This window comes from Dama dama, chromosome 2, assembly GCF_033118175.1.
Source record: "Dama dama isolate Ldn47 chromosome 2, ASM3311817v1, whole genome shotgun sequence".
NCBI classification, from domain to species: Eukaryota; Metazoa; Chordata; class Mammalia; order Artiodactyla; family Cervidae; genus Dama; species Dama dama.
The window spans coordinates 48436821-48550537 of NC_083682.1; the positions used below are offsets into that span (position 1 = coordinate 48436821).

Below are 113717 nucleotides of genomic sequence, written 5' to 3' on the forward strand. Positions count from 1 at the left end.
AATAGATTCTGGGTCTTTCCCTTACCTGGCCTCAGGATCTGTCTGGTACTCAGTCAACCCTTATCCACCTGTGGTGGGACTCCTGCATGTTCTCTCTCAAAGTTCTGGAATGGGTTCCAGGGGCTTCCAGGGGATCTGGGTCCAATGAGGTAGGGAAAGCCTTTATTACTATCAACCCAGTATGCATTTTGAAGTGCTTTGGAAATACAGGGTAGTTTCCTCCCCCAAAAGTACATTCAGAAAGCCTAGTAAAATAAGTGAAAAATAGACAACTAAAGATAAATTAAATAAGAAAAGTATAGTAAAGTGCTAGTGCTTTGCTAATTGTGCTCTGTGACTACTTGACTCGAAATCCCCCAGATGGATGAGTTAAAATGTTGATTTCTGGACTCTGCCACAGATGGGCTGCTGGTGGGAATATAAATTGGTGCAGTCACTATGGAAAAGAGTGTGGAGATTCCTCAAAAAGTTAAAAATAGAACTACCATACATTGTGTAAGTCATGGGTATTTACACAAAGAGAATGAAATACTCATTCAAAAAGATATAGGTACCCTTAAGGCCATTGCAGCATTATTTACAGTAGCTAAGATATGGAAGCAACCTAAGTGCCCATCAATAGGTGAATGGCTAAAGAAGATGTGGTATATATATATATATATATATATGTATATATATATATATATATGTATATATATAATGGAATATTAACCATAAAAAGAAAGAAATCTTAATTTGCAACACTATGGATGAACCAAGAGGGTATTATGCTAAGTGAAATAAATCAGACAGAAAAAGACAAATTTCATTTATATGTGGAATCTAAAAACCAAAACAAATGAACAAGCATAACAAAACAGAAACAGAGTTATGAGTACAGACAAACAGGTAGTTGCCAAAGGGGAGGGATAAAGAGAAAGGAAAGAGATAGGTGAGGGAGATTAAGATGTACAAACTTCCATTTGCAGAATAAGTGAGCCACAGATATTAAATGTATAATGTGGGAAATACAGTCAATAACTGTGTAATATCTTTGCATAGTGACGTATTGTAACTATATGTTGATATATGTAACTATCACCACCAGACATCGTGGTGATCATTTTGAAATATACAGAAACGCTAAATCACTATGTTCTGTAACAGGAACTAGTGATACGTCATTGTAGGTCAATTATACTTCAAACACAAAGTCCGATTTTGTGGTTACCGGGGTGAGGTACAGGGGAAGGCAGACAGTCAAAAGGCACAGACCCCCAGCTATAAGGTAAGTAAGTACCAGGGACGTTATGTGCCATGCGATACACATAATTAACATTGCTGTATGTTATGTATGAAAACTGTCAAAAGAGCAAATTCTGAGTTCTCATCACAAAGGAGAATACATTTTTTTCTGTTTCTTTAATTTTGCATCTATATGAGTGTTCACTAAAATTATTGTGATAATCGGTAGGAATGTAAATTGATATAGCCACTATGGAAAACAATATGGAGTCTCCTTAAAAGACTAAAAATAGAACTACCATATTATCCAGCAATCCCCGTATTGGACGTATACCCAGAGAAAATCATAGTTTAAAAGGACACATTCCCCCCACCCCCCCAATTTACAATAGCCAGGACATGGAAGCAACCTAAATGTCCATCACAGAGGAATGGATAAAGAAGATTTGGGTGACTTCCCTGGTGCTCCTATGGTTAAGAGTCTGCCTTGCAATGCAGAGGACGAAGGTTCGATCTCCGGTGGGGAAGCTGAGATCCCACGTGCGGTGGAGCAGCTAAGCCCACATGCTGCAACCAGGAAGTTCAGGCACTGCACTTGCTGCAACGAAGAGCCACCACAGCCAAATAATAAAAAAATATTTTTTAAAAAAAGAAGATGTGGTACATATACACAATGAAACACTCAGCCATGAAAAGGAATGAAATTGGGTCATTTGCAGAGATGTGGATGAATCTAGAGAGTGTCACACAGAATGAAGTAAGTCAGAAAGAGGAAAACAAATATCATATATTAACATGTATATGGGGGATCTCATGAAAGGTGTAGATGAACTTATTTGGAAAGCAGAAATAGAGGCACAGGGAACGAATGTATGGATACCAAGGAGGAAAGGGGTGGCTGGGAGGAATCGGGACACTGGGATTGACACAGATACACTACTGATTGTTGTTTCTCAGTTGCTAATCATGTTTGCAGACCCCATGGACACAGATACTATAAATAAAATAGATAACTGATGGGAACATACTGTATAGCACAGAGAACTCTACTTACGCACTGTGGTGACTTAAGTGAAAGGGAAATCCGAAAGGGATGGGATATATGTATATGTATGGCTGATCCATATGTGCAGTAGAAGCTCCCACGACATTGTGAAGCAACAATACGCTAATAAAATCAATAATTAATAAATTTATTGTGATAATCATTTCCTGATGTATGTAAGTCAAGTCATTATCCTGTACACCTTATACAGTGCTATAACTTACGCAGTGCTGTATGTCAACTATATACCTCAGCAAAACTAGAAGAAAAAATTGGCATGGCAAGTGTGGAAAGATGCAGAGAGTAGTGTTTTTTTAAAATTCTGATCATCCATTATATTCACTTGTGGAAGCGTGAAAGGGTTAGTTGCTCAGTCATTTCTGACTCTTTGCGACCCCATGGTCTATAGCCCACCAGGCACCTCTGTCCATGGAATTCTCTAGGCAAGAGTACTGGAGTGGATAGCCATTTCCCTTCTCCAGGGGATCTTCCCGACACAGAGAATGAACCCAGGTCTCCCACATTGCAGGCAGATTCTTTACCATCTGAGCCATCCAGAAAGTCCCTTATAATCACCTATGGTGCTTCAACAAACGCAGATGGTCTGGGCTCCCATGTCTGAAGATTCTGACTTTAGTATCTGTAAGGTGGAGCCCAAGAATTTATGTCTTTAAAGTCCCAAAAGTGAGGCAGGGTTGAGAGCCATTGGATCTAAAGTAATTAACATATTGGATGAAATTTACTTTATAGCCACTGAGAAAATGTCAAAATGTATCCCAGGTATAAAACTCTTAATCACCATTGATGGTAAATGAATGTTTATGTCTTCCTCAAATTCATAATTGCTGAGGTGAGAGTATTTGAAAGTGGGCCTTTGGGATTAATCTCAAAAATATACAAGCAACTCCTGAAGCTCAATTCCAGAAAAATAAATGACCCAATCAAAAAATGGGCCAAAGAACTAAACAGAATTTCTCCAAAGAAGACATACAGATGGCTAACAAACACATGAAAAGATGCTCAACATCACTCATTATCAGAGAAATGCAAATCAAAACCACAATGAGGTACCATTACACGCCAGTCAGGATGGCTGCTATCCAAAAGTCTCCAAGCAATAAATGCTGGAGAGGGTGTGGAGAAAAGGGAACCCTCTTACACTGTTGGTGGGAATGCAAACTCATACAGCCACTATGGAAAACAGTGTGGAGATTTCTTAAAAAACTGGAAATAGAACTGCCATATGACCCAGCAATCCCACTTCTGGGCATACACACTGAGGAAACCAGATCTGAAAGAGACACGTGCACCCCAAGGTTCATCGCAGCACTGTTTATAATAGCCAGGACATGGAAGCAACCTAGATGCCCATCAGCAGACGAATGGATAAGGAAGCTGTGGTACATATACACCATGGAATATTACTCAGCCATTAAAAAGAATTCATTTGAACCAGTTCTAATGAGATGGATGAAACTGGAGCCCATTATACAGAGTGAAGTAAGCCAGAAAGATAAAGAACATTACAGCATACTAACACATATATATGGAATTTAGAAAGATGGTAATGATAACCCTATAGGCAAAACAGAAAAAGAGACACAGAAGTACAGAACAGTCTTTTGGACTCTGTGGGAGAAGGTGAGGGTGGGATGTTTTGAAAGAACAACATGTATACTATCTATGGTGAAACAGATCACCAGCCCAGGTGGGATGCATGAGACAAGTGCTCGGGCCTGGTGCACTGGGAAGACCCAGAGGAATCGGGTGGAGAGGGAGGTGGGAGGGGGGATCGGGATGGGGAGTACATGTAACTCCATGGCTGATTCATGTCAATGTATGACAAAACCCACTGAAATGTTGTGAAGTAATTAGCCTCCAACTAATAAATAAATAAATAAATAAATAAAAAGAAAAGAAAAGAAAAAGAAAGTGGGCCTTTGGGAGATGATTTGCTCATAGGGGTGGAGCTCTCATGAGCAGGATTAGTGCCCTGAAAGAAAAGGCCCCAGAGAGCTCCTTTGCCCCCCTTCCACAGTGTGAGGACACAGCACAAAAACAGGCATCTGTGAGCAGAAGAGGAACTTCACCAGAAAACAAATCTGCTGGCACCTTTGTCTTGGACCCTCCAGTCTCCAGAACTATGAGAAATAAATGTCTGTTATTTATAAGCCACCTAATCTATGGTTATTCAGAGCATCCTGAATGGACTGTTGTGCACTGGAATGGCCATGAAAAGAGAAAAGAGAAAACTTTGGTCTGAACCCTGAGACAGCTCTAACCATTCATTATGGGGCCAGTCTCCATTGCTCTTCTGTCTCTTACTGCACAAAGAAAGAAGGGTTTCAAGAGGTGAACACCATGGGGAACCCAACTCCATCCCTGACTAGTGGCAGGATCTCAGGCATAATAGTTTAACTGCCTGCTCCTCAAATGCCTCAGCTATAGAATGGGGATGACATCTAGTCAAGGTGTCTCATAAGGTTGTTATGAGAGTTAAATGAATACTCTAAAACCTTGATACTCAAAGTATGGTCCATGGGCCAGCAGTATCAGAATCACCTGAAAGTTTCCTTGAAAAGTAGAATCTCAGAACCATTGAATAAGAATCTGCCTTATAAAAAGACATCCCTCCCCACCATCCACCCAGTGATGCCTATACAAAGTTTGCAAAACACTGCTTTACGACACTGAAACAAATCGTAGGGAAGAGTTACAAGGTGAAATAATCCTCGTCCTTTAGGATCCTACAGTCTCATTGGAAAGGAGCAAGCCTCATACTAAACATGAACAGTCAGAGTTGGGGACAAAGCCAACAAAATCAGGTGCTGAGACACGGCCACAGCTTTCCATTCAAAAACAACAGCAGCAGTAACATTATCTAACATTCTTTCTAGCTCTGATTATAATAACCAGTGCTCTCCAAATGTCTTCACAATCAAAAAACAAACAGTGACAATCTTTATACATGAGTTATTGTGATAAAGGATAGGACTGTTCAAAACCAGAGTCCATTGTGCACAGTCTCTGAGACTTAAATGAACAGACGATCAGTAGGGCATCTTGTGAAAACGCAGATTCTGAGATGAAGGCTGAACTGCAGCAGCTCCCAGAAGATACTGCTTGTCCATGGACAATTATTTGAGGCCTAAGAGTTGGGGGCTCAGCCCCGCCCAGGCACTGTACCAGCAGCCCGGCCCAGGAGGGAATAAACACCTCAGGACACCTCAGCACATCTGCAGCACAATGAATGTGAATTCCCATCCTCGCTCACGATGAGTGAACTCATCATTTATATTGGGACCAGTGTTGTCTCTGCCCCGGGGACATCCTTAGTGCCTCATGCACATACGATTAGGGTAGATAGGGAGACACCTGCTTCTGTGTATAAATACAGCACCACTTTGTGTTGAGGCATATGTCAGCCAATACCGCTTGCTGACAAGGGAAGGGGAATAACTGGTGATTAAATGGTCCTGCAAGCAAGGAAACCTGTCAAAGTAACCCTTTCTGAGTCTCCAGAACTGTGTGGTTCTGTTCCTTTGCATGTCTTTCCTTGGAGCAGAACTATGTGAGCTCACAGCTTCCAGGAGCTATACAGTGTTCTCTCTCTGGGACCTGCTTTATGAATAGATGTTTAACAGCTGTAGTCAGCTCGTCCTTCTGTGAACTTCCCGGGGAACTGAGTTTGTGGCATTTTGCCTTGGTATAACATTCCTATACCCAGATTCCTGGAACTACACGTCTGATGGGCCAGGTAGTACTAAACCATTTCCTTCTACCTGGACCCATGATATAATGCTTTGGTGGGAAATTTATCCACAAGAAAAGAATATACTTAGTAGACATGTCCAAGAAAGCCTGAGAAAGCTCAATATAACTATATTCTTATTGGAGAAATAAGAAATCACCAAGGGAAAATGAATAAATCTGAATGCATAATACATTTTTATATTTTCTTTTGCAAAAACATCAAAAATGAGGTTGAAAGACAAATGAAAAACTGGGGAAAATATTGGCAATTCAAACAAAGGTTGAATACACAAAGAACAAATCAATAAGGGAAATAATCCTAACAGAGAGGTAGACAAAAAACTTAATCTGGGGATCCACACAAATAATGCATGTACAAATGGTCAATAAGTCTATGCATGAAAACATGCAAATAACCCCAAAATGCAAATGAAAAGAAAATATTTTGCCTGAAAGATGACTAAAGATGAAAAGTATTGACAAAATCCCTTTTGGTGAGCATTGGTCAATAGCACCACCATGTACTCTGCTGGTGGGAATATAAATTGTCAAATGTGTCAAATACGTCTTTAAAATTCATAACCTGGGAGTCAGCAATCCCCTTCCTAGAAATCTACCTGGAGATCATTGCTCTGGAAAATGAATATTCATTCATTCAACAGATTTGTACTGAGCCCTGATAGGTGCCAGGCATTAGTTCAGGAGTTAGGGGTACACTGAAAAGAAAACAAGTACAGTGCTTGCCTTTATAGAACATACATTATAGTCATGGGAGACAAGCGACAAATAAATTGTGTGTGTGGGTGTGTGTGAGTGTGTGCAGACATGTGCACACGCAGTGATGATGGTAAGGACAATAAAGCAGAGTGAGGCAATAGAAAACAAAATACACTGTTCCCAACAGGGTGACTAGGAAAGCCTCACCTACAAAGAGACACTGAGCAGGGATTTGAAGGAAGCGGGAAAGCAGGGCCCAGGACACCTGCAGAAAGATGATTCCAGGCAGAGGGTGGGTCTGGGAAGCGACCAGTGACACTGAGCTGAGTGTGGGGTTGGGTAAAGTGGAGGAAGCCAAGGGGATTGTGTTCTGAGACCACACAGGACCTTGTTCAATCACTATAAAGCCATTGCATTTGGCCGTCAGTGAAGCAGTCAGAATTGGAGGGCTTTGAGCAGAGCAGTGGTGGTTGTTTGTAAAGATTCTCTGGCTGCTGGTGGAGAAAAGGCTGGAAGTGGGCACAAGCCTGAGCAGGAAGACCACTTGGGGTGAGGTTACAGTATTCTAGGTGGGAACTAATGGGGGAGGGGGACACGAAGTGGTTGAGTGCTAGATGTGTTTTGAAGGTAGAGCCAACAGGATTTCCTGAAGAGCAGATGTGAGTCAGAAAAATAAGGGAATCAAGGATGACTGAGATTTGGGGCTGAGAAGTTTGATATTTACTGGGGTGAGGAAGCTTGTAAGAAGAGGATGAAGTGAGGTCAGAGAACCCAAGGCTTTCAACTTGTCAGGTTTGAGATGTCTATTAAATATCAAAGTAGAACTGTCAGGAAGGCACTTGGCTATGAATCTGGAGTTTAGGAGGAAGTCTGGGCATACACATAGTATTTAGTCCTGAGACCAAATGAGAGAGAAGAGGTTTAAGATCTGGATACTGGGATGCTCCAAAATTTGGAGATCAGGAAGACGAGGAGAGACAAGCAAAGGGGACTACAGCCAATGAAATAGGAGAAAACCCAAGAAAGTGATTTCCTGGAAGGCAGGTGAAGAAAGGAATGGCCAATATGTCAAATGCTGCAAGAAAGATGAAGATGAAGGGTAACCATTGAGTTTGACACCATGACAGTCACAGTGACCTTGACAAGAACAGTTTGTGGAGGACTGTGAGTGAAAACCTGATTGGAGAGAAAGTGAGTCTGACGAGTCTAAACAACTCTTTCAAGAATTTTAGGTGTCTGGAGGAATAAAGAAAATGGAGTGACATCTGGAAAGTTTTTTTTTTTTAAGATGGGAGAGATAATCTGGTATGTTTGCTAAAGAAATGGTAGAGCAGAAAGGAAAAAAAGACAAAGGAATTTATGGAGATGAGATGGGATCCAGTTAACAAAAGAAGGGGGAGCTTTGGAGAGAAGCAAACACAAAGAATTTGCTACAAAATTGTTCTAATGGAAAAAAACTGAAAATTAATGAAAAGTTTATCAATAGGAACTGGAATGATTTAAGGGGTCTAAGTACAATAAAATAAAAGACAATCATTAAAATTGATAGTATATATTCTGTATTTACATGATAATGTACACATGTAGCTACATGGATCCATAAAAAAATTCATAAAACAAAATAAAAACAATACCATAGGAGCCTAACTAAATATGGTTAAAAATGTTTTATCTAGACAATAAGATTTGAAGGCAGTTTCTGCTTTTTCCTTTAGATGATCTCTGTTGATTTCTTTTTTTTTACGGTGAATATACATAATTTGTTTTAAAGGTATTTTCTCCACTCTATAGTGGCTAGCAGAGGACAGTGCCCAGCCCTGAAGCCCTGTTAGAGGCTTTGAATGGTAATTTACCGCTTAATTTCAGGCCCTTTCGAGACCCCCCTCTTTTCCCATCGACCCCTTCCTTCACAAACATCAGTTCAAACTCGGTATCTGTCATTTATTATTTACTTGCTTTTGAGCAACATATTAACAAGCACGTCTCTTCCCTTGTCGTGATCTTAAACACGTGCCTCAGAAGACCATTGTGAGGCTCACAGACGGCGCAGTAGGTAAAATGCCTAGTGAGGCGCCTGGTCCATAACAGCACTAAACACCGAGCTGGGGTCACGCGGACGCTCCCTGTTTGCGGCCCGAGGCCAGCCCCGCTCGCGGCACGCACCGAGAGGAGGGGGACCGGCTCTTATCAGCAGCGGTGGCGCTGCCTTTGCGTTTCCTATTTCTGGTGACCTTGGTCCCTCTTCTCTGGTCTAATGGGGTTTGGGTGGGGGGTCGGGGGGTGGAGGGGACGGGAAACAAAAAAGTCCCCACAGCGTCTCAATGGCCGCACGCATTTTAAATTTGACCAGTCTGCCCTCTAGCGGTAGACAGGATAATTTCCACCCTCCCCCCCAAGTGGCGTTGAAACAGAAAACATACATAAAGGCATCAAGGACGGCATCTGAGGTGTCTCCTCACCTCTCACTACTGGTCCTGCCGCCGCCATGTAAAGAAAGAAAAGTGACTAAAAGTAGCCCCATCGCTCACTTCCTTGTGTTAAGACTTTGAAGGTCCTTCTGAAAACGCACACCCGCGCCTTTGCCTGGGAGGGGATCCTTTAGCTTGAATGAAGCCAGCCTGAGGAATGAGACTCAGAGGGATGAGGTTAGGAAATTGCATGGGAAGTAAGTCCAAAAGTGAGCCGTGAAGCCGTACCCCGGCTGTTCCAGATGTAAAGAACAGAAGACAAGACGCGTAATACAGGCACGAGTGTTCCCAGCTGTAGCATGGGCATGATGCTGATAATTCTGCTCTCAGCAGAACGCCTGCTAAACCACAGATGATGTAATAGTTTTAAGTCTCCCTGAACAAGGCATGCTAGAACTGGTGTTGAAGGTGAAAACGGCATATGTACGTAAAAAGACATCTTTCTTTTGACCTGGGCTAGGTGACATCAGGGCATGAATTATGAAGTCATCAGGCTCTTTCGTAAAAGCCGCAGAGAGAGCGCAGGATGAGTAGACACCTAATGGAAGGTTTGAGGGAAGTTCCAGCTGTGGAGTTCTAACAGTGAAGTCACAGGAACAAAGCTGGGAGGGGAGGGAAAGAAAAGGTGGGGGCAAGAGCACAGAGATTTGAAATCTGGGAAAGGCTGTTGCAGATGAGAGACAACTCATAGAAATAAGACAGAGGTTCTTCCTTTTTTAAAGACTTTTTGGTGTGGACCATTTAAAAAGTCTTTATTGAATTAGTTACAATACTGCTTCTGTTTTATGTTTGGGCCCCAAAGAATGTGGGATGTTAGTTCCCCAACCAGGAATTGAACCCACACCCCCTGCATTGGAAGGCAAAGTCTTTTAACCACTGGAGTGCCAGGGAAGTCCCCAACGGGCATTTTCTAAAGGAGAAGGGTCAATGAGTCCTCATGATCTAATCACCTCCCAAAGGCTCCACTTCCAAACACCACCACAGTGGAGGTTAGGATTTAATATATGAATTTTCAGGGGACACAGCCATTCAGTTTATAGCTCAACTGTCTGCTTGGTCATCTGACCACAGATGGGCCCTGCATCTTGTATTTCTTTATTCTCATGGTCTAAATCCTCTGGAGAAGGGCATGGCAATCCACTCCAGTATTCTTGCCTAAGGAACCCCATGGGACAGAGGCACCTGTTGGGCTACAGTCCACAGGGTCGCAAAGAGTCAGACACTACTGAAGTGACTTAACACAAACACGAGAAAGAACCTGGTCATAGCAGGTGTTCATTAAATGCTGAGTTAATGCATATAACTGGGTAATACAATCATATCATGAAATAATAGTTAACCTGTGTGACATCACTCTAGGTATAACATTTCATAGGTAGGAGAAAACCAGGGGAGAAGACTTCATGAATGAGATAGGACGTGAGCTAGAACAGGAAGATGTGGTCAAATATGAAAAGTATTTGCTGGAGTGCTGGGAGTGATGTGACGTGCCAAGCACGTTCTAAGGGCTTTACCCCAGGAGCCCATTTAATCCTCACTACAGCCTCGAGGGCAAGTGCTGACCCAGACCCCAGGCAGTCTGGCCTCAGGGTCTGCTCTCCTCCCCACTGGGCTAGGGACTCGCATAAGCCCCAACTCAGAGACAAGAAGGATCACAGCACATTGTGGTCCAGTTGAAGGATGACATGAAATAATGCTGGATGGCTCAAAGCACCAACATCATAATGGCACCAACATCATAATAATCACATTTGCACAGTAACACTACATTGGTGGTTTGCAAAGTGCTGTCAGATGCATCATTTTGTTCAACACTGACACAGTCCTGTGAGTTTGACATGGTGGATATTATTATTCCTATTTTACAAGGAAAAAAAAAAAAAACCAAGGCGCAAAGTGATTAGTGATAAACTAAAACCCTGAGCTCTGCTCTCTTTAATGCCATATTTTGGAGGTTCTGGAGAGCTAGTAAGAGACATTAGCGTTGATGTATTCTGTAAGGAGAACCACTGTAGGTTTCAAGCAGGGCAGGAATGCTTATAGAAGGCTGTTGGTCTAAAAGATTGCCCCGTGTCACCACTTTCTAGAATGCTGAGGAAAAAAACAAGTCCAAATATACAGAGACTGAAGCAAGCATAAATTTATTCTCTCAGCTGTGCTTGGCAGTATTATAGAAGTGCAGAATTCCCTTCAATATGCCTGTTTCACCACATTACAAGCATTTAAATAAAATATTTTACCCCAACAACACACAGTGACACCATATGCATTATATTATCAATACACTGCTCCCTTTAAAATTGCTAGAATATCTTAGATTCCCACCTGTCTTCTTCCCAGTGCCAAAGATTTATAGCTGGAGTTCCTCCTCTCTGGAAAGCATAGAGTGCTTACTATATGTGTTGGGTCTCTGGGGTAGCAGACACATCAATTGTATCCTCAGGAGTTAATGTTTCCTTCTTTCTGCTAATTCTTTCTGCTAATTTGAGCCTCAAGAAACCCACAGACTTCTGATGGCTGCCTCACTAGTTCACCAGTTATGTGGCAGCCCCATTTTTGGCTCAGACAGAGCTCTGACTAGGAATGAAAACGTGTAAAGAACAAGCAGGCTGTTGTTGTGAAGTATTGTGAGAGCCTGTTCACACGTCTGCACTGCCTTTTTGAGGGTAGGATCGCGTCTGTCTTGTGCATTTGTTATATCCTCAATACCTGGTTTATCACTGTATCCTCAGCCAAAGCGTTTGGTTGGCACTTAGTAATTGCTCAATGAATAGTCAATGAATGAATGAAAACGATGAAGCCAAAATGGTTATAACTGTATGATTACTATCTTGGGGGGCCTATGCTTCATGGTATATGGGACCTTAGTTTCCTGACCAGGGATTGAACCATGTCTCCTACGCTGGAAGGCAGAGTTTTCATCACTGGACTACCAGGAAGTCTCCGGACTTCCCTGACTTTTTAAGGATATAACTCACAGTCTACACCCTCATTGCTTAATAAATATCAGTAATATTAATAAAAATCATATTAGCTGAAACAGATTTAAAAGATGAAACGAAATCAATTCATTTTCCTATTCTCTCCTCTCAATTTTCACTCTCCTTAAATAAATGGTCCAATTCCTCCCCACTTCTGGATCTACCCACACACATTTTCAAAAAATATTTATAGCTTTTAAAAGCCTTTCCCAGCCCATCTTTCCTCTCCTGCTGGGCACTCTTAATCTCACTTCTGTTAGCAGCTGTAAATTACCCTGAGATCCTATCACTTGTTAAGCCCTTTTGGTATTTATGCCAGAGAGAGAGAAAGGCCAGTTGGCAGATGGTCAGATGGAAATCTGATTACTTCTGTTCTTGCAGTGATTCCCTTTCATCTGGACTTTATACATGAGAATTATTGAGGGTCCTCCGCCACCCTGACTTTAATGCCAATCTCTCATATTGAATGTGCATAAAGATGAAAGGGACTCAGAGCAGTGAAATTGTTCCCCGTCAGAGAAACATGCTAAACTGCTCCAATCCTGAATGGCTTCCATTGCAGTTTGAGGGGCAGCATTGCATAGTGCCAGTCACACTAGTGTTGTTACTGCCTAGCGAAAATTCTTCTTCTTGATCATTGCTTATTAATGTTCATTCCTAGTTGGGTAGCAACACTAGAAACTAAGCCTATACACCTAGCCCTAGGCCAATAGAGTACAAAGGGACCCAATTAAAAATTAAACACTGAACACCAATAAACACATTTAAAAGGTGTTTTTTGTTTGTTTGGTTTGGTTTTGTCTCCTGCAATCTGAAGTGAGTGTATTAAAATAAAAGCCACAAAAGATTCAGTTTAGAACATGTTCCTATCCTTGGGTCAATCTCAATAGCAAAGGAGATAGAGAACTGTGATTTGCCCGGTCGGGGTCACATGCCTGCCCCTGTGGCCTGGAGGGCTGGTTCTGTAATAAGAAGAGGAGACAAAGATGCCTATATATATAATAGCTTCTAACGTATGCCAACAAAAGTCTGTCTAGTCAAGGCTATGGTTTTCCAAGCAGTCATGTATGAATGTGAAAGTTGGACTATAAAGAAAGCTGAGTGCCGAAAAATTGACGCTTTTGAACTGTGGTGTTGGGGAAAACTCTTGAGAGTCCCTTGGATTGCAAGGAGATCCAACCAGTCCATCCTAAAGGAAATCAGTCTTGAATGTTCATTGGAAGGACTGATGTTGAAGCTGAAACTCCAATACTTTGGCCACCTGATGAAAAGAACTGACTCATTTGAAAAGACCCTGATGCTGGGAAAAATTGAAGGCTGGAGGAGGTGATGACAGAGGATGAGATGGTTGGATGGCATCACGGACTCAATGGACATGTGTTTGAGTAAACTCTGGGAGTTGGTGATGGACAGGGAGGCTTGGTGTGCTGCAGTCCATGGGGTCGCAAAGAGTCAGACACGACTGAGTGACTGAACAGAATGTATCTAACATGGTTTTGGAGTTCATATGTGCTGTTTATGATTCATGACTTTGAGTTTCACAAGCAGCCTGTGAAGAGAGCAGGTCAAGTATTACTAAGGAAATGGTGGTGAATTAAAGATAGCTACAAATTCTTTGTCACTTCATTGGGAGATGACTTTTGTTTCCCCTTCACTTGAACTTGGGCTGGCCCTAAGATACTTAATCAAGACAGTGTGGCAAAACTTGCTATTTCTCAGCCTTGCCTTTAAAAGGATTTGCAGCTTTCATGTTCTTGCCCTGGAAATACTCATTCTTTGGACATTCTCTCTTGAATCTCAGCTAGTAAGAATTCCAACCCACATGGAGAGGCTGCTTGAAGGCACTGAGATGTTTGGGGCCTGGGACCCTTTGCTGCAGTGCTGAAATATTTGTCCCTGGACAAATACCTCCCTGAGCAACAAAATACAAAGAAACTGTATGGGACTAAAAATAACTGCATGCATACACAGTTGGGGCAAAATTATGAACTGATGCAAAGAGACCAAAAAACCAAACCGTGATTTTCTTTTTAATATCTATACATTTATTTTTATTTGTTTGGCTGTGCTGGGTCTTAGTTGCAGTACATGGAATCTCTGATCTTTGTTGAGGCACGTGGGATCTAGTTCCCTAACTAGGGATTGAACTTGGGCCTACTGTATTGTGAGCACAGAGTCTTAGCCACTGCACCACCAGGGAAGTCCCTGAACTGCCACATTTGAAGAGCCTGGAGCAAAAGCAGAGTACTGTGCAGGCCCCCTGCACACAAGACCACAAAGTGCTGTGCAAACCACCTAAGCCATCCCTCTAGCCTGACCCCCACATACACCCCTACCCTCATCCCCACATAAGGAACAAGCTCACCCTCCTTGAAGAGTGACCAAGTAAGGGAACCGGTTGTTTGTTCTCACTCCACCCTGCTGCAAAAAGGACCCCAGGAGAGCTTTGCCTGAATTTCCTGTCTGGCCTCTGATAATTTAAATTGATTGAGGCCAAGAACCCTGGTTGGTAACAGTACTTCACTCAATAGTTCCAGCAAAGTTTCAGCTGACAATCAGAATCAACTGCTAGTCATAATGAGTGAGTCATTCTGGACACTCTGAGGTGGTCTGGTTGGCAATAATAGAGAAACAAACCAGAAACCAAGGCTCATTGGCTTCATGTCCAACAGCTGGTAAGTCTCAGAGTTGTGATAGTAGACCAAACACTCTGATTCTAAGCCCACTGGGTTTTCTTTGATTCCTCACTGCCTCCTATCAAAAAAAAAAAAAAAAGCCTTAATTAAAATCTCCAATTGTAAGATTTCTGCCCAGGGTGCAGGTTGGGGAAGTGATGCATATAATTCATTTATTTATTTGTTCATTCAACAAACATTTGAGGGAGGGGGGATCGGGATGGGGAATACATGTAAATCCATGGCAGATTCATGTCCATGTATGACAAAAACCACTACAATATTGTAATTAGCCTCCAACTAATAAAAATAAATAGAAAAAAAATCATAAATACACAATGTTGTAAAGCAACTGTATGCCAATAAAAAGAAAATAAAAATTCATCAGTTAAAAAAAACAAACAAACAAACATTTGAGAAGCTCGAAGTGGCAGGTGACTGAACAAAATGCACTCCAGTTCTTGAGAATTCAGTCTAGTCAACCGAGAACCTAATAAACAGGTCATTTCAATAAGGATTGATAAGTGCTATGATGGGGATTGTGCTTGGTGCTTTTGGAAAACACAGTGGGCACCAAAATTAGCCTAAAGCATGAAATAATGGATACATCTTTTGTTGAGTGTGGGATAGTACCTATGAGTCTGTGTTGAGGATGTTGAAGAGGTTTGTTTAGAGTAAGTACAATTATTAAGATAAATGTGATCATGGACAGGGAAGCATGAAGGAAGAACCCCAGTACTGGGTATAAATACATGAATTCTAGCTTGGTTTCACCCTTCCCTTACATGTGCTCTTGGCCAAGTCACCGAATTTCTCTGTAATGCAGCTTCTTTGTCTATAAAACCAAGGTTGTTGTTGTTCAGTCACTCAGTCGTGTCCACCTCTTTGTGACCCCATGGACTGTAGCACACCAGGTTTCCTTCACTATCTTCAGGTCCATTGGGTCAGTGATGCTATCTAACCATCTCATCCAAGGTTGGTCCCACTATTTCTTCTTTGTATACTTGACAATTCCTTTCTCCACTTCCTTTAAGTTTTGATGTTCCTCCAAGTTTGGTCCTTAGTTCATTGCTCTTCTCACTCTGTTAATTCTCCCTAAGTGATCTCAACCACTTTCATAGCTTTGGTTATAACCCATATGAAAATGAAACCCAAGTCTATACGCTAACCCAGTTCTGTGGGCTGTCTACCATTGTATTCCTCTGCTTACTGCACATCCTTCCACAGGCACGTGAAGCAGAACATGTTCAGAGCTGAGCTCATTGCCTTGCCTACCAAACTGACTCCCATTTCTATTTCTCCCTTAGTTATTGGCACTACCATCAACAGTGCTCCACAAGCCTGTGAAGTTAATTTCATTCTCCCTTTTCCTTCAACCTTACGAGCAATTGTTAACTACTGCTAATTTTGCCTCCTAAATATTTCTGGATATTGTCAAGATATCCCAGAAACAGATCAAATTTAAAATATTCAAAGCTTAACTTTCGACTTCCCCGTCCCAAACCCGATCTTCTTTCTGTGTATTCTAGGAGAAAGTTATCCACATCCACTCAGTTGCCAAATAGAGAACTTGAGCATCGCCATTTATTTTTCCCTCTTTTTGCCTTCCATAAGCAGATAAACAATTCCGGATTTGCCTCCTAAACCTACCCACTTCTCTCCACTCTTGCTGTAATCATCTTTCACTTCCCGCAACCGAATTCTAATTGGTTTATGTGCCTTGTCTCAGTTTTAACTTCCTCTGACCTCTTCTCTACAATGAAGCCAGAGCTAATTGTATCAGTAACTTCCCTCTCACCCACTCCTCATTTTGTAAAGTTTTGATTCTTGCTATCTTTCACCCTCTAGACCAGCAGTTCCCGAACTTTTCAGCATCAGGGACTGGTTTCGTGGAAGACGTGTTTTCACAGACGTAGGAGAAGCAGTCAATGGTTTCAGTACGATTCAAGCCCTCCTATGAGGCTCCAACCCAGGGCTGCCAGGAAATGGAGCTCAGGCGGTACTCCCAGCGGTGAGGGGCTGCCATAAACACAGATGCAGCTTGACTCCCTCACCGCCTGCCCACTTCCTGCTCTGCAGCCTGGTTCCTCACAGGCCACAAACCTGTTGGAGACCCCTGCTGTGGACTACAAAATTTAGCATGGGGGCCGTAAGCCACTCACCCTGGTTTCCCCTACACCTAGCACACTGTGCTTGGCACGTAATGGGGGCTCAGTAAATATGAACCAGCTCTCGCTCCCTTTCCGATTGTAGGTTATCTACAGCGGATAAACCCTTGACATGTTCTAGGTGGTGCGGCCCTCTGGAGGCACAGCATTACGGTACGGTTCGCTGTTGTGTGAGTTGGAAACTATCAGAAAATAACTGCAGCGTGAGGAAAGTACCAAACGAATTGTGTCCTCAGACGAGAAAGGCTGCGCCTCCCAAGGCGTCTTTCATAAAGACGCTTGAGACTGAAGCCTCCCGAGTGGGCTGTGGTAAGTATCTCTCCCTTCCTGGACCTCTGTCTCGGATCCGTAAACGAGCCCGTCGGGAGTCGTGAAGGAAAACCTCCGCGCCACGCCCGACACGAGCAATAATAGGCCCCACGTAAGGGCCTGCGCGCGACCCGGGCGGTCCTTCCGCCGAGGCCGTCCCGGCGGCCCCCGGGGCGGGGCGGGGCGGGGCGGAGCGGGGCGGGGCTCGGCGCTTCCCGCGGCCCTGCCGCGCCACTGGCGAGCGGTTTGAATGACGGAAGTGACGGCGGCTCGGAGATGGCCGCCCCGCTCACGCCCGAAGGGCTGTTCGGAGGCTGCTGTGGGGCGGGCCGCCGGGCCTTCTGTGTCTGAGCCGCGATTCCTGAGGCCGGGCTCTCGTCTCCCGGGTGAGTGACGGAGGCGCTGGCTTCCCGAGGGTCCCGAGCGTGCACTTCTTCGCGAGGCGGGGAGCCGGGGGTGTGCTGCGGCTTGGGGCGCTCGCAGCGGCCCGCGGCTCTCCACACAGGCCGGGCGGGAGGCCGGCGGGGCGCGCGTCCCCTCAGGGGCTCGAGGCCGCGGGGCGCCCGGAGGGGCGCGCGTCCCCTCACGGGCTCGCCTGAGCCGTGTGAGAGGCCGCTCCGGCGCCTTTGGCGCAGCCGGCCGTGCGCGTTCCCGTGGGGTCGGGCCTCGCGGGGTCCCTGAGCTTCCAAGTCGGGGCGGCCGGAAGGGTCTGCGGGGTCGCCACTGCAGACCTCCTGGGTGCGTCCTGCTCCCAGGTCACCCGCGGAGCGGCCTCACTCCTGGGAGCCGTTTAAGAGACCAGCTTGGAATCGTTTCATGCACAGAGCATGCTCTCGTTTGGTGTCTCTCACCTTTAATTTCTTTGATACTAAGTTCTGCTGCAAACGTCTGCTTTATAAAACAGTGGGGAACGGTAGAGTCATTAAATTTTAGAAAGTATCTGGCAGTTTATATTTACTAAGACACACAATCAGAACAACCTGTTGGAGAAGATATTATGACTCTGCTTATATATTTAAAGGAAGTGAGACCAAAGTGATTTTAAGTGTCTTCCTGCTTTAAGTGGAATTGGGCCTTGTAGCCAAATCTTCCTAATATAGGTGATTAAGAGGTGCCCGTTGCCGTTTAATCTTCAGGACAGTCTTGCAAGATAAGTAGTATCACCTCTATTATTTGTCAGTAACAGTACTTAGAATTTGAAAACCTGTATTGATATGAATAAATACTAAAGAGAGGAATGGGTGAAACTTCCTTACAGTAGGATTCCAGTTGGTAAGTGTAGAAGGAATAATTTAAGTAGAAAATACATTGTTTCAGGCGGTCATCAGTGGATACTAAATTTAGTTGGTAAATATGGTGGGGAACATGGTATTTACATAGTCTCAATTATCTCTCCACCGAATACTTAAAAAGAAATAGTGTCTATAGTGGAGAAACCTGTTAGGCACCTTCTTAATCAAGGGATCAAAATTCATTCTGGTGTGATGCGCTGAGTAGAGTACCTCATGACTTCTGTGGTGGTCTTGCCAAAAATGCATAACCTCAGTCTAACTATAGGAGGGGATTAAACACATCCAGATAGAGGGACATTATGCAAAATAACTGGCTGGTATCTTTTTAAAATGTCAAGATGGGGGAGGGTTGCCGAGACTGAGAAACATCTCAAATTAGTGGAGTTGAAGGAGACAAAACTGCCTAGCTGTTAGAACATGATTCACAGACCCTCAGCCCCTGTTTACCTGGATGCCTCCCATAGACTGCTCCTAGTTAATGACAGCATGGGGTGGTTGTGAAGGCAGGCCTGTTCCTGAGACACAGGGATTTTGGCTGAAGGACTCCCCAGAAGTCTTCTCGAAGCTTCCTTAGACTGCACAGTTCAAGGGTCATCTACCCAACTTTGCCTTCCTCCTCCACTCAGTGGCAGATTTGCATGAAAGTCTGAAATACTCCTAGCTTTTACCAGCTCCCTCCCCATTTTCCCTTACACAGGCATTTCCCCTAATAAAATCCTTGTGGGTTTCATGCCATTTTGGCATCTACTTTGAGGACCTAGAGTGACACAGCAGTCAAAGGATATGTTTTCCTTGGCTTGGGACCTGGTCCAGAAAATGGACATTAGTGGGACAATTGATGAAATTTGAATAAAGTCTGTAAATTAGCTAGTGTATTGTGCTAGTGTTAATTTCCTGGTTTTGGTTGTTGTACTGTGGTTGACATTTAGAGAAGCTGGGAATACTACATAAGATTATTTCCAAACGAGTGTAAAAATTAAGATAATACTACACAAGAGAAAACAGTTATTCTGTCACATCTTAGGTAAAAATAACAAATGTATGCTTGTTTTCCTGTAATCCTCTAGGAAAGAAAATTGAGGATTACAGGATTACTTGTTTTCTCTTTGTTTAGTTCTTGTCAGTCCCCTCTTGCAAAAATTACTGGCTTAAACAAAATTTTCCTCACTACCTATATTTTAGCATTTCAGAAATTTAGGAGCCTATATAAGAAACACCATATTCTTCTCTTGGCTCTGCCAGTAGATATTGTCACTCAGGACAAGTCCTTTCACCTAAGTGGCCTTTGATTCTTCTTGTCTAAAATAAAGAGAATGGTTGGTTGGCACTTTCACAGAGTACATTACCAAAGCCTTGTGAATATCAGCTGAGTGGGTTGCAGCTGGAAAAGATTTTTCACATGTAAGCAGTTACTCCTTTTTGTCATCAGGTTGTAACAGTGACCACATATACCTATCTAGCACTTTATATGAATTAACTCATTGAATGAGTCGTTCATTCAGTCAGCACACTAAAGGACCTACTTAGGAGCTAAGCAGTTTTTAGGCTCTGCACATATAACCATGAATAATATCATTCCTGCCTTCTTTTTGATAGAGAGTTCACTGAAAAAGTTTTAGTTCCTTTTTTTGTTTGTTCAGTTGATAAGTCATGTACCAACTCTTTTGCAACTCCATGGACTGTAGCCTGCTAAGCTTCTCTGTCCATGTGATTTTCCAGTCAAGAATAGCAAGAATACTGGAGTGGGTTACCATTTCCTTCTCCGGGAGATCTTCCCAACCTAGGGATCGAACCCAGGTCTTTGCATTGAGAGGTAGATTCTTTACCACTGAGCCACCAGGGAAGCCCTTAGTTCCTATTAGATAACCCCAAATTCTTCTGGCTGCTATTTGTACACCTGAGTGAAAACAGTATCTATCCTTAGTATGTGAAATACTGCCTGGTAGTTGTTATTCGTGGTTAATTTGGATATTAAAAAAACAAAAAAAAAAACAAAACCAGAGCCTCTGTCCTTATTGTTAAGGAATCTAACTAGAAAGGGCAAGTTATTGATGAAAAACTAGAGGAAGGTAATATCAAGACAGCATAGGTTAGTCCCCATATGAATGTGAAGGTAACATTTCTTATGGACAGGTAGGTCAGGAATGAGTGGCAGGTGGGCGGAGCAAGAATCACTGGAGGGCAGTTTCACAGGGAAGTGGTGCTTAAACTGGCTGCAGAAGGGGGTTCCTGGGTGGTTTAGTGATAAGGACTCTGCACTTCCATTGCAGGGGGCCCAGGTTGATCCCTGCTCAGGGAACTAGGATTCTCACAAGCCAAGTGGGGCAAAAACAACAAAAAAAGCCAACTTCAGAAAGATTTAAGTGTTTGGTTACCGTATTTGCCTTCCTGGTCATTGTAAAGAGACTGATCTCAGATGAAATCATGGTTATGTAGTGATCTGAAGTGTCTAATTTTTGAAAATGGCAATAATGGGAACAAGGAGATACAGTGTCACCTGGGGAGGGTTTTAAAATTTTATAAAAACTATAGATTCTTAAATTCTTTGATTTTCTCCCCACCAGACTTTCCCAAATTGGGGCATGTTATAATCTAGAGACTCGATTGAGAACACCTGAGTGTAAACAGGAGCAATAGAAGACTAAATCTAGGAATCTTAAACCCTGGACTGAACCTAAAAACAGAACTTTGTTCTAGGAGGTGTTTTGTTTAATGATTTCATTTAAAAATCACACCACCAATTACTGAAGAGTTGTTTTACTGTAGAGGGGTTAATGTGATTCCCTAAGATACAATGACACTTGGTGATCATGTTATATCACAGACTGGCAGCTAAAATATGAGCCAGGAGCCCTTGCAGTGCAGTAGTCTTGCTGGTTATGAACAAGTTATCAGAGTTCTAGTGTTAAGCTGTATTTGTGAAGCATTTATTCTGCGCTGACATACCTTTTGAAATCTTTGTGGTTTTCTATGTTTAAGCTGGGTAAACTCTGGAAATCTCAAGTAGGAGTTAGTCAGGTCCCAGATACTACAGGTAAACAATAATCTGCCACAGATGAGGAAGCATTTTTTCAAGTAATGCTTGAAATGGTTTACTCACCACTAAACTGCTTTCTCCCCATCTGAGAAATGCTGAATTAATAATTGCTATTTATAAATAACTTGAACTTAGTTTACCCAAATCATTTTGTTTCATGTTTACAGCCCTTTAAAAAGTGTTCTAACCTTTACTGCCTTATTTTAATAGGTATATATATATACATATGTATTTTTTATGTAGAACCTTCATATTTAAAGTACTACATGAAAATGAAAAGAAAGGGAGTGAATGCTGGCAAGCTGAGATTGAGTCCTAATGAGGAAGCCTTCATTTTAAAGGAAGATTATGAAAGAAGACGAAAACTAAGATTGCTGCAGGTGAGATGTATTTGGAACATAGTGTCAACTTCTTTGTGTCCCCAAAATTATTAGTATTTTCTACATTGTAGTTGTTAAGTCACTAAGTTGTGTCTGACTCTTTGAGGCCCCATGGACTGTAGCCTGCCAGGCTTCTGATTCTGTGGGGGGTTTCCAGGTAAGAATATTGGACTGAGTTGCTGTTTCTCCCGAATCTCCTGCATTAGCAGGTGGATTCTTTACCACTGAGCCACCAGGGAAGCCCATTTTTTACATTCAGTTCAGTTGCTCAGTCATGTCTGACTCTTTGCGACCCCATGGACTGTATGTAGCACGTGAGGCTTATCTGTCCATCACCAATTCTTGGAGCTATGGCCACTGCTGAGTTTTCCAAATGTGCTGGCATATTGAGTGCAGCACTTTCACAGCATCATCTTTTAGGATTTGAAAGAGCTCAGCTGGAATTCCATCACCTCCACTAGCTTTGTTTGTAGTGATGCTAAGGCTCACTTGACTTCGCCCTCTAGGATGTCTGGTGCTAGGTGAGTGATCATACCATCATGGTTATCTGGGTCATGAAGATGTTTTTTGTTTAATTCTGTGTATTCTTGACACCTCTTCTTAATATCTTCTACTTCTATTAGGTTTTTTTACATTAGAGTGTTCTAAGTAAAATATTGCATTTAAAAATTTCTTCTGGCTCTATGAGAGCCCTAGTTCTTACATATTAACTAGTTTTGGAAAACTTGAGAAGTACACTGAAACAGTAAATAAATTGAAGAGTTTCAGAATAAGGATTATTTGAATCAATAATTATTATAAAATAGTTCATTTTTGAGATTATTAAATATTTGATGGTATTTTTATTTATTCTCTCTATATATAATGTATGCAATTTTTATTTCCCAAGATCTTCTCTCAAACAAATTCATAAAATGCATCATCTGGCATAAAGGCAAAAAAAGAAGCCCAAACAAAAAAACCTATGAATCAATACAAAAACATATGCAAACACTCAGACCCCTCCAACTCCATTGTTGAAAATAGTTCATTTTTAAAATCATGTAATTGATGAAGATTATTAGAATGACTTTGAAGAAGATTTATTGGAAAGCTGTTGAAATAAATTTATTCAGAAGTTATAGATTATTGTCTAGAAGTCTTTTTAGAGTAACATAGTTAAGTCCTTGTGAAACATTTTATGTCCCATTCTCTCCAGAATTGGGGGTGATGTATAACATCATTCTCATCTAGATCTTTCTGTATTTATCTGGGCTATAAATTTCAGTGAATCATGCTTACCAATTTAGCTTCTTGTATGTTATCAGAATGGTAATGGCAGTCCCCTTAGGTCTCTGGGGAGGAAACAATGGCTTATCAGGGAACTTTGTAAGTAGTCTTGAGATTTTTGTTTTGTCCTCCATCACCTGGATTTCCTGCTTTAAATAGGCCTTATCTAATATCTTGTGAATACTCTGGAGAATTGGTATATCTAATACCTGAATCAGATTCATTTAGGATCCTCTTTCCAAAGAGCTTTTCCAAAAAGTTGAAGTAAGCCTCTTTTCATATAATCTTAAATATTCTCCCTTTAGGTTCGAGAACAAGAAAGAGATATTGCTTTACAGATAAGAGAAGATATAAAACAGAGGAGAAATCAGCAATTCAGTCGTTTGGCAGAGGAACTAAGGACAGAATGGGAGGAATCACAAACTCAGAAAATAAAGAACTTGGAAAAACTGTATTTGGCAAGTTTAAGAAATATGGGAGAGGGGCATCAACAAGCCAAAGAAAATGTAAGTGAGCACTTGTTTGACTGCCTGTCTGTGGTAATGATACTTGTTAAAAGTAGATTGGTATTACTCAGTTCAGTTCAGTCGCTCAGTCGTGTCCGACTCTTTGCGACCCCCATGGATCGCAGCACGCCAGGCCTCCCTGTCCATCACAAACTCCAGTTCACTCAAACTCTTGTCCATCGAGTCGGTGACGCCATCCAGCCATCTCATCCTCCGTCGTCCCCTTCTCCTCCTGGCCCCAATCCCTCCCAGCATCAGGGTCTTTTCCAGTGAGTCAGCTCTTCGCATGAGGTGGCCAAAGTATTGGAGTTTCAGCTTCAGCATCAGTCCTTCCAGTGAACACCCAGGACTGATCTCCTCTAGGATGGACCGGTTGGATCTCCTTGCAGTCCAAGGGACTCTCAAGAGTCTTCTCCAACACCACAGTTCAAAAGCATCAATTTTTCGGTGCTCAGCCGCCTTCACAGTCCAACTCACATCCATACGTGACCACTGGAAAAACCGTAGCCTTGACTACACGGATCTTTGTTGGCAAAGTTGTCTCTGCTTTTTAATATGTTATCTAGATTGGTCATAACTCTCCTTCGAAGGAGTAAGCATCTTTTAATTTCATGGCTGCAATCACCATCTGCAGTGATTTTGGAGCCCGGAAAAATAAAGTCAGCCACTGTTTCCACTGTTTCCCCATCTATTTCCCATGAAGTGATGGGACCAGATGCCATGGTCTTAGTTTTAAAAATGTTTTCATGTGTAGAATTTGCTGTGGGCAGCCTGAATGTTTTTGTAAATTTAATGTAAATTAAGAATCCTACTTGATTGATTTCTTGGTAAGAGGCATGTCAAGGAAAATCTGTTTTCTATGATGTTTAAGCTATTATTCTCTATTATTTTATTATTATTATAATTATATAAATTATATAAATTATAATTATATAAATATTATTATTCGCTATTATTATTATTATTCTCTATTATTCTCTAACAAACTTAGGGTTACCATAGGTGGGCGGTAAGGGATAATACATCAGGAGAATGGATTAGCACACACACTACTATGTATAAAATAGATAACCAACAGTGACCTACTGTAGAGCACAGGGAACTATACTCAATATTTCATAATAATCTACAAGGGAAAAGAATCCAAAAAAGAATAGGTATATATGTGTATGTATAATGGAATCACTATGCTGTATACTGAAGCTAACACAGCATTGTAAATCAAGCTATACTTCATTTTAAAAAAAAGCAAACATTATTCTTTTCCAGTCCTTAACAACTGGGTAAATAAAATAGTAACCTTCAGAATTAGAAGTTGTTATTCATTTCAGTCATTTGGGACAAGTTCGGTGGGATGAATTCAGATTTCTGATTTCATTTTCATTATCACTCCTTCCTCATACCTCCAAAATGTGTAGTTGAATGTGTATACACTCGAGTTCATCCTTTCACAAAGACAAAGTAGTACTTAACTCAGTATTTAAGACTACTCCCTAACCTTGTTTTGTTTCTTCTGATTTATGGTTGGAAAATCCTAGATTGTGGTCCCAGAGATAGTTACACAAAATAAACAAGCTGGATTCCAAGAATGCATGTCTTTGTTACCAAACTTTTAGTCAGGAAGAAGAACTCTTTAAAGAATGTGTCAATCAAAATATTCTTGGTCCCTGGTTTTAGTTTGTGTTTTTAGTATTAATAGCTTTAAGTTCTGACATCAGATTTTTGTAGCTTTATTTATGTCATCGTTAATTTTGTGCTATAGCACAGTTTTTCATTTGAATATATCTTCATGATTTTTTCCCTGGCAGAGTATCACACATATTATTATATATTTGCCATTTTAGTCTTGTTTAACATGACATTTTAAGTAATATTTGTTTTTAGGAGCCTGATTTAAATGCTCTGGCACACCGGGCAGCAGAAAGGAAAAAAAAGGCAGAAATGAGACATAAAGAGGCCCTGAAAGTACAGAAAAATCAAAAAGAAATGTTATTGAAACAAAAAACCTGGTAACGTAATAGTAATTTTTACTGTATTCTCCACTGAAACTGATATAGCTGGAATTAAAGGGTACATTGGATACTTTTTTAAAGCTATATAGTGTATCCATGGTGTTTATTATACTTGGCTTAAAATAATGCATTGGGGAGAGTACGTTCTAACAAGTGAACTTTCTTTTGTGTTTTGACTTTAGCAGCAGTTACTGAGTTTCTGAAGAAATGTATTACTAGTTTAGAATGCAGGTCAACCAAAATCTGTCTGCCTCTGATATTAAAAAAAAAATCAGTGCAATGACGAACATTAAAAGAGGCTATAGACTCTGCAAGTCGTTGATGAGATTTTTGCGTATTGTAAAAATGAAAGAACCTATTAGCTAGTCAGAAGTGGTCATTTTATACAGTGGCCCCTCTTTATCATTTTTAGGTTTTTTAATTCCAGATTATTCTAAAGAACGATGTTTGCTGGGTCAGTCCACATTGTGGAGCTTTAAGTCTAGCTATACCTCTTTTCCTCTTATTTTCTCACATGTGTATGCACTCTTTATTAAATAGCATTTGAGCCTATGGGATCAGGCTGTGGAGGATTTCTTAAGATTGTAATGACTTTTATATTTTTAACTTTGAGTTGTACTGTAACATTGAGAGATTAATTTATGACATCTTTTATTTTTTAAGGCATATAAAAGCTCGAAAAGAAGCCCTACTTGTGGAAAAGGAGAGATCTGCCAAAATCGCAAGTCTGCCACCCCCTCCTCCAGCTCTCTTTGAGGTGAATTACTCTGGGTATGGGAGCTTGGATATAGTAATTCTTCTTTACTTTTAGAATTCAGTGCACGTCCAAATACCATTTGTTTGAACTTAGTTTTTAACTGTACAGGTACTACATATCTAGAATATTTAAAAATAATTCTAGATAGCATTTTACCCACAAATGTTTTAGTTTGTATCTTTTGATATTTAAGAACTTTAATGCACAATACTAATATAATGTTATTCCCAGTATAATCTGATACCCAGTCTGTGTTCAGTTTTCTCCAGTTCTCTCAAGAGATTTTTTTGTTTGAAAAACTGTAACCTTTTTTATTTTATTGGGAAAGAAAAGGATTATTTGCTTTAAAGATTTTCCCACATTCAAGATTTGACTATTGTAAATAGTTACCATTTTATAGACACACAAATGAGGTCCAGATAAGTTAATAAATTCATATAAGATATGTGAAATGGTAAGAAAAGTCTGTTTCTTTGTGAGAGTAAAATGTGTGATTTTATGATTTGAAGCTTTTTTAAAAAAAAAATTTAACTTATTAAGCAGAAATTAATTTGAAAGGCATTGCTTCTTCTGTTCAGATTATCTTGTTTTGGTTATTAAAATAGCTCGTTTGAATGATTATCAAAATTACGTAGATGTGTTTATCAAAAAAGTTAAACAGAAATTAAAAAAAATACAAATACAGGATATATTATTTTGTTGTATAGACAAATGTATTTTATGTATGTGTGATCAGCCTCAGTACGACGAGATAGTCTTGTCTTAAGCCTCTGGTTTCATCAACCTTCCTACTTTTACGTTAGACATCTGCCATGTGACATTTGATCCAGTAAGATCCAAACAGAGAAGTCAGATTTCAGCCACTCCCCCGGTACCTTGTTAAAAGGCAGGGAGTATATACCCATTTTTTCTATTATTTATTACTTTTGTCATAATTCTTAATGTTCCTAACAAGCCGAAAGTGAAAGTGGCTTAGTCTTGTCCAACTCTTTCTGACCCCATGGACTGTACAGCCCATGGAAGAATTCTCCAGGCAAGAATACTGGAGTGGGTTGCCATTCTCTCCTCCAGGGGATCTTCCCAACCCAGGGATCAAACCCAGGTCCCCTGCATTGCAGGCGGATTCTTTACCATCTGAGCCAGCTGGGAAGCCCTAACAAGTCAAGGTCAAAACTTTAAACTGACCAAAACATTGTCTGTGTAAGTGATTTGGCAGGTATGAATTACATGTTAAACTGTGGTGGTACTTCTTTCCCCAACATTTTTATTATGAAAAAATTTTAAATACAGAGAAGAGTATAAGAAATAGCTTGTGTATAGATTTCATTTTGCATTATGTGTAGATTTCAAATGGTTGTATATACATTTGAATATATAAATACACATTTGAATGTAGGTTTATAGGTTACATTTCACCCTACATACTTCAGCGTACCTCTGCTGAGAATAAAGACATTCTCTCTTTCTTTATAATGAAGCTCTAGGTTTGTTTCTGTGTTTTACGTTTGTTTATTTTTTGTTGTGCTGGGTCTTTGTTGCAGTGCGCGGGCTTGTCACTGTGGTGACTTCTCTTGTTGTGGAGCACAGGCTCTGGGTGCACGGGCTGTAGTAGTTACTTCTCAGAGTCAGTGGTCATGGCTCCAGGCTCTAGAGCACGGCCTCAGTAGTTGTGGTACACAGGCTTAGTTGCTGTGTGGCGTGTGACATCTTCCCAGACCAGGAATTGAATGTATCTCCTGCATTAACAGGCAGATTTTTACCCACTGTGCCACCAGGGTAGTCCAGGACATTTTCCTATGTGGCCGCAATATCACACTAAGAAAAGTAACCAGGATCCAGTCAAGGTTTACCTCTTGCTTCTGTTTGCTTTGTCTTTTGGTCTCTTGCAAAGTAAGACATTCTTTCCCCAACCCTGGCCAACTTTTTTATTTCAAAATTTTTGAATAGACTAGTTTGTTGTATTCTGTATTTGTCTGATTTGGTTATGTGGCTACAAGAGATCTCAATTATATTGGTAAATTTTTCTCTTTTCAATTGCCAAGTAATCTGGAGATGATACTTAGCATCACAATATCGATCATCCTTCTACGTTTATTCATTGGCCTACTTCTGTTCGACAAAAGAGAACTTTCTATTATCAGTGATTATGAAACATCATAACCAAATGAGCAAACTTAAAATCAGTAATAGAGGCACACCTTGCCATTATGTGCCTCCTGATGTCATACAGTAAACTATAGAGCATCGCCTGTTCATTATTCTTCCTGAAATAATAACCTGACTTTTAAACCTAAATTCCGGATTAGTGGAAATAGTGTGCACACTCTCATGAAGAAAAAAAATAAAGAATAACTGATTTAAAATCGGAATTACTTTTTTCATTGGATGCTGCTTCAAATGAAAATGAATACTTTCAACCTAACAATCTATTTTCTGTTTCATTTTTCAGAATGTTGAAGTAAAGAAAACTAATGTGAAGACGAACAGTTCTACCTACCATCATCTTTGTACTTTTGTGAGTAGAGAGGTGGACACAAAGCAGGTGATTGACTTTTTTCATGACTCTCACTTTATTATTTCTCTGTCGATTGAATTGAGTTATATATTGTTCTCAGGTATCAAAATTTGAACAGCTATACTGACTGTCTTAGGGTAAGAGTGATTAAAAAATCTTTTAAATATGCTTTGAATTACAATGTCATGTTGAATGTGAATGGAATGCTGATACAATATGAATGAAAGGAATTGGCTACTTAAATGGATATATTTAATTTTCTTACCATAAAAGTTTATTTGACATAAAAATATATACTCTAGAAATTTGAAACTAGATACTGTTATACACTATGGGAAAAACACCTAAGTTTTCATCACCAAAAAGTAATTGGTTAATACATTAATGGATTCATTATAGTATTTTTAATTAATACATTTTCATTATTTGTGTATAAACATATACACATGCTTTTTAAAACATGATTTTTAATAGCTACTTAAATATTTCATTACAGAGTTTATTTAACCATTCTGTTTTGGAGTTTTTTTTTTTTGCTTCGTAAATAATGCGAACATAATCATCTTGTACATTTTTTATAGCTTTTTTAAAAAAAAATTTTTATTAATTTCTGGCTACACTGGGTCTTTGGTGTTGCCCGTTGGCTCTCTCTAGTTGTGAGGAGTGGGGGTCCCCCTCGAGTTGCAGTGCTTGGCTTCTTGTGGCGGTGGCCTCTGGTTGTGGAGCGTGGGCTGTGTGACCCGTGCGTGTCAGTAGTTGTGGTGCCTGGGCTTAGTTGCCTCACAGCATGTGGGATCCTCTGGGGCCAGGGGTCAGACCGGTGTCCCCTGCATTGCAACGTAGATTCTTAACCACAGGACCACCAATAAAGCCACGCTGTGTACATTTTGTCTACAGCTCTGATTGTATGTTTAGAATAAATGTCTAAAAGAGAAATTATCGGTTCCACAGTGTATAACATTTTGTCACAGATACTTGATATAGATCTTTACACTTCCTTTTAAAAAGTGACTGCAACATGTGAAAATGGCCATCTTACCATACCCATGGGTTTCCCTGGTGGCTCAGTGGTAAAGAATCCGCCTGCAATGCAGGAGACCCTGGTTCGATCCCTGGGTGGGGAAAATCCCCTGGGGAAGATCCCCTGGAGAAGGGAATGGCTACCCAGTCCAGTATCCTGGCCTGGAGAATCTCATGGACAGAGGAGCCTGGTGGGCTATAGTTCTTAGGGTCACAAAGGGTCAGACACAGCTGAAGTGACCTAGCACACACGCATATCATACCCTTGTCTGTAGGAAATGATATGGCTTAAAAATTAATTGTCCGTGTTAAGAGTGACAAATGATTGTTACTCCTTGTTATAATTGCTGTTTCTTTGTAACAGTGAATTTTCATGTTTGGTATATTTATCTACTAGATATATACACTATTTCACAGTGTAGCATTCATATGGAGGTTAGAATGCAACAAATTCTGTAATAGCAAATGTTAAAATCAATATTTGATCAAGACACAAGATGAGTATTAGCATCATAAAGTTAACTTCTAAGAAAGGAATAAATCTTGAAGCTTGTTTAAAATTGTAAAATATTATTATAACTTCAATACTTTATATTAGTATTAAATATATATTTTATACTAAGATTGATGAAAGACATTTCTGTTTTTAGCTGTCATATAGGGTATCACTGATGATGTCATAGTAAGTTTTTAAACTTTTCTCTTTGATAGTAACTAAAAGACCTACCTTCTCTTCAATTTCTGGACTTAAAGATTAGATTAGTAGTTATAATGCAGTTTTATAAAAAGTGTCCCACAAACTAAAGCATTCTGATATTTTCTTCCTTACACGATCACTTAGGAAAAATCTGTCCTTAAACCTTGGGTTTAAAATGTGACAGTGCAGTAATGTGCTTGATTTCCCAGAAAACAAATCTCTGTATTTTCATCTGCATCTAAGCTTATTTCACATGTGCAATAATTTAGAATCTTTCTTTGAGTAGAATGATAGGATCTTCATAGGAAGTATCATATAAAACATATCATATAAAAACTACTTGCATTCTTGGCATATATTTCAGTTATTCCTTCAGCTGCTTTCTCCAAATAAGCACTTTCATTTTGTTCAGTGAGTCTTTTAGCATGTGAGAGTTGCTATCATGTTTTGTTTGAATATCTTGATAAAGTGGATCTACTTGATAGAGTCTCTTATATGTTATAAAGTTTGTCTTTGACAGAATGATGACATTGACCTGCTATATTCATATTTAGAGCCAGTTATTCTCTAAATTTTGTGCTACATTTACATTCTGTACACATAAACAAAACTTCATATGCTTGAAATTCCTAAATGACTCCTGCTCTTCATCCTTTAATTTTAGTATTAAAAAGTTGTTTTATACTAAGGATGTTTTCATCTGATTTGTTCCTTTGTCAATGACTATTACATAGCACTTGTTAAAATGGATTTTTCATCCTAGAAATATTTTTATAATCACATCCACTGTATTGTTTGCTGTAAGATCCAGAAATGTCAGCAGACAAACAGAAAAGATTTCCGTCTATACGTCTTGGGTAGAAGATGCAGAAGTAGCATATTTAATCACTTGTAGGTATATAAGTGCCTGGTCCGCCTTATGATGCATAGTTAATGTAGCTTAAACACTAAAGCAAGGCACTGAAAATGCCTAGATGAGTACATCAACTCCATAAACACATAGTTTGGTCCCAGCCTTCCTGTTGACTTTTAATAGACTTACACATGCAAGCATCCACACCCCGCTGAGAATGCCCCCTAGATTAATAAGACTAAGAGGAGCTGGTATCAAGCACACACGTGTAGCTCACAACACCTTGCTTAGCCACACCCCCACAGGAGACAGCAGTTGTAAAAATTAAGCCATAAACGAAAATTTGACTAAGTTACATTGATCAGGGTTGGTAAATCTCGTGCTAGCCACCGCGGTCATACAATTAACCCAAGTTAATAGGGATATGGCGTAAAGTGTGTTAAAGCACTACACCAAATAAAGTTAAATTCTAATTAAGCTGTAAAAAGCCATAATTATAACAAAAATAAACAACAGAAGTAACTCTACAGCCGCTGACACACGATAGCTAAGACCCAAACTGGGATTAGATACCCCACTATGCTTAGCCCTAAACACAAATAATTACACAAACAAAATTGTTCGCCGGAGTACTAGCGGCAACAGCTTAAAACTCAAAGGACTTAGCGGTGCTTTATATCCTTCTAGAGGAGCCTGTTCTGTAATCGATAAATGCTGATAAACCTCACCAGTCCTTGCTAATACAGTCTATACATCATCATCTTCAGCAAACCCTGAAAAGAAACAAAAGTAAGCACAATCATAGTACATAAAAACGTTAGGTCAAGGTGTAACCTATGGAGTGGGAAGAAATGGGCTACATTTCCTAATTTAAGAAAACCCAATAGGGAAGTTACTATGAAACTAATAACCAAAGGAGGATTTAGTAGTAAACTAAGAATAGAGTGCTTAGTTGAACTAGGCCATGAAGCATGCACACACTACCCGTCACCCTCCTCAAATAAGCACAGTACACTTAAACCTCTTCATACGTATTAACCATGTGAGAGGGGACGGGTCGTAACAAGGTAAGCATACTGGAAAGTGTGCTCGGATAACCAAGACATAGCTTAAACAAAGCACCTAGTTTACACCTAGAAGGTTTCACATATCATGAATATCTTGAACTAAACCTCGCCCACAACCCCACTCCCCATTAAATCACCAAAAATAAAATAAAACGAAACATTTATTTATCACTTAAAGTATAGGAGATAGAAATTTTAAGCATGACGCTGTAGAGAAAGTACTGCAAGGGAACAATGAAAGAAAAAAAAATTAAAGTACAGAAAAGCAAAGATTACCCCTTGTACCGTTTGCATAATGAGTTAACTAGTAAAGACTTAACAAAACGAATTTTAGCTAAGTATCCTGAAACCAGCCGAGCTACTTATGAACAGTTTATCAAGAACCAACTCATCTATGTGGCAAAATAGTGAGAAAATTTGTAAGTAGAGGTGACACACCTAACGAGCCTGGTGATAGCTGGTTGTCCAGAAAATGAATCTTAGTTCAGCTTTAAAAATATCAAAGAATCCAAATAAATCCCACTGTATTTTTAAAAGTTAATCTAAAAAGGTACAGCCTTTTAGAAACGGATACAACCTTGACTAGAGAGTAACATTCAACAACACCATAGTAGGCCTCAAAGCAGCCACCAATTAAGAAAGCGTTATTGTTTTGTGCACTGCAGATTACTATTCACAGGAAAGATGTTTTCAGACACATATTTTCTGAAAAGTAGTTTTGCTTGGGATTCACACTTTTTGCAAATTTCACTTATATCTTTTGAGTTCAGCTGGTAAAAATAGAATCTCGCAATTTCAACCAGATATTTGTTTAAATTTTTCATTGCATTGACACAAAGTTTTAGCGGATTGTCTTAAAGAAGACAATTCCTTGTAAAACCTTGTTTTTGAGTGGTCAGATTACATGGTAAGGAACCCGCCTGCCAGTGCAGGAGATGTGAGTTCAATCCTAGGTCGGGAAGATCCCTTGAAGAAAGAAATGACAACCCACTCCAGTATTCTTGCCTGGGAAATTCCACAGACAAGAGGAGCCTAGCAGGCTACAGTCCAAAAGAGTTGGACACGGCTTAGCAGTTGAACAGCTGTAGCGGCAGTCAGATTAAAACTTGTTTGGCATGTCTAATGTTTCTCTGACCCTTCATTGATACTCTTTATATCTCTTCTTATATCTGGACTTAATCTGTTTATTATACATGTCGTGTGTTTTGAAGTTTTTGCTTCTCTTGAAATTTTGGTTTATCACAGTTGACATTCTGGCTTTTAATTCACCCTCACATGATGTGAAGAATTCCCAAATAACTTTTTTTCTTAAAAACCTCATGGCCTAAATGAAATGTTGCTCCTAAAATTCATTTTAATTTAATTCATTTACGTGTTAATACACTGAATAATTTTATATAGATTATAACTTTGATTTAATCTGACCTTTGTTACATAAGGATTTACATAAATATTTATTAGCTCAAAAGGAATATAATATTTTTCATACACTTATCTGGCCAGTACACTGTTTCTTTCTTATCTTTTGGCTGCATCGAGCAGCTTGCAGGATCTCAGTTTGCTAACCAGGGATCCAACCACATCCCCTGCAGTGGGAGGGCAGAGTCTTAACCAGTGGACTGCCAGGGAAGTCCCTACTCTTTCTTAATTCATTAGCTATCTCTTTACCTATTTATCTCACTACTTGAGAGTTATAAATAATTGTAAATATGTGGTTAATAGCTTTTGTGGTTATTATTTCATTGACTGATAGATTATCACCATGTAAAATATTTTTACTTAAATGTAAAATATTTTTACTTAAAGTTATATTTGAAATGCTTACCTGTATTTGAAAGTGAATGTTTAGGTATAATAGTAAATCCGGGTTGTGTTACACACCCCCCCAACACACATACGCACATTTAATATTGCTATGTTAATGAAATAATGGCTCTCTGTACAACCACATGATCATTGATTATGCACAAGTTCTAGAAGCCAGAAATTATGTTAAAGGAGGTGTTTTGGTGATTTGGCCTTCCCAAGGGGCAAGCCAAGCAGCAAATTTTGGCTGAAAACCAAAGGCAAATCTTAGTGCTAATGGCTTTCATGACCTTTGATGTTTGTGGTTTCTTAATTCTTTGTTTACCTTTCAACACTGTTGTTTTAGTAGAATTTCTTAATAAAAGTATGATGGAGGAATGTATTTGGATGAGTATAGTATAATATCCTTTAAAATGAACAAGTTGTAAAACTGTTTACACTAACAATTTGACTTTTTTCATATATACATGCTGTTGATAATTGTGGGCATTTAAAAATATAACTTGAAAATATATATATAACTGTGTTATCATTTAATTTAATATAATAGAAAACATGATTTTAGGATTGTTTTGCTTTTCAGTTACCACTTTGTTTCATACTTTATTTGTCTAAAATGTTATTGATTGACTGCTAGCCAGATCCTCGTTTGGCTGCTGAAGAAGAAGCTAAAAGATTAGAAGAACTACAGAAGCAGGCAGCACAAGAGAAAATGGAACAGAGTGAGAAGGCACATGCCCGGGGATTCCAAGCAATGAAAAAGATCCATTTGGCTCAAGTAAGCATTCAGTTCTGGCTGTGACCACTACTGATGACATTACTGATGGCACCGTAGGACTTAACTGATAGTGAACAGTCTCAAAGAACAGAGGCGTGAAGAATGGGAAAATACTGTCTCTGATTCATGTCATTCCAAGTTTTCCGACTTGCTTTTACCTCCTCGTTTCAAATTCAGGTTGGGTGAAACTGTTCTCATTTTTCTTCTAAAACTTGTACTAATGAATATATTAAAAGTTTAATGTATTAATCAGTTTAAAAATAGACCAAGAAGAAATTAATCACTTTTCTAATTTAGTTACTTGAATTACATTTGTGCTCTGTGGATTTTCAGATTCAATTCATTAAATATTTACCAAGCAAAGGACTTGTTGCCTTTGCAGAATATTGATTCAAAAATAGTCATAATCTTTGCTGTCAAGAAACATTGAACTTCGTTGCAGAGCAGTAAAATATGTATGGTGAAAACTGGCTTTGTAGTTACAGCATTGCATCTGTCATGCTTATTGTTCAGTGTTTATTCTTGAAACAGCATAGAAACAATTCCTCTTCTCAGAAGTCTGATTTTTTTTCTGAATTTGACTAATACGTTTGGATTTTTAAACATTCATCTGAAGAATGAGTTTTTATGCACTTCTATGGTGATTAGATGCCACAAAATTGGATGTCTTAAAGTTTGTATAGTTTGAACTGAATTATGAATTAAATTTTTAGTTTTTATCACTGGGACTTCCCTGTTGGCTCAGACAGGAAAGAATCTGTCTACAGTGCCGAAGACCTGGGTTGGATCCCTGAGTCAGAAAGATCTTCTGCAGAAGGGAATGGCTACCCACTCCAGTAATCCTGCCTGGGAAATTCCATGGAGAGAGACTACAGTCAGTTATGATCATTGTGATAATCATAACTTACCCCTAGTTTATAAAAGCTAAAAGATGAATTTCATCTAAGTTTTAAACCTACAGGGAAAAAAACATGGAAAGTAATATAAACTGAGCATATTCTTGCATAAATTAGTAGTGTTTAGTGGTGAAGAAAGTGGACTCCATGGTCAATCTTCCCAGGGTTTTCCTCTCTTCACTACTTAGCTGTTTAATCACAAGTATAGTGTGGAGTAACAGGAAATATTTGTCAAGCCGCAGTCGCCGTGAGTCTTGGTGCTCACTCGAGAATGGTGTCTGCTGCTGGCAGTGTGGAGGACTGAAACAGAGTAGGCTGCAGGAGCAGTGGCACGTTAATTGGAGTGTAGCTCTGTGACTGTCCTGAGGAAGGGGACCTGACAGACGTGTTTGAAGCTTTGTGGCCTAACTAAAACCATCTTCTCGTATTACTTGCCAGCATAATACAGTTGACCCTTGAAGTGTGTGGGTCAGCTTACACCTGCATATTTTTTCAATGGTAAATACTGTGATGCTTCACGGTCCATAGTTGGTTGAATCTGTGGATTTGGCAGAACTGCGGATATGGAGGGCCAACTCCGTAGTGTCTTGTGGCATTTGATCAAATGGTAAAGGAGGGGATGGAGCTACAGCCCCTAACTTCATGATTTCTCCACTTTTAATTTCCTTCATGATTTCCTTACTATGAGTGTTATTATCCAAAGTGTGTGACTCAATTGTTAATTATTTCTCTTTATTCTTGAAGAATCAAGAGAAACTAATGAAAGAACTCCAGCAGCTCCAGCAAGAGGACCTGGCACGCAGGAGACTGATGGTAGCACGGATGCCACCACAACTAGTGGAACTTCCGTACAAACGCAATGAAATGAAAGAAGATTGGCAGAGAGAGCTAGAATTTGCCTTTGAAGACATGTACAATGCCGACAGGAGTAAGATATTTTTAGTAAACTTTCAAAGTTTACTTTGAAATGTTATTAAATGTCATTAAAATGTTACTTATTAAATGTTTTTGTGGGAAAATACATTTGTCTTGATGAAGCAGTTTTTGTTTTGAAAGGAGTTCTCATTTGAAAGAGGTGCTCATATTTTAGACTTGAAACTGTGATGATCTTTAAAATTTTATGCACAAGTTCTTTTTAGTCATTTTGGAATGGAAACATGTCTGTGTATTTCTTTATTGAGAGGTGAAAGGAAACCTGATTTTGCACCTTGAACCAGAGCCTCTGCCTGCTGTGATTGACCAGATCCAAGATGAAGAACTGGACCTCTCAGTGGAACACGAAAGTTTAGGGGAGGCTGAAAACATTCCAATGACAGAAGCTGAAACAGTACATTCTAGTGAACCAGATGGTAAAAACTTCTGACCTGAATATTGCTTTAGTTTATAGGAAAAAATGTTAATCTTTTGCCAGCATTTAGAAAAGTCTGGTCTAATTTAACCACAAACAGTGCCTAATGCTAATGGGAATGATGAGGGGAGGAAACTTCAGATTTTCATCACTAAAGATCCTTTTCATATACATAGGAGGGATGTTTTTTGTATATGAAGGTTTTTTAGGTTACTTAGGTTATTTGATCAACTTTGAATTCATTTGAAAGGTCAGCATTTTTTTGTTTTTGTGTTTTAGACTTTGTGCTTCTGCTGTGCTGCTTTCTAGGCACTTGATGTGTAATGATGAACAGCACAAACTTAGGTTTCTTCTAAACTTCATCTCTGTCTCCACCTTCTGAATTTTTTCACTTGACAGTGTCTGACAGTACATTTTTCATCTTCTCCTACCTTGTCCTTCTGTCTTCCTCATGTTAATGATGATGCCACAGTCTGTAGTAATCCAAGCCGAAGCTATGAGAGGCATCAATACTTCTGAAAAGACAAAGCTGTCTCTTACTACACATCTCCTTAGAGACCAAGTCTTCTTCCGTTTGACTTCTTTTCTCCCCATTCCTATGAGTATTGCCTTTGTTCAAAACCACTCAGACTTTCTTTTCATCTTCACCAGACACTGTGGATAGGTAGTCCTTGGGGGTTCCCGTTTTATGTGGATCTCCTCTAAGACTCCTTGGGGTAGGGCTGTAGGCATTATCCCTGTTGCCTGTGTTCACACTGCTGTCCGAACAAAGTATAAGGTTACTATGATTTGGCATAAATTTCAGAAAAATGGGTTCAGGGCTCAATTGCTATGAATTCCCCTTTAAACTTCATTTCTGGCCTCTGCAGAATCTTTTATTTTCTTGCAAACCTTATAGCACATATTTTGAATGCTGGTCTTAACCACAGATTAAGAGATACACATTCTGTCATCATTTAGCAAGTGGAATAAGCATCTTCCTGGTACATTTTTAAGCTTGCTGCATGCCGATTGTTGAAAAATACAGTTGACCCATGAACAAGGGGTTAGGGGTGCCGACCCTCCATACAGTCCAAACTCTACATGTAACTTGGGCCTCAGTATCCAGTGTTCTGTATCTGCAGATTCAACCAACCCTGGATCGTGTAGTCCTGTGATAACATATTTATTTGAAAATAATCTGCAAATAAGTGGACCCCAGATGGTGCTAGTGGTTAAAAATCTACCTGTCAATGCAGGAGACAAAACAGACATGGGTTCGCTCCCTGGCTTGAGGAAGATCCCTTAGAACATGGTATCCCACTCCACTATTCTTGCCTGGAGAATCCCATGGACAGAGGAGCCTGGTGGGTACAGTCCATAAGGTCACAAAGAGTCAGACATGACTGCAGTGACCCAGCATACATGCACATGCAATTCAAATACATGTTCACGGGTCAGCTGTAATTGAATTTTGGTGTCCTTATTTAAATTTAAGTTGAAAAAATTATACCTAGTTACAAAATTGTGTTAAATTGTAAATACTGGGGAAAATACAGTTGTACTTTTGTTTTAACCAGTGATGGTTGTGGTAACTAAATGTAAAGATAGAATAATTTACCTTATTTGTAGTAGTTGCTGAACAAATTTTATTTCCTTTTCTTTTAGTTCCTTTGGCAGTGAAGACCCACCAGATTCCTTCAAAAATTCTTTTTAAAAAATTATTAAATAAGATCCGAAGCCAGAAATCTCTCTGGACAATTCAATCCATGTCTGAAGAGGAAAGTGAAATGATTACAACTGCCAGTGAAGCTGAAAGTAAAGCCCTGACAGTTGAATCAGGAGCAACTGTGAGTGAAGACAGAACATTATCCTCTGGGCAGGAACAAGGTAGTTTTCTCCAGTCTCATATTATAGTACATAAACCCGTTCTAAGTTGTTCAAAGATAGGCTCATTTCTAAAAAATCTAAGAACAGAGGTCAAAAGGAAGAAAATGTTTCAAAGCCCATAATGCTGCCACTTACAGGCAGTGAGTCTTAGAAACCTTAGAAACCTTACTGAATCCCCCCGCCAGAGCACTTTCAGTGCAGTGAATCATTCATAGATGTGTTTACAAAGACACTGATGAACCAGAGCTAGCCTGTTCCTTACGTTGAGATGTACAGGCTATTTCTAATGTTTCTTATTACTTTTTTGTGCTGTAATGAGCATCATTTTAGCAAAGTCTTTGCCTATATCTTTAATTATTTCCATAGGAACAAAGGAAAAGAATTCCTGAATCAAAGGATATGAACACATTAACAGCTTTTGAATGTATAGTATTGTGTATTTATTTTACTTTCCCACCAGAGATTTGATTCCTTGTTAATTTTTTAACAAAAATTTTGGTAGATAGGGCTATTTAAATATATTTCCAGAAGTTACTAAAGTCAAACCAGTAGTATTTCCTTGAATTACATACTAGCAAACAAGAATCATGATATAACTCTTCTTTGATTTGCTTTTTTTCTTTGAGCTTTATCTTATAGATTTTTTTTTAAACAAAGTAATTAGATTTATGTGGAAATGTTTTGCTGCCAGCCTTCTGAAAGAAGTGGCTTGTAGTTCCTGTTTAAGTCTTCGATTTGATCCTAAGTACAACAGGAATCCTTTTGAAAATACTTTCTTCACTTGACCTTTTGACACCTCCCTTTCTTGGTTTTCTTACCTCGCTGACTCCTCCATCATGGTTTTCTTTGCTAGTTATTCTCATCTCAACAACCACTAGTTATTGCCCCCAGAACTTGATTCTCACAATCTCTTTGTATTTATACTCCCTAGTTGGTCTCCAGTGTGAGGACTACAATCTGTAGCCAATGACTTCCAGGTGTGTCTTTCCAGACTTGGCCTCTTCATTGAACTCCGCTTATTTAAATGTCTATTTGATATTTTCCCTTGGTGGCTCAGATGGTGAAGATCCACCTGCAATGCAGGAGACTCAGGTTCAATCCTTGGGTCAGGAAGATCCCCTGGAGAAGGAAATGGCAACCCACTCCTGTATTCTAGCCTGGAGAATCCCATGGACAAAGGAACCTGGCAGGCTACAGCCCATGGGGTCACAAAGAGTCAGATACAGCTAAACAGCTAACACACACTCGTGTATCGAATCACATCTTAAACTTCTCCAGAACTAAGTTTTTGATATCCCCTCCTGCCCTATACCTACTTTTCCTATGATCATATTTTTCAGTAAGTGGCAAAAAATTCTCTTGCTTAAGCCAAAAAGCTTGTCATTCTGGTTCGTCTCTTCTGTATTCTACATCCAAATCATCATCAAACCTGCTGATCCCATGCTCAGAGTATATCCAGTGTCTAGCCATTTCTTACAGCTGCCATCCTTGTGTTAGTCATGTTCATTCTCTAGTGTAGGTTCTTGCCTGTACTAACCTCCTCTCTGGTCTTCTGTCCATAGCTTGTGCACCTTCCTGTAGTAATCTTTTTCCAGAGTCATCCTGTTAAAACATGTCAGCTGCGTCATTCCTTTGGGGGAGGCCCTCCAATAACTACCCATTTCCTTCAGGAAAACTGTTTTTCTTACAGTGGCATCAGATCTCCCCACACACCCCTCCCCCTTACTTCCCTTACTCTGTCTCTGACTTCATTTTTTCCCCAACCACTGCACCATAGGCACTGGCTTCCTGGCTAATTTTCCAACACAGCAAATACAAGTCATATGGTCTTTGCAAGTGCTGGTTTTGGGTGGGGAGGGGGATGCTTCTTGGGTATTTTTATGGCTTACTCTTGTCACTTCTTTCAAATACTTGCTTAGATACCACTTTCTCAATAAAACCTTCTCAACCACTCTATATAAAATGTCAAACTCCTATACCTTCTCCCAGCCCCATAATCCTCACTTCCTGTCACCTCTGCTCCATGGCTCTTAGCATCTGATGGACCGTAAATTTTCTTTCTTGCTCATTTGCTTTTTGTCTTGACACCTGCCCCTCTCCACCTTGCTCATCCTCCAGTCCTGGATTGTAGGACTTAATTTTGTTCATTGCTCTATCCCCAGAGTCTAGACTAGTGCCTTGTACATAAAAGGTGCTCAGTTTATATTTATTGACTTAATTTACCTGCTTAAAGCAGAGAGAGACAAGTTTGGAAGTCAGACATGATATTCAAGCACATGGGCATGGAAGAACTCTTAGTGGAAAGAATTCGGTGAGAAAAGGGCTTATAAGACATCTGAGGAACTCAGGCATTTAGAAGATGGCTAGAGAAGGGGCAAGCAGTAAAAAGGAGTGAGAAGTAGGAGAGAGAATATGGCATTGGCACTTAATACAAGGTGACACTTTCATCTTTAATCCATAACCAAGTAATGTTGGAAAAGGCCGTGGGTAATAATCTTTCTCTAGCCTCATTTGACTGCATTCTTCCTCTTGTCCGAATCAAGTTATTTTTTTTTTTAATCCTCACGGGGTCTTTAATGCCTGCTGACCTGTTTGGAAAGGTCTCCTGTCCATCCTCACACTCTTTACCTGGTTGATTCTTCCTTACCTTTCAAATGTCCACTTAAGTGCCATTTCCTAAGGGAAGTCTCATCTGAGCTCCTAGTGTAATTCAGATTTGTCTGAAATACTCTCTGGTATAAGCCCTCTTTTCTTTTTTCTTATATAGTACTTAGCACTGTTCCTAATTTTATAATTTTTTTCTAAGATGATTATATAACGTTCTGCTCCCACCTGCCCCATAAAACCCCCTTTGAGGCCTTTCCTTCCTGACTGTGGTACATGTGCACGCAGCACGTATGTAGGTGCTGCATGAATGAGTGGGTGATACTCTGTGCAGAGTTTCTGGCTACCCTGATATGATCAACGTATACTGCTTTAACTTAACTTTTTCTGCTCTGGTTTCATAAATAATAAAAATCCTAAAATCTAAGTATGTTGAAGATACATTTAAATTTATGTTTTCTTTTTTTTACACTTTGGTGCCTTACTTTCTCTATTCTTTTTATGCTTTCCCATTGTGTTTGAAACTGTAAGCCTGTCTTTTAAGTCAGTTGTCTTTCATCTTTTCCTTTCTGTTTACAATTTTAGTCTTACATCTTCTTGTATCTTCTTTATTTTCTTTTTGTGTTAGACTTGAGCTTATCAGATAAAATATGTGATCATCTGGAAGGTGGCTGGATCTTAACTAAATAAGACATTCAGGTGGACCAGTGATAATCTGAATGTAGATTTTTGTTACATTGTTCAGATTTAATTTTGACAGTGATAATATGTTAATAATAATATATCTGTTACAGTTGTTGAAAGTGACATGCTAACAGTTGACTCTGGACCACTTACTAGTGAAGATAAGCCACTTTCCTTTAGTACAGACTCTGAAAAGGAACAAGGTATTTCTTTTTTCACATTCTTAAACGAACTTAATTCGTCACATCTTTTTCCTAATAAAATTACATGTAATAAATTAACAAAGGACATTACAGTTGTATTAAATTCTAAATTAGTGAAACTAATTTTTGCTTTGGGAATTCTCTTAGAAATGAAAACTACTCAGCCTATTATAGCTGTAGCTCCGAGTTCAGTTCTACTTCATCCTCAGGAAGAAGCAGTCAGAATTAGAATGGCAGCGAGGCAGAAACAGGTAATTTGAAATTTTTATTTTTAAAGGTTTCTTTCTTCCCCTGGGTACTATAGTTTTGTTTGACCAATGAGATTTGTCTTAAAATCTGGCTACTTTTGATACCATTTCTTCTACCTTACACATTCATTTGATAAAGGCAAAGATTATCTTTTTTAAAAAGTCAGTTTACCCTACATAGTTTCTTGTACAATGCCTTATACATAGTAAGTACTCAATAAGTATTTGTTGAATAAATGAGTCCCTGTCATAATGTTAAACATTTGGACTTTGTGATCCCAACAGTTTTTTTGAAAGGCTGTATTTCAAAGAAAAATTTTAAATTCAGCTTCTATAATATTGGACCCTTCTACTTTAATGAAAAATTTTTCTTAATACAAATTAACTTGATAGAGACTAATTGTTACTAAGCCAATCAGTTTATAGTCATAGCTTTTATAAAAATACATCTGAGGGTTGATAATTTTAAGAGCCATTGTTTTTTCTCAGATAAATGCTTTCTAATCTGTGTTGTAAAGCACTATTGTCTAATAGATTTTTCTACAGTAATGGAAATTTTCCATATCTGTGTCAAGTATGATAACTGTTAGCTACGTGGGCTGTTGAATATGGGTAGTGCAAATGAAAAACTGAAATTTAAATTTTGTTTTGGATTGCTCTAAGTTTTAATAGTCACATGTAGCTAGTGACTACCATTTTGAAGGAAGGTAAAGACAGGAACTCAGCTATAGTCACTCTTGCTTGATGAGGAATAGGTAGTATCAGATTGACACATTTTTAATTTTGAAAATTAGATCATTATTTCTAGCAGAAGTGTGCCACTTAATAAAGCTTCACATAGATTCCCTTTTCTGTTTATTCCTTGTTTCTTATGTACGTTTAAAGGACTAGAAGGTATTGGATTTAGCAGGCAACCAGTTAGACTAGTCCTTGTCCTCATGAATCATAGTTACTTTAACATAGATGTTTTTATTTCTTGGATTTGTAGGTGTGTGTTGGTATAATTTTAGAGTTTATTATCCCTCTGCCATTGTCTTCCCATCTGTTTCATGCCTGACGGTAAAGACCCAATGTTGCTCACTCTACTGTTACTTAGCTTCTAGATAACTGCACCCTTTTACGAGTATGCCTAAGAAATCAAAGTGTTGTGAGAGGTCTTGATATTTAATTTCTTAGGCATTATCCTTACTGAGAACAAGGTAGAGCTAAAGATATGAACACAGAATTTGCTACTTCTCTGGAGGTGGTGCTTCAGTGGTGATCAAGGTTTCCCTGTGCTCCCAGGAAATAGAAATAGTTAACATGTTTATTTTTACTTCTCTCCCTTCTCCTTTCCCCTTTCCCTGTCTCGCTTCCTTCCTCCCTCTGGCAATGGCAGTGACAGATAAAATATCACCACTTTCTTCTTGGAGAATTGGTACTCTTGGGGATGAGACCTATTACTTTTCAGTGTAATGCATGTAAACTTTGGTATTAGTTTGTTGTTAATAGATCAGTAGTATTTTTTTGTTACTTAGATAATGGAAATAGAAGAACAGAAGCAAAAACAGTTGGAATTACTTGAACAGATTGAACAACAGAAGTTAAGATTAGAAACGGATTGCTTCAGAGCTCAGCTGGAAGAAGAAAAAAGAAAAAAAACTCAACAGACTGGGGTAGGATGCAGGAAATCTCGTCCCTATGTAGACTGTTGGAGGATAAGAACAGTCAGTCTTAGTGTTCAGAAAAGTAAAACGCCTTTCTAATTTGTGTTTGATTATCTTTTAAAATTATATATATTTGTTTATACAAACCTGATTGATATACATGTATATATGTGTGTATGTATATATATATATATATATATAAATAAGTTTATACAAACCTGATTAAAATATATGTATATACATATAAATAAGTTTATACAAACCTGATGACTTACATCTTTCAGTTTCTAGACAGTGCTAATACAATGACCATGAGTTGTATGCAATATGTATGTTGAACTCTTGAACTTCCTTGACACTAAGCAAGAGTGATAGATTACTTCATTTCTCAACAATGGAAGTGCCAGTGTTTTTTATTTAAAAAAAAAAAAAAAAAGGCTATATGGAAGTTTACAATTACAGAACTTCAGTTTATGTAAAATACTTTAATACTTGTTTCTGTATTTGCCTTTTGATTAGTAGCTTTGTCTTTTACTAGGTCAGCACTGCTCCAGCATCATACACCATACGTTCTGATGAAGATAGGCACAGACAGATGATTCGTATTTATCAACAACAGCTATTACAGCAGAACAGGTATTAATTAGGGTACAGTTCTTATGTGATACTGCGTGGCTACATTTTCAGGGTTTATTATTTGGTTTATATGAAGATCTTACCAGGATTCCCTTTAGAACTACGGCATGTAGATTTCTCAAAGGGCAATGTTAATAGCATTATTCCATTTCTGCCTTGATTATGGCCACTCCTAGATTGAATGTAATGTATAAATACTTGAGAATGTAGGTTGTTTTTGTTTTCATCAAAAAAGAGTAACATTTGTTTGTTTTGGGTAGGTTTCACAAGCAGTCTGTTGAAACAGCCAGGAAGCGATTACTCGAATATCAGACAATGTTAAGAGGAAAGTACCCATCCCTGTCAGCTACCCCAATGATACCTGCTTCTGTTACATCAGTGCCACCACCAACATCTGAAAGACCCACTGTTCCATCAGAACAGGAGGATCAAGGTCAGAGACCCAAGCTGAGTCCTAACAAACAACCTGTACCGCCTGCGCAGGTCTCCAGATTCAAGCAAGATTATCAGGTTTCAAGACAGAGTCGCTTTCCACAAAGACAGGTAGAAACAACTGAAGCATTAGTCACTTCAGATGTTTTAGCCAAGCAAGCTTTGGAATCACAAGAACACCGAAAGCAGCTCTCACAGACTGAAGTACAACAGAGAGACTACCAATTGGTTGCTAAAGATTCTCAAATGCTTTCAAGGGCTTTATCACATGATAAGACACTGACAGTACAGGATGCTAGAGAAAGAGCTGAAACATCTGGGGCAACAGCTTTTCAAAGTTTAGACTCCCAGCAGGTGTTCTCAGAGAACAACAAAAGTGTGTCTTCTAAGTTAATTGAACCTTCTTCATTCCTACCATTGGTAGCTAAGCATTCTTTTATTTCTCTGCCTACTAAAGTCGAGTCTGGAGAAATCCAGCAACCCTTTTCAACTGCGAGCAAAGATGTAGTTTCTGTAGCTGGCCAAATGCAGGATAAGTCTTTGCCATTCTCAGAAAATATCATAGCCCAGCAGAGTAATTTGAAGGCTCTCCAAGAACAGTTAGACCTACAGAAGGAAGTTCTTCGGACAAGACAGGTAGCTCAGGAACAACTGCTTTTGTGTAAACAGAAAGAGTTGGAAGGGCAAACTGGCCTTTCTATATTCCTTCCATTAGTACCTCTGAATTCGTTTGCTTCACTGCCTTCAATCCAAGCTGAGTCAAGGAGAATCCAGGAATCTTCTCCAACGAAGAAAGAGATTGGAGTTTCCTCAGGCCATGCTGGGGTCCCACAACTTCAGGATAGGCTTAATTTAAAATTTTTTCAAGAACAGTTAAAAATGCAGACGGACAGCCTTCAGGCGAGGCGGGAAGCCCAGGAAGTATTATGTGTGCATAAACAGAATGAGTTGGATGGGAGAGTATGGGCTGAACAGACTGGGTCCTCTTCTCTCCCACCTCAAGTAGCTCAGCATACATTTACTTCACTGCCTTCTGCTGGTCCTCAGTCTGGAAAAATCCAGGACCAGTATTCATCTACGACTGAGAAGGAGTGTCTCTCAATCCAGACTGAAATGCCCGCATCTCAGGATGGGTCTTTAGGTTTCCCACAACAGTTCCAACCTTTGCATGATTGTTTGAAGTTGCTCCAAGAACAGCTGATTACACAGAGGGATGCTCTCCAAGCCAGGCATGAAGCCCAAGCGGAATTACTTTCACGTAAACAAAGGGATTTGGAAGAGGCTAAGTCTGTGCAGATGAGTTCTTCATTCCTGCCAGTGGTCACTCAGCATTCACTTGCTTCACAAGTTTCAGCTAAAACTGAGCCTAGGAGAAGTCAGAACTTTTATTTCTCTGAGAGGGATAGTGTTATTCCCTCAAGTAATTTGGTAATGCCAGCATTTCAGGATGCGTCTCTTAGTTTTCCACAGTATAGTCTGCCACAGCAGGAAAATTTAATGGCACTCCATGATCAGTCACACCTTCAGAGGGTAATACTTGGCAATAAGCAAGAAACTCAGGAATTTGTACACAAACAAAGTGAATTAGAAAAAATTTTCCCTTCTGAACAGACCGGCACCTCTTTATCTCTGTCTCAGGGAGCTGAATCTGAAAGACGCCAGGAATACATGTCATTCAGGAGTGACAGTACTGTTCCCTTGAGCCACTGGAAGATCCCAAGATCTCAGGAAAGACTTCTGGGATTTTCACGACATACACAACCACTGCAAGGTAATTTGGAAGGACAGCAAGAACGGTTAGACAGAGAAGAGGAGGCCCTTCAATTCAGCCAGAGATCCCAAGGGAATGTGTCTTCTGAACAGACTTGCCCCTCGTTCACACCCCAGTTAGGGCAGCTGTCTCTCACTCCATTGCCTTCTGCCGAATCTCGGGAACCTCTTTCAGCAGAGAGTGAGAGTAGAACTCCTTCAAGCCGTTTTCAGATCCCAGCGTTGCAGGATAGACTTTGGAAGTTATCACAGCTTATCCAGCCTCAGCAAGATAACCTGAAGTCACTCCAAGAACAGTTAGCTACACAGAGGGAAGCCATCATTCAGTCTAGACAGGAAGCTCAGCAAGAATTTCTTTTGCACAAACAGGGTGAGTGGAAGGGAAGAGTGTCTCCCGAGCAGGTTGGCCCCTCCTCCTTCCTATCCCAAGTCATACAGCCTCCTTTTGCTTCATTATCTCCTAGTGACGCTGGTGGAATCCAAGAACCTTGTTCAACTAAGAGTGATAATATAGTCTCCTCGGGTCATTCTGAGATACCAAGGTTGCCTGATAGACTTTTAGGTTTACCACAGCCTGTTTTGCCTCAACAAGATTATCCAGTCACATTTCAACAAGAACATTTGTATGCCCAGACAAACCCCCTTCCATGTAGTGAGAAAATCCAAAAAGAGTTGGTTTTGCCCAGACAATATACACTTGAGGGAAAGTCACCTGAGCATTTTCTCCAACCTCACCATGGTGATTTAAAGGCCTGTCAACGGCAGTTAGATATACAGAGGGAAGTCCAAGAAGAATTCCTTTTGCAAACACTAAGTAAAATGGACAAAGGGGTCTCAGCTGAGCAGACCAGTGCCTCTTCATCCTTATCCCACATAGCACTGCCTGTTGCTGACTCTGAAGGAATGCCAAAGTCTTTTCCAGCCAGAAGTGACCTTGCTGTTTCCTCAAGTCATCCTGAGATTCTGAGATCTCAGGAGAGGCCTTTGCATTTATCCCAGGCTATTCTGCCTCAGCAAGACCACGTGTCCACACAGTTGGGCTTGCAGGGTGAAGTGCTGCGTTTTAGTGAAAAAGCCCAGGAAGAACGGCTTAGAGGCAATCAGACAAAGCTGATTGAAGGTGATGCTTCTGGGCAGCCTGCTCCCTCTTTGTTTTTACCCAAGGAAAGAGAACATTCGTTTATTCCACTCCCTTTTGCTGAGGTAAAATCTCAAAACATTTGTGAATTGTATTCAGCCAAGATTGATTGTGCAGTTCCCTCTAGTGCTTCTGTAAGCCCAAGACTTCAAGATAGAATTTTGAGTTTTTCACAACCCATCTTTGCTCAGCAAGATAACTGGGGACTTCAGAAGCAATTGGAGCTACAAAAAGAAGTTCTGCATTTTAGTCAGAAAGCCCAAGAAGTATTGCTTGTACAGAGACAGACAGCCTTGCAGCAGCAGACACAGAAACATCAGGAGACTCTGAAGGCTTTCTTCAAAGACAGCCAGGTATGTATTAAACTTGAATATCTAAGAATTAAACATCACCAGTAACCCGATGACTCAGGTAACTCAGCCAAACTAAATATTTGTTTTACTCCTAGGCGGAAATAAGTTTTTAGTTATTGAGAACAAGTGGTTTGAACTTAGCTGTGCTTTAGTTTTTTACCTTAAATAACATGGGGATTAAAAAATAAAAATTCATCCACCTTGCATAGTGTTTATGAGGTTAATAGTTATTTGAAGCCCAGCTAATTTCAGCCAGTAGTTTGATACAACCAAATGGAAAATATCAGTAAAAATGTAGGCTGTGTTTTGAAGTTTTGTTATAAAGAGTTTTGAGCTTACCACAAGATTAAATTATAAAATAACTAGGTAGCAGAATTTCTCTTAGGCAAATAGCAGACTTCGTGCTTTCTCTATAGCACTTTGTTGACATTTGTATAGAATCAAAATGAGTACCGTCTTTTTCTTGAAGTGACAGTACTAACACCTGGTATAAAAGTGGTGTGATATTAGGCTGATGGACATTTGGACCTGCTGCTTGGGACTGAATTGTTGAGAGGACTCTGGTTTCTATTCATAGTTTCTCTATATGGGAGATGGTGTATCCCCCTATATATGAATGTGTGGCCGTTTCCTAAATTTATGAGTTAGGCTGAACAGAATTCTACACATCCTTTGATACGCAGGAGGTTTGAATTCATGAGAATGTGAGGTCTAGGGATACTCAAATCTAATCTCGAAAGGTGCAGTGGAGGCTGTTTTTGAGGTTCAAGGCTGTGACTGGTTCTTTTCAGTGGAATTACTACCCTTTCAAATATTAGAAGTACTTCTCATTATTTTTTAATCTATAGATAAATTTGTACTAGTGTGGTTGGAGCTGTTTGTTTGCTTGAGGTACTAATTGAAGAAAGGAGATATAGATCTAATAACTTCTTCACATAATCCTTCATCCTGTGTCATCCCCACCCTTATCTATCTACTTTTTCAGGAAAGTAAGCCCAAAGTTGAGAATGATTTTGAAACCCAGACACTCAGAGAATGGCTTCCTCATCTCCACGATCAAGAAAACATTGGTCCTGCAGACAGGAGCAACTGTGATGATCATCAGCTCCTTTCAGAAGGTAGTAATGCCAAGCAAAGTGGTAAGATACTAATAATTATATTCTGTTGTACTCATTATCCTGATGATGATTCTTTGCTTTCACCTCCTGTACTTGCTCGTTGAAGAAGTTCGTTGTGTTAACAGATCTGTATTGTGCCTGACTTTGTCTTTTGACTTGATAGGTGTGCGTCAGGACAAAGAACTGGGTAGGAAATCCTCAAAACCACCTGTAGCAAAAGTAAGAGGTGGATTGGATTTGAACCAACATGAACTTAGTGCCATACAAGAGGTAGAGTCACCAACAAGTGGCAGAACTTCTCTACTAGGTAAAGAGAGGGCTTGATAAAATATGATTTTTTAATAGTTTGCTAGTTTTCTATAGTTATTTCAGGATGCTAAATATTTTGTGGCTGTTGAAGAAACCTGTGAGTACTCATGAAGGGGAAAAAGTGGTTTATATAAACAGTATTTAAAATGTGGACTTAAGAAATACATCATTAGGTAACTAAATTCTTTATATATGGGAGAAAGCAATTTATTGTAGACAAAAATTCTTTGTTCTCCTTATTCTGACATTCTTGCTTCCCTCTGGTTCCTCCTAAACCAGTTTCTTCAGGATATAACTCTTTTTTTGTTTTTTTCCCCTCTCTCTCTTTTCCCGTATTGCTCTTTCACCTCAATACCTTCACTGCTCTTTTCCTGTATCTTTCACAGGATAATTATGGTGCTTAAAATCCTGACTCTGAGAATTGTTAGAATATGTATATGTCTTTTCTGTGCTTCTTCAGAGATCCAGTTATCTAGAAAAATTTCTTCTGGTGATCCTTAATAAAAGCTTTATTTTTGTTTTACAATTGTTTTTAGATTTTACACTCAACCAGATAGTTTTATTGATCAAATTTATCAATTTGAAGACTCTTTGAAGGGGGAAAATAAGCTTTGTTAATAGCAAGGTACATGGAAGTTTACTATTGATACTAGCTATTTAGGTCTTGCGAAAGTCGCTCAGTTGTGTGTGACTCTTTGCAACCCCATGGACTATATAGTCCCTGGGATTCTCCAGGCCAGAATACTGGAGTGGGTAGCCTTTCCCTTCTCCAGGGGATCTTCCCAACCCAGGGATTGAACCCAGGTCTCCTGCATTGCAGACAGATTCTTTACCAGCTGAGCCACAAAGGAAGCCCATTTAGGTCTTAAGGCCATAAAATATTGTACTTTTGTTTCTGGCTAAAAGAGTTTAAGAAGGTAGAATTCTAAATAACTCTTGAATCATTCCACATTTTGTTTTCTTCTTATGTCTTATGGAACTTATAAAGTAAGTATTCTGTTTATTACTAGGCTTTGAAAGCTTTGCTTCATTTTGCACTATTTGTTAAACACAACTATTTAGGAATAGAATGGTGATTTCCCTGATTCAGATTGAGCATTGGGAATTTCTCACCATTGATTCCTATAAATTCATGAGTTGTGTTTGAGATTTCAAAAATGTCATCTTCCCTCACCTACACCTCCTTATCCTTTAGCCCTTTCTCAATGAAAAGTACCCAGATGTAAGTCTTGACAGTTTCCTTGTCTATACCTCTCCAACACCCAACAGGTTACCAGTTCTTTTCAGTTCTAGTTGATCGACTCTGTTTCCACTCCCACTACCATTTCTAGTTGATTCACTTGTTTCCATTCCCACTACTACCCTTTTAATTCAGGCTGTCATTTCTTTCTTGAAAGACTGCTGCAAACCTCCATGTCTCCCTGTTTCTAGCCTAGCATTACTTTCATTCACTTTTCCATTGTGTACTCAGAGTAATTTGCCTCTGTTGCCCTGTGTTTAAAACTCTTTGGTAGTTTCCCCTTGACTGGAGGGTAAGTCTGAACTAAGTCTTAAGTCCCTAGCCATCCATCAGGGCCTTCATGATCTTGCTCCCTCCCTTCAGGGTTGAGTTTGGTGCCACTTTGTGGCATAAACTTTGCCTGGACTGTCATGTGTCCTTCTCATGTGCTCTTTGGGAGCTTTCGTCATAGCCTTTGTCACACTTCTTTGGGCAATAATTTAATCACATAATTAAAGGCAAATAGTGCTAAAAGATTACAGCATGAAACAGCATTTCTTCTTGCCCCTCACCCCACCCCTTAATCCTACTTGGCAGACACAGTCACTTTTAAAGCCTCCTTGGTACTTCTTCTTGTGTTTGCTTCTATAGTTGGCAATGGATTTTAGTAAAAACTAAGCCAAATAGTAAACACCACTAAAATAATTTGAGATCACATCATTTTCTCTATTTGTGGGAACACCTTTTAGTTGGAAATTGAATGATACATTCTTTTTTTTTTTTTAATTGAAGGATAATTGCTTTACAGAATTTTGTTGTTTTCTGTCAAACCTCAACCTGAATCAGCCATAGGCACACATATATCCCCTCCCCCTTGAACTTCCCCCCCAACCTTCCCCCACATCCCACGCCTCCAGGTTGACACAAAGCCCCTGTTTGAGTTTCTTAGCCATACACAAATTCCCATTGGCCATCCACCCCACATATGATAATGTAAGTTCCCATATTTCTCTTTGCGTACATCTCACCCTCTCCTCCCTTCTCCCCATGTCCATAAGTCTGTTCTCTATGTCTGTTTCTCTATTGCTGCCCTATAAGTAAATTCTTCAGTACCGTTTTTCTAGATTCCGTATATATGCGTTAGAATACGATATTTATCTTTCTCTTTCTGACTTACTTCACTCTGTATAATAGGTTCTAGGTTCATCCATCTCATTAGAACTGACCCGAAGGCATTCCTTTTTATGGCTGAGTAATATTCCATTGTGTATGTGTACCACAACTTCTTTATCCATTCATCTGTCAACAGACATCTAGGTTGCTTCCATGTTCTAGCTATTGTAAATAGTGCTGCAATGAAAAATGGGATACATGTGTCTTTTTCAATTTTGGTTTCCTCAGGGTATATGCCTAGGAGTGGGATTGCTGGGTCATTGGTGGTTTTATTCCTGGTTTTTTTAAGGAATCCATACTGTCTTCCATAATGGCTGTATCAATTTAATCCCCACCAACAGTGCAAGAGCGTTCCATTTTCTCCACACCCTCTCCAGCATTTATTGTTTGTATACTTTTTGACAATGGCCATTGACTGGTGTGAGGTGATATTTTGTTGTCATTTTGATTTGCATTTCTCTAATAATGAGCGATGTTGAGCATCTTTTCATGTGTGTGTTAGCCATCTGTATGTCTGTTTTGGAGAAATTTCTGTTTAGGTCTTTTTCCCACTTTTTGATTGGGTAATTTGTTTTTCTGGTAGTGAGTTGTATGAGCTACTTGTATATTTTGGAAATTAATCCTTTGTCAGTTGTTTCATTTGCTGTTATTTTCTCCTATTCTCAGGGTTGTCTTTTCACCTTGCCTATAGTTTCCTTTGCTGTGCAAAAGCTTTAAGTTTAATCAAGTCCCACTTGTTTAATTCTGTTTTTATTTCCATTACTTTAGGAGATGGGTGGGTCGTAGAGGATCTTGCTTTGATTTGTGTCATCGCGTGTTCTGCCTATGTTTTCCTGTAAGAGTTTTACAGTTTCTGGTCTTACATTTAAGTCTTTAATCCATTTTGAGTTTATCTTTGTGTATGGTGTTAGGAAGTGTTCTAATTTCATTCTTTTATATGTAGCTGTCCAGTTTTCCCGGCACCATTTATTGAAAAGGCTGTCTTTGCCCCATTGTATATTCTTGCCTCCTTTGTCAAATATAAGGTACCCATAGGTTCATGGGTTTATTTCTGGGCTTTCTATCTTGTTCTTTTGGCCTGTTTCTGTTTTTGGGCTGGTACCATACTGTCTTGATGACTGTAACTTTGTAGTGTAACCTGAAGTCAGGAAGGTTGATTCTTCCAGCTCCATTCTTCTTTCTCAAGACTGCTTTGGCTCTTCAGGGTCTTTTGTTTCCATATGAATTGTGAAATTTTCTGTTCTAGTTCCGTGGAAAATGCCATTGGTAATTTGACAGGGAGTGCATTGAATCTGTAGATTGTGTTTGGTAGTATAATCATTTTCAGAACATTGATTCTTCCTACCCAGGAACATGGAATATCTCTCTGTTTATGTCATCTTTGAAGTCTTTCATTAGTGTCTTATACTTTTCTGTGTACAGTTCTTTTGTCTCCTTGTGTAAGTTTATTCCTAGATATTTAATTCTTTTTGTTGCAGTGGTGAATGGGATTGATTCCATAGTTTCTCTTTCTGATTTTTCATTGTTAGTATATAGAAATGCAAGTGATTTCTGTGTATTGATTTTGTATCCTGCAACTTTGCTAAATTCACTGATTAGCTCTAGTAATTTTCTGATAATATCTTGAGGGTTTTCTGTGTACAGTATCAAGTCATATGCAGACTGAGAACTTGACTACTTCTTTTCTGATCTGGATTCATTTTATTTCTTTTTCTTCTCTGATTGCTGTAGCTAGGACTTCCAGAAGTATGTTGAATAATAGTGGGGAAAGTGGGCACCCTTTTCTTGTTCCTGATCTTAGGGGGAATGCTTTCAGTTTTTCACCATTGAGATGAATGATACGTTCTTGACAAGGCTATTATTGCCTCCAAAAGGGGTGAAAATTGGTTTTGGGCGAGATGAAAAAGTCTTACTTTTTAGGTATCAAAGCACAAATATACATAGAATGATATATGGTATAATTATTTACTTAATCTTTTTATTTCTGGTTAATGTGTTTCTACTTTTATTTGTAGATAATGCATGCATTTGTAAAAATAGTTTCATTTTAATATTTGTCACCTTTTGTAGTTTCACACTTTGTGAATATTATCCCTTGTCTTTGAAAACAGGGCTTCTGAAACTATTTGAAGGACCAGGGTGTTCTCCAATCCTTTCAGATCAGTATTTTGTTAAGTTACAGACCATGCAGTTGAATGTCAAAGCAGTGTTATACTGGTATTAAAGTTTCCAAATGCTTACTCTCCCCCCACCTGAAAAAACAATATACAGGATATATATAGTTATTAAATTTCATAGAGTTGGGAAGCCATTAGGGAAAAAGTCTTTAAAAGGCTCCTTAGGTGGGTGATGATAAAGTTGAGAAAATTTGAGCTAAATTTCTTCTCTGTAGTTTATTTCTTTTGGCTTTACCTTCTAGGATCATTTTCTCAGCTTTTTCTTCTAACATTTCTTAGAAATTTTTATTTTGGCTCTCAAAGTATGGTTTCTAAAAGCTTGTCCTCTTTTCTGATTGTTTCTTTTCATAGCATCTTGCTCTTGTTTCATGGATGCAAGATACTAACTACACTGAATATTTATAGGTTTTTGTTAGTTTAGGTTCCTGTATTTTCTGTCTAGGTCCTTCCTTGTTTGTTTTTTTTCTCCTGTGTGAAATTTTAGAATTTTTAAAATCTAAAATGTTGCATATTTCAGTGGAACACTGAATGGCTAATTGGAAATTCTATAGATGGGGACCTTATTTACTTCTGGATTTCATTGGAAAAGGTGGTTTTTCATTGAGGACTGTCAACTTAGTACCTGTAGTTCTTTTCCCTGAGCAATTTACAGTTCAGTTTCTTCAAAGAAAGATCCTCCAGCTTGGATACAAGCCTGGCTGTTGGTGCTATGGAGGCCGACCTGAGGGACCTGAGTAGAGGATGTAGACATTCTTTCAATACCCCTGATTTCCTTATGCCGTTCTTTTCCTTCCCTCCACCCTTGCCCCATTCTGTGCCTGATGCCCCTGATTTCAGAGTGGAGCTGCGGCCACACAGCCAAGAGGACAGACTGGAAATCCATTGGGGTCTCCCCACATAGGCTTGAATCCTGTCAGCTGTGGCACTTTTCCCCTTAGAAGGTGACCCTTTGACATTTTTCCAGTTTGAGAGTCTGTGATAAATTTGATCACAGCATGTAGGATTCCATTTCTCCAGAGAATAAACCTTTCGTCTTCTCTGGGGGATGATGTTGAGAGACAGGAATCTCAAGTGATGGGAGGGCTCTTTTCCAAGTACATGTTTTGAAACCTTCTACCTGTTTTCAGTTCCCTAATATACACCTTCATTTTGTAATACATCTTGCCTGTTAATTCTCAAGTTTTTCTGCAGTTGCCCTCAGTAAATTAGCTTCTACTTCTGAGTGTCTCCCATTCCTTTGTTTCATAAGTGTTTATTTCAATCATAAGTATTTATTTTACTTACAGAAATAAGTACTTTGAAAATCACCCTCAGGTAGACACCATCCAGCTCAGGAACTGGAATGTTAGAGAATTCCATAAACTCTTCCTTTGTACCCTTGATATTAACTCTTATTCCTCCTCTCCCCAGGGTAAACACCTGGATTGGTACCTTATATCACAGATTAGCTGTGACTGTTTTTGAATTTTACATTATGAATATGTATTATACCTTACAATATTAATGGTAAGTTCTTCAGGCATATTAAAAACTTCGTAAAATTGAAGTAAAACAGTGTAAAGGCTGTGTGAAAGTTAAGCAGTTACTTTTTCTTGATACATTGATCAAACCTTTAAGAGTTTAGATTTTTACCCTTTTTAGTTTCAAGTAGAAAGATAAGTGGAAATCCAGTACGTCAATTTTTTTTCCTCCCAGGTAAACCTGATCTTTATCAAGACAGAGACCCCCTGAGGGTCTCAATAAGCCGAGAACAAAGTTTTCTTGGGAGCCCTCTGGACCATGATCCATTTGGTCATCTTCACCCACTTGCCCAGGAGGACATCTGTGGTGATGACTCTGATAAAGCAGGTGAGAGAGAAAGGAATCGAAAGTGGAATTGCTGTGCACCAAGAGTATGTGGGCAGAAGATAATTATTGTAGTGTTGCTTGTAATGAAAAATGGTAAATAACTTCGGTAAAACTGCAGTTTTGTGAAACTGTTAAATGAGAGGAGAAAAGTCTGTTCGTGCATTTGAAAACTGTCTGAAATAAGAATCAACATGTTGGTACAGGTTAACCCTTGGAGGTTGGGTTTCACTTTCTATTTTCTGTGTTTACATACTGTAAAATTTTTTCCCATAAGAAGCCGATATTCCATATGCAAAAAGTTGAATGAGGAAAGTGAAGTTTATTTAGAGAATAAGTAATTTCACATCTGTGGCATTCTAAATGAGCTGTTTTATGTTTAGTTTTAAATGTTGGAAAGTATTAAAGAACAAGTTACAAAAAAAAATTTTTTAATGACTAAAATCTGCCACACAAAGACAGCTGATGTTAGTTTTCTTGCTTTTGAATTTATGCATGTTTATAACAGGCTGTGTTTCATGTATAATATTGACTCTACAAAGCATAGTTCCAGTACTGCTTCATTACTTCTAAAGTATCTTTTTAAAAGTTATCTTTTGCTAACCAGATTTCTTCTTATTTCAGCTATCACTTACACTTGGATAACTATTGCCCTAGTTGTACATAGTGTTTAATAGAATGAGAGAAGAGTGAGACCTATTTTGTACATGGGAGTTTATAGAGGAATTGACTTCAGCATCTCCTTTTTAAATTGGAGATTGAAATAACTACAGATACAATTTCCAATGAATTATAGTTTTTGAAATTTCAAAGTAAAACTATTACCATTTTTTTTTAGATTTAGCCAGTGAATACTTAAGGACTTCCCTGATAACTCAATTGGTAAAGAATTCACCTGCAATGCAGGAGACCCAGGTTTGATTCCTGGGTCGGGAAGATCCGCTGGAGAAGGGAAGGCTACCCACTCCGGTATTCTTTGCTTCCTTGTTGGCTCAGCTGGTAAAGAATCTGCCTGCAATGTGGGAGACCTGGGTTCAGTCCCTGGGTTGGGAAGATTCCCTGGAGAAAGGCTACCCACTGCAGTATTCTGGCCTGGAGAATTCCATGGACTGTATAGTCCATTAGATCGCAGAGTCGGACATGACTGAGTGACTTTCACTCACTCAGTGAATACTTGCATTCCTTTTTATTTTACCTGTCAATGTCCTCTAGCCAAAGACTACCAGAGAACACACCTCTACACAAGAAAGCTGTGTGCTTTGACTTGCTACAGTGAGAGAGCATGCACACCAAGGGGAACCAAAAGTGAGCTAGTGAGAGGGTATCAGAAAGGACTTACTGTAAGACTTGGGCTTTTATTAGGTGATTTTGGGGAGGGTTCAAGGAAATAGGGCTTTGCTTATTCGTATTGGATATTACCAGGAAGCAAGTGTGATTCTATTATTGGATACCTACAAAATTCTTATCTAGGAGGTAGGAGTAATGGAGTTAGGCTAAGTAAAGCTGTAATTGGTTAAGCAGCAGTCACTCATGTCAGCCAGGATAAGGAGATGGGTTTTTTTGTGGTTTGACAGTATTCATGGTTTTGTCTATGTTCAGACATGAGAACTGATGGTCTGATTTTTGTTTTGACCCATCATAGTCACAGAGTGGCCTTCTCCAGTATTTGTTACCAGGAGAGCTCCAAGGCATAGCCAGTAGTGCCAGGTTTGCTCCTGGCTGTCAGAGGCTGCTTGTCTCTTTCTCACAATCATCCTGGAGTGGTATTGTTTCTACCTTGGAAGGGAGGGTGTTAGTGTTGTTACCGTCTTTTCCCTCTCTACCGCTTGATTCAGGTCATCACCTCACCTTGGTTTCTCAGCTTTTTAGGTGGTACTCCCTAGCTTTGCACTCTGTACCTTTGCTTTTGTAGGAAAGCAGGAAATGGTGCTTTGCTTCTCAGGAAAGCAGAAAATGTTGCCTTCCAGTAGCAGTATGGGAAGATTACTCTCTTTGAGGCATTGCTTTAATGAAGTAACCCCTTTTTAGGAACCTCCCACTGTATCCCTATTATCAGTGTGCTGTTTTCAAACCAGTGATACTTCTCTTCCAGTTACTTTCAGGGACCTTATCCATTGAATTCTTCAACATCTTAAGTAACTCGACCTTGCTTCTCTCTCTCATTTTTATTTTTCAATTCTTAAGTTCCGTTCAGTTCAGTCGCTCAGTCGTGTACGACTCTTTGCGACCCCATGAATCGCAGCACGCCAGGCCTCTCTGTCCATCACCAGCTCCTGGAGTTTACTCAAACTCATGTCCATTGAGTTGGTGATGCCATCCAGCCATCTCATCCTCTGTTGTCCCCTTCTCCTCCTGCCCCCAATCCCTCCCAGCATCAGGGTCTTTTCCAATGAATCAACTCTTCGCATCAGGTGGCCAAAGTATTGGAGTTTCAGCTTCAGCGTCAGTCCTTCCAGTGGACACCCAGGACTGATCTCCTCTAGGATGGACTGGTTGGATCTCCTTGCAGTCCAGGGGACTCTCAAGAGTCTTCTCCAATACCACAGTTCAGAAGCATCAATTTTTCGGCGCTCAGCTTTCTTCACAGTCCAACTGTCACATCCAACACGACCACTGGAAAAACCATAGCCTTGACTAGACGGACCTTTGTTGGCAAAGTAATGTCTCTGCTTTTTAATGTGCTATCTAGGTTGGTCATAACTTTGCTTCCAAGGAGTAAGCGTCTTTTAATTTCATGGCTGCAGTCACCATCTGCAGTGATTTTGGAGCCCAGAAAAATAAAGTCTGACACTATTTCCACTGTTTCCCCATCTATTTGCCATGAAGTGATGGGACCAGATGCCATGATCTTAGTTTTCTGAATGTTGAACTTTAAGCCAACTTTTTCACTTTCCTCTTTCACTTTCATCAAGAGACTTTTTAGTTCCTCTTCAATCTCTGCCATAGGGTGGTGTCATCTGCATATCTGAGGTTATTATTTCTCCCAGCAATCTTGATTCCAGCTTGTGCTTCTTCCAGCCCAGGGTTTCTCATGATGTACTCTGCATATAAGTTAAATAAGCAGGGTGACAATATACAGCCTTGACGTACTCCTTTTCCTATTTGAAAGCAGTCTGTTGTTCCATGTCCAATTCTAACTTGCTTCCTGACCTGCATATAGATTTCTCAAGAGGCAGGTCAGGTGGTCTGGTATTCCCATCTCTTTCATAATTTTCCAGTTTATTGTGATCCATATAGTCAAAGGCTTTGACATAGTCAATAAAGCAGAAATAGATGTTTTTCTGGAACTCTCTTGCTTTTTCGATGATCCAGTGGATGTTGGCAATTTGATCTCTGGTTCCTCTGCCTTTTCTAAATCCAGCTTGAACATCTGGAAGTTCATGGTTCATGTACTGTTGAAGTCTGGCTTGGAGAATTTTGAGCATCACTTTACTAGTATGTGAGATGAGTGCAATTGTGTGGTAGTTTGAGCATTCTTTGGGATTGCCTTTCTTTGGGATTCAGTACCCAAATGCTACCCTGGACCAACCCCCGCTCTGGGGGAATCTTTGGTTTGTTATAGATAATAACAGTTATAGAATTGTGATTCTGAAATGAAAAATCCCTAATTTCTCATCTCAAAACTGGTTTTTGAGATGAGCTGCTTAAAAAAAAACTATTAAGTTTCTTACTTTCTTCACTTAAAATCTTAGTGTATATAGAAGCATCCAAGTAACAGTTTAATGGTTGAATTATGTCACAATATTTTTAATTCAACTAGGAGTCAAAAAATGTATTTAAAAACAAATTATATTTAAATATATTTTCTGTAGTTTTACTTAATTATCCATAATATAGATATCATTTTATGAATATCTATCTACACACATATATAGATTCATACGTGCCTGGGATATGTGACCTCTTAGAAAACATTTCTTACATAAACACTTAAGAAACATTTAATTAGCATGATCTCTTAATATCATGGTGATAATGAGACGAAAATTTTTTTTTATATTTGGTGGAACAGTTTTAATTTTATTCTGTTTCAGAGCCACAGATGACATATGCTTTGGCCAGCTTTCTCACAAATACTGGCAATTGAGAGTAAGAAAAAAACTAACTCAGAATACCCAAATTACTAATAGTGAGATAGTATAATTTCTATGTGTTTTTAGTATGTCAAATGTAATTAGGAATGATAATTCATAGTAAAAGCAGTACATGCTCCTGTGATTTTAGACAACACTGCAAGTTATAAAGAAGTCAGATTTCTCCTTGTCCTTTCACTGGTTGCACTTTCTTTATTATGTACATTTTTCTCAACTTTGAGACCACACTGTACTTATGATTGAATATTCTTGCTTCTTCACTTAAAATGATGATAGAAGCATTTCGAATCACACTGGCTCTTTTCTAAAGGGTTTTTATTCATAGAATAATAATGACAACTACAGTTTTCCATGAAAAAGTATAATGTGCTAACTATAAATATTAATGAATAATAACGTGAATTGTTTTTTCTTCTCAGTCAAAAAGAGAGAATTGTAGGAAGGCAGGAAATTATGCCCTCTGGCTAAGAATTTGATTTGTCATAATCTAGTCCTTCTTCCTCACTCCTCCTTTTAGTCAAAGCCAAGGAGTCTGTGGTTGAGAATCATGCAGTATTAAGCTACGCTGTGGAGAGAGAAGGCCATATGTACCTGAATCCAAATGTGAAGTCAGATGTTAAGGTTAGTAATGTCTTGATGTGCCCTGTATCATTAGAGCTGCTTGGCTTTATCTGTGTTCTCTGAGATCTGCTCTTACTAAAGTGGATCAGTGATGAAAGTAGCCAAATCTGAGCATCAGACGACCACCCGGTATACCTGATGCATGATCTCTGTAGTTCTGAGAAGCAAAATAATTTAAAATAAGGGGTGTGTGTGTGTGTGTGTGTGTGTGTGTGTGTGTGTTTGGGTGTGTGTGTGTAAAGGTGACTGGATAATTAAGGGGCTTATTGGTGGGTAAGTGAGGGTTGTGGGTGTACATGTATGAAAGGCTGATCAGTTCTGAGCAATGATGAAAAGTTTTTACTGCAGAACTTTATATAACTATGAAGGTTTCTACACTTGATCTGAGCTCAGAATTAATAACTGCTACTGTTGGCAGTTTGGGTTTTTTTCTAGCTATTTCTTCCTACACAGTGGCCTAATGTTCTCCTTAATTTTTAGGCTGAAACACAAGAAGTTTATCATGAGCCATTATCTTCAATAACTGTTTCTACTGGGAGCTTTTTAAGTTACGAAAACATAGATTTGAGCCTTACAGAGCCAGGTACGAGTATCAAAACGTTTATAAACAAATTGAAAGTCAAGCACCAGTTGAGTTGCAGTACAGTGATGAGAGCTAACATTGTTTTTCAGAATGTGCTGAGAGGGATTGTTCTTTAAGTCTCGAAAGTAAACTAATCATGCCTTTAGAATATTGGACAATATGATATTCTAAACATGTTTGGAAGTCACAGTTTATGCTCTATCAATCTCCAGTAGCACATTGAGCAGGGTCTGCTAATATCAGTGGGAACTACCAAGCACGTTTCTTGGTTGTACTGATTCCTTATCAATGTATGTTGCTATGTCTGTCTGCTAAAATCTGTCTCAAAGGAAGTACCCAGCCATTAAGTATTTTCATTAAACCCCATTTTCAGAGTCAGTCCCAGAGCATGTGGACCATAGGGAACAAGAACTTCCTGCCAGTAAAGAAGAGGAAACAAATGTTTTAAGTTCTAGGGTTCCTTCAACACAAGATATTTATCAAAGACAGGACTCTCGGGATGTCCATAAACCTCTTTTAAGTGCAGTGGAAACACTGACATCTGGTCAGACACACATTCAGCAGATGAGAGACAAGTACATTACTGAAGCAAATTTGATGACTGAAAAAACAGACTTTCGGGGTAAGTTTTATTTAAAAGTAAGACTTTTTTAATAGTCTGTAAACTAAGTTTTTTAACCTATCATCCTTTTTAGTTGGAAGTAGTGATTGTTTGAGCTGTGTTTGATGGCTTGCTGTAGCAATTATAACATGGAAAACACTGAGGACAGCACTTAGTGAGAAAGGAGCTCTGAAATCAGACTGAAGACCATGTAGAAGAGATGAGCAGGTCTTCCTGTACCTTTGCAAAGTTACCTATAGCAGCGGAGGCAGTCCTGCCTGTATTGAGCACGTAAACTTAAGTCATACAGACCCTATGACTGTTTCCTGAGACCACAGGCAGCTTACTCTTCATCCTCTGTAGAAGAGGTGTTGGAGATAATAAAGTGAAATAAAACACAGGAAGTACAGTGTCTGGCCCATGGTAGCACTCAGTACAGTGAGCTTAAGTAATTGATCCCCAAGTGATCTGAGAGTAACAAAGCTTATTGTAGCAAAGCAGTGACCCTAATGATATCTTATTCCTAATTAACCCCATAAAGACTTTGAGGCTAGTAGAAATGGAAACTTAAATGTGTCAAAGGGTTTGGAAACCCCTTTTGCATCAGAAATACTTTTGCATCAGAAATAATGATAGGGCTTAATTTGAAAGCATCTGCTGGTAATGAGAGGAATGGAAGTAATTTTGTTGAGTTGCAGTTACCTTAAAATAACCTTTATGAATATGTTCTTAGTACTACTTTTCTAGGCTTCACTTTTAAGATAAATGTCTTTTTTTTTTTTTTTCCTTAAATTCCAACAGTTGACTTTGACTTTCCAGAATTGGAGCACAGTTTTCCAAATTTGCATCGTCAGCTATTTAAACCCTTAGAACCACATCCAGATTTTGATTTGTTTTCAAGTTTCTCTGGGATTTCTCAAGACAGCAAAGACTTTAACCAGGTAAAGTAGATGCTTCTTTGCAGTGAATTTCAAAAAACCATCTGTTTTTTCTTCTGTTAGAACAGAAGAATGATTCTTAGCCTTGGCTGTGAACTGAAATCATCTGGTGAGCTTTTAGGTACCAATGCCCAGACTGTGGTGGTGGTGGTTTGGTTGCTAAGTCATGTCCAACTGTTGCGACCCCATGGACTATAGCCTGACAGGCCCAGACTGTACCTCCGACCAGTTAACTCAGAAAATCTAGGAATGGTCAGATAAAATGGTTATAATGTGGAACCAAGATTGAAAATAGGTGCATTAGAATTTGGTCCCAACAGCTTTATTTCTAGCTATGGGTCACTCCATAAAAACTTGAGAACATTTTTATCCTTAGTTTTCTGGGTTTAGGGGCAAGGGTTACTTTGATGGAATTTAGTCTTAAATAGTCAGGTAAATAGAATGTTGCAAAATTTTGAGTCTCCTCCTACAGAGTAAAGGAACTAAGATTCAAACCTGGGTCTTTCTGTTTCCAGGCAGCTCTGCATAATTCATGCTTAACAGAAAATGATTCAGTCATGTTCTGAACTGTGTCTTGTTAGTTAATACACAGTTTGTTTTCTAAATAAAAAGTCTCTCATATTTCCTAAAGTTAAAGAATTGGGTTTGAATAAGCAAGTTGTTAATGTGATAGTAAAGTGGTAATTAAGGAAGTGCAATAGCAAAGAAACATGAGGATTTGTTGATGCAACTGATAACACAGCCTTTCCCTGTTTCCCATCAGAGGTCAGGTTCTTCCTGTGAAAGCCTCCATGCTACTCCATCCCCCAAAAGTGTGGCTTCTTTTACAGCACTGAGGAGGGCCAGCCTGCATTCTTCTAACACCAGTCTGAACCAGCAGCCTGACCCTAACATGGCTTGTGATGCAGCTCAGAGTTTTGCTGCAGAAGATATTGAGGGTATGTAGAAGTTTGGAAAAGTTAAATAAAGCTCAATAGTTTCTCATGGTGGTTTATATCATTTTTCCTTGGAAATTGCACCTAGTAGCTCTTGGTTTGTCTCCACTCATACCCTTATTCCTTTTGAGGGTAGTAAGTGCTGCCTCTTGTTCAGCTTCCCTACCTCAGCTCTTACAGTTAAAAGTTATACAAATTATGTATATATATGTATATGCACACATCACAACATACCCATCTGTGAGACATTTATAAAGTCAATATTCTGTTATAGGGGGATACGTCCTCATTGTGGTCTAATAGCTGTATTTCCTTTATTAAATATTATAGGAGAAAATCCATGGTGTGAGCAGTAATTATTTGAAAATCACTGTGACCGTCCTTTAGCTTCCTATTCTTGTTTGTGTACATCAGTTTTTGTTCCTGAACTTTATAAGTAACCTGGCCTTTATTTATAATTTTCTCAGAAATTGTTAGAGATTATATCCAAGTTTTACAACACCTAATTATGATCAGCTGATCTCTTACAGGGTCTGAACAATCTTTTCAACAACTTCGACCAGAATATTCTTCACAGGAAGGGAGCCAGCATGCCGATCTACCAAGCATTTTTAGCATTGAAGCGAGAGCTTCTTCCCAAGGTGTGGAAAATCAGAACTGTTCCTCTGAACAAAATGAACTGTTACAAAATCAGCAAAAAAGTGTTCATTTCCAGCTCTCAGTAGGAAATTTGCAAAGTTTGGTCTTCAATTCATCTGGTGAGGCTAATGTATTTCATCAGTTAAATCTACAGCATATCACTCCATGTGGTTCTACCTCTAGTGAGTGGTCAATAAAAGACCAACCAGAAGGCAGAAAAGACAGACTGGGCTTTGAAAACCTATCAGAAAGACTTGATACAGTGTTACAAGGTCAAGGATTCACTGCTGATAAAAAAGAAACCTGTGATTTAAATCCACACATAGAGGAAATTGACTCTCATTTATGTGTAAGGACAGTAGAGATGGGAACTTCAATTCAGATACCATATTCACTCACTGTTCAGAATGAAAAATGTCTTCAGGATTCAACTATGGCAGGAATTCCAACAATCATAGGAAACCCATCTCAACTTGCACAATCAGAGCTCTTTGTAAATTCTGGATCATTTTCATTACAGAGATCTATTCCAGTCTGGGTAAGTGAAATCTGTGCTGTACACCTGAATACATTTTCAGGAAAGACTTTGAAAACAAAACTGCAGGACATGCAACAAAGCTCCTTGTTCACATTCCTATCTGAGAGTCTCATAATCATTGGAAATCTCCAGTGAAATGTAGAAATGACAGATTTTTCAATTTGACCTCCCTCTGAATTTTACATTTCTTTCTTTCCAATTTACATTTCTCTTCTCCAGCTTACCTGAAGAATGATAGCTAAGCCTATGCTTCAGCAGTCACTTGAACATAGCTTTTACCTTCTAGTACTGTTTGTCCTGCCACAGATAAGCAGAAAATAAGGTGTTTTGGTCACCTTTTGGATCTTCTTGTATTCTTGTTGAGTATTTAAAGGCTGTTCCCTTACAAAGGGTGCTCTAGCAGCAGTATTTGGCTGCAGCCCAGTAGCCAGCCACCACTCCATTTAGATAGGATGCAAACTCTGATTCTGTACAGCCCCTGCTCACTCTGGCCACCTAGTCCTGTAAGTATTTGGCTTTATAATATATGGAGTAGACCTTCTCTGGTGTCCGTAGTTGAATGTGGTTTCCCTTTTGTTAAACAGGAAACAGAATCTGGCCATGGTATAATGGAAGAACCAGAACTTACATTGACAAGCACCAGTGATATCAGTATTGCTGAAATGGATTTTGCAAACTTAACCCTAGAAGAAAAGAGAGAAAATGAGGCAAAGAGCTGTTTTCAGGTAAATTTCACAGTTCTCAATAAACGTCAATTATATAGCAACCCATTGTTGAAATGTAGGGGATAAGGGTATTTTTACTTTGATTTGTACATGGCATTTCTTCTTACAGTATCACTGTCTGAATGTGCTGATAGTAGGAAACTGACAGTGGGTAAGCTGATAGGGCTACTGCTGCTGGTGCTTAGTCCTTCAGTCATGTCTGCCTCTGAGCGACTCCCGCCAGGCTCCTCTGTCCTTGAGGACAGACTCTTCTGTCCAGGCAAGAATACTGGAGTGGATAGCCTGTCCCATCTCCACATAAACTTCCTAACCCAGGAATCGAACCAGAGTCTCCTGCATTGCAGGCAGATTCTTCACCAGCTGAGCTATCAGGGAAGCACAATTACATGGCACAAAACAGTGCTAACAAAGTGCTATTCAGTTTAGTCACTCAGTCACGTCTGACTCTTTGTGACCCCATGGACTGCAGCACGCCAGGCTTCCTTGTCCATCACCAACTCCTGGAGCATGCTCAAACTCATGCCCATTGAGTTGGTGATGCCATAAAACCAACTTGTCCTCAATCATCCCCTTCTCCAGCCTTCAGTCTTTCCCAGCATCAGCATCAGTCTTTTCCAGCGAGTCTCTTCTTTGCATCAGGTGGCCAAAGTAGTGAAGCTTCAGCATCAGTCCTTCCAATGAATATTCAGGACTGATGTCCTTTAGGATGGACTGGTTGAATCTCCTTGCAGTCCAAGGGACTCTCAAGAGTCTTCTCCAACACCACAGTACAAAAGCATCAATTCTTCAGCTTTCTTTATAGTCCAACTCTCACATCCATACATTACCGGAAAAACCATAGCTTTGACTAGACAGACCTTTGTCAGCAAAATAATGTCTCTGCTTTTTAGTATGCTGTCTAGATTGGTCATAGCTTTTCTTCCAAGGAGCAAGCGTCTTAATTTCATGGCTGCAGTTAACATCCACAGGGATTTTGGAGCCCAAGAAAATCAAGTCTGTTTCCATTGTTTCCCCATCTATTTCCCATTAAGTGATGGGACTGGATGCCATGATCTTTGTTTTTTGAATGTTTAGTTTTAAAAGCTTTTTCACTCTCCTCTTTCACCTTCATCAAGCAGCTCTTCATATCCTCTTCACTTTCTGCCATAAGGGTGGTGTCATCTGCACATCTGAAGTTACTGATATTTCTCCCGGCAATCTTGATTCCATCTTATGCTTCATCTAGACTGGCATTTCGGATGATGTACTCTGCATATAAGTTAAATAAGCAGGGTAACAATGTACAGCCTTGACTTACTCCTTTCCCAATGTGGAACCAGTCCATTGTTCCATGTCCAGTTCTAACTTGATTTCCAGGAGGAATATTAGGTGGTGTGGTATTCCCATCTCTTGAAGAACTGTACACAAGTTTGTTGTGATCCACAGAGTCAAAGGCTTTGGCATAGTCGATAAAGCAGATATTTTTCTGGAACTCTCGTTTCTTCTATGACCCAGTGAAGTGCCTCAGTCATGTCCAATTCTTTGCGACCCCATGAACTGCAGCCCGTCAGGCTCCTCTGTCCATGGAATTTTCTAGGCAAGAATATCGGAGTGGGTTGCCATTTCCTTCTCCAGTGGATGTTGGCAATTCTACCTCTGGCACCTCTGCCTTTTCTAAATCCAGCTTAAACATCTGGCAGTTCTCTGTTCGTGTACTGCTGAAGCCTTGCTTGGAGAATTTTGAGCATTACTTTGCTAGCATTAGACTTAACTGTTGGCGTAGATGGTCCATGGGGTCGCAAAGACTGAGCAACTTCACGTTACTTTGCTAGCATGGATGAGTACAATTGTGCTGTAGTTTGAACATTCTTTGGCATTGGCTTTCTTTGGGATTGGAATGAAAATTTACTGTTTCCAGTCCTGTGTCCACTGCTGAGTTTTCCAAATTTGCTGGCATATTGAGTGCAGCAGTTAAGAGCATGTTTTAGGATTTGAAATAGCTCAAACTGGAATTCCATCACCTCCACTAGCTTTGTTTGTGATGCTCCCCAAGACTCACTTGACGTTGCACTCCAGAGTAGGTGAGTGATCACACCATTGTGATCACTACTCCAGAGTAGGTGAGTGATCACCTGTAGGTGAGTGATCACACCATTGTGATTATCTGGGTCATGAAGATCTTTTCTGTACAGTTCTTCTGTGTATTCTTGCCACCTCTTCTTAATATCTTCTGCTTCTATTAGGTCCATACTGTTTTCTGTCCTGTATTGTGCCCGTCTTTGCATGAAATGTTCCCTTGGTAGCTCTAATCTTCTTGAAGAGCTCTTTTCCATTCTATTGTTTTCGTCTGTTTCTTTGCATTGATCTGTTAGGAAGGCTTTACCTCTCCTTGCTATTCTTTGGAATTCTGCATTCAGATGAGTGTATCTTTCCTTTTTTCCTTTGCCTTTCTCTTCTCTCTCTGTAAGGCACTATCAGATCTAATCCCTTGAATCCATTTGTCACTTCCACTGTATAATCATTAAGGGATTTGATTTAGTGGGTTCTAGTGATTTTCCTACTTACTTCAATTTAAGTCTGAATTTGGCAATAAGGAGTTCATGATCTGAGCTACAGTCAGCTCCTGTCTTGTTTTTGCTGACTGTATATTCTTTGAAGCTGAAGATGGATATCAGTCTGATTTTGTTATTGACCATCTGGTCATGTCCATGTGTAGAGTCATCTCCTGTGTAGGGTTAGGGTTGAAGAGTGTTTGCTGTGTGGTGGTGGTGGTGTAGTTACCTCTGGCAACCCCATAGCCTGCCATGCCCCTCTATCCATGGGATTCTCCAGGCAAGAATACTGGAGTGGATTGCCATTTCCTTCTTGAAGAGGATCTTCCCAACCCAGGAATTGAACCCAGGTCTCCTGCACTGCAGGAGCTATGAGGGAAGCTTGCTGTGCACTCTTAACAAAAATGTTAGGCTTTGCCCTGCTGCTGGTACTCCAAAGTGAAACTTGCCCATTACTTCAGGTATCTCTTGACTTCCTACTTTTGCATTCCAGTCCCCTATGATGAAAAGGACATCTTTTTGGGGTGTTAGTTCTAGAAGGTCTTGTAGGTCGTCATAGAACCGTTCAACTTCAGCTTCTTCGGCATTATTGGTTGGAGCATAGACTTGGATTACTGTGGTAAGTCAATGATTTCCTTTGGAAACAAGTAAAGATGCTTCTGTTGTTTGAGATTGCACTCAAATACTGCATTTTGGACTCTTGTTGACTATGAGGGCTTCTTCTAAGGGATTCTTGCCCACAGTAGTTGATAAAATGGTCATCTGAGTTAAATTTACTCATTCCAGTCCATTTTAACCCATTTAGATTGCTAAAATGTTGATGTTCACTCTTGCCACTTTCACTTTCAATTTGTCTTGATTCATGACCTAACATTCCAGGTTCCTATGCAGTATTGGACTATCACCAGCCACATCCTACCATTGTTTTCACTTTGGCTCCTTCCTCTTCTGTTGACCTGAGGAGTTCCATCTTTCAGTGTTGTATTGTTTTGCCTTTTCATACTGTTTAAGCTTCTCCAGTGGACCACGGTCTCTCAGAACTCTCCACCATGACCTGTCCATCTTGGGTGGCCTTAGAGGGCATGGCTCAGTTTCATTGAGCCTTTCATTCACAAGGCTGTGGTCAATGGATCCAGCCACTAACTAAGTGCTCTTGCTTTGTAAGTTTTCCTTTACATTTTTCAGTTCTTGCTTGACTCATCCTTTCTAGAAAATTCAGTCTTAAAGTTATTTTTGAATTAACTGAATTTTCTGAAAGGCAGTTCCAAAAGAACTAGGGTTTAAGTTTAGAGCCTTTAAGTCTGTAAAAGTCTTCTCTGAAGTGGTAAAGTCTTCTATGACTTTCTTGCAATTAGGTGAGTGAATTTCTGCCTCTTGTGTCAGAAACAGAAAACTCAGATTATCCAGCTATGTCAGAACATCCACTGGAGAAACCAACTGTGTGTGCAGGTATGTGCATCAGATTGGTGAACCCACACCCATTGAACCTGAATTTGTATACTGCTGACATACATAATTTAAAAAAAACTTTTAAACAGAAACCTTTTCAAGGTGTACAGCTGCAACAGAGAGCTTACAAGAAGCATTCATAAAAAGAAAAAAGGCATTTATAGAGAGATCCTCACAGAGACAGAAAGAGATAAAGGATAAAGTTCACACCTCTGGAAATTCTCAAACCAAAACAATAACGGAGAAAACTACAGGTATCTGTTATCAAAGTGAACTATGTATTTACTTAGTGGTTTTACTCAGTGGCATTACATATTTTACTCAGTGGCTTGTTCTCCACTCAGGTTCATTTGTAAGTCACCTAAAGGGTATGAGTAAAGTTAAGGTGTCTCTTCCTGAAGATAAAAAGACTGCACAACTCCATATGCACCAAAGGCCACTAGGGTATGTATATGGATTTATATATATCTGATGGACAAAGGAATGGCAACCCACTCCATGGGAAATCCCTTGGCTATAGTTCATGGGGTTGCATAGTCAGATGCAAGTTTAGTGACTAAACACATACCTGAAGTGTCTGTCTTTAATTCCATACAAATTTCCTATAGATTATACCTTCAATTAGCTGAAATGAAAAAGCAGAAAGAAGAGAAAGCAAAGCAAGATATACATGCCCAAAGCAAAGCAAGGACAAAAGAATTTCATAAGGTAAGCAGCATCCCATACATACCCCCAACTTTTCATGTCTAAGGCACATCAGAGCCTAATATTAATAACTGATATTATTTCCTCCACAGAAAACGTTAGAGAAGCTTCGAGCCAGAAATACATGCTGACTTTCTGCACAAAGGTTTCTTTTTATTCATAACATAGGCAAAGTTATGTAAGTCAATAAATTTTTAAGCATTTTCACACATCCTGATTCTTTCCACTGCCAGTCACCGTAGTTCCTCCAAAGTTGTCCTCTTCAAGGCAGCCCTGAAGAAGAGTTAAATTTGGTTAAATTTGGAAGACATTTACATTTTACTTTCCCACATCACCAGTCATGGATATAAGTGGCTTGTATCTCCATCAGGAAAACACAGCACTATCGAGTGACTATTATATCCAATGGAGAATTCAATCTTTGGTCACAGCGTTAAGGGCTCTAGGATTTGGTCCCATCAGCCCTCTTTGAAATGACCTACAAAAATTATTTTCTCTAATGTGTACATACCTACAAAAAGTTCTGCTCAATGCACAGCTGTGATGCCTGTATAACAGAAATATTAAAGGTTTCATTTTCAGAGATGCTCACATAAAGTTCTGAAGCCAGCTACCCCAGTCAACTAGAAAACAACTCCAGAAATCTAGGCATAGACTGTTCCATGCTAGACATAGGCTACCAATGTCTGGGTACTAGAACAGTGCTAACCTTCACAAGTGTTAATTAAAGCTAATAAAATGTTCCCAACAGGCTGAATGCTAACAAAGTAGCAGGAAGAAAAACCTAGTTGGGATTTTGTTTTACGGTCATGTCCACAGCAAATGAGAAACTGCATTCTAAAAGCCTTGGTAATGACCATCAAAACCTGACAGATACAAAAAATTACTTGCCACAGCTGTTTTAGTTGGGCCTCTCTGATCTTCAGTGGAGTGCACTTCAAAGTTTGCCACCTACAGAAAAGGATTTTAATAACTGGGATTGATTCGGTTCCATTTTCATTCATCCCTAAGCTTTGTTGCAAAACATACATGTCTTCAGGCAACTTTAATATTAGAGCTTTCGTGTTTTTAAAATATAGTTTTAATATGGATGTTCAGAAAGGCTATTTTCACTCAGCCTATTCAGAGCAGTTGAACAATTTGCCCATCATCATAACATCACTGAAAAAAACAGAAAACTAAACGTCTAGTTTTTTCCATTAAATACAAGGGGGGAAAAATGAAAATCTTACCTGTAATCTTTAAGATCTAATTTCCTCAAGCAGTTCACTATAGGTTCCTAGAAGTTAAATATAGCAAGTACATTGGTGTTTATTCCTTCATCTTTCCTAATATTGAAAAGCCATATTATATCCAGTTTTTACTCACGAGCCTAGCAAAAAATGTTACAGGTCTCATTGTCACCACTGCAATAAAACTACAGGGATGGAAGCAAAACCTGTGTTCTCAATGTAGCCACATTATCAGTTTATGGACACCATGAACAAGTGCCCATTTTCAGTAGAATGAGGCTTTATAAGTAAGTTTCCCAAGCTTAAGAGAATGTGCGAAAGACTTCTTCTGCACCTGTACAGCTCCAGTCCATGGGGTTGCTAAGAGTTGGACACAACTGAGCACACTTTTCACTTTCATGCATTGGAGAAGAAAATGGCAACCCACTCCAGTGTTCTTGCCTGGAGAATCCCAGGGACGGGGGAGCCTGGTGGGCTGCCGTCTATGGGGTCGCACAGTCGGACATGACTGATGCGACTTAGCAGCAGCAGTAGCACTCATATAGAAGTTCCACTGTTTTGCTAAGCATGCTATCAGTAAAGGAAAGCTGCTAAAAGCAACAGAAAGTGAAAAGCAAAATACCTGTTTAGGGTCAGGAGATGGGATGTCTAGTTCTTCATGACAACCACAGAAAAAAAAAGTATTAGTTACTATTGAAGATTATGTCAAACTGAACAGTATAAGAAACAAAAAGGATACTGTATCAGTAGAAATACCAGGTCTGACATGCACAAAGCAAAAAAACCAACGATGCCAGATACTGAATTTATATCGCACTGTCTTTTGAACAGCCAGCAGGAACAAACTGCTGAATGCAGATACCATGCAGTGCAGTTACGATTGAACTGGAACCATCCCAACCTCATTCTGTAATGATATTCTCTGAGAAATTTACTTCCACACACACCTCTAAAATTTTTTAACATGTAAAATAATTTTTTCCTATTTGTCATTCCAGCAAGGCAACTACATTAACTCTTATCTTAAACTATAAACTTAGTATTACCTTTTTACCCTCTCTATACCTATAAAACTTACATAGGAAACTATTCAATCATACTTGATATTTACATGCTAGTTGAATAAAATGTGCAAGCGACCAGGGCATTTCCATGCCCTACACATGCTGTGTCTTCATTTTTTTCCAATTCTGTAAGTACAAATATTACAACAAATCTTGATTACTCTGTTTTACACCTAAATAACTAGCAGTCACAATAGTAATGGAATGCCATACTCAAAATTTACATTGTTTTCAGAACTTCTGAATCCTATTTGAATAGAAATTATATTCTACTTACCTCTAAAAGCTTATCAAGTTCAAATGATATTAATTCCTACAGATACCAAATAAAAGATTATGGGTTACTTACTCATGATTAAAAAACAAAAACCTAAATATATGCTTATTTAAATATTTTGTTATACTCAGCTCTATCAGAATTAAGTTTTAATTCATATCTGTATCATTCAGCAGTTGAACATTAAATTCATCATCTGAACTGGAATGGTAACCCCCCCCCCCCAAATTATAGTCACTAACTAAAAACTTACCTATGTTATCACACCCTAGAACTTGACAGAGATCATTGGGATATGCCAATACCTAAGATAAAAAAAAATTGTTAGGTTTTTCATAGTTTAATAGGCAGCTATGTCTTGTAGTTCTTTCCCACAGATCTAACAGGTAGTTCTGTGAGTAAAGGAAACTACACAGTTACTCTATGAGGCGTTTCCAACGACGTAGGTTTACAGAAAAAGCCCCATCGGGATAGACCTCAACTGTTGCTTAATCATTGTTTAATTAATTTTAAATTAAGTAATTTAAAGAATACCATGAATTAATCACATGATATGTAGCTTTAAATCAATGCTTAGGAAAGGTAGTATGAAGTACCAAGTAGCTATTACAGGTAAACCAAAAAATTGCATAATGTAAATTTAAGCTTGATTATTAAGAACTTTATTACTACAATGTGTTTAACCTTGCAGTGCCCACATTACTGCAAAACTATTTAAATGAATTTTTGGCTTTAAATTGAGAACTATAATACAAAATATTCTCATTGATAACTGGCATCATTCAGATTTATGATTATATGTCCTGTGTAGTCATTTCTAGCATTGCACTATTAAATTTTCTACTTCATTTTAGTATATGCATCCCTTAATTGTGGGATGCATCCCTGGTGGTTTACTGGTTAAGACTCTCTATGTTCAACATCACTATTAGAGAAATGCAAATCAAAACTATAATCAAGTACCATCTCACATTGGTCAGAATGGCCATCGTTTTAAGTCTACAAATAATAAATGCCAGAGTGTTGGAGAAAAAAAAAGGAACCTTCTCCTACATTGTTGGTGGGAATGTAAATTGGTACTGCCACTACAGAAAACAGTAGAGCTACCATATGATGAGCAATCCCACGCAAAGAAAAATATGGTTAGAAAGGATACAGGCACCTGTGTTCACTACAGCACTGTTCCAAGATATGGAACCAACAAAAATGTCCACTGAGAGGTGAACTGATAAAGATGTGTGGGAGGGGTGTGTATATTAACTCAGCCATTAATATGAAAATGATGCCATTTGCAGCAACATGGATGGACCTAGTGATATACAAAGCAAACTAAGTCAGAAATAGGTATCATTTATATGTGGAATCAGATATGGACTTGTGGTTGGACAGGAGATGGCGGTGTGGGGGAGCCATGGACTGGGAACTTGGGATTAGCAGATACAAATTCATAAGATAAACAAGTGCTTACTATATATAGCACAGGGAATTAATATTCTGTGATAGATCATAAAGAAAAAAGAACAAAAATAAAAATCATATAACTGAGTCACTTTGTTGTACAGCAGAAATTAGCACTGTAAATCAACTATACTTCAATAAATTTTAAAATAAATTATATAGAGGGTGTTAGCAGATTAAAAATACATATGCTTCAAGAGGGGATAGCCAAGATTCTGATAGCTTATAGTTCTAGGACCCTTTCCTGCAAGCAAAGTAAAGCTGGCACAATGTCGCTATAAAACATGCCAATCCTGAGATTCATTTTCTGAAATTACATAATGAATAGAAATTTAAAGTTGGCAAAAATGCCTTTCAAAAATTAAAACTCTGGAGAAATTCTGACAATGTATCATATTTACACAAATCTGAACCAAACTCACCTAAAGCGTTAGACATACCTTTGGAAAATCCAGACACTGTATTCCGAAGATAAAAGCCTAAAAAGAGGAGCCCATCTTCGTTTGTTTTATGTCAACATTAAAACTGAGTACTAGGATCAATACAGCTGGTAATTTAAAAGCTTATTTAACTTTATAGCCCTGGAAGCAATCTTTATGCTCATCAATACACACCCATTTTATGGATCATGTTCCTTCTTATCTGTATCAAAACTCATACTGAACAATGAGTTGTGGGTTGCAAAAGAGGACTTACTTTTGCACTTGTCTGTTAAGTCTTTGTCCACAAATTAAACAAAAACAAACACAAGTGCTACTGTAAAATGTATTATATACAGTGGTGATGAAATGATATTGAAATACAGGTAGTTAGGAAGGGAAAATTAAGTTATTACAGTACTCAGCATTTCACACTAAACTTGTCTAAGTAAAACAAAAACAGGAAGTTGTAGGTACCGTAAGGAGGGTAGCTGAGGAAAAAAAAATCACTATGCAGACTTTTCAAGATTACAATCTGTTACTTGATTCAGTGCTCAAATGGTACCTTTAAGTTCTCTTACCTAGAAATAAACCATCATAGGCAAAAACAGAATGACTTTTATTATTTGTCAAGTCAATCTCTGCTGTTAACAGCCTCAATTTTTTTCTACATAATTTTTATTATAATTACTACTTCAGGAGTTTCACAAATCTGTTTTAAGTATTCTTTATTTTCTTACAGAGTGGTTTTTTCTAAGGCTGGCATATACATTCATACTTATCATCTTCACTTTTATTCTGTTTACCTTGTCTGGTATTTATAATCCTATCTCTCTTCAGCCCATTTTGTCCTCTGTCCAGTGTTTAGATTTTGATGTTCTCTTTTTAAGCAAAGCAGTTTCTTCAGTATATTGCTCTTGATCCAAATATACATTCTTCTTCTTTGGAAATTCAGAACTTATTATGAAGTAACTATTCTCCTGCATAGGAAGTATTGGTAAGACATATAACCAATTTTACTGCACTAGTAATTACATACAACTAAGTTACTTAAAATAACCTGAAAATTACATTTGGATTTTTTCTCATTTGATATCCTAGTAACAATAAAACACATTAAAATTTACAATACTATTGACACTTGTATTGACATAGTACTGCTAATTGATGTTCTCAATTATCTATAAAATTCTCACTTTTATCCTCACATTCTTGCACCAAGGGCATTGAGCCTTTCTAAAATTTGATAGTAACACTACAGGATAAAAATCTCCCTTTGTCAACTCCTGCCCTCCCAAAACGAAATGGAATAAAAATGTCACTTACCACCAACTTAATATCACATTCATCATGTTCAAGGTTTGCTGCAATCTCCTCCTCTGCTCTGTAATATTAAAAACATTACTCAGATGACAGTAAATTCATAGCATACTGTTATGACATACAACTGAAGCAGCAATACCAGTTATATCACTATTGAATATTAAGTATGAATATTTAGTATTAAGTAACATTTAATCCTTAATTATTAATTAATGAATTTCTCCTGAGAAATCTGTATGCAGGTCATGAAGCAACAGTTAGAACTGGACACGGAACAAGACTGGTTCCAAATTGGGAAAGGAGTGCGTCAAGGCTGTATATTGTCGCCCTGCTTATTTAACTTATATGCAGAGTGCATCATGAGAAATGCCAGGCTGGATGAAGCATAAGCTAGAATCAAGATTACCAGGAGATAAATATCATTAACCTCAGATATGCACATGGCACCACCCTTATGGCAGAAAGCGAAGAACTAAAGAGCCTCTTGATGAAAGTGAAAGAGGAGAGTGGAAAAGTTGGCTTAAAACTCAACATTCAGAAAACTAAGATCATGGCATCTGGTCCCATCACTTCAGGGCAAGTAGATGGGGAAACAATGGAAACAGGGACAGACTTTTCTTGGGCTCCAAAATGACTGCAGATGATGACTGCAGCCATAAAATTAATAGATGCTTGCTCCTTGGAAGAAAAGCCATGACCAACCTAGACAGCATATTAAAAAGCAGAGATGTTACTTTGTCGATAAAGGTTCATCTAGTCAAAGCTATGGTTTTTCCAGTAGTCATGTATGGATGTGAGTGACCATAAAGAAAGCTGAGCACTGAAGAATTGATGGTTTTGAACTGTGGTGTTGGAGAAGACTCTTCAGAGTCCCTTAGACTGCAGGGAGATCCAACCAGTCAATCCTGAAGGAAATCAGTCCTGAATATTCCTTGGAATGACCAATGCTCAAGCTGAAACTCCAATACTTTGGCAACCTGATGTAAAGAACCAACTCCTTGGAGAAGACCCTGATGCTGGGAAAGACTGAAGGCAAGAGGGTGAGATGGTTGGATGGCATCATCGACTAGATGGACATTAGTTTGAGCAAGCTCTGGGAGCTGGTGATGGACAGGGAAGCCTGGCATGCTGCAGTCGGTGAAGTCCCAAAGAGTCAGACATGACTGAGCGACTGAACTGAACATTTAATATGAATTTTAAACATTTAAACTATTAAGTCAAAATCGAAACAAACTGATATAATGTGGAGCAACATTAAAATTTAAAAGCCCAACAATGTTCAAAATTGTTCCAATGTCTGAACTTACGCTGACTCTTCAATAGGAGAGAGAGATCCATCATCATCCAAGTATCTGTATCTTCGACTATCAAGGTCTTCTTTTTCTAAATCTTCAGCAACATTCATCTGCTTCAAGGATTCCTTGAGGTAGTATTCATACTTCAGTTTTTCAAGGTAGTTAAAAAATCCTCTTGCCACTGCTTGCTATATACCAGAACATCCTGTTGTAAGTCACGGACTTGGAAAAAAATTTTTTTCTGCCACAGCTTAGCAGATAGATGCTTATGTTCTAAAATAACAAGGAAGCTGTAACTCTGCCATATGGCAATCAGCTCTATCCAACACTGCTTAGATAAAGAATTCACTGTTCTACCGAGTTACCAAAGTTGGTACACCAAGAAAAACAAGCACAACAAGCATAAATCTTATATATGGTCAACTTTGTTGACCATATACATACAAGCCCAAGTACTACTTTGAACTGAAGGATGGAGGTGGCATTTAAGTGGCAGTATAGTCAGGATAAAGAAATATTATCAAAGTTGCAAATTGCATGCTCCAGGTGTTACCTAAATTCTAAAAGTGACTAACAACTCATTTCACACATTTAAGCTGTGTATAAGCATATATAAATAATTACCTCAAAGGTTAAAATTTTTCTCCAAGGTAATGGTTTTCTTCCATTTTCTGATACTAAAGACTTCTAAAGACTTTTTTAATGCAAATTGAAATGTCTGTTTTAGTCACTTTTAAACATAAAAGGTTAATAATTACTAATCCTTTCCAATAAATCAGATTTTAGAACAAGTGTCTACAAATCATGCAGTCACTTAAAATTCAAATATTTGTGTCTACTGCTATGAACTGGCTGATCTGTCAGGTGATTCTGTCAGAAATGACATCTACTAAAGCCACTGAATACGAAAGTCAGGTGTGGGTTTGACTTACGTTATAGTAAAACAGCTAGGCATTACTTGAGTTTTAGGAATGATGTTTAAAACCTGTTTGGGTAAGAGCAAGGTATAAAAACGTCCTTGGAGCACTTTACATGCAGATACATCCACCCAATATACTAGTAAAGATTACATCCAGAAGCCCAAGTCAACTTTGAACTGAAGGATGGAGGTGGCATTTAAGTGGCAGTATAGTCAGGATAAAGAAGTATTATCAAAGTTGCAAACTGCATGCTCCAGGTGTTACCTAAATTCTAAAAGTGACCAACAACTCATTTCACACATTTAATCTGTGATTAGCATATATAAATAATTACCTCAAAGGTTAAAATTTTTCTCCAAGGTAATGGTTTTCTTCCATTTTCTGATTCTAAAGATGGGAAACCAGGTCTTTTGTCTTTAAATTGTTTCTCAGTAATTTGTGAGAATTTCCTGGTTCTCCTTCCTTTTGGTCTTCCTGCTGATCTTCCCGTTGGCTTGTATTTCTTCTTTTTCCGTTTCCATTTCTTATTTTTGAATCTTTCAAAAATAGCCTTTAAAGTCAGTGGTATTGGCTCTATAGATGAGTCACTAGATGACTCTGTTGCTTGAGTACTTTTGGGTATGTGAACGAATTTTCTAATAGTGTTTCTTTGCTTCTGTTTAGGTGGAACAGGAACATACTGAGTTTTAAATAAGCTGCTACCAGAGGAAGAGTTGTCACTAGAAAACAGGGAAAGATTAATTGCACCCTCTCAAATTACTGAATATTTATTACCAGTAATATACTTTTTTAAAATCAAAGCAGGAATACATGCTTAGAATAATTTCTTAAAAGATGGGCTCAGTACTAAAAAACTGCTAAAGTGGGCCATAATGCCACTCCCATGGTGATCCTTCATGTATCCAAGTTCCATAAAGGCATCCTGTTCACGGCTAGATCCTAATAAAACTATGTAAGACAAAGCCTCCTCTAAATAAAACAAAGAGTATCTTGTAGAGAGGTATCTGATGTAAATATACTAGAAATGCTCATGTGATTTCCCAGTGAGATCAATGATTTAGACTAGATACCTTTCATAATACATAAGTCAGCTGCCTTGCTAACATGAATTAATGAGAACAAGTTGATTTTAAAGCAAGATTCACTAATACCCCTCTTCTTATAGTTCAAAACTTCAAAGGCCTATCCAAACCAAGTTTTCCTTTTCTGTTCCAATTCTTGAAAATAACATTTACCACCCCTCATTACTGATGATTTATGCCCTCCCAGTAATTCAAATACAGTAAATATTACCATCCAGTCTCTTATCTAGGAAAAATCTGGTGGCTTTTTTTTTTTTAAAGGCACTTACCTTTGATTCTCAGTTTCCACAGCTGAATCAAATGCCGTTGCATAGTTAAGAGAATCCATTCTTGATCCAAGTCCCTCTCAAATTATCTTTTGCTTTCAATAGATTTCTGACCGTGAAAATCTGGTAAATGTGGTGTAGTTTCCCTGAACAAATTAATGCCAACAGTTAGTGATAAGAGTAATGCAAATATTGATGTAGCTGTGAGTTATGTAAGTAATATGTAAACTAAGGCCACATCACTTACGAAGCCTTTAATATTTTCTGGTTGTTAATTTTAGATCAATTCTAAAACCTAGAGATTTGATTCACGGGTTCTGTTTGTTTTGCCTACTTCATCTGTACAATGGAATAAGATTCCAGAAGAGCAGGTAATTTCCAACAGTATCAAGGAACTTTCCCAGCAGGAAAAAATGTTAATTTTAACCCTAAGCCATAGTAATGTACAATGAAGAGTATCAGTGTTCAACGGAAGTTAACTACTATGTGTGGCCTCAGTATAGCAGGGGAAATAATCATTAGGTCTTACTACCTCAATCCAAACTCCTGGTCTGAGATTTACTATTAGGGTATTAAAAGTTGTAAATTCTCCAAATTCTCAATAAAAGGCTTACAGACTAGGACAATGTCCGTTGTCTTTTTTTTCACTTCCGTTGATACAGTATTTTGGGCAAAATTTTTAAAAAGATAATGTCTTTTACTTCTCACCCTCCCTTATAGAGAGTGCCATCATTCTCCCACTGTTCTTAGTTTTTAGCATTTTAAGAGCGATGTATTTCAAATACAGGAAAACAACAGGTCACAGATCTCAAGCTTTGCAAAATCTAAGCCATGAAGTAACTGCCCTTAAAAACAAGTTAAACGAAAGGTGGATCCAATGACAGCGACGGCATACCTGAGCGTATTATCAAAACTAAAGTTAACACAGTCTTTTCCGGAATCTGGAAAGCAATCCTGTGCAAGTGCTGCTTCCTAGTCGGGTACTCTGACCGTACCACGCGACCGCGAACAACTCGTCCTCGGCGCCTTGCGCGATCCTGGGGCGAGCGTCTCCAGGAGGCGCCCACCTCGGGCGAGGATGGCGTCAGCAACCGCCATTCAGAGAATGAGCATTATTTATGCTCCACTGTAACATTCAAGGGCCACGGTCGCAATGCAGCCCTAGGCCCGCAGTCCACAACCACCGAGGGCCCCCCGCCATCAGGGCCCAACTCCCGGGGCTGCGCCCGGCCCCGCCGCGCCCGGAAAAAGCCACAAGAGCGACCCCTCCGCCGCCCGCAAGGCCCGGACGCCCGTGTCCTCTTTCCGACCCCTCCAGAGGCGGATGGCGTATACTAACCTGCGCCGGCTCGACACAGGCTCCTGCTGCCGACAACAACCTACAGACCACAGCCCTCCGAAAAGCAAACAGCAGCCAGTCTCCGCCGCCGCGCGGGAGGAAAGGCTGAACGCGCGGCGCGCCCAAGCTAATAGTGGGGCGGAAGTCTCGCGATAACAACTGGACTCCGGGATGAGCGGGAGAGCTGGGAGGTGGTGCGACGCGGGCGCCATGTTTATCCCCGCGAGGGGAGGGCCGAGTCCAGTGGGCGGAGCCTGGACGCCCTAACCCTGAAGAGGTGGAGTTGAGTGAGGTGAGAGCAGGAGTCTGGTGTAGGCTTCTCTAACCGACGAGGTAAGTGGAATAACCTAGGACGTTTCGGCCAGCGTTTCGGGAATAAATTGTGGGGTCAGGAGGGTGGAATGCACGTGAACTGTAAGGAAACAGGCACCTTGCCTGACTTGCTCCCAGTGGCCTCACCTCTGCTGAGGTTTCCTATAACTGTCCAAAGTTAGTCACCGCGGGTATTGTGGGGGATGTGCGAGTGTGTGTCTCTGGCCAGGTGTGTTTTGTCGTGTTGTGTCCACTTTTGCCTTCAGAAATCGCTTTTCCGTTAAATTGTGAGAGGATCGTACCTTGACCGTGACTCAAAATGTGTAACCTTTGTACTGGAAGCCTCTGTTAGGCAAGCACTCCCAGCTCCCCGCTCCACTTTCGAACTTGTGTTCTTACCTACACTCACTCAGAACGAAGGGTCAGCCTCCCAGGAGTTGCTTAACAGATCACAGGAGACACACGCGGCGGATTTTTGTTGTTCGTTTTCTCAATTCCCTGAATGGTTCAGTTCAGTTCAGTTCAGTTCAGTCGCTCAGTCGTGTCCGACTCTTTGCGACCCCATGAACCGCAGCACGCCAGGCCTCCCTGTCCATCACCAACTCCCGGAGTTTACTCAAACCCGTGTCCATCAAGTCGGTGATGCCATCCAACCATCTCATCCTCTGTCGTCCCCTTCTCCTCCTGCCCTCAGTCTTTCCCAGCATCAGGGTCTTTTCAAATGAGTCAGCTCTTCGCATCAGGTGGCCAAAGTATTGGAGTTTTGGCTTCAACAGCAGTCCTTCCAATTAACACCCAGGATTGATCTCCTTTAGGATGGACTGGTTGGATCTCCTTGCAGTCCAGGGGACTCTCAAAGAGCCTTCTCCAACACCACAGTTCAAAAGCATCAATTCTGCGCTCAGCTTTCTTTATAGTCCAACCCTCACGTCCATACATGAACAGTGGAAAAACCATAGCCTTGACTAGACAGACCTTTGTTGGCAAAGTAATGTCTCTGCTTTTTAATATGCTGTCTAGGTTGGTCATAACTTTCCCTCCAAAGAGTAAGCATCTTTTAATTTCATGGCTGCAATCACCATCTGCAGTGATTTTGGAGCCCAGAAAAATAGTCAGCCACAGTTTCCACTGTTTCCTGAATGGTTACTGTGTTAAAAAGCTAAAAGTTTAAACTTTTAGTTTTGGTGTTTTTTGTTTTTCCCAAAGTACTTACAAAAAGGAATGAGCTGAAAAAAATTTTTTTTTAATTAAAAAAAAAAGGAATGAGCTGGCTTGATCTCTAGTCCAACTCTGCCGTCCTACGGACTGTGTAGCACCATGCTCCTCTGTCCATGGGATTTTCCAGGCAAGAAAACTGGAGTGGATTGCCATTTCCTCTACCAGGGGATCTTCCTGACCCAGGAATCAAATCCTCAGCTTCTTGTATCATATAGTAAAACCAGGAAAGCAGTCTAGTCTTATTTTGTGGATAGTGTCATGTTGGGATTGAATAGACCTGGAAGGTAATCTAGCCTCTTTACTCAATTTTGCTCTAAATGTAGAACAATTCCAGGCACAGATAGTCAAGTCTTGTAGGGTTTGTTAAGTACAGTAAGTTTCAGAACAGGGATTACATGCCTTATCCCCTGCCATGTTTCCAGAGTGAACTTGCCTCTGTAATTTGTGAGGCTCAGTACAAAATGAAAATGCAGTGTCCCTTGTTCAGAATGCAATGGGAAAGTGCCATTAAAGCTACTAAGATATAAGCTGTCTCATTTTTTCTGTAGTATCTCTTTCAACTTGTCATGATGTTTTAACTAATAGCATTAACTTGCTATTATTATCAAGGGCATTATTAATCATGCTATTTTATTATTAATCACTATTAATACTATCATTAATTTGCTCTTTATTGTCAAAAGAAATTAAAAGGTTAATTCATTAGCACGAGATTTACCACTCTATATTGTGTAATACCAGTTTTAAATACAAACATAAGATTTAGCTTATACGCAGAATCACTGAAATTTCACAGTTCATACTGTGTAGTTCATACAGGCTTATGTATTTTGTTCTCACTCTAACACTGAACAAAACTAACACCCCTGTTTTTATTTCACTTCTTGATGAAACTTCTGTATTATTTTACTTCTTGATGCGTGCTCATTCTACCGACTCCATGGAATCCAGGCAATTTGATTCTCAGTGAACTCTCTTGGATTGTGGGTCCAACAGCATTTTACATTCACAGGACTCAAATGATTTATGTGAATGGAAAGCAAGAATTTGTTGCCAAAATCTTGACTCTTTGTGCACTGATGCCAACCAGAAACACGGAGATAGAGTTATGGCGAAGGAAATAGAGGCTTGCTTTCTTTGGCAGGCAGAGATGGAACGCAGTAGGCTAGTGCCTCAAGAACTGTGCTCCTCTCCCTGGGTATTAGGGAGAGGTTATGCAAGATCCCCTGGAGAAGGGAATGGCAACCCATTCCAGTATTCTTGCCTAGAGAAGTCCATGGACAGAGAAGCTGAGTGGGCTACAGTCATGGGATTGCAATGTGTCTGATTGAGCGACTAACACAATGTAGTCAAGTCAGGAGTATGTGACTTGTTATATTATGGCAATAACAGTTTTATTTGGGAGACCAAATTATGCATATTAAGTAAATAAAGGGCTTCCTTGGTAACTCAGTAAAGAATCTGACTACAGTGTGAGAGACCAGGTTCCTTCCATGAGTTGGGAAGATCCCCTGAAGAAGGGAAATGGCAATCCACTCCAGTATTCTTGCTTGGAGAATCCCATGGACAGAGGAACAGGGTAATAAGTTTTGGTATTTGATCAAGTACTAAAGAAGTGTTGGGTCTTATATATATGTTTGTGAAGGATGTGTTGTTTGAAACTACTGTCAAAATTAGAAATCCAGTTTCTAAGAAAATTATGAATCTTTGGAAAATTTTTAAAAAAAATTTGGAAGAGTATTTCAAATGTTGCCAAAGTACTACCTTTCACTTAGTAAGTAATGATATGACAGAGATTACTCAGATTAATGAGGTATTCAGTAACAATTTTAATGAGAAATCTGACAGTGTTCTTAGAAGCACCCTTAAGAGTTTTATCTTTATTCCTTGCTATGATTGGCCTAGAGTGGGATTTCTCCAGCCACCTAGTATTACTTTTGTTTGTTTGTGCTTTTTGGCTCACATTTTATTTAAATCTGTCTGCTTGTGTACCTCGTCACCTGTACAGTTGAGGTAAGGTACTAATCTCTGCATAAATGTCTAATTATTGTAAAATGCTTAGCATATATTTTTTAAAAATCAAATTATACTTCATTAGTTATCAGAATAATTGAACATTAAAGCTGTTTACCAAAAATAAAATGTTTATTTGTAAATGAAATGATTTGAATATCAAAAGGTAATCATTTGTAGAAATTTCCATTTTTGTTAGCAATTTAAATTTTCTTTTGTAAAAGTGATAGTGTAAGAAACTCAGGTAATTTTTAGCCTACTTGTCAAATACAGAATAGAAAACACAAGTAAACTATCTATTATAGAAGTACTTGAGCATCCTACAACCAACTGTTATTCTACAACCACTTAAACACTTACTCATAAACCTTAGCAACTAACTACCTTTGCTTCAGCATCTATCATCCTTAAACCAACTGTTAGAAAGCTGCATGTTCAGTCCAGGTACATGACTGGAGAAAAATGCATCATGTGCCCTCTTGGTTTGGTATTCCTTTTGTCTATTTAAATGTCAGCTATTTAAGGTGTTAGTATTAAAAGAGATTACTTGAACATTTCTCACTTTGATTATTAAATACTAAAAGCTGTGGTTGCCTTTCTGTGAGGACAGACACCTAAGTGCCCTTTTGCCTTCCTTATATAACTGAAGTCTTTCATTTCCAGAGCTTTAGATGTTCATGCTTGGTGCACTGTGAACTCTTGCAATCATTAATCTACACTTGCTTTATCTTGTAAATCCTCATGAAACCTCACAGCTCAGGTTAGGACTTGAACCCACTGTCTTTTGAGATCACACACTCAGGACTTAATGAAGCTCAAGTCTTTAGGTCTTATCTAAAGAAAGTATTCAGTGAGAGACAAAGTGATATGATGTAGATTTATTTACAGAGACATTTCAAAAATACACAGAAGAACTGCACAAAAAAGATCTTCATGACTCAGATAACTACAATGGTGTGATCACTCACCTAGAGCCAGACATCCTGGAATGCAAAATCAAGTGGGCCTTAGGAAGCATCGCTGCTAACAAAGCTAGTGGAGGTGATGGAATTCCAATTGAGCTATTTCAAATCATAAAAGGTGATGCTGTGAAAGCGCTGCACTCAATATGCCAGCAAATTTGGAAAACTCAGCAGTGGCCACAGGACTGGAAAAGGTCGGTCAGTTTTCATTCCAATCCCAAAGAAAGGCAATGCCAGAGAATATTCAAACTACTGCACAATTGCACTCATCTCATACACTACCTTAGCAAAGTAACACTCAAAATTCTCCAAGTTAGGCTTCATCAGTACATGAACTGTGAACTTCGAGATGTTCAAGCTGGATTTAGAAAAGGCAGAGGAATCAGAGATCAAATTGCCAACATCCATTGGATCATTGAAAAACCAAGAGTTCGAGAAAAACATCTAATTTTGCTTTATTGACTATGCCAAAGCCTTTGATTGTGGATCACAACAAACTGTGGAAAATTCTTCAAGAGATGGGAATACCAGACCACCTGACCTGCCTCTTGAGAAATCTGTATGCAGGTCAAGAAGCAACAGTTAGAACTGGACATGGAACAACAGACTGGTTCCAAATCGGGAAAGGAATACTTCAAGGCTGTGTATTGTCACCCTGCTTATTTAACTTATATGCAGAATACATCATGTGAAATGCCGGGCTGGATGAAGGACAAACTAAAATCAAGATTGCCAGGAGAAATATCAATAACCTCTGATATGCAGATGACACCACCCTTATGGCAGAAAGCGAAGAAGAACTAAAGAGCCTCTTGAAAGTGAAAGAGGAGAGTGAAAAAGTTGGCTTAAAACTCAACATTCAGTGATGGACAGGGAAGCCTGGCGTGCTGCAGTCCATGGGGTTGCAGAATCAGACATGACTGAGCAACTGAACTGAACTAATTTCATAAACAGAATGCCGTCTGTCTCAAAAAGCAAGACGGCCTTGGAAGAAAGACGGGCAGTGTGGGCCAGCTCAGAAAGCTAGAGGTCCCTGAATGTAGGGTGGTTAGCTTTTATGGGCTGGGTAACTTCATAGGCTAACAAGTGGGAGGATTATTCCAACTATTTGGGGCAGAGATTTTCAGGAATTGGGCCACCACCCACTTTTTGGCCTTCTATGGTTATGGTGCTTATGGATGTGCCATTTAGATGCTAATGCTTTACAAGGAGGCTCAAGGTCTACTGGAAGTTGAATCTTTTGCCATCTTGGACTTAGTTGGTTCAGACTAGTTTTTCCCCAACAGCTATGTTATTCTTTTAAAGGTTGTGCCTTGTCCTCTAAGGAAGAAAGAAGATGGCTTGTGCCGAATATTCTTTTCATGTGCCAAGTCTAGAGGAGCTTGTTGGAGGTAAACACTGTATTGAGTCTTTCTTATTATCCTAAGGAAAAAAAATAAAAATAAAACATTCTAAGATAATGAGAGTCCAAATCTCTACCTCTCAAAAAAACCTAAATTCACCATTCAAATAGTCTTGATGAGATACTAACTTTACAGAATGAAAATGAATATGATAATCCAAGATTTAAATGTGTGTGGTGCCCAAAGAGTACACAGTTTTGCTTTATTAACTTTTTACCAGTTGCAGTACTCTTGAAATAATCTACTGTGATACATTAATCATGTTCCCAATCTACTACTTTTTCCCCCTCTCCTGATATGACAGACTGCCAGTGAACCTTGCTTAGGTTTTTCTGTCTGTATATATTTTTAGGTATCTCACCTTATTTGAGCAAAAATTTAAGGCAGTGTCACAGGATTAATTCGAAGGAAGGCATCTATTAATAGATAAGAAAAAGAAAGTGAAGCCAGGAGAGAGAGGGAATATATAATTATGACAGATTCAAGTTGATGTTTGGCAGAAACCAACACAACATTGTAAAGCAATTTTCTTCCAATTAAAAAATAAATAGATCCTACATGCCTCAACTAAGACCTGGTGCAGTCAAATAATAAATGTTAAAAAAAAAAAAAAAAGACTCTGGAGGGGTGCACAGATCCTTGTTTGGGGAACTAAGAGCCCACATACCACCCAGCATGGCCAAATATTAAAGTTTAAAAAAAAAAGGTATTAACTGTTTCCAGTATCCCAGAAGACTCTTCACACTTTCTTCGTCAATATCACTTTCCCAGGAAGTGACCATTGTTCTGACCTCTGTGACCTTAGATTAGTTGCCTTTGTTTGAAATACACATAAGTGAAGTCATATAGCACATACTTTCATGTCCTCTTTTGCTAAACATTTTGCCTGTAAACAATGAAGGTGTTGCATGTAACTGCTTACTTTCTAGCTGTGTAAATATTTACATTTCAATTCCTGGAATCCTTTCCCTAAAAGAAAATGAGTGCAGTGTTTATCTTCAGTGGTTTATAATCACTACAGCTTACAGTGGTATTTATGGAATTATTTATGTAATTAGTATGCATATCTTGTGATTAATTATGTGTCTAATATCTCAGTAAGTTCATTAAGAAGATTGTTCCCCCCTCTTTTTGTTTGTTTATATGATTTTTTTGGCAGCACAGCATGCAGGAGCACCCCCGTCAGTGGAAGCATGGGGTCTTAACTGCTGGCCCCCAAGGCTCCTTTTAAATTACTCAAGTTTAGGGACTTCCTGGTACTCCAGAGGGTAAGACTCCTTGCTTCCACTGCAGGTGGCAAAAATTCCATCCCTGTTCTGGGAACTAAGATCCCACATGCTGGGCAGTGCAGCCAGAAATTAAAAAAAAAAAAAATTACACAAGTTTAGGTTGGAAATAGGACACACAAAACAATCGAGGGAAGACTTGATATGTGATGGCAAATTTCTACCTAATGTTAAGCTTTTTTCTTGTCTTCATTAGTTCTGCAGAAGGGGCTAACAGATAACTTTGCTGAAGTCCAGGTCTCTGTAGTTGATTGCCCTGATTTAACTAAGGAGCCATTTACCTTTCCTATAAAAGGTAAGCAATCTTTGCAATTAGCTTTTCCTTTTCAGACCAAATCTTTTCCTGAAACCTAAATTATTTTTAAGGATTATCTTAAATTATCTACAAATAAAGGATATTGCCCCAACTTTTAGATTAAATTGTGCTTCATTTCTGTGTTTTCTAATATTGGTCAAATTTCATTTTATACCCTTGTAGGAAAATATGGTGTTTTATGTACTTTTATAACTTTCATAGGTTATATAATAGCTATTCAGTAGGCTAGCATCTGAATATCACATCAAAATTTTATTTTTAATTGTTCAAGTGACTGTTATGGAAACTTATTATAATTTTTATGTTTTACTTATTCAATATCAGAAGGGATCTTAAAAGCCTTGTATTTATTTGAATCATCTATTAAATATTTACATCCCTTCAACAAATTTGTCAACTGATTACCAATGTTCAAAGTGAGGAGGGACATTAATATTGATGCTGAAACAGCCTCTGTGTAGCAGCGTCAAATTGACTCTCAGAGACAAAGAGTTTTCCGTGAAGTAGAAAAGAATAGCTTTATTACTTTGCCAGGCAAAGGGGGACATAACAGACTAATGCTCTCAAAACTATGGGTCCCAAACAGAAGTGGGGGTTGTGGGGAGTCTTAGGGAGGGGTTAGTCATGGGAGGGGTTTCTCACTGGGATCAGGGTGCTCGCAAGGCTTGCATTTGTTCAGTATAGAGATTGTCTCAGGCGGTCCTATGATCTGTGGTTCTCAAGGTTATTGAACTGTAACTTTCTCTTTGGAATGAAGAATGTTTCATCAAATAGTTAACATCTTTCATTTGGTGGGGGTTTTAGTTCTGCAGAAGAGCTCAAGAATACTGTTCTGTATGTCCCTTACTGGAAGGACCCATTCGAAAAGACCCTGATGCTGGGAAAGATTGAAGGTGGGAGGAGAAGGGGATGACAGAGGATGAGGTGGTTGGATGGCATCACCGACTCGATGGACATGAGTTTGAGCAAGTTCCAGGAGTTGGTGATGGACAGGAAGACCTGGCGTGCTGCACTGCAAGGGATCACAAAGAGTTAGACACGACTGAGCGACTGAACTGAACTGGTAACCCTTAAGGAAGAACCTGCTCCAAGGCTACACTATTTATTTTGGCTGCTCTGGGCCTTAGTTGTGGCTCGTGGGATCATCACTGTGGCATGCGGACTCTTGGTTGTGGAATACATATAGTTCCCCGACCATGGATTGAACCTGGGTCCCCTGCATTGGGAATGTGGAGTCTTCACCACTGGACCATGAGGGAAGTCCCCTTAAAATATAATTTTAGCTAAAGCCCTCCACCCCCACACACAAAAAAAGATTTTTAAAGGACTAAGTCATTATAGACTAATATAGAAACTTCATCCAGTCCAGACATTGGTCCCAGTTCTAGCCCTTGCCTTACCATCAACTCCATTGCCTTTATGTTACTAACTATATCAAGTTATATTTGGTTATGACAGTATTAGAAACACAAGTAGGGAACTCCTCAGCAATCCAGTGGTTAGCACTCCTGGTCAGGGAACTCAGATACCATAAGCCAAGTGGCACTGCCAGAAAAACAACAAAAAAGAAAAAAAAAACAGGTAGTTAGAATAGGACAGGGGTCCTAGCTACTTTTAGGTTGGCCAAAAGATTCATTTGGTTGTTTTCCTTAAGATGGCTCTAATAGCACTTAGTTGTCTTTAGCTTCATTCAGAATAGTTTTGTTAGATTATATTGTGACAGCTGTCATATCAGCATACATTTTTTTTTTATCAGCATACATTTTTAAAAAACTTATCAAAATGGGCAAGTTTTGTGTAACCATTTTAATGTTGAAGATAGAAGAAAAAAAGCAACATTTTCAGCATATTATGCTTTATTACTTGAAGAAAGGTAAAAACACAACTGAAACCCCAAAAAAGATTTGTGCAATGTGTGGAGAAGGTGCTGTGACTGAACAAATGTGTCTAAAGTGGTTTGTGAAGTTTTCTGTTGAAGATATGCTGGATGATGCTCCACGGTCGAGTAGACCAGTTGAAATTGATAGCTATCAAACTGAGACATTAATTGAGAATAATCAACTTATACCATCCAAGAGATTGCTGACACATTCAAAATATCCAGTGCTGAAAATCATTTGCAGCAGCTTGGTTATATTCATTGCTTTGATGTTTGGGTTCCACATAAGTTAAGCAGAGAAAACCTTCTTGACTATATCTCCACATGCGATTGTCTACTTAAATGACATGAAAACATTCTTTAAAAAAAAAATTGTGATGGCTGATGAAATGTGAATATTGTACAACAATGTGGAATGGAGGACATCGTGGGGTAAGTGAAATGAACCACCACCAACCACACCAAAGACTGGTCTTTACCCAAAGAAGGTGATGTGAATATGGAGAGATTGGAAGGGAGTCCGTTCTACTATGAGCACCTTCTGGAAAATCAAACAAGTTAATTCCAAAAAGTACTGTTCCCAATTAGACCAACTGAAAGCAGCACTTGATGAAAAGCATCCAGAATTAGTCAACAGAAAATGCATAATCCTCCATAATGCAAAGCTACATGTTTCTTTGATGACCAGGCAAAATCTGTTTTAGCTTGACTGGGAAGTTCTAATTCATCTGCCATATTCACCAGACATTGTACCTTTGGATGCCCATTTATTTTGGTCTTTACAAGATTTTCTTCGTGGAAAAAATTTCAGTTCCCTGAAAGACTGTTAAAGGCACTGAGAACAGTTCTTTGCTCAAAAAGATAGAAAGTGTTGGGAAGATGGAATTATGAAGTTAGCTGAAAAATGGCAGAAGGCAGTGGAACAAAATGGTGAATACTTTGTTCAATAAAATTCTTGGCGAAAATGAAAAATATGTGTTTTATTTTTACTTTAAAAACTGAAGGAAATTTTTCACCAACCCAATACAGATTCTGACCCCTACTATTTGTAAAATGATGAGAATGGAAAACTTATATACTCTTCTTTTTAAAAAAATTGAAGTAGAGCACTCATCGGCCATCGCAAACCAGATTCCTCTCCTTTGCAGCTCTCTCTAGTCCCTTTGTAACTATGTCTGACAAACCCGATATGAGTGAGATTGAAAAGTTCGATAAATCGAAATCGAAGAAAACAGAAACGCAAGAGAAAAATCCACTGCCTTCAGAAGAAACTATTGAACAGGAGAAGCAAGCAGGCGAATCCTAATGAAGCATGCACTGACAGCATGCACTGTACATTCCACAAGCACTGCCTTCTTATTTTACTTTTAGATGTTTAGCTTTGTAAGATGTAAGAGGTTGGATCGATTAAATGACTGCCAACCTTTTTCACATAAGAGAAAGGAGAACTACTCTAACAATGTATAGGCCATGGCCTGCCTCTCTCATCTGCCTGTCTGACTGGGAGGGAAAAAAAAAACTGTTGGTGAAGGAGGAAGCCAGGTGGGACGACAGTGAACTCTAGAGTAAAAAGCAAGCTGGTCCAACATGTCCTCTGGTCTTTGAAGTGCAGTTTGGAGTGCCGTTTCCTTTTTGTTACAATGATTTTAAATACTGGTGTACAAACATTTTTTAACACAAATAAAAAATTTTAAAATGTAAAAAAAGAAAAATTGAAGTATAGTTGATTTACAACGCTGTGACAATCTCTGCTGTACAGCAGAGTGACTCAGTTATACACACATATACCTTCTTTTTTTATATTTTCCATTATGATTTATCACAGGATATAGAGTAAAATGTGTATACTCTCTTAAAAAATATTTATTTATTCATTCATTTATTTGGGTGCACCAGGTCTTAGTTGTGGCATGCAGAATCTTTAGTTGCAGCATATGGGATCTAGTTCCCTGACCAAGGATTGAACTCAGAACCCCTGCATTGGGAGCTCAGAATCTTAGCCACTGGATCACCAGGGAAGCCCCAAAATTTATTGTTGTTCAGTCGCTCAGTTGTATCCTACTCTTGGCAATCCCATGGACCTTATAGAGCATTCCAGGCTTCCTTGTCCATCACCATCTCCTGGAATTGACTCAAACTCATGTCCATTGAGTTGGTGATGCCATCCAACCATCTCACCCTCTGTCGTCCCCTTCTCCTCCTGCCCTCAATCTTTCCCAGCATCAGGGTCTTTTCCATTGAATTGGGTCTTCACATCAGGTGGCCAAAGTATTGGAGCTTCAGCATCAGTCCTTTCAATGAATATTAAGGGTTGATTTCCTTTAGGATTGACTAGTTTGATCTCCTTGCTGTCCAAGGGACTCTCAGGAGTCTTCTCCAGCACCATACTTTGAAAGCATCAATTCTTCTAAAAGATACATACTCTTAATAAGTGTCTTCTGGTATTTTATACTTAGATGTAGATGTTCACCTATTTTTAAGGTGTATTTTCTTTTTAGGCATCTGTGGAAAAACTAGAATTGCAGAAGTAGGAGGTGTGCCTTACTTACTGCCTCTTGCAAATAAAAAAAAAGTAAGTGTATTTTTACTTTTCACATTCACATGAAGATTATGGAAATTGATTCCTATTTTTATTCTTAGAAGACCCACTGATCAGTGTGACAAGCAAATGTTAATGGACTCAGTAACAAAAAGTAAACCTGGGAATTTATGTAAGTCAGTTTGAAATAATATGCTTTTTCTCTTACTTAGGTTTATGATTTAAATAAGATTGCAAAAGACATCCAGCTTCCTGGAGCTTTTATTCTTGGAGCAGGCGCAGGCCCATTTCAGACTCTTGGATTCAATTCTGAGGTCAGCATATTATCATATGTTATATATAATATGTAATATATACTAGTATAATTATTTTAATTTATTGATTTGACACTTAGTTTGCCTTTTTCCTTTTACTGCCCTATCAGAAATCCTGTCATCTGAATGAATTGTAAGTGGTTGATATCATACCTCTCTACAGAGTTGATACTGTTTGGTACTGATTTAGAGTATAGCACATGCTCCAGTTAGTCAAACTGAAATGGAGCACTCATCTCTAATTTAGATTTTCTTAAGTCACAGATGAGTCTATCAAAGGTCCTGCTGTGGTTTGCCGAGGACTCTGGACTATGAAAGATTTCGATCCTTACACATCAGAGGATTCCTAGCTTCTCTGACCTTGGCTAGTTCAAAGACAGCTTTTAATCAGAAGATGCATGAAATGTTTAATGACCTAGTCAACTCCCTCTTTCAGACCAAGAGTAGGGATCTAGCCCAGTAGTTTGATTGTTATTTATATAAGGTAATATCCATCACTGTGTATGTCAACGCATTTCCAACATAAAAATATCAGTGCTTCTTCACATCTCATGAACAGAGAGTGAATAACCTCCTCAGTTTGCACATTCTGTCTCACTGCCTCTTACAAATGTGACTGTTAGTCAATAATCATACAAGTCTTTTTACAGAAACATTAATATAAATTGGCTAGTGTTCAAGATAAAAGTTTAAAATTTAAAATGAGAAATTTTAAAGCAAATGTCACAATCTCTTAGAAACACCATAATACTGTAAACATTTTATAAAATATTTTTTTCCAGTTTTTGATTTTTGTAAATCTTTAGCATTTTAATCTAACATTAAATATTCTATTTTTCATGTTTTATTATTAGATCTTGAAATACAATGTCTTAAAGTGTAGGGCAAAATATTTTGTCACATTTTCAAGATATTCTCTTTTGCATAGAGATTCTATGATTGACTAAATACCTTATTTACTTTTCTTTTCAGTTTATGCCACTTGTTCAAACAGAAAGTGAACACAGACCTCCTGTGAATGGAAGTTACTTTGCTCGGGTTAACCCTGCAGATGGAGGGTGTCTACTGGAGAAATACAGTGAGAAATATCATGATTTTGGGTGTGCATTACTGGCTAATCTTTTTGCCAGTGAAGGCCAACCTGGGAAGGTGATTTTGTTCATAAAAACACAATATTCTCCAAAATTTCTCAGAGAGCTAAAAATCTGAATGCTTATTGCTACTGTAATTTTCTTAAGAAAATCCAAAGATACCCAAGTCAAAGCTCTTTAAATAATCTAGTTATGAAAGATACAGAAAGTACTGCAGGCAGAGTGAAAGTCTCATTTAAAACTAAGGTTAAGAATAATACTAGTAAACAATAGCCTTTATCCAAGGAACTAAAAGGTAATAGGATATTCTTTGGGGAGTGAGTTAGTCAAATAGATGAACCATGCAGCTGAAGTTGATAATGTCTGCCTACAGTTAGTACATACGTAACTTGCTCATTCCTGACTGATCATTGATTGAGATATCTAGAAATGAGGGGATTATATTATAGATTATAGAAATTATAGAAAGAATAGATAAGGAGAATTAATGCCCCACTTCATATTTATTTCCTATTAGAACCAAAAAAAGATGATTTCATGTTCCAAAATTGTAATGATGGTCACACAACTCTATAAATATACTGAAAGCCATTGAATTGTTTACTTTAAGTAGGTGGATTGTATAGTATGTGAATTGTATCCCCAATAAAGCTGTTTATTTTTTTAAGATGATTTCAGTTTTAGCAGTGTGAGAACTCTCAAATTTTATAAAGAGATAACTGCTTCAGCCACTTTGAGAAATGAGGTGGTGAAGCAAAAATACCTACTAAAGTGGGGGTAACAGAAGTCCAGAATTTTAAAGGAAATGAGAGAATATAGTCATTTCTTCTCTAGTTATCAGAAATTAATCCTTTAAATCAAAGAATTCTCAATCTTTTACCATATTGACATATAGTAAGAGTCTCAAGAGTTCAGTGTTGAATTTAGCTATAAATTTATAAAATTAAGCTATAACTCTCTTTCTCAGTCCAAAAAAGCATGAATAGATATTATTAGAGTAAATGATATATCTCACATATATATATATTATTAAGACTTAGAGGACTCAGACACTTCTGCTAATACCTGGGTGCTCAAAACAAACAATTGAATATTTGCTTGATGGCATTGAATTATATAATGTTTCACTTTGGTAGTTATTTGCATAATATTTTGCAGCTTACAACAATGGTATGTATGTTCTCTCTAGGTCATTGAGGTGAAAGTCAAAAGAAGAACTGGAAAACTTAACTTTGTGACATGTATGAGGCAGACTCTTGAAAAACATTATGGAGATAAGCCTGTAGGAATGGGAGGTGCTTTCATAATTCAGAAGGGAAAAGTGAAGACTCACATTATGGTAAAGGCCTCTGCACGTGTGTGTGTGTGTGTGTGTGTGTGTGTGTGCATGTGCTTAAGATTGTAGGAGATTTGAATATACATTGAGAATTTAACCTTTCAAGACGTTCTGAACAAGTCCTTTTACTACAATCGTGTTACCTTAAAATTTAAATGACAAAGAATACTGTAAAGCATGTTATATGATAAGGTCCTGCTAGAGTCCTTTCTTCATGTTAATAATATTAGAACTTTCTTCTTAGTTTGTTTCAAAGGTCAAGGTAGCTGTGAGTGTAAGCCTTGAAAGTGCAAGTGAAAGTCGATCAGTTGTGTCTGACTCTTTGTGACCCCTTGGACTATACAGTCCATGGAATTCTCCAGGCCAGAATACTGGAGAGGGTAGCCTTTCCCTTTTCCAGGGGATCTTCCCAACCCAGGAATCAGACCTGGGTCTCCTGCATTGCAGGCAGATTCTTTACCAACTGAGCTATCAGGGAAGCCCAAAGTTAATTTGGGGGCAGGCTCTCCTGCCCTGATGCCATCCCAGCCTTAGAAACTGATTGTTTCCATTGCTAGAATCCTAACCTCAGTATATTGAGTTTACTGTTAAGATGGTTGTGAAAAAAAAATGGTTGTGGTTTAAGGGAAAACATTCATTATGAAAATTATAATCTTACATGATGCTGTGAAAATGCTGCACTCAAAATGTCAGCAAATTTGGAAAACTAAGCAGTGGCCACAGGACTGGAAAAGGTCATGTTTCATTCCAATCCCAAAGAAAAGCAATGCCAAAGAATGCTCAAACTACCGCACAGTTGCACTCATCTCACACGCTAGCAAAGTAATGCTCAAAATTCTCCAAGCCAGACTTCAACAGTACATGAACTGTGAACTTCCAGATGTTCAAGCTGGTTTTAGAAACCGCAGAGGAACCAGAGATCAAATTGCCAACATCTGTTGGATCATCAAAAAAGCAAGATAGTTCCAGAAAAACATCTATTTCTGCTTTATTGATTATGCCAAAGCCTTTGACTGTGTGGGCCACAACAAATTGTGGAAAATTATGAAAGAGATGGGAATACCTGACCACCTGACCTGCCTCTTGAGAAACCTGTATGCAGGTCAGGAAGCAACAGTTAGAACTGTACATGGAACAACAGACTGGTTCCAAATCGAGAAAGGAGTATATCAAGGCTGTATATTGTCACCCTGCTTATTTGATGTATGTGCAGGGTATATCATGACAAATGCTGGGCTGGAAGAAGCACAAGCTGGAATCAAGATTTCTGGGAGAAATATCAATAACCTCAGATATGTGGATGATACCACCCTTATGGCAGAAAGCGAAGAAGAACTAAAGAGCCTCTTGATGAAACTGAAAGAGGAGAATGAAAAAGTTGGCTTAAAGCTCAACATTCAGAAAACTAAGATCATGGCATCTGGTCCTATCACTTCATGGCCAATAGATGGGGAAACAGTGGAAACAGTGAGAGACTATTTGTTTGGGCTCCAAAATCACTGCAGATGGTGACTGCAGCCATGAAATTAAAAGACAGTTGCTCCTTGGAAGAAAAATTATGACCAACCTAGACAGCATATTAAAAAGCAGAGACATTACTTTGCCAACAAAGGTCTATCTAGTCAAAGCTATGGTTTTTCCAGTAGTCATGTATGGTTTTTCCAGTCATGTATGGATGTGAGAGTTGGACTATAAAGAAAGCTGAGCGCCGAAAAATTGATGCTTCTGAACTGTGGTGTTGGAGAAGACTCTTGAGTCCCTTGGACTGCAAGGAGATCCAACCAGTCCATCCTAAAGGGAATCAGTCCTGAATATTCATTGGAAGGACTGATGCTGAAGCTGAAGCTCAAATACTTTGGCCACCTGATGTGAAAACTAACTCATTAGAAAAGACCCTGATGCTGGGAAAGACTGAAGGCAGGAGGAGAAGGGGACGACAGAGGATGAGATGGTTGGATGGCATCACTGACTCAATGGACATGAGTTTGAGTAAACTCCGGGAGTTGGTGATGGACAGAGAGGCCTGGAGTGCTATAGTCCATGGGGTCGCAAAGAGTCGGACACGACTGAGTGACTGAACTGAACTGAACTGGACTAACTGTAAAAAAAAAAAAAGAATCTATTTATAAGATATTAATGATGGAATACCATATGAGGACAGACCAGGTCATCTAGGATTTTCAAAACTAATTTTTGGGATTTCCCTGGTGTCCCAGTGGTTAAGAATCCACCTGCCATTGCAGGGGACACAAGTTCGATCCCTGGTCCTGGAAGATCCCACATGCCCCAGGGCAGCTAAGTCCATGAGCCACAACTACTGAGCCCACACACTCTAGAGCCCATGCTCTGCTACAAGGAAGCCATTGCAAATGAGAGGCCCACGCACCACAGGTGGAGAGTGGCCCTTGCTTTCAGCAACTAGAGAAAGCCCTTATGTTGCAACAAAGACCCAACACAGCCAAAAATAAAAGAAACAACAAAATAATTTTAAAAAATAATTTTTGGTAGGTGAGTGAATGAAGTGTCATTGTTGTTCATTCCCAAGTCATTTCAGACTCTTTATGATCCCATGGACTGCAGGATGCTAGGCTCCTCTGTCCTCTATTTCTCGGTGTTTGCTCAAATTCATGTCCATTGAGTCAATGATGAACAAAATGTAAAAGTGTTGCACTTTAATGTTGTTTTGTTTTAACAGTGAAGCTGTCACAAAATATATTGTTTTAAAGTTTTTAGTCTGGTAATTTTAAATGGCAAACCAGCTGATATCGCATATAAAGACATATTGGGAAACTACTTAATTACTTTTCCAAATTATTTACAACAAAATTATAGGTCAATCCATTTGTAAATACCAAATGATCATAGGATTTTTAAAAAATCAAATAAACAATACTTTATTATGAACTGTAGTTACCATGATGTACATTAGATCTTTAAACTTATTCATCTTTCAACTGAAAGGTTGTACCCTTTGATCAGCATCTCCTCATTTCACTCCCATCCTACCTCAACTTCTGACAACCACCACGCTACTGTTTCTCTAAACTGGACTTTTTTAGATTCCACATACAAGTGATATCACCCAGTATTAGTCTGGGACTGGCTTATTTCACTCAGTATAGTATCCTCCAAGTTCATCTACATTGTTACAAATGATGGGATTTCCTGCTTTTTAAAGCCTGAATGATATTTCATATATATCACAACTAGAAAGATAGGTAACAATTTCTTTGTCCATTCATCCATTATTGTTGTTATTGTTTAGTTGCTAAGTTGTGTCTGACTCTTTGGCACCCCATGGACTGCAGCATACCAGGCTCCTCTGTCCTCCACTGTCTCCCAGAATTTGCTCCAATTTATGTCCATTGAGTTGGTGATGCCATCCAGCCATCTCAGTATCTGTTGCCCCCTTCTCTTCCTTCCCTCAGTCTTTCCCAGCATCAGGGTCTTTTCCAATGAGTTGTCTCTTCGTACCAGGTGGCCAAAGTATTGGAGCTTCAGCTTCAGCATCAGTCCTTCCAATGAATATTCAGGGTTGATTTCCTTTAGGATTGACTGATTTGATCTCCTTGCAGTCCAAGAGACTCTCAAGAGTCTTCTCCAACACCACAGTTTAAAAGCATCAATTCTTCGGTGCTCAGCCTTCTTTATGGTCCAGTTCTCACATCCATACATGACTACTAGAAAAACCACAGCTTTGGCTATATGGATTTTTGTCAGCAAAGCAATACTCTGCTTTTTAATGCACTATCTAGGTTGGTCATAGCTTTTCTTTCAAGGAGCAAGCGTCTTTTAATTTCCTGGCTGAATTCATCCATTGACAGACACTTAGGTTGTGTTTCCCAGTCTTGGCTATCATGAATAATGCTGCAATGAAAATAGGAGTCCAGTTATCTCTTCAAGATGGTGATTTCATTTACTTTGGATATATACCTAAAAGTAGAATTGCTAGATCATATGGTAGTTTTATTTTTAATTTTTTGAGGAACTTCTATAATGGTTCTACATTCCCACTTGCAGTGTACAAGGGTTGTCTTTTCTCTACATCCTCACCAACACTTTTTATCTCTTGTCTTTTTGGTAACAGCCATCTTCACTAAAATGAACTGATGTCTCATGGTTTTGATTTGCATTTACCAAATGAATAGTGATATTGAGTGCTTCTTCATATACCCGTTGGCCATTTGTATGTCTTCTTTGGAAAAATGTCTAATTCAGTTATTTGATCATTCTTTTAATATTTTTTTTTGCTTGTGAATTCCTTATGTATTTTAGATATTAACCCCTTATCAGATATATGGTTTGCAGATATTTTCTCCCATTCCATAGGTTGCCTTTTCATTTTGTTGACTGTTTTCTTTGCTATACAAAAGCTTTTTAGCTTAATGTTATCCCACTTGTTTTCCTTTTGTTACCTGTACTTTTGATGCCAAATCTAAAAAGTCAAACCCAGTGTCTTAAAACTTTCTCCCAGTGTTTTCTTCTAAAAGTCTTTATAGCTTTAGCTCTTATATTTAGGTGTTTGATCCATTTTTAGTTTTTGTATCTGGTATGAAGTAAGGGTCTAACTTCATTTTTTTTGCATAAGGACATCAGTTTTCCAAGCATTGTTTGTTAAAAATATAAAAAGATAGTCCTTTCCCATTGAATGGTCATGGCGTCCTTGTCAGAAACCATTTGACCATATATGCAAGGATTTACTTCTGGGATCTCTTCTGTTCCATTGAACTGAATGCCTGTCTTTATGCTAGTGTCACACTGTTTTGATTACTACAGCTTTGCAGTAAGCTTGATATCAGGAAGTGTGAGACGATTTGGGGCCCCTTGAGAGTCCATATGAATTTTTCGGTGGATTTTTCTGTTTCTGCAAAAACATCATTGGGATTTTGATAGGAATTGCAGTGAATCTGGAGATCATATTTGATAGTATTGACATGTCAACAATATTAAATTGTCCAATTCATGAGCACAAGATGCCTTTCCTGGAGTCTTTTAAAATTCATTTCAGCAATGCTTTGCACTTTTCAGTGTACACGTCTTTAGCCTTCTTAAGTGTATTCCTCAGTATTTTATTCTTTTTGATGCTTCTACTCCACTTTCAATGCCTTGCTTTTTTTTTCCATCTAGCAATAGCAATAATAACATTTAAGACTGGGATGAGGATATGCTCATAGGAAAGCTGAGAGGCTATGAAAAATAAAAATACAGCAATAGACTCCTTTATTTATTCATTTATATCTTTCAGTGTGTACACACTGGTTGGCGGTCCTTTTGAAAACTAGGGTATATGAATCTCCTGGTGCCAAAAATTGCAGTAGAATGTATAAGAAGGTTTAAAGCTTTTAACAATGAAATTATATATAAATTTTTAGCTCAGTAATATTCAGTATGTTTACATGTTTAATGTTCTTTCATTATAGCCTGCAGAATTTTCTTCCTGTCCACTGAACTCTGATGAAGACGTAAATAAATGGTTGCGTTTTTATGAGATGAAGGCTCCTTTGGTTTGTCTGCCAGTTTTTGTCTCCAGAGACCCCGTAAGTCTATGTCTGTCTTTTACATTGCAAGATATTACAGTGGTAATGCTTGATTTTTAGAAAATTGTTCTTAATTAAGAACTAGAATAATTTCTAGAATTACCTTGAAAGGTAAGGAAGCAAGTAGCTGACTACGTAAGATCTAGGCAAAGTAGATTTTACCTTTGGAGAACTGAAGGCACAAACATTTTAAATAGCATCCAAAGTTATGTTATTAAATAGTATAATCAGGACAGGATTCAGATCTATTTGCTGTTCTTCATACTATTCATTATATTCTAGTTTTCTACCCTTGAAAAATAATAATATAGTCTAATTCAAACCAAATATCTACTGCTGTACTGACTAGCTATATCTTTTGATTTAGTGATTACATGTCTAGGAATTAATCATTAAATATATGCTTACATGATAAAATGATTAGTGAAAAGGGTTATTCATGACATCATTGTTGTAATAGCAGAAGAGCTGGAAATCTAAATCTCATTTGGAAAGAGTTAGGCAGCTCTCATGATCTTCCCTGGTGGCTCAGACGGTAAAGCATCTGCCTGCAATGTGGGAGACCTGGGTTCGATCCCTGGGTCGGGAAGATCCCCTGGAGAAGGAAATGGCAACCCACTCTAGTACTCTTGCCTGGAAAATTCCATGAACAGAGGAGCCTTGTAGGCTACAGTCCATGGGGTCACAAAAAGTCGGACATGACTGAGTCACTTCACTTCATGATCTGAAAGCTATATTGTTAATTTAAGAAAACAACATATAACATGGTACCTGCAGAATACTACCTATGAGTAATTAAAAATATAATCTTTCTGGAAGGATATAGAAGATACTGCTTACTGTGGTTGCCTTTAAGGAAAGGAATGATGACGGCAGGAGTTGGAAAGATACATTTTACTGAATATAAACTTTTGCACCCTCTGAATTTTGATTCATGTGACTGTATTACCTACCCCAAAAAATTACTGTAGCCTAAATTAAAAAGGTCTCCTATCCCCTAAGTTCTATGCCAAATAATTGGAAGACTAACAGATGGCTTCTCTGCTGTTCTAGGGATTTGATTTGCGGTTGGAGCACACTCATTGTTTCAGTCATCATGGAGAAGGTGGACACTACCATTACGACACCACCCCAGATACAGTGGAGTACCTCGGATACTTCTTACCTGCTGAGTTTCTCTATCGCATTGATCAACCAAAAGAGACCCATTCATTTGGGCGAGATTAAATCATCTGGTACTTGTTTAGAAAAAGTAATAATTAAGGTTAATTGATTGATTAACTCATTAATTGATACTAATATAAAGTCTAATAGAAATGCTCTCACTACTTCAGCCCTACTTTTGGGGGCCTTTGAAATGAAAGTTATGTTAACATTGGGTTCTGTGTTATTTCACATATCTATCTGAGAGGGACTATTGGGAACACAAGACACGTGATGGAGATGTTCTTTATTATTTTTATTCTAAAAATCATTCTTATGTTTATAATTAAGTATAAACATGATTAAGAATCAAGTGATTATTCCTATTAGCTAATAGTAATTTACATTTGTATAACATTATTCAGTTTTTCAAATTAGTCTCACAACTGCTAAGTGGATGTTTCTGGGTATTAGAAAAATCAGTGTTGGAATGTTGGTTATTGTTAAATCTTTCTACTGAATTTTAAAAATCTATTTTAGAAGTCAGAGTACACTTTTTTTTTCATGGAATAAGGCAGTCAGAGGGAGCACCTTTACTTCTTTTGGTGAAGTTGAACCATAATTAGAAGTTTGCAGTTTGCCTTTCACAAATGTCAGTTGGAAGCAGTTTGTATCTTGTTGGTTATTTGCAAGAAGAGAAGGGGGAAGAAAAGCATCGAAATATAACTTTGAAGTGTGTATAATTTATAAGTGAGGCTGTTGCTAAATATGACTACTGTCCTTTGTGAAATATAAAATTATACTTTACTGATTATAATGGTTGAGATTTTCCTCAGTGTTTTTCTATAATAACCATTTGCCAAAAACAACTCTCTAATCTTGTAATACCAACACTACAGATTTAGGAGCTTTTTAGTACTAAGCATATAATAAATCATCAGGAAATATGTTTTGATTGTCTTTGGATGTTAACTATAATGTGTCCTATGTATAAATCCCTAAATATTACTTTTAAGTAAACACTAGTCTGTAACAAAAAAATGAATAAAAATTTTATGTTCATATGATACTGTGTTTCTGTTTTTTTATTTTTATTTGTGTATTTGGCTGTGTTGAGTCTTAGTTGAGGCACTGGAGATCAATCTTCATTGTAGCATGGCAGATCTTTGGTTGTAGCATGGGAACTCTGAGCTGTGGCATATGGAATATGGTTCCTCCACCAGGGATCCAACCTGGGCCCACTGCACCACCAGGGAGTCCCTGTGTTTCGTATTAATATCTTACCTCCAGGCAAAAATAATATTAGTATTCTTTCCTTTAACAAATACATACTGGATGAACAACATAGCCTATCCTCTGGAAACGTAGGCTCCATGGCAGGAGCTTTGATCACCATTATACACTGTGCCTTTAACAGAATCTGCCCAAAGTAGACACTCAGTAAATATTTGTTGAATGAATGGATGAATGATTATGACAGATACTTCACTAGATGCTGGGATCGATCATTCAGTCCTTTACATGGTAGGAGAAGGCAAATAAGCAAATACATATTATATCAGGCGGTATTCATGCTCTGAAGAAAAATGAAAGGCTGAAGGAGGGTCTGTTTTGTTGTGGGCATCCCACGCTGAGAAAAGGTGGACTCCACACCCAGCTCAGTCGTTGAGAATGACGAAGTCACACACACCAAGGGGATCCGAAAGACTTCATGATTCCCATAATGAGGCTTTCTGGAGGTAGCAGGGCAGCTCCCAAGCAAGTCCAAAAATGGCCTGAGAGAACAGGGAGAGAAGACTGGCTTGGGGGTTTTATGATGGTTAGCAGGTCGGGTCAGGGTGATGGTTGTGCATGCAGTTTGAATTTTCCACAGGTGTCAAAGCAAGAAGGAGTCAGGCATTTTTTAAAAATAATTTTATCTGTTTTATTTAGTTAGTTTTGGCTGTGCTGGGTCTTCATTGCTGTGCTGGCTTTTCTCTAGTTGTGGCGAGCGGGGGCTACTCTCCAGTTGCAGTGTCTGGCTTCTCATTGCGGTGGCTTCTCTTGTTGCGACGCATGGGCTCTGGGGTACACAGGCTTCCGCAGTTGCCGCACATGGGCCCAGTAGTTGAAGCTGCAGGGCCCTAGAGCACAGGCTCAATAGCTGCGGTGCACGGGCCTGGTTGCTCTGCGGCATGTGGGATCTTCCCAGACCAGGGATCGAACTTGTGTCTCCTGCATTGGCAGGAGGCTTCTTTATCACTGAGCCACTCGGGGAAGTCCACAGCCAGGCTTTCTTATCACACAAACGTGGGGCAGAAGGGGAGGAAGGAGTGGGGCAAGGCTTAACATCTGTCGGCAATCAAACATCAGAAGTGGAATCAGACTCTTACACATTTTGTAGAGAGGGATCAGGTAAAGCCGCTGATAAAGAGACATTTGAGCCAAGTGCTGAAAAAATGAGAGAGTGAGCCATGAGGTTATTTGTAGAAACATCCTTTCCAGCAGATTTAAAGGTTCAGCCAGAAGAGAACTTGGTAGTTTCAAGAAACAGCAAAGAGGTCATTGTGAACAAAGTAGGATCACCTGAACTCCATGAAGCTAACATCTACTGCATATTCTGAGAAGCGATTTTTAAAATACTACCTAGATATAGGTATTTGCAAAATTATGTTAATACCATATTCACTTTAGGAATGTGACAAGGATGCCCAATATCATTAACTATTGGAGTTTCAACCAGGAAAAAAGACAAGAAAGAACAGGTATAACAACTGAAAAGGAAGCAAAAAATCAGTTTTTCAGCAGAAAACATGGTTGACCTCTTGAAAACCCAAGAGAATCTATAGTTATATTATCAGACTGAGTTCAAAGAGGTTCCTAAATATAAACATTGTTGTTCAGTCACTAAGTCATGTCTGATTCTTTGCGACCCTATGGACTGTAGCCTGCCAGGCGCCTCTGTTCATGGAGATTTCCAGGCAAGAGTACTGGAGTGGGTTGCCATTTCCTTCTCCAGGGGATCTTCCTGACCCAGAGACTGAACCCATGTCTTCTGCATTGGCAGGTGGATTCTTTACCACCAAGCCACCAGGGAAGTCCAAATATAAATATTGCTCAACCATAAAAAAGATGAAATATTACCATTTGCAGCAACATGGATAGACCCAGAGAATATCACAGTATGTAAAATAAGTCAGAGAAAGACAAATACTAAATATCACTTAAATGTGGAATCTAAAAAGTAATACAAAAATCTATGTACAAAAGAGGGACAGACTCATAGAAAACATACAGTTACCAAAGGGGAAAGGGAGTGGGGGTGAGGTGTGGGCAGGGGGATAAATTAGGAGCATGGGAACAGGTATGGGCTTCCCAGGTGGCACTAATGGTAAAGAACCCGCCTGCCAATGCAGAAGTTTTAAGAGACAGGGCTTGATCCCTGGGTGGGGAAGAGCATAGCATCCCTGCCAGAGGAAATGGCAATCCACCCCAGTTTTCTTGCCTGGAGAACCCATGGACAGAGGAGCCTCGAAGGCTACATTCCATAGCATTGCACAAAGTCAGTCACGACTGAAACGACTTAGCACACGCACATAAAATAGATAAGCAACAAGAATTTACTGTATAACAAAGGGAACGATAATGGAAAAATAATCTGAGAAAAAAGTGTATATAACTAAATCACTTGGCTGTACACCTGAAACTAATACAATATTGTGTCTATACTTCAATAGAAATAAAGTTTCTAAATGTAAAAATCAATACACAGTAATGAGTTGAATTCCTGCATACCAACAAAAAAATGGTTAAAAATATAAATTTGGAAGGAATTCCCTGGCAGTCCAGTGGTTAGGACCCCGTGCTCTCAGTGGCAACAGCCCAGGTTTGATCCCTAGTTGAAGAGCTAAGATCCAGCAGTGGTGCAGCCAAAACAAAAAAGTAAATTTGAAAAAGATACCAATTACATGTTACTAAAAGTACACAGCAGTACTCTTGTTTAACAAAAATTACATATAACCTTTATGGAGAAAATTATAAAATTGTTGAAAACGCAAAGAAATAAAAACAAACAGTTACATCTAGGAAGATGTAGTCTCTAGAAGTATCAGCTCTTCTCAAATCTATAAATTCAATGTCAATCTAGTCCCAGTAGGGCTTTTGATAGAACCTCACCAGTTCATTTAAAAATATATGGGAAAGCAAAGGGCCAAGATAAGCAAAGACAATTTTCAAGATAGCAAGGTCAGGGATATTTGAGAGATAGCAACATCTATAAACTTGCTATTTAAGTAAGACAGTATGGTTTCAGTACAGTGGGGACAGTCAAACCAAGAGGAGAAGCAGGTCCTCACATGTGCAGATGCTTGATTTTTCTGATGCAGCAGATTGATGGGGAAAGGAGAATGTGTCCACAGACTCCTGGCACAACCAGTCATTAATGTGGAGAAACCAAACCAGGTTGAACTCAACGCCTGGCAAATTAAAGATCTACAGGTGAACAAAAAAACTTCTAAAGTTTTGGAAGAAAATATAGGAGGTATCTTTATGACCTAAGGGCATGAAAAGATTTTCTAAACAACATAAGGCACAGACTATATAAAAGATAAATAAATCTGATCTGACAACATTAAAATGTAACACTTGTTGGTCAAATGGTAACTTAGGAAGAAAACAAACCACAGACTAGGAGAACATATTTTCAAAATATAGCTGATTAAATTCCTGATGCAAAGAACTGACTCCTTGGAAAAGACCCTGATGTTGGGAAACATTGAGGGCAGGAAGAGAAGGGACGACAGAGGATGAGATGGTTGGATGGCATCACTGACTAGATGGACATGAGTTTGAGTAAACTCCGGGAGTTGGTGATGGACAGGGAAGCCTGGCATGCTGCAGTCCGTGGGGTCACAAAGAGTCAGACTTAACTGAGTGACTGAACTGAACTGAACTGTTCAGGATGCATTAACATCTACACGTCAGTAAGGAAAAAAGGAACTTCCAGTAGAAAAATAGGATGAAATTATGAACTGGTATTTGGCAGAAAAACCACTGGCTGCACTCAGTCTTATTTGCGGTGGCATGCATGTGGGATCGTTACCCAACCAGGCATCGAACCCTGGCCTCCCACACCGGGAGTGCAGTTTTAGCACTGCACCACCAGGGAAGTCCCCAGTGGTCACTGTTAAATTTAATATTTCTATTTCCAGTAATAATGGATTAGATAACTCATATGAATCATCTCACTAAAGATAATTTTAAAAGCTTCAAAACATAAAACGTATCTTCTTGAAGGTACTGAAGAGTTAACAAGAAAGGCCAGTATCTGGGAGAGAATGGAAGCCCAGCTAATCCTCAGGACATAAAGAATCTTCAAGTATGAGTGATTACTGCTGTAAGCCTCTGGCTTTGGGGATGCTTTGTTACACAGCAGTAGGTGACTAATTTAAAAAAAAATACAAAGAAATGACAAGGAGTGGTTATTTCTAGGAGGAAGGGAGAAGTGAGCTAGGAAGAGCACAAAGGAGCTTCAACTATATCAGGAATCGTTACTAAGCTGGGTGTGAAAACACAGGTGTTTGTTGTTATCTTCTTTTTGACAAATAGAAAGTTAAGGACATAGTATTGTGAATCTCTGTTTTAGAAGTATTTTCTTTTGTATTTAATTTTTTACACATTTTCTTAAAATATTTTTCAGTTTATACTAAAGAATTATGGTGATTTGGTAATTAATATTCAATTATTTTCAAATTAAATACTTCCCTTTTGTTTTCTTGACTGGATTAGGATTTTTTCTGACATATTGCTGTCCTATTCTTATATATGACTTTTTTCCCAAAGGAGTTATCCTTTGCATGTTCAGTGGCCTGCATTTATGACATGTGGGAAGTGGTGGACAGTAATAGGGAGAGAGGACTATGCTGGGTAAGAATATTTTATTTGCCTTAGGAAGACTGATAAAATGTCAAATGACAATATACTATGTGATATTTTCCTATGAAATGTACTGGAATATCTGTTTTAAGTAAGAATGGATTATGATATACCAATGGGTCTTAGATACCAATGAATTCCTATGGGACAAATTATGAATGAAATGACAAGTCAGCTTTTTAAGTGTCTGTCCTGATGCAGTGACATAAAAACTCAAAAGAAGCCTAGATAAAGGGTAAAGAGGATTTGACACTGAAAGAAGAGGATTAAGAAGCAGGGGGTTCTATATGCAGTGAGTGAGAACAGTGAAGTGTGGAACAGCACCACCGCTAAGAACCTGTTCTAACAAAGCTGTGAGGGGGGTTAAGTTACTTAGGCATTACAGCCCTTGGGAGAACTGAACTATCCTACAGGCCTGCCTGGTGAGGAGTTCTAGATTTGCCTTAAGGACCCGAATTGAGAACCCCTGCAATATTAAAACAGTTCTAGAGTGAATTAGCCTCAGTCCTACTCCCAAGCTGCGTCCTATCAGATTTCTTATGGCATGGGGGCAGGAGCAGGGAGTTGTCCTCTGAAAGGGTCTGTAGCCTCTTCCCCTGATGAGTGTGTGAAAACTGCCTTTCCCTCTCCATCAGTGCTCTCCAAAGAGGGGTGCAAGAATCACAGCAACTGCAAAGGACATCCCAAGCTGCACATGAATATTAGAATGCCTTTACATATTTTATTTCATCTTTTTAATTTCTATTTTTGCATACATTTCTGAAGTTACATTCTGTTAGGGGTTTCAGCTAAAAAGTTTTGTGATTTTCAATTCAAAGAGCTTGGAGATCAGATACATTTACATCACCTTTCCAAACCTAAAATAAGAACACAATCTGACAGCTATAAAGGCAATTATGTGACTAAAGTGATAAAATATTAAATACTGAGTTTTCTACAGAAAATCTGGTATATCCATTCATTGGTCAAATACATGGTTAGTATTCCTGGAACTTCTACCTATGGCCCATTTCTCTTGATATGTCCCATTTGTCTGAAACATTGTGTTTTTCTGAAGTGTGTATTAAGTGTGGCAAGAAAAACTAATTTCTTTAAGTTTACAATAATGCTTGGGTTGGGCTTCCCCAGTGGCTCAGTGGTAAAGAATCTGCCTGCAATGCAGGAGATGTGGGTTCGATCCCTAGGTTTGAACTTACCCTCCAGGGAAGATGCCCTGGAGGAGGTCATGGCAACTCACTCCAGTACTCTTGCCAGGAAAATCCCCATGGACAGAGGAGCCTGGCAGGCTACAGTCCATGGGGATGCAAAGAGTTGGACACAACTTAAGTGACTTAGCTTGCAAGCAATGCTTGGGTTAGTTACCTTAACAATCTAATATGTGCCACTAGAACAGATACCTAAAAGCAGACACTCAGTTGCTTTTGGTTTTAAAAGCCCAGCTTCCTTTTAGATTCTCTGTGAAGCCTCTGTGTGTCATGTTCTATTGCTCACTCAATGTCAGTTTAACGAACATCATCCACATGCCAAGCACTGTACCAGGGATGCAGGATCAGACACTGACTGACATATGAACAAATAGTTAAAATAGGGTAAGTCCTATTAGTATTACTCTGTAATGTATTATACATTATAGAGGAAACTTCATCTCACAAACACAAAAATAAATTTACTAAAGAACACATGAATTTCTGGTGCTGGCCAAGATGGAATAAGCCCACAGCAGCCTATTTCTTCAACAATTACAAGATACAAAGCTTTGGATAAAATGCAGACGGCAGCTGCATTTTCAACGAAGACTGTTGAAAATTAAACCATTTTGACTGAATGGTTGAAGAAGGAAGTCCAAACTTGAAAAATGAACAATACTGATGATGAGTTTCCTGATTTTTCTCTCCTCTTTTATCCGAGGCAGACTGGGTCACAGAACAATGCAATGGGCATGGAAAGCAAAAACTCCCGAGACAGTTCATTTTGGCTAGAGAGGCAGTAAAGGGGGCCCCAGCAGGCCACAGTGAAAGTCTCCTTTTTTCTCTTTTTCCTTTTCCATCTCTTGACTCTGCCCAAAGGCTTTGCCCCAGTGCAGTCCGAGCAGCACCACTGCATTGGTGGTTTTAGTGGAGCTGTTACCTAAAACAGCAAGAGAAAAATGCTTCCAGAGGAATTAGGAAATGGACTTCTTGGGGTCCCATTTTTCTCTCCCTTTTCTCTTGGTTCTTCAAGATAAATGTAGTTCTTCATAAATGGAGGGTGGCCCCAGTTGTGAAGAACTACATTACAGCCTGGGACATTAGAGGGCACTAAAACTAAGAAAATCTGGTATTTGTGGCAAGAAGAAGAAGGAAAAGGGGTGCTATTCACAATATTCCCTTATTAGTCATTTTTTTAAATTAGCCTTTTAACATCTGTAAGAATTTTGAAAGTGTATCCCAAGTTATCTTACATTCTGTTCTTTCTGTGTTTTGGATTTTTTCATTGACCGAACTTTGAGTTCACTAATCTTGTTCTGTGCTATGTCAGATCTCTTAGTAAACCTATCTTGTGCTAAGTCACTTCAGTAGTGTCCAATTCTTTGCAACCCCACGGATGCACCACCAAGCTCTTCTGTCCATGGGATTCTCCAAGCAAGAACACTGAAGTGGGTTGCCATGCCCTCCTCTAGGGGATCTCCTGACCCAGGGATCAAACTCAAGTCTTTTTAGGTCACCTATATTGGCAGGTGGGTTCTTTACTAAAGTGCCACCTTATAAGCTATTAATTTCAGTTACTTTGGGGATGTCTCTGGTGGTCCAGTGGTTGAGTCTTCACCTTCCAGTGCAGGGGGTGTGGGTTCAGTCCCAAGCTGGGGAGCTAAAATCCCACATGCCTCATGACCAAAAAACCAGAACATAATCTTGACCAAAAAAATCAGAAGATAAAAACAGAAGCAATATTGTAACAAAATCAATAAAGACTTTTAAAATGACCCATAGCAAAAAAAAAAAAAACAAAAACAAACACTAAAAAATAAAACGTTATTTTTAGTCTAGAATGTATATTTTGATTTTTTTAATAGACAAATTCTTCTATTGAAACCCCATTTTTTCATTCATTTTGTCTATTTTCCTCTATTTTCTTTAACATACTAATCTGTTAAAGTCCTTGCCTCCCATCTCCAATGTTTTGATCATCCATGAATATGTTCCTGACTATGGGTTTTTGTTTTTGGTTTCAGCCACTATTTCACAACTTACTACTAAGTTAATCTTCCAGCAGTGAGGATTTCCACCTTTGTTAGGCAGATGAAAGACTGATTATAATCAGAGATCCATTGGGGTGGGGCCAGGTTTCCTTTTAAATAAAATTCAGGCCAAATCTGAATGCAATCTTTCCCTCTTCGGTCCTGAAAAATGATAGGCGGTTCCCTTTGGAAGATCTGAGTTCCATGAACCCTCAAAATCTGACAAATATACATCCCTTTAAGCAGATCTTAGTTTCATATGTATCCGAATATGCAGAACACTTTACTGTTTTTTGTGTGTGTGTTTTTAACTTAATTATAATTTAGTTATATATAATTTAGTTATATAATTTATATAATTTAGTTATATATATATATATATATAATTTAGTTATATAATTTAGTTAGGTCTTCCTTGCTGCTATTGGGCTTCCTTGCTTCAGAGATTGGGGGCTAATCTATAGTTGTGGTGTGTGGGCTTCTCATTGTTGCGGCTTCTCTTTTTGCAAAGCACAGGCTCTAGGCTGTGGGCTTCAGTAACTGCAGTTCGGGGGTTCAATAGTTGTGGCTCTGAGGCTCTAGAGCACAGGCTCAGTAGTTGTGAAGCATGGACTTAGTTGCTCCGTGGCATGTAGAATCTTCCTGGACCAGGGATCAAACTCATGTCCCCTGCATTGGCAGGTGGATTCTTAACCATTGCACCACCAGGGAAGTTCCAAGAGTTCACCGTTTCTCACACTTAGCTCATTAATCCATTTGGAATTTAATTTTATTTAGGATTCAACATAAGGGTGCAACTGTATTATTTTCCCTATGTGATAGGTTGTTGGCCCTGCTCCTCCCATTATCCACACCCTTTTCTCTGTAACTCTTCAGCTTCTGCAACTAAAAAGGCTGAACATAAGTCCTCTCCCATCCTTGACTTTTGGGTTTGGCCATAGTACTTGTGGATTTGAGATATATAATGGAAGCAAGGCTTAGATCTTGTACCTCTACCGTTTCCATGAAAAGAACATACTCTGACCAGCTTGCTAGTACAAGAATGAGAGACATATGGCACAAAGGCGTCCAAATAATCTGTAGATCTATATCTGGAAGTAGAACTGTTGCAGGAAGGGGGACCCCTTCCAGGGCCCGAAAATAGGCTCTCGTCTAACACTCGGAAATGAATTGTCCGAGGAGACACACATGCTGACCAAGCAAGAGG

The 113717-nt window shown here is 38.9% G+C and overlaps 4 protein-coding genes and 10 non-coding genes across 27 annotated transcripts; 5 read left to right on the top strand and 9 right to left on the bottom strand.

Moving 5' to 3' along the window:
• Positions 1-17583: 17583 nt before the first annotated feature.
• CEP295 (centrosomal protein 295) lies at positions 17584-71631 on the top strand. Of its 9 annotated transcripts, none has more exons than XM_061120649.1 (30): positions 17584-17726; positions 21913-22049; positions 23624-23824; positions 25709-25833; positions 26500-26593; positions 29043-29135; positions 35189-35329; positions 36970-37153; positions 37407-37574; positions 39221-39442; positions 42841-42933; positions 43081-43184; positions 44699-44836; positions 45366-45463; positions 45724-49156; positions 50142-50295; positions 50438-50581; positions 56848-57000; positions 61609-61712; positions 62193-62295; positions 62669-62917; positions 63698-63837; positions 64598-64772; positions 65300-65946; positions 66531-66671; positions 70558-70651; positions 70741-70905; positions 70996-71095; positions 71260-71359; positions 71449-71631. In XM_061120649.1, the coding sequence occupies exons 1-30, from the start codon at positions 17591-17593 to the stop codon at positions 71485-71487; spliced, it is 7875 nt and encodes a 2624-aa protein (XP_060976632.1). In that variant the 5' UTR covers positions 17584-17590; the 3' UTR covers positions 71488-71631. The 9 variants fall into 9 exon arrangements, 6 of the variants coding, with proteins under 6 accessions (XP_060976632.1, XP_060976641.1, XP_060976661.1 ...); XM_061120658.1 differs by having other exon boundaries at positions 50142-50274; XM_061120678.1 differs by lacking the exon at positions 56848-57000.
• Positions 61796-61875, top strand: LOC133040960 (small nucleolar RNA U2-19). Its single transcript, XR_009689085.1, has one exon. It is a non-coding gene; the product is annotated as a small nucleolar RNA U2-19 (small nucleolar RNA).
• Positions 62033-62104, top strand: LOC133040956 (small nucleolar RNA U2-30). The gene has a single exon (XR_009689084.1). It is a non-coding gene; the product is annotated as a small nucleolar RNA U2-30 (small nucleolar RNA).
• TAF1D (TATA-box binding protein associated factor, RNA polymerase I subunit D) lies at positions 71489-82187 on the bottom strand. Of its 6 annotated transcripts, XR_009689025.1 has the most exons (11): positions 82032-82187; positions 80696-80838; positions 79679-80063; positions 78437-78612; positions 77133-77190; positions 76613-76786; positions 75828-75866; positions 74183-74234; positions 73211-73965; positions 72589-72635; positions 72245-72307 (listed from the first exon to the last, which is right to left on the bottom strand). XR_009689025.1 is itself a non-coding variant. In XM_061120758.1 (7 exons), exons 2-6 carry the CDS (start codon positions 80752-80754, stop codon positions 76643-76645), a joined length of 822 nt encoding a protein of 273 aa, XP_060976741.1. In that variant the 5' UTR covers positions 80755-80838; positions 82032-82187; the 3' UTR covers positions 74241-75866; positions 76613-76642. The 6 variants fall into 6 exon arrangements, 3 of the variants coding, with proteins under 3 accessions (XP_060976741.1, XP_060976753.1, XP_060976723.1); XR_009689026.1 differs by lacking the exon at positions 75828-75866; XR_009689028.1 differs by lacking the exons at positions 72245-72307; positions 72589-72635; positions 73211-73965; positions 74183-74234; positions 75828-75866 and adding exons at positions 71489-71629; positions 71868-71903.
• On the bottom strand, positions 71710-71836 carry LOC133040919 (small nucleolar RNA SNORA25). Its single transcript, XR_009689071.1, has one exon. It is a non-coding gene; the product is annotated as a small nucleolar RNA SNORA25 (small nucleolar RNA).
• Positions 72093-72215, bottom strand: LOC133040941 (small nucleolar RNA SNORA32). The gene has a single exon (XR_009689075.1). It is a non-coding gene; the product is annotated as a small nucleolar RNA SNORA32 (small nucleolar RNA).
• LOC133040909 (small nucleolar RNA Z40) lies at positions 72445-72517 on the bottom strand. The gene has a single exon (XR_009689069.1). It is a non-coding gene; the product is annotated as a small nucleolar RNA Z40 (small nucleolar RNA).
• Positions 72737-72869, bottom strand: LOC133040923 (small nucleolar RNA SNORA1). Its single transcript, XR_009689072.1, has one exon. It is a non-coding gene; the product is annotated as a small nucleolar RNA SNORA1 (small nucleolar RNA).
• Positions 73325-73461, bottom strand: LOC133040914 (small nucleolar RNA SNORA8). The gene has a single exon (XR_009689070.1). It is a non-coding gene; the product is annotated as a small nucleolar RNA SNORA8 (small nucleolar RNA).
• LOC133040975 (small nucleolar RNA SNORD5) lies at positions 74061-74131 on the bottom strand. Its single transcript, XR_009689087.1, has one exon. It is a non-coding gene; the product is annotated as a small nucleolar RNA SNORD5 (small nucleolar RNA).
• Positions 74281-74411, bottom strand: LOC133040946 (small nucleolar RNA SNORA18). Its single transcript, XR_009689080.1, has one exon. It is a non-coding gene; the product is annotated as a small nucleolar RNA SNORA18 (small nucleolar RNA).
• Positions 76015-76142, bottom strand: LOC133040965 (small nucleolar RNA SNORA40). Its single transcript, XR_009689086.1, has one exon. It is a non-coding gene; the product is annotated as a small nucleolar RNA SNORA40 (small nucleolar RNA).
• A 56-nt stretch (positions 82188-82243) lies between the features above and the next one.
• On the top strand, positions 82244-104447 carry C2H11orf54 (chromosome 2 C11orf54 homolog). The gene is made up of 9 exons (XM_061120725.1): positions 82244-82364; positions 87842-87927; positions 89422-89520; positions 93919-93992; positions 94172-94273; positions 95246-95422; positions 96554-96703; positions 102121-102237; positions 103291-104447. The coding sequence occupies exons 2-9, from the start codon at positions 87873-87875 to the stop codon at positions 103462-103464; spliced, it is 948 nt and encodes a 315-aa protein (XP_060976708.1). The 5' UTR covers positions 82244-82364; positions 87842-87872; the 3' UTR covers positions 103465-104447.
• LOC133040699 (thymosin beta-4-like) lies at positions 90251-93939 on the top strand. Its single transcript, XM_061120784.1, has one exon. It carries the CDS (start codon positions 92592-92594, stop codon positions 92724-92726), a length of 135 nt encoding a protein of 44 aa, XP_060976767.1. The 5' UTR covers positions 90251-92591; the 3' UTR covers positions 92727-93939.
• Positions 104448-113717: the final 9270 nt, after the last annotated feature.

Excerpts from the sequence above, each read along its gene's own strand:
- TAF1D (XM_061120758.1), bottom strand. The coding sequence starts at position 80,754 with ATGGATTCTCTTAACTATGCAACGGCATTTGATTCAGCTGTGGAAACT. Across the intron at positions 80,064-80,695 it reads GTGGAAACTGAGAATCAAAG|TGACAACTCTTCCTCTGGTA; the intron begins GTAAGTGCCTTT and ends CCTGTTTTCTAG. Across the intron at positions 77,191-78,436 it reads TCTCCTATTGAAGAGTCAGC|AGCAGAGGAGGAGATTGCAG; the intron begins GTAAGTTCAGAC and ends TTAATATTACAG.
- LOC133040699 (XM_061120784.1), top strand. The coding sequence starts at position 92,592 with ATGTCTGACAAACCCGATATGAGTGAGATTGAAAAGTTCGATAAATCG.
- CEP295 (XM_061120649.1), top strand. The coding sequence starts at position 17,591 with ATGACGGAAGTGACGGCGGCTCGGAGATGGCCGCCCCGCTCACGCCCG. Across the intron at positions 50,296-50,437 it reads TAGTAATGCCAAGCAAAGTG|GTGTGCGTCAGGACAAAGAA; the intron begins GTAAGATACTAA and ends TTGACTTGATAG. Across the intron at positions 70,906-70,995 it reads AATAACGGAGAAAACTACAG|GTTCATTTGTAAGTCACCTA; the intron begins GTATCTGTTATC and ends TTCTCCACTCAG.
- C2H11orf54 (XM_061120725.1), top strand. The coding sequence starts at position 87,873 with ATGGCTTGTGCCGAATATTCTTTTCATGTGCCAAGTCTAGAGGAGCTT. Across the intron at positions 89,521-93,918 it reads ATTTACCTTTCCTATAAAAG|GCATCTGTGGAAAAACTAGA; the intron begins GTAAGCAATCTT and ends TTTTCTTTTTAG. Across the intron at positions 93,993-94,171 it reads CTCTTGCAAATAAAAAAAAA|GTTTATGATTTAAATAAGAT; the intron begins GTAAGTGTATTT and ends TCTCTTACTTAG.